General features: G+C 41.4%; 1 protein-coding gene and 2 pseudogenes across 1 annotated transcript; 2 read left to right on the top strand and 1 right to left on the bottom strand.

Moving 5' to 3' along the window:
- Positions 1 to 4,438: 4,438 nt before the first annotated feature.
- On the bottom strand, positions 4,439 to 5,044 carry LOC142440930 (high mobility group protein B3 pseudogene; annotated as a pseudogene).
- Positions 5,045 to 44,112: 39,068 nt separating this feature from the next.
- Positions 44,113 to 119,052, top strand: PJA2 (praja ring finger ubiquitin ligase 2). The gene is made up of 10 exons (XM_075541369.1): positions 44,113 to 44,263; positions 66,087 to 66,204; positions 67,173 to 67,373; positions 69,410 to 70,469; positions 79,602 to 79,787; positions 90,077 to 90,262; positions 96,010 to 96,121; positions 105,319 to 105,433; positions 105,819 to 105,940; positions 116,002 to 119,052. Exons 2-10 carry the CDS (start codon positions 66,174 to 66,176, stop codon positions 116,131 to 116,133), a joined length of 2,145 nt encoding a protein of 714 aa, XP_075397484.1. The 5' UTR covers positions 44,113 to 44,263; positions 66,087 to 66,173; the 3' UTR covers positions 116,134 to 119,052.
- Positions 119,053 to 135,644: 16,592 nt separating this feature from the next.
- LOC142440928 (leukocyte elastase inhibitor pseudogene) lies at positions 135,645 to 136,412 on the top strand (annotated as a pseudogene).
- Positions 136,413 to 144,179: the final 7,767 nt, after the last annotated feature.

Genomic DNA, 144,179 nt, shown 5'->3' with positions numbered 1-144,179 from the left:
AACTCTATATGATTTCCAAGATCACATATAACTCCAACACATTATCATTATTGGCCTGTGGCTAGTTGCCATTGAACTCAAGGTGACCCCAAGTATAATCAGAAGAAAATATTGCCTAGTCCTGTACCATCTCGCAATCACTGGAAATGCTCAAGTCTAATGTTGCAACCACTGTGTATTGCAAGGGATGGCCTTAGTGGTGCTCTCAGGTAACCATGTGCTAGTCAAGGTGGGTGGTTCAAACCTTGATTTGCTCTGTGGGAGAAAGGTGAAGCTATCTGCTACTATTAAAACCCTCAAAAACTTTACATAAGGTTGACATCAATTGGAATCAACTCAATGGCGATGAGTTTGGTTTGCGTTTTCCAATCTAGCATGCTCATCTTCCAGCACTATATTAGATAATATTGTTATTCCTTATTGTCTAATTTTGAGAAATAGGATTCCAGGCCTTTCTTTCTAGCTTGTCTTAATATGAAAGCTCTGCTGAAAGCTGTCCACCATGAGTGACTCTGCTGATATAGTTTTGAGCATCATAGCAACATGCCAGCCACCACAGTGTAACAGTGTAACACTGGCAATAGGTAGTGCTTTGTCACTGTAACTGACTAAACTGAAAATGGAATTGGCATCTCTCATTCTGTTTCAGTGACTTTTAAAATTTTTTAATCAGAGAGGAAAATCTTTACTGGTGCCAATAGAGGCCCAACAATGATTTTTGCTTTTTCATGCAAATGCAGAGAGATGTTATCTGCATAGTGGCTAATTTTGCTGCTCCACTGGACCAGAACAGACCCAATGAAGGATGGCTGAGTCTGCATGGGGCATTGTTGAGCATTCCAATGAGAGAAGATAAGGTCTCTATATCGAATAAAATGATGTTTGCATCTAAAATCTACTCTGCCTACTGAAAGACTATGTTTTTGAAAGGGGAAAATATTTCTTGTATAGCTTAAGAGTTATGAAGTAATTTAGGGGGTTCTGGCTAATAAATAAAAGCTGAGAACCAAGATGTCTTAGTTAATTAGTGTTGCCAAAGCAAAGAATACTACAAAGGAGCATTTTAAAGAACAGGAATTTATTGTGTCAGTCTTTATGACCAGGAGACCAAATCAGGGGAGAAACTTTGTTGCTCTCTTCAGAAGTTCCTTGGTATTCCTTAGCATCCTTTGGGGTTTCTTCATATTCCTTGGCATCTGTCTTCCCCCTGTGTAGGTCTCTGCTGCTATTCTGCCCTTTTTGTAAGACACTACTTAGACATGATTAGGGTTAGGGTTAGGATTCATTCTCTTCCAATGTGGTCTTATTAACATAACAAAAGATACCCCTAATCCCAAAGAGGATCTCACTGCCCCTACAGAGATCAAGACTTCTTCTTTTTTTTAAAACATTTTATTAGGGGTTCATACAACTCTTATCACAATCCATACATACCTCAATTGTGTAAAGCACATCTGTACATTCTTGGCCCTCATCATTTTCAAACCATTTGCTCTCCACTTAAGCCCTTGGCATCAGGTCCTCTCTTTTTCCTCTCCCTCCCCTCGCCCCACTCCCTCATGAGCCCTTGATAATTTATACATCATTATTTTGTCATATCTTGCCCTGTCCGATGTCTCCCTTCACCCCTTTACTATTATCCATCCCCCAGGGAGGAGGTCACTCATAGATCCTTGTAATCAGTTCCCTCTTTCCAAGTCCCTCTCCCTCTACCCTCCCAGTATCACCATTCACACCCCTGGTCCTGAAGGTTTCATCTTCCCTGGATTCCCTGTGCTTCCAGCTCCTATCTGCACCAGTGTATATCCTCTGCTCTATCCAGACTTGCAAGGTAGAATTCGGATCATGATAGTTGGGGGGGAGGAAGCATTTAGGAACTGGAGGAAAGCTGTATTCTTCATCGGTGCTACATCACACCCTAACTGACTCATCTCCTCCCCTGTCCCCTCTGCAAGGGGATCTCCAGTGGCCAAGAAATGGGCTTTGGGTCTCCACTCTGCACTTCCCCCTTCATTCACTCTGGTAAGATTTGTTTGTTCTGATGATGCCTTATACCTGACAAAGATCAAGACTTCTACTTATATTTTGGGGTCTACAAAATCCAATCCACAACGAAACAGTTCCAGATTCAGTTCAGGATTGAAATACATCCAAGTATCAACATGATGCTAAATACAAAATTTCATGGAAAATTTCCCTTATTTTTCAATTCCATTTTCCCATGGATTTTTTGAAGCCCCCTCATATATACTAAATGCATGATTTCCCAGGTATAACTGACCATGTCTTTCAGGTTACTAATGGAAACCAAAAGCAAATCCACTGTGGTCCAGGCAAATTCCACCTCGCAGCAATCTTATCGGACCAAGTAGAGCTGTACATCTTTGCAGAAGTAGATGACTGGATGTCTTTTCCCCATGGACTGGCCGATTGGTTTGAATCTCCAACTTCTGAGTTAACAGCTAAGTGCCATCAGGGATCCTGTTTTATTCATAGCTGACCATTTGTTTTGATACAGCATCAGTCCAAAATTGACCGCCATATCATTTTAAGCTGATGAGACCAATTTATATACATAAGAAATTACCTACAAAAAGGTTTAAATTAAAGCCTTGAATTTCATCTACGCAAAGATGATTTTAGTCATTTCTAATAAACACAAAGACAATGAAAAACACCCGCAATCCTCGGACTACTATTTTCATGTGTGCTCCTGTGTTCTTTTTATGTACAGATGTATGTTTAGCCTTACTTTTCATAAACCCGGATCACAGAGCACATAATGATTTTCCCCCTGCTCTTCTCACCAACACTACAGATTCAATATCTCTATGTATGCCTGAATTTCCTTCGTAAGCATCAGCATCACACTCCCACCGGGTGCCCCCCTCAAGTTCCTGTGGTATTTCCAAGAGCCCCGTGGACAGAATATTCAGCAATGCCCTTGCTCCTTCTTTGAGGGCTGGCCTATGAAAATTGCCTTGGAAGGTTTTATTCCATGCACCTTAAAACCTGATTTTTCCCCATCAGACTTCGTTTTCTTTCCCAAATTCAAACAACATTTAAAGGGAATACAATTTGATTCCTTCGGGGATGCCAACACTACTGTTTTGATGTTGTGTAAGTCAAAGAGTGAAGAATTCTTCAGGAATGATTTACAGAGGTAGAAACACTGCCTTCAGAAATGTATAGAACTAAATACAGATTGTGCCAAGAGAAAATAACTTTACATTTTGATCGTTTTATTTAATAATGTAGCTATGCTTCGTAGTAATACATTTTGACTTATCCAAATATGCAGCTATCTGGCTAATGGATTCCTCTTAGCATGGTGCTTTATAAGCCAGACTTTATTGGTTTGAATCCCAACTTCATCCTTAACTAGCAATTTGACTGGTGGTTTAAAAGACATTCCCAAATTCTTGGACCTTCTTCCCATTCAAAGGTGGGGTCTAATTCCCTTGCACTTGAATATTGGCTGGCCTTATTGACTCAATTCTAATGAGAATGTGGTGAAAGTGACTCCACATGGCTTCTAAGGCTAACTTATAGTAAGCTTCATAACCGAAGTAGGGACCTACTGCCTCTCTTGTCTCACATTCCTTATCTGAAGCCTGAGAGCAATAATATTACTGATTCTGTGATGATTCAGAGTGAGTGTATGTAAAAGCAGCCTTAGAGGAGGGAGATGTGAACACTGTGCAAGCATGGTCTACAGTTGCTATTATTAAGTTACTTTTCATTTTGTAGAAATATCTACCTATATAAGAGAGGCATTCCTAGGTAACTAGACTTTTGGAATCAACAATATGATTCTATAGAAATTAGAGTATTTTGAATTGGTGGATCAAAGTGTATGCACTCATTTATGAAAAGTTAACTGTTGAACTCAACTCTTATTTTATCGTGAGAAAACTTACTTAATCACAGAAAGATCTGGGTACCAGTGAGTCCTGGCTACATGGGTGGTCATGTATGTCATTTCTGACATATTTTTCTAACAAAAGAAAAAGAAACACTTGAGTTAACAAACAGTCTTTCAGACCTCCCCACCTCTTTTGCTCTGGGACTGTGGAGGTGGCGCTATATGTTAGTATGCGTAAAGTAGCTGTTCATAGGCCTGGGCACAGCTGGAGCTGAGAACAACGTGGAGCTTCAGGAGCCTGAGTGCATTAATCAAAATGTCTTCAGTTGCAATGACAGATAACTCAAACTGCTCTATGCAAGGAAAAAAGAACATTTATAGGTTTATTTAGCTCAGGCAAAGGTGGATCCTGGTACTAATCAAATCGCATTCTCTTTCTAACTCTTGATATGTCGGTCATACTTTCTTCTGTGCTAACTTCATTATAAAATAGACCATCTTTCTATGAGGGCCTATGAGATATCTAGATTTATGTCTATGAGGTTTTTTTTGTTTTTACAAAGAAACCGTTCTTTATTCATCCTCCTCCTCCTCCTCCTCGTCATCTTCCTCCTCCTCATCTTCTTCCTCTTCCTCTTCCACCTTTTCCCGGGTAACTTTGGCAGGACCTTTCGCACCATCACACTTGACCTGAGACTTATAGCCTGCAACATCCTTTTCATACTTCTCCTTCAGCTTTGCCGCCTTGTCGATGTCAGGCTGCTTCTCGCTGTCACTCAAGTTATTCCACATCTCACCCAGTTTTTTGGTCACGTCACCCATGGAGATGCCAGGGTTTGTAGATTTGATCTTGGGGCGGAATTGAGAACAGAAGAGGAAGAATCCTGACGGTGGTCGTTTGGGAGCGTTGGTGTCCTTCTTCTTCTTGCCGCCCTTAGCTGGCCCATAATCCTTCATTTCCTGATCATAGCGTACTTTGTCCGCCTTTGCCATCTCATCAAATTTGGATTTCTCCTTCCCAGACATGGTCTTCCACCGTTCAGAACACTTCTTGGAAAATTCGGCAAAATTGACAGGGACTTCCGGGTTTTTCTTGTTATGTTCCTCTCTGCACGTCTGCACAAAGAAGGCGTAAGCAGACATCCTGCCCTTTGGTTTCTTGGGGTCCCCTTTCGCCATCTTGTATTGTTCGGGCTCTGGGCAGCACCTATGAGTTTTATAATATTAAGCTTCAGAGCTCATAGCGTAATCACAGACTGACTACAAAGATTAAACATGAGAGAAGTCTATTAAAAGACTACTTTGTAGGCTACAGAATTGTTGGAAAAGTTATGGAACCCGACTTGTGAACAAGCTTCCAACTTGAATGTTGGAATAAACTATGCTACCAGTGAAGTTTACTCTGCCCCATGATGTGTCAGAGCACAGCTATGTTCTATAGGATTTTCACTGAGTATTTTTAATGAAGAAAACTCTATTTTCAAGCAAGATTACAACCACAAGTATGTGGGTTAAAATTCTATCATATAACTTCTGGTAAAGGAACACAATATAATTCATAGCAAGGTGTAAACTTGAAGAAGACAAAGGCCACGTAAGCACTGTAGGAGATCTTAGGAGAGAGGTGGGGAGCCTCATCCCATCTTTGTCTAGATATGGAGAGAGGAAAGAGAGAATTAATTCTGAGTCAAATTTCCTGTAAAAATTTTAGATCTTTTATTGAGTCAATTGAAAAAGTCATTCCTTTCGACCCAGGACTTCGTGAAGTAATATTTCAGGAGTGATAGGCATAAATTGAGCCAGCTGTCCTATCACCGACACCCAAATGGTGGTTTCTACTCCATCCCTGAGTCCTTTTCTGAGCCAGAAAATAGTCTGTGTTCAGAGAAAACAAGATGAAAGAATGCCTTCTTTTTCATAATCCTCCTAGCAGACAAGCTATATCACATAAGTAACAGTGTGTAGTTTTTAAAAAGAAAAAAAATTAAGTCTATTGACTAGGGGACCATTCATAAATTAAATTGACTTGGAAAATAGTCAAAATATATCACTATAAGTGATTTGTTTTGAACTTTGAGATTAGCAACTACCTCTTGTAGGAAATGATGTAAATAAGATTGCTTTAAAAAACTGAAACTGTAAAATGAACGCAATTACCAGCTCTTTAATGGGAAATTCTCCTGCAAGAGAGGCAAGTTTCTAGGCCTTCAGACCTATGATGTCAAGATAATATTTACATCCACCTGTTTAGGTAACCCTAGGAAAGGTAGATCATGAAGGGTAGTTGGGTCTATTTGTAACTGGAGAGTTATAGAAGATAATGTTGATGATATCCTCTAAACAGGTTCTTGACCCTTTGCAAAAGTATGTCCATGAAAATATGAACCATCGCGCTGATATTATCAAACATTTGATTCAGAATCCTTAACTAAGCAGAGCTAAAATATCATTCTTCCTATTGTTGTTAGCTATTGTCAAGTTGCAACCCTATGCACAATGGGCCAAAATGATAAAGGCCCTGCACCATTCCAATGCCCAGGTGTGGTTAGAATGTTGTGGGTTTTCATTGGCAGACTTCTGGAGGTAGATCACCGAGACTCTCTTCCACATATATCTGAGTTGGAGGCTCTGCTAAAGCATGTTCAGCAACATAACAGCTATCAACCCTCCTTGAGAGACAAGTTAGTGCATTGGACAGAAAATATTGTTAAACCAAATGAGAAGCCCTAGTTAATTAAGAATAGAACAATAAAGGCATGGCTGATTCCCCAAACTACAGGTCAGCGTCCATCACTGTATAGAAGGACCGTTTATCTGAAATCTTTTGTAGGTGAATATATTCTCAGGAACTGGTACAGAGATAAATAGGACCACACATGTCCCTTTAAGCAACATGATTTCCAGGATATCTTTTAATTATTAAAGAATGACAGATCGAGTGAGATGCTTAATAACAGATTTTTCCAACTGACTCACCAAATACCTGGCCAACTGAAGTTGGCAAGGATTATATTTTCCCTGGATCCACAATCAACACCATGGAAGCAGCCGTTAGGATTTTGGGCAGCGTGTTGCATTGGGCAAACATGCTACAAGAGCTCTTTAAAGCGTTAGAAAGCAAAGGTGTTGTTTTGAAGGTTAAGGTGCACCTGAACAACGTGATTGCATTTTCAATTTTCTTATATGCATGTGAATGCTAGACAGTGTATAAGGAAAATTAAAGAACGTATGCCTTTGAATTGTGGCATTGGAGAAAAATATAAATTGGACTGCCAGAAGAGCAAACCATCTTGTAAGAACTACAGCTAGAAGGCGTTTAAGAAGTGAGAACAGTGAGAATTTGTTTCATACGCATTTGGACTTGCATTAAGAAGGAATCAGTCCATCAAGGAGGACATTTTTCTCAGTAAAGTAGAGGGTTAGTGAAAAAGAGAGAGGTTCTCAACAAGATGGATGGACACAGTGGCTGCAACAATGGGTCCAAACACAGCAACAATTGTGAGGATGCAGGGCCGAGCATTGTTCCATTCAGTGTGAAGGGTCTCTATGAGTTTGAACAGATACAACTGGCACCTAACAACAACAGTGTCATGATGCTAACTCACATGAAAAGAGCTAATCTTTAGAGAAGACATAGGAAGCAGCGTCAACTACATAGCATAGATCCTGAGTCTGACCCACTATGTATGTCCTGTTACCGCCATTATAGGGGTCCACTACTCAGTTTTCAATCCCTCAGGCCCAGGAGAGAAATGAGCTCAATATATGGTCACAAATAGAGATTTTCTCAAGTGTGGGTTTTGCCACCACCGGGTAACAACTTAACGACTAATAATAGCTGAGTGTCAAACAGTTGGGACAGATGGTTTTGTGAAGAACTACAGGGCAGGGAGTGGGGTAGAAGAACATTTTTCAACAAAAGGGACTCTATCCACAAAGAAGAAAGATGTTCTGACAGGCAAAAGAAGAAATGTTATCTTATTTTGTAATTCTCTAAATAGGAATAATGAGCCTTGGTGACATAGTGGTTATGTGTTAGCCCTCACGGTCAGCAGTCTGGAAACACCCTTCACTTCACAGGAGACAGATGAGGCTTTCTACTCTCAAAGTCACAGCTGTGGAAATCCACAGGGGCAGTTGTACCCTGTCCTATATGGTCTCGATGACTCAGAATTGACTTGATGGCAGTGAGTTTTAAATATGAAAAGTTTTGAAAATGTTTCCATATGTGTAAGGACTTTTTAAGTTTTTATTTGTAATCATTTTATTGGAGGCTCTTACAGCTCTTATGACATTCCATGAATCAATTGTTTCAAGCATATTTGTACAGAACTACAGTCAGAATGCCCCAATATTTTCTAAACATTTACTTTCTATTTGAGTCTTAAGGACTATTTTATATCCTTTTTTGTGAACTGCCACTCCAGTTTTCTAAAAAAGTTCCCCCTTTCCTCTCTGTTTATTTTTTATAAACTTTATGTTGTAAATTAGTGTTAGATTTCCATCAAAATCAAGATGACAAAAGAGAGTTCCAATATACCGACCCCACACTCAGTTTCCTTTATAGTTGACATGTTACATTAGAATGGTGCCTTTGCTACAATTAGTGAATCAATATCAATGCATTATTAGCTAAAGTCTATGATATCTTCACGTTTCCTTAGTTTTACCTAATATTCGTGTTCTATTTTAAGATACTATCCAGGATATGACATTACATTTGGTCATCACGTATCTCCCTAGGCTCATTTAGGCTGTGGAGATTTCTCAGACTTTGTTTTTAAGACATTGACAATTCTGAAAAGCACCAAACAGATATTTTGTAGAATGTCACTCTATTAAATTTGATAATGTTTTTCTTATAATAAGACTGAGCTTATGGGTTTGGGGGAAGTAGATCATAGGAAACCAAACCAAACTCACGGGCTTCGAGTCAATTCTACCTCCTATTGACCCTATGGGACAGAGAAAGACTAACTCTTTTGAGTTTCAGAGATTTTAAATCTTTCATCTGCAAAGTGACTGGTGGGTTTGAACTGCTGACCTGGTGGTTAGCAGTTCAGTGTAGCCCACTGAGCCACTAGAGTTCAGACCATAGAGGTAAAGTGCAATTTTCAAAATATCATACCAAGTCTACGTAATGTTGACTATTGACATTGAACTTGGTCAGCTAGCTGAGATGTTTGCCAGGTTTCTCCACTGTAGAGTTACCCTTTCCTCTCTTTCCATACTGAACTCTTCGTAGGGAAGTTTCTATGCACAGCCTCCACTTAAATATGGAGAGTTATGCTCTCACTCTAGCATGTACATATGGGGGTGGGAATTCTGCTGACTATCTATTAATCACCTTTATTGCTTTAGCTAATAATTTATGCATGTCATTATGGACTCAGCTATTTGCTGCTTTGGATTGCAATCAAACTGTAATCTATTTTATCGCTCCTGTTGTTCAAGTTTCACCATTGGAATCGTTCAGTTGGCTCATTTGCTTTTCCACAGCTCTCCGCAGTGAGTGTCCACGTTTCTGTTATTGATATTTTATTGGTTTTAATGTCATATCCTACTAGCTACATTGTTTTACTGTTTGAGTTCATTTCTTCATTGATTCCTTAAAGCTTCCTACATAGCATCTACTCTGCAAATAGAGAAAAGTTTAATTATTTCACAAGCACTTTCCTGGATTATAAAATAACCGTTACAAATATAAAATAACTTAACTTATGCAAATTATAATTATTTTATGTTGCCTGATTTAAGAATTAAGGTCATAATGGACTCAAACTAGAAAGCAATAAAAGAAAAAGGATGGGGAAATATGAAAACACTTAAAACTGAGAAATTATCTTCAAAATAATACTACTTTTAACAAACAAAATATTTTCAAAGGAACAGTAAATTATTTTTAAAGAATAATTCTCAATGTGGAATAAGAAATATTAAAATAAGCTAAACTGAAAAAGCAATTTAGGACAATCCGTGGGAAGCAGGTAATGCAATGCTTAGAGGGACATTTATAATAATAGTATTTAATGTACTGTATTAGTAAACACTGCATTAACTGCTTATCATTTGAATTTCCTTTCATATTTTTATAAGGTAATTGTTTTATATTTGAAAAAAAATGGGTAGTGGGGGAACATGGCATTAATCCACCCAAGGGGAAGGTATTGTTTATATCTCCACAGGGAAAGAGGGACCAGACTTCAACCCAATACTCCAAGATGTGACTGCAACATCCTGGCATGAAACAGGGCCCAGTATAGTGGTCTGAGGGGCCGGACCCAATCCCAACTATGTGGACAGAGACACAACATCCCTCACTGACCCATAGCCCTACAGGGGAAAACACTGGAGACACAGTGTGACAATTGTGCCTGATCTGACCCCACCACACTGAGGCAAAACACTGAGGTCGTGCAACAGAACAGAAAGGGGAACAGAGCAATGAAGTCCCCAGGGCATACCAAAAATAGACTTTGGGGCCAGGGCATGACACCCATCAGACTCAACCAGAAAACATTCCTAAAGGGCAATAAACAGAACTTGAACTATTTACAGGCTTTGCTCTTTTTTGTCATTGGTTTGTTTTTGTTGTTATTATTTCATTTTCTTTTGTTGCTTTGTTTTCTCTGTCTTGTTTTTGTGCATATTATTATCTCTGCAAGTCTATCTAGATAAGATAGGCAAGATAAGCAATCTGGAGGAGAAAACAATGGGACTGACGGTTCCAGGGGGACATGGGATTGGGCAAGGTGGAGGAAAGGAAGTGGGTGTTAACAAACCCAGGGACAAGGGAACAACAAGTGATCCAAAATCAGTGGCAAGGAGGGTGTAAGCGGCCTGGTAGGGCTTGATCAAGGGCAATGCAACTGAGAGGAATTACTGAAACCCAAATGAAGGTTGAGCATGACAGTGGGACAAGAGGAAAGTCAAAGGAAATAGAGAAAAGAACTGGAAGGCCAAGGGCATTTATAGAGGTCTAAATACAGTAATGTACTCATGCAAATATATTTATATATGATGATGGTGAAATAGATCTATGTGCATATATTTATAGGTTTAGTATTAAAGTAGCAGATGGACATTTTGAGCCTCCACTCAAGTAATCCCTCAATCCAAGAATTTTATTCTATTAACCTGGCAATCCATGATGCTCACCTTCCTGATACAACCACTGAAGACAAAGCGGATACATAAGCAAATGTGGTGAAGAAAGCTGATGGTGCCTGGTTATCAAAAAATATAGCATCTGGGGTCTTAAAGGCTTGAACACAAATAAGCAGCTCTCTAGCTGAGAAGCAACAAAGCCCACATGGAAGAAGCACACCAGCCTGTGTGACCACGAGGTGTAGATGTGATCAGGGATCAGGCATCAAAGAACAAAATTCATATCATTGTGAATGAGGGGGAGTGCAGAGTGGATACCCAAAGCCTATCTGTAGGCAACTGGACATCCCCTTACAGAAGGGTCACGGGGAGGAGATGAGCCAGTCAGGGTGCAGGGTAGCAACGATGAAACATATAACTTTCCTCAAGTTTTTAATGCTCTCTCCCCCCACTATCATAATCCCAATTCTACCTTACAAATCTGGCTAGACCAGAGTATGTACACTGGTACATATAGGAAATGAAAACACAGGGAATCCCGGACAGATGATCCCTTCAGGACCAGTGGTCAGAGTGATGATACCGGGAGGGTGGAGGGAAAGTGAGGTAAAAAGGGGGAACTGATCACAAGGATATACATATAACCCCCTCCCTGGGGGACAGACAACAGAAAAGTGGGTGAAGGGAGACGTTGGACAGTGTAAGACATGACAAAATAATAATAATTTATAAATTATCAAGGGTTTGTGAGGGAGAGGGTGTGGGGAATAAGGGGGGAAAATGAGGAACTGATACCAAGGGCTCAAGAAGAAAGCAAATGTTTGAGACTGACAATGGCAACAAATGTACAAATGTACTTGACAGAATGTATGTATGTATGGATTGTGATAAGAGTTGTACAAGCCTTCAATAAAATTATTTTTTAATGGGGAGAGAAACACTATTTAGGAAAATATACCTTAGGGACTTTATATCTATTACTTTTGTTTTTTTCTTTAAAAGACCGAATCAAACACTGCAAAATTCATAATTTAGCAAAGGCGAGTGGCACGGTGAACATGTATTTTCATGACATATTTCTCTAGATATTTTTCAATGCTTAAAATATTGCACAATTTTAAAAACATAAAAAAATAAGACTCCATGGAATAAGTGGCCTCTGACATGAGCCTTGAAATATTGATAGACTTTGGGCATTCAGAGTTTGTGGCTTTGAAATTGTTACTTATTGCTGCCACAACAAATTATCACAAATTCTGTTTCTTGAAACTGCCCAGTTCTGGAGGTCAGAAGTTCAAAATGGGTTCTACTGTATTAAAATCAACTTGTCTTGCAGACTGTGTTCCTTTCTAGAGGGTCTAAAATAGAATTACTTTTCTTGCCTTTCCAGAATTCCAGATTGTAGAGCAGCAGTTCTCAACCTGGGGACTATGACCCCTTTGGTGATCAAACGACCCTTTCACAGGGGTCACCTGATTCATAACAGTAGCAAAATTACAGTGATGAAGAAGCTACTAAAATAATTTTATGGTTTGGGGGTCACCACAACATGAGGAACTGTATTAAAGGGTCATGGCATTAGGAGGGTTGAGAACCGCTGCTCTAGAGGATGCCAGTATGCCCTGGCTGGCAGGCATCTTTCATCTTCAAAGCCAGCAAGGACCCTTTGTGGTTTTCTCACCGCTAATCTGACACTTCTTATTTCACACGTTCCCATGTAAGAATGCTTGTGATTGCACTGGGCCCATCTGGATAATCCAGAACAATTTCTTTCCCAGTGAATTTACTTAATTTCCCATGTGAATTTACTTCCTCCTTCTCTTGCAACCTAATATAATATGTGTTCTGGGGATTAGGATTTGAATATCTTTTAATAGTCATTATTTTGCCTACCACGGTTTGGTCACTACGTTTTTTTACAAACAATAGAAACTGTCTCATTAGAGACATAAGCACATAAAACTGTATTAGAAGAATGTAGCTTTAGCTCATCAGAGTATAGTGAAGCTGAGCAACTTGGCGTTGGAAAGGACATGAAGCAGAGACGCCCTGCATGTCTAGAAAGTAAGAGCTAATGGCTGTTCTCTTTTAATGAGAACTACTATCTTTTGGGAAGAGGATCTGAATCCTTGTATGCACTTTTTGTAATTTTTAAATTGTAACTAAGGGGGAGGTTTACATTTCAGACCATCAACTTTGTATTCAACAGTCTAAAGTATTAATCAACAGACATCCCCCCCCCCGTAACACTCCCCACCCCTTTCCCCACTCTGATTGTTAACCCTTCACCTGATCCTAAATTTCTCTTCTCCCCCATGTGGACTACTATCGTTCGTTTCACTGATAACACTCGCCAATAGTCTAGAGCCCTGTTTACCTTCCTTCCCTTCCCCTTTTCCCTTGGAAAACTCCAAAATCTGTTTCCTTTGTTATGATAGTCTTTTTTTCTCTTATCACATTAATCTCATATTATTGGTATCCTTTTGTGATTAGCTAATTTCATTCAGCATATTTCCCAGGTCCATTCGTACTATGAGGTGCTGCATGTTTTCATCATTGCTTTTTAGTGATGCGGAGAATTCCCTTGTGTGTATGTGTCAAAGTTTCTCTATCCATTATTTTCTGATGGGAATTTAAAGTGTTTCCATCTTTATCTGGATGAATCAGCTCCAACCTTTTAAAAGTTCACTTTATTTTTATTTTTTGTAAAGATATGCAAAGCAAAGGATGTACCATTTCAGTGATTTCTACATGTACAATTCAGTGACATTGATTACATATGTAAAGATATGCACCCATTCTTCCTCTTCTTTGTCAAATCCTTCTACTACTCTTAGCATACACTTATTACCCCTATGCTTCTCATCTACTTTTTAGTTATTGCGGTCAATTTTATCCTACAGAAATAATTCATTAAATAGCACAGTGCTCCAGGGAGGAACACCAGACTATAAAAATAAACTAATGTTTGATTCAAATAAGATTTCAGGACATATTTTGGGTTTGAAGTTTAAGGACTAAATATTATCTCAAGGCAACAATTTAGGGGATTCACCCAACACCAATGGCTCTCTTGGCTTTGATTGCATTGAAAATAGCTCCAATCGCTTTTTAACCTTGTCCTGTTCAAGGTCAAATTCTAAGGAAAGATAAAACCTGACTAGCTTCATTCAAGTAATATACCTACTCTTTAGTCAGAAGATGATGAGCACTTTTATTTAGTGCCAACAAAACTGCATTCAAAAGACGACCTGGATATTATAGGGATGGTGGGGGAAGGGGACGTGGGGGTGGATAGTAATCATGTAAAACTATGAACAGAGGTTATTTTATGAGCCGGGGCAGTTTGCCTAATGTAAAATTCCTGGTCACAAGTGTTCTTCAAGAATCCTGAAAGCACTGTGAAACAACATAGGATAAAATGGGAAAGTAGGGTCTACAGTATAGAGCTGCCCTTGAATGCCCAGGTAAAATGCTTTACCCAATGTCCGAGGAAATGGGCAGATGGTTAACCTTTAGGATAGAGGGTTGAATGGTAGTTGAAGATGCTCAGGTTCATGGTGTTAGGAGAAACTGAGATAGGTTAGGTGCGAAAGTATATTTATACCACAAACAGCCACAAACAAATCGTATCCAGTGTTCTTCATTTTCTCTTTATTACCTTAGAAAATAGCAGTGCAATAAATTCAGTGTTGGACTGCCAGCTACACAGTTGGCAATTAAAACCAGCTCCTCCTGGGGAGAAAGACGAGGCTGTCTGCTCCCACAAAGATTCACTAAGAGTCAGAATCAACTCAATAGCAATAGGTTTGGCAACTGGTTGCCTTAAAAGGGGAGCTTTTAGTTCGTGACAGACTAGCTATCCTAGTAGTTAATGCTATCTTCAGATTTTGAAGAAGGAGCCAAGGTTCAAGACCTTGTGGCTACATATCTAACCCCGCCCCCATCCTGTTCTGGCCTCCCACCCACAGCGTGATGTCACATAGGCACTGCCACAGGAGCAGTTATAAACAAGATTTGCTTTCTCCGTTGTATGAGCTGCTGAGGAGTTGGTCCCTGACGCATGGCACTCCCACGTGTGACAGAGTAGAATTGTTTTGTAGAATTTTCTTGATTGTGAACTTTGTGGAATCGGATTTTCAGGCCTTTCTCTTCAGAGCTTCTGGGTAGATTCAAACCACTCATCTTCCAACTAGAAATCAATCATAAACCACTTGTACCACCCCGGCTCCTACAATCAGAATCGACACTTTTCTATCTCATTTTCCCCCTACTCAGTAGGCTTTTTTGGGTAACCATAGTTATTCAATGAAGGAGTTATACATCCAACCTGGCCACATACTCCACACACACACACACACACACGCACACGCACACACACGCACACACACACGCACACACACGCACACACACACGCACACACACACATGCGCACACACACGCACGCACTAATTGCTAGGGTTTATAAAATGAAATCACCAAAGTGAGTTATGTTAAGGTCAAAAATATTTGCAACTGATGTAAGTGACAAAGATAAAAAGAATTCCTGGTCAGAGCTATTCCTCAAGAATCCTGGAAGCAATATGAAACTCAAGCTGTGAGTCTAAAATGGAATGTAAAGTATTAACAAGTACTATCAATATACCATCATCGTTGCCTAGAAGTATTTTCCCCTAGCTTCTGAAATATCATCCATTTTTATCTGGATTATAACAGCTCCTCTTCTGTCTCCCTTGTTTTGCCGGCCAGTGGAACAGATGAGTCATTTCACCATCTGGGCTGGAGGAAAAGGAGATGTATGGCTGAATACGGCTGAATATTATCTGCACACTGATGGCTCTGCACTCCAACAGAGCTCTCTCTCGGTGTCCTCATCTACATCCACACTCTCTCCAAAACAAAAGGAGGGCTCGTCTTCAAAAATAATTTCTAGATGCTTATTGCTACATCTTAGTCAACTTTCTCAAACTTTGAGCAATAGGACTTCCAGGCAACACTGACTTTTAAAGGTTTAATAATGACTAGAAAGACTAGATTGATTTAGTAAAATCTTACGTATATTTATTTACACACATCAAAATATCAGAGAGGTGCCCTTCACAATTTTAAAAAATACCTCTACCAAGAAGCAAAGCTAATACTTGAGGAAGTAAATTCAGTCATTTCTTACAGGTAGAATTAGGTTTGCCATTAACTTTCTTCTTGTATTTTTTACTCAGAAAATATTGCACTTCATTAATTCATCATATATATGGGCATATGTTTATGTATATATGTACTCTGATAAACTCCAGATTCAGTGGTGAACAAAACAGACCCACATCTTGCCATTATAGAGTTTATAAAAAACTCACTGCCATTCAAGTTGATTCTGGCTCAGAGCAACCTACATAGGACCCAATAGAACTGCCCCTGTGGGTTTCCAAGACCATAACTTCATTGGAGTAGAAAGCAGCAGGTGGTATCAACTACCAACCTGTGGTTTAGCAGCCCAGCACTCACCACAGAATGTGTATACATTAATTATATGCTAAATGGAATTGAGTATTTAATCTATTTTAAAGACACTCAATATTTAAATAGAATGCTATTCTACATGTACCCTATATTTTTATTTCACTCATCTATAAACTCTATAATTTCTGAAGGAAAACACTAAACTGTAGTTTATAGACTAGTGGAATAAAACTATAGGTTATATATTAAATATTATTGTATTTAAAATATTAAGCATATTTTAAAAATCTATTTCTATTTAATTAATATGTACAGATATAAAGAATAGACTATATGTATAATATTATATTTAAAATATTTAATTTATTTAAATGTATCTATATTAAATCAAGTATTTAAAATAGGTTATCTTTAATATATAATGTTGTAATATAGATAATCAAATTTTGCTTGTCTAAGTTTAGATGACTTTCTTAGCCTCTCATTAAAAACTAATGGAAGCAATGTGGATTATATCTTTATATTGTACTATGTACATATATATTTACATTACATTTGAAATATTTTAAGTATGGAAAAAAGTTTCAGTGATTTGAAGAAACATGCCTACTAACACGCTGCTAGCTAAATATGACATCCTGAGTGACATTTACAAACAATGTTGAGGAAAGGTGTCAAAAGCTGTGCTGAGTCGATATAGGGTAGAACTGATGTGTCAGTGTAAGAAACTTATGTATTCATACAATTTGAGAATACTAGAGATGAAAGGAGTTTTTCAAGGTAAGATTGTCTGAATATTTCCCTTTGCAGAACATATTATAACCTTCAAGAAGTTTGATAAATTAGATCAGATTTAGTCAGTATTAATCAGTGATTGAATCAGGAGGATCCCATTCTTCCTCTAATATGATTCTGTGTGATATTGAACCCAAATATGTTTTAAGTTGGGGAATGCTCTTATCTTCATCGTTACCATTATCATAGGAGTTACTGATTGCCCACTGAGCTCTGATTACTGACTAAGGCACTAAATCATCTCATTATTCCACACAATAAGACAATGGTGCAGAGGCCACTGTGATCTTTATTATAGATGTAGAAAACGGTAGATAAGTTAACCAACTCTCGCACTGCCATGGAGACAAAGCTGACTCATGTTGACTTCCCTGTAAGTTTCTGAGAATGCAGCCATTTACAGGAGTAGAAAGACCAGTCTTTCTCCTGAGGAGCTGCTGGTGGTTTCAAACTGCAGATCGCAGCCCAAGAGTTAACCACTGCACCACCAGAGGGTGAACTAACTAGTAAGAAACAAAGCCAGAAATCAAACAGAGGCGGATTGGACTCCAGACAAAAATTTTAAATATTATGTTTTATTCAAAATAATTAGACATCTGATCTAGATTTTGAGTGGATGTTATAAGAATGGAGATTGCATCTCATATAAGAAGGGCATTTCTAGTATTTCACTTCTAACAATTCAAAGTTAGAATAAAACCTTATTTTCATCAGTTTCCTAAATACTGTACATATTTAAATGGATCTTGGGAAAGACTTCATTACTGAGTAAGAATTTAAACCAAATGATACCAACTCTTCCTTCTAACAAAATAATGTTTTTTTAAAGGTGTCTATGAAGCTATGAAGAAATACTGTCACTGTACCAAAACAAAAGAAAAATAACAACAGGTCAACATTCAATCATTTCAAAAAATATCATATGACTAAGAAGCAGTAATATTGAAGGAAGATGTATAAGCTACACTGAGTGCATTAGAAGAAACAGAGCCCAGGAATTAATGGAATACCAATTAAAATGTTTCAACAAGCTATGAAGCACCAGTAGCATATACTCACATATAGAAAGAAATTTGGAAGACAGCTACCTGACCAATTTACTGGAAGAGATACATATTTGTGCCCATTTGAAAGAAAAGTAATTCAATATAGGACAGAAATTATCTAGCAATATTTACATATCATATGAAAGTAAAATTTTGCTGAAGATAATTTAAATTTTTTGCAGTAGTATAGACAGGGAACTGTCAGAAATTCAAAATGGATTCAGAAGAAATATGCCATAAGAGATTCCATTGCTAACATCAGATGGATCTTGACTGAAATCAGAGAACAACAGAAAGATGTTTACTTGTGTTTTATTGACTGTGTAAACACATTCAACTGTGTGAATCATAACAAATTCCAGATAGCTTTGAGAATGGCAATTCCAGAACACTTCATGTAGGCTTATTTAGGATGTAATGGACAAAAATGCATCCATTAAAACCGAAGGGAATATTAACAAAAAAATAAACTGAGTCAATATTGATTCATAATGACTCAATAGGACAGGATAGAACTGCCCCTGTGCTTCCAAGAATGTAACTATTTGCAGAAATAGAAAACCCTGTCTTTCTCCTGAAGGAAACAATTTAAAATTAGGAAATGTGTGTCAGGTTTTTATTCATTCACCAAACATATTGAAATTGTATGTTGAGCAAATAATCTTAATAACTGGAGATAAAGAAGAACATGACGTCAGGATCAGAAGAAAGCTAATTACCAACCTGCAACATGCACACGACAGTATTGCTTGCTGAAAGCAAGGAGCACATGTGGATGGAGCACATGTGGATGGAGCACATGTGGATGGAGATTAACAACTAGAACTTCAACATTTAATATGGATTACACCTCAACATAATGGGGATAATATCCTCACCATTGGTTAGACAATATCACGATAAATGGAGAGAAAAATCAAGGTTTCAAAGATTTCATTTTGCCTGAATCCACATCAATGCTCATTAAAGCAAGAGAAAATATTCAAACGATGTATTTCCTTGGGCAAATCTGCTTCACAATATCTCTTTAAAGTGTAAAAGAGCAAGAATGTCATTTTGAAAACTAAGACGTTCATGACCCTAGCCATGGTATTTTTCAATTGCCTCACATGTATGTGAAAGCTGGCTAATGAATAAGGAAGACTTCAGAACAACTGATGCATTTGAATTATGATGCCGGTGAAGAATACCGAAAGTTTTGTGGACTGCCAGAAGGACAAACAAATCTGTCTTGAAAGAAGCACAGCCAAATTGTTCCTTAGAAGTGAGAATGATGAAGCATTGTCTCATATTCTTTTAACATGTTCTCAGAATCTCACAGTCCCTGAAAAGAGATCTCATGCTCTCATTAAAGGATAAAGTCAAATGCTTCCAGGAAGATGGCGAATGAGTAACACATACCAGAAGGACTCCGCAGAAATCAGCCCAGGAGAGTTACTTAGAGAGAAATTCAACACTGCTGGATCACAGGAGGAGTATCATAAAGATAAGTAGGCACCAATCCACAAGGTTTTGAGGGGCTGGGGACTTTTAGGGTACCACAGTGGAGGTCAGCTAGGACTTGACCTTAGCCCCGCCACTGTCTCGGCTGGAGTCGGGACCATTTGGAGACAGCACAGGGGCTTAATCTCAACATAGCCACAATTTGTCATCACCTCTGGGCAGGGACTAAACCCTTCCACCTCCACAGGCAGGGATTGGGGCTCAGCTACATTGTTACTTTTGTTTCCCTCTCTTCTCTCTATCACCCCCCACAGCCTCAGTGAGCTGCTCAGGGGATTTCTCTCAACACAGCCACAGCGTGCTGCCATGTAGGGGCAGGGACTAAACCCTTGTAGCTCTAAGGGCAGGGATATCCGGGCTCATTTACATTGTTTCTTTTGTTTCCCACTCTTCTCTCTATCCCCCCAGTCTCATAGGGCTTACTTTTTTCCCCCTCCTCTTTGTCTCTTTCCTATTCTCTCATACTCCACTGCCGACCTCCAGACCACTCCCCTTAGCTTGGGCATTGACACTTGCCCCACACCCAGTTAAGTGAGCTCCACCCTCTGCAGTTGCCCAAGGCTGGGTAAAGCCTGGCCGACCTCCACCAAGGGATACTCAGCCCAACTTCTTACTGGGGAATTCCTGCTTGCATGGCTAGGGGAACTCCTATTTATCCTCTGTTGTCCCACGTGACTGAGGGAACTTCCTCCCGCCCATCTTAGTGCATCACAAGGCCTAAGGCAGCTCAGCCAACATTTGTCAATGTTTCAAGCTGCTGCAGGAACCTCTGCCCAACCTCCGTGACAAAAAAGCAGGCAACCCACAAGCCTTCTGGGGCACTCCCTTAAGAGGGAAGCCACAGGAGCATAAAGTGATAGTTTAATTCCATAGTGAAATTAGCTGTAGGCAGTTCAAAGAAGCTTTCCTACAGTCTCCCAGAAAGAGCCAGTGCTCTTCAACTCCCTGGAAAATGGCACATGGCTTCCCTAAAACAACACAACACAAACAGCCAGCAGCCCCAATGACCTCAACGATAAAACAAAAGACAATGGCAGAAGATGTCCTGAACATAACGACATGCACACAAAAAAGCCAACATTGAGCTGCCACAGAAAGAAATTTAAAGAATGCTGCTTGGAGTCAAATAGGATATGAGGGAAACAATACAGAAAAAGTATGAAATGACAGAGGAGATAAAGTCCATACACCAAAGGGAAATACAGAGCTAGAAAGGAGATAGCAAAAGCCAGTAGTAGACACACAGACCTCGAGAATGGACTGGAGGAAACAGAGAACCACACCAGTGACTTGGAGGACAGCTAAGAAGACAGTAACAAACACAAACATAATAAGATTATCAGAGAAGCTAAAGAAAACCTAAGAGCTATGTCTGATGCTATGAAGCAGAACAACATTAGAATTATTGGATTACCGGAGAAAGACACAACAAAAAGTCATCTGCAACAATAGTAAGAGAATTCTTGGAGAAAAACTTCCCCATCCTAATGAAAGAAAACCAGGCAACCATTCAGGAAGCTGAAAGAACACCAGCTAGACTAAATCCCAAGAAGAAGTCACCAAGGCACATAATAGTTAAACTATCCAACTTTGAGGATAAGGAGAAAAATCATGAGAGCAACTAGGGTAAAACAAGCAACCACATATAAAGTTTCCCAAATAAGAATAAGTTCAGCTCTATCAGCAGAAACTATGAAGAAGAGGAGAGAGTAGAGTAACATATTCCAAAAATTGAAGGAAAACAATGCAAATCCAAGAATGCTCTACCCAGCACAAATTGAAATATCTAGGGATATACCTGACTAAAAGAATAAAAGATCTGTTTGAAGAAAATTACAGAACACTATTTCAAGAAACTAAGATTGACCTCAACAAATGGAAGAATATCCCATGCTCATGGGTTGGAAGACTCAATATAGTAAAGATGTCAGTTCTGCCTAAGGCACTATATAAGTTTAATGCAATCCTGATACAATTACCCTCATCTTTCTTCAAAGAAATGGAAAAACTACCAACTTCATATGGAGAGGGAAGAAGCCCAGAATTAGCAGAGAATTCCTCAAGAAGAAGGACACAGTGGGAGGGCTTGCCTTACCTGACTTTAGCACATACTATACAACCCCAGTTGTGAAAACCGCATGGTATTGGTACAATGACAGATGCTCAGACAATTGGAAAAGAACTGAAAACCCAGAAATAAAGTCATCAGCATACAGACAACTGATCTTTGATAAGGGCCCCAAAAATATCAAACGGAAACAGATGCCCTCTTTAACAAGTGGTGCTGGAAAAAAATGGATATCTACTTGCAGAAAAATGAAGCAAGACCCTTATCTCACTCCACGCGCAAGAATAAACTCAAGGTGGATCACAGACCTTGAAGTTCAGCCTCAAACTATTAGGGCCATCAATGAGGGAATTGGAACCAACTTGAGAACTTTGGCACAGGGAATACATAGGCTATCAGAAATAGGGAAGGACGCAAACACAGAAGAGGCACAAATTAACAAATTGGACTAACTGAAGATAAAACTCCTGTGTATCTCAAGAATCACCACGAGAATAGTAAGAGAGTCCATGGACTGGGAAAATATCCTTAGCAATGACACACCAGACAAAGGCCTTATTACTAAAATCTATAATACTCTGCCAGCTTCCAAAAAGAAATAAACTAATTGCCTACTGAGGAGGTGGGCAAAGGACCTTAACAGAAGTTTCACAGGGATAGAAATTTGAATGGTTAACAAACATATGAGAAAAGGTTGCCAATCTTTAGCCATAAGAAAAATGCACATTAAAACAACAATGAGGTACCACCTAAAACCCTCAAAGGTAGCCCAATTAAAAAAATCAGAAAGCAACAAATGTTGGAGGGACTGTGGGGAGACAGGCACTCTCATCCACTGCTGGTGGCCTTGTAAGTATGTACGACCACTATGGAAATCAATCTGGAGATATCTAAAGCAAATGCAAATCGAGTTACCATATGACCCAGCAATCCCCCTACTGGGCATATACCCAAAAGAGTCAAGAAACAAACCAAGGCCAGACATTTGTGCTCCAATTTTCATTGTGGCACAGTTCCCAATTGCAAGGAGTTGGAAACAACCCAAATTTCCATCAAGTGACAAGTGGATTAAAATCTGTGGTACATGCATACAATGAAGTACTACGCATCTCTAAAAAACAGTAATATACTTATGAAGCACATCGCTGCATGGGAAGGACTGGAGGAAATAATGCTTAGCGAAGTAAGCCAAGCACAAAAGGACAAATAGAACATGAGTCTGCTGTGGTAAGCTTAAAAAAATGCAAAAGGGACATAGGGAAAAAGCTATAGTATACAAACATTCCTGGGGTGAGGATCAGGTAGTATGGCAGGGAGCAGAACAAATCTAGGGATACATATGATAACCAACTAAAAAGGAGGTGGGGAAAGGAAAAATATAATAATAAAAAAGAAATGGGTAGCCGGGGCAGAGGACACTAACCCACCCAAAGGGCGGGGGTACTGTTTATATCTCCACAGGAAAGGAGGGATCAGACTTCAACCAAGATATGAATGCAACATGCCAGCATGGAGTAGGGAACCAGTGGAGAGGTCTGAGGGGACGGCCCCAATCCCAACAACATGGACACCTGCCTCTCCCCTCAGAAGAATTTATTTTCAGAGGATGACACTGAATCTGCAGCTCCAGGAGAGGGAAATGTCTAATCGGAGGACACAGGAGAAGATAAAGGGGGAAGAGGAGAAAGCAGAGCACATCCTGGCCCACCAGGTCTTGAGGATGATGTTCCCGCTCAGAGCAGTCAGTCCACAGAGAGGACCACACAGCTGGCCCCACTATGAGACACAACATCCCTCACTGACCCATAGCCCTACAGGGGACAACACTGGAGACACAGTGTGGTAATTACGCCAGATGAGATCCCACCACACCAAGGGAAAACACTAAGGGGGTGCAACAGAACAGCAAGGGAATAGAGCGGCGAGGTCCCTAGGGAATACCAAAGGCGGATTTGGGGGCCAGGGCTTGCTACCCCAATAGACTGGACTGGAAACACTCCTCAAGACCAACAAACAGTCTTTGAACTAACTACAAGCTTTTCTTTTTTGTTGTGTTTTGTTTTGGGGTTTTTTCTCTCATTGGTTTGTTGGGTTTTTGTTTGTTTGTTGTTGTTTTGTTTTATATTGTTGCTCAGTTTTACTGTCTTGTTTCTGCGCATGTTATTATCTCCACAAGTCTTTTCTAAAGAAGATAGCCTGGATGAACAATCTAGAGGAGAAAACAATGGAACCAACAGTTCCGGGGGAGACATGGGAGAGGGGGCGGTAGGGGGAAAGGTAGTTGTGTTAACAAATCCAGGGACAAGGGAAAAACAAGTGATCCAAATCGGTGGTGAGGAGGGTGTAGGAAGTCTGGTAGGAAGTGATCAAGGGTAATATAACCAAGAGGAATTACTGAAACCCAAATGAAGGCTGAGCATGATAGTGGGACAAAGTCAAAGGAAATAGAGGAAAGAGCTAGGAGGCAAAGGGCATTTATAGAGGTCAAAATAAAGGCATGTAAATATGCAAATATATTTTTATATGATGATGGGGAAATAGATCTATGTGCATATATTTATAGGTTTAGTATTAAGGTAACAGAGTGGGCCTCCACTCAAGTACTCCCTCAATGCAAGAATTCTTGGTTCTATTAAACTACCATTCTATGATGCTCACCTGCCCGATACAATCACTGAAGACAAAGCGGGTGAATAAGTAAATTTGGTGAAGAAAGTTGATGGTGCCCGGCTATCAATAGATATAGTGGGTCTTAAAGGATTGAAGGTAAGCAAGCGGCCATCTAGCTCAGAAGCAACAAAGTCCACATGGATGGAGCACACCAGCCTGCATGATCACCAGGTTCCAAAGGAATCCGTTATCAGGCATCAAAGAACAAAAAACAAATCATATTGTGTGCTCACCTCCCTGATACCATTGTTGAAGAGAAATCGGTGCATAAGCAAATGTAGTGAAGAAAGGTGATGCTGCCGGCTATCAAAAGATTTAGCATCTGGGGTCTTAAAGGCTTGAAATAAGCAAGCAGCCATCTAATTGTGAATGAGGGGGTAGTGCAGAGTGGAAACCCAAAGCCCATTTGTAGGCCACTGGACATCCCTACCAGAAGGGTCTCGGGGAGGAGACAAGCCAGTCAGGGTGTGATGTAGCAATGATGAAATATACAATTTTCCTCTAGTTCCTAAATGCTTCCTCACCCCTCTTCCACTATCATTATCTCAATTCTACCCTACAAATCTGGCTAGACCAGAGGATGTACACTGGTACAGATAGGAACTAGAAACACAGGGAGTCCAGGGAGGACAATCCCTTCAAGGCCAATGGTGTGAGTGGAGATACTCGGAGGATGAAGGGAAGGTGGGTTGGAAAGGGGGAACCAATTACAAGGATCTACACATAACCTGCTCCCTGGGTGATGGACAACAGAAAAGTGGGTGAAGGGAGATGTCAGACAGGGCAAGATATGGCAAACTAATAATTTATAAATTATCAAGGGTTCATGAGGGAGGGGGGAGGGGAGAGAGGGAGGAAAATGAGTAGCTGATGCCAGGGGCTTAGGTGGAGAGCAAATGTTTTGAGAATGAAGAGGGTAATGAATGTACAAATGTGCTCTACATAATTGATGTATGTATGGATTGTGATGAGTTGTATGAGCCCCTAGTAAAATGATTTTTAAAAAAGGATAAAGTCAGAAAAAGAGAAGAAGATAGTCAATGAGAGATTAACACAATTACTACAACAATAGGGTCAATCATAAGAACCATTGTGAGGATAGAATAGGACCACGCAGTGTTTCCTTCTGCTGTAGATAGGGTCCCTATGAGTCAGTATTGATTCAATGCTCCTAACCACAATGCCCGGCCTATGCTGTGCTCTGACACAATGTTATCAATTCCAGAATAGGATCTGATGTTAGTATCAAATCAGTTCTAAGAATTACATTAGGGTGACATGCAATTCCCTTACTTAAATCACAGGTCTGGTGGAATTGACAGGAAGTTTCCTCGGAGGTGTGAACTAGTTCTATATAAGTGGACAGTGTGGAAGAGCTTCGCCCATCCAACCCCAGCCCAGATCTGCATCTTTTTTCTGGCCAAAACTTTGCTAGGTTGCCTGCCAATCTTGGGAGCCATCATTGGCCTGCCAACCGACCTGCCAAGACTTTTGGACTCATTTTTTTTCCAGTCATGAATCTGACCTGCTAACCTTGGGGTCATCTGCCTCTCCAATCACCAGCCAGTGGTCTTCCTGCTGATCTTCATCAGTTCACTCAAAGCTACATGAGTTAAAAAAAAAAAAAAGGCCTCAGCTTAACAGCTGGAATTAGACTGGACATGGACTGAATTTGCCCACTTCTTCATTTGTTTGAGTCATTTTACTAATATATACATACATGTATACACACACGTGCATGTGTGCGCACATAAGCATCACTGGTTTTGCTTCTGCAGAGAACTTATCCTGAGACAATAATAATGCCTGAGGAAGCAAGAGTCCAGAAATCAAATGATGTGTTGCATTAAGAGAATTTTGCCTCAAAAGAGGCCTTTGATGTGATTTTGCTTTGTTTAAGTGGAGGTGTCCCCTTGAAGACATGTGCCTGACCCAAGCAAGGTATTTTGCATCGTCTTGTGCGCTCACAAAAGCTGAACCGTGAACAAGAAAGAGTCAAGGAGATGTGACTTTAACTATGGTGCTGGTGAAGACTATCAAATACAACACGGACTGCCAGAGGAGCTTAAAATCGATTGGAATAAGTACATCAGAATGGTACTTATTGAAGCGAGGATGTCAGGACCATGTCTCATGCAATTTGGACACATTTTCTGAAAAGACTGGTCCCTGGAGAAGGACAGCTCTTTTGGAAAGGTCAAGGATCTGGGAAACAGAGCCATCCTGTAAGAAGAAGGGCTGGCCGCAAACACAGCCATGGTTGTCAGGGTGGGCCAGGGTTTCTTTCTGTTTACGTCACTATGAGTTGGTAAAAGGCGACACTGAATGTTGGTTGACAATACAGAAAGGACTTCAAAAAGTTTGTGGAAGAATTGGATTTCAAAAAAAGGAATTTTTCCACAAAATTACGAAGCCCCCTTGTGTGTGCCCTGTCATAGACATTTGCCATTTCTTTTAACTGGTTCAAAGCCTTACTTTCTGAGAAACTTCCTACCAACTTATCTTAAGTGAAGGCCGAGTTTCCCATTATAATGGGAGAAAGTGGCCGGTAGTTACTTCCCTACAAAGAGCATGTCTTCAGGTCTGGCCATCAGATGCTCCCCTCCTGGCACTTTGACTCTGAAGCAAGGTCAGCAGGAATGTCTTGGCAGCAGCATGTGACTGTAAGTAGTACATTTACGAGTCGCACTCTCCTAGGGCGGTACAGGCTTGTGCCATTTAGTGCTTGGCTGGCTGACAGCAACCGTCCTCGCAGATCTTGTTTTTGCCATGTCTCAAGTAATGATTCTGTGTGGCCAATTTCACTTTGTTCCTCCTGGTTTTCCAACCTTACTTTTCCAGTCTTCTCTACTCTTCTGGAAGTGACTAAATATCTTTCCAGTACTTTCCTTTTCTTCTCTAATCAAGCAATTATAATCCCTGCCCTGATCATAAAGAAACACGTTATGTCTCACTTGATGAGACGGATTACAGGACTTCAAGTCCTCCCAAGATATTATCTTGGTAAATAGCCCAGGTTTCCAGCTACAAGTCCAGAAAGGCAACACCCTTAGGAGTCAGGAAGACACATAATAGTAAGGGTGAAAACTGAGATTTCCTACTCTCCCCACCAAAAACCATTGCAATTGAATTGATTCCAATTCACAGCACACTTACAGAACAGAGCAGAACTGCCCCCATAGGGTCCCCAGTCTGTAACTCTTCACAGACGCAGACTGAGCTATCTTTCTCCCACCAACTGGCTGATGGATTCAGACTGCTGCCAGGCAGCATATTGTGTCCTCTTACTCCTGCATCGACATGAAAATAACATTAAATAAAGTTATAAGTCCATCATAATGGGAGGGTATTGGCACAGGAGAGATAATAGGAGGATATCAGCATCTGAGTGATTTCAACACCTTTTTTAGAAAACAAGAATCAAATGGAAGAATATAACAGATGGCACTGGGCAGAGAGAACTAAACGTCACCGGTACTTGGAGGAAGTTATAACTTAGGTGAGCAACTAGAAGCTTAAATAACTGCAGCAGTACTAGGAGTTTTTAGTGCTGGGTGTTAGCATGACAAAAGATAGAAGAAAGAGAACTGAAAACAGCCTGATTGCTCGAACTGTAGCGGCCTGAGGTGCCCTGCCAAAATGGTTCCCTACTCAATTGACCCAGAAAACCCTACACAATCCTGCAAATCAAGAGGGTCAAATCTCCGGGTCCACTTCGAGAGCACCCAGGAAACTGCCAGGCCATCAAAGGCATGCACATATGGAAAGTTGCCAAATACTTGAAAGAGCAGTGTGTGCTTTGGACGTTACAATGGTGGCATTGGTGGGTGTGCCCAGGGCAAACAGTGGGGTTGGACCCAGGGTCAGTGGCCCAAAAAGAGTGCTGAATTTTTGCTCCACACGCTTAAACATGCAGAGTAATGCTGAACTTAAGGGTTCAGATGTGGATTCTCTGGTCATTGAGCAAATCCAGGTGAACAAAGCCCCCAAGATGAGCGGCCAGACTTACACAGCTCATGGTCAGAACAATCCACGCATTCGCTCCCCCACCACAATGAGATGATCATGACTGACAAGGAACACATTGTTCTCGAACCAAAAGAGGGGGTTGCATAAAAGAAAAAGATTTCCCAGAAGAAACTGAAGAAGAAAAAAAAATCATGGCTCGGAATTAATTAAGCTTAAAATATTAAAAGTTAATAATAATTAAAAAACAGACCGATAAATGAGGCTATAATAGAAATATATTAAGATGGATATAAAACTTTAATTTTCTCGATGTCAACATTTTAAAAAACAGGTACAATTAATTTTAATATACTTGATTTAACCTGCCATACCTAAAATATTAGTATTTCAATATGTGATCAATGTAAAATTGTTAATGAATTATTTTGTATTCTGTATTTGTAGCAAATCTTTAAACTCTCATGTGTCTTTTACATGTCCTTGCATTTTAATTGTACTGAATTGGCTACATTTGGCTTGTGGCTACTAGACTGGACAACATAGATCTCTCAGCCCCCAAATTAAAGAAACGGAAGGATATGGGAGCAAAAATGTTGGCCTTCTAATATTTATGGTTCTGCCAGCATAACAGCTAACAGCTCATAAAGTGAACTTGCCCCTCTTCAAGCCCCATCCATGTTCACAGAACTTCCAATGTACTTATTATTTTCTAATCAGAACACAAACCAAGGGTTATCTTGCACATAAAGAAAACTATTTCTAAGAAGGAGACATATTAGGATTCTAACAGTTTTGTAAATGGCTCTGAGAGAAATGAAAGGGAACTTTTGAAAAAAAAAAAGGAAACCTTATTAGAGTTCTTGAAGATGTTCAAGAAAATATCATATCTATAAGAAAGTATAGTATGAAAAGAAATTTTAGAAATTTAATACTAGTTGGCTGAAAAAAAATTTTCAATAGGAAAAAATAATGATAAATTTCAAACAGAACATATAAGAAGAATAGAGAAGAGTAGGTTAGAGAGAGAGAGAGAGAGAGAGAGAGAGAGAAATCAGAAGGTATATAGACAACAAAGAAAATAGAATGGAGGAAATTATCAATGTAGTAATAGAAGAAAAATAATTCCTGTTTCAGATGTTTACATTTATATACAGAAAGTATAGAAATGCCTAGCACATGACTCAAAGAAACTCACATTTGGAATGAATCCTTATAAAATTTTAGGACAAAAAGAAAGAAAATGCACAAAAAATTTCCAGAAAGAAAAAACATTAGGCCACCTACTGAATCATTTAGAATCAGTTACAGAGAATTTACTCTTGCAAGTTTAATCAGGGAAAAAAGCTATTTTATGTTATAAACTATCACTTTTTTTTGAAAGGATTGATTTAACTAGTGCTAATTTGAAATTCCAAGAACTTCTCTCCAAATCACATTGCAAACCTGAGTCAAAAGAAAGAACTTATGTGCTAACCATGAGCAGAGAAGGGACCGAGGCTGTTGCCATCTCAAGAAAGCCATCTTTGTCGTGTCAAGCAATTTAATTACATCATTCCTACCATGCAGAGCAACTGAGACAGTTATGGTTGATTGTGCCAACCTGGCAGATAAACACATGTGGGGTTAATTGAAGGGCAGAGGGATTAATGGCTCAGTGAGCCTTGCTTTTCTAGTTCTCAGGACTCTTGCTCTCTGTTGGTTGGACCAGGGTACAGCTGCCTTAGCCAGTTCCCCACTTCAGCTGGCAAGACATCCCTGAGGAGAAGCCACATGACTTGCCCTGATGCAGCCCTGGGTGCTGGTGCAGTGTGGAGACCCCTGCCAGCGCTGAGATGCTTACACTGCCACTGGATTCAAAGACTTTCTACCCACTAGACTGTGATTCTCCTGCATTCAGCATCATTGTGTGTGTGTGTGTGTGCGTGTGTGTGTTGTGAGTTTGAGGAGGACTTTGTAGATTGGTGTCAGACACAGGGCCTAAATCAGACTTGTAGGCTTGGACTGGACTGGGTTGGGATGCTTTTTGAATGTACACTTAACCTATATATATAAACTCTCTCTTATACATATATGGGTTTCTGTGGATTTGTTTCTCTAGTCTATCCAAACTAACACAGCAACAAAAGGGATGTCCCACCCCCTGGATTGCCGTAGATCACAAGACCAAACACTAGGACCTCTGCCACAGTTTCTAGAGATCATTTTACATCTTCCAACCTGAGTTTGCAGCATAAAGATCCTAAACAGAAGGGTAGCTTTGAATTATGTGTATGTAACATATAATTTCACCTTCAGACTTTCATATGGGTATATCTAATTGGCAAAGGAATTCACATTTAGAACCTAGCAGCAAGCAGATCTAAGAAGTCCCCTGATAGAAGGCTTGTTAGGAGGTTGTAATGAAGGCTGAAGAAACTAATCTATAGTATCTACTAAAGTACAGCCCACACTCTCTTTTTTACATACTTAAACTTTCCAAGAACAACAGCTACCATAAAACTGAGCTTGGTTTTTCAAAAAGAGAGAGCCAAAGTCTTATTATTACTCTATGTACCTCTCAACCCGACATTGATGTTCTGTAACATAGTATGTCTCAACCATAGCTTGTTTCAGAATCACCTGGAGACCTTAAGATTGCTGTACCCACACCAAATGTGTCTGATTCAGTCACTCAAGGCTGGAGCCTGACAATGCACTTTTGTAACAAGTTCTGAAGTGATACTGATGATGCTTGTTGAGGATATATACAAGTCTTTTAAAAAATTCCAGCTTCAGAAAGCAAAGATTATAGAATGATAATATATAACCTTCAAGGATATGTAGTTATCAATCATGTGCCTATACATTTAGCATTTATCTTCATACATATTCTTTTTTATTATTAAAATATCATTTTATTTGGGGGCTCTTACATGTCTTTTAACAATTCATACATCAATTGTATCAAGCATATTTGTACATATGTTGTCATCATTATTTTCTAAACATTTACTTTCTTTTTTTTTTAACATTTACTTTCTATTGAGGCCATAGTATCAGCTCCTTTTTCTCCCTCCTTCTCCCTTCCCCATTGTCGTGACCCCTTGATAAATTATTATTATTTTCATATCTTACACCTACCTCTGTCTCCCTTCCCCCATGGTTTCTGTTCTTCATTCCCCCCCCCCCCCCCCCGTCCCCGCAGGGGCAGGTTGTGTGTAGTTTATGTGTGGATCATTCCCATCGGTTCCCTCTTCCTCCCCTCCTCTCCCCACCTTCCCCCTACCCTCCTGGAATCACTACTCCCATTCCTATTCCTGAATTCCACGTGATCCCAGTCCTGTCTTTCACTGCAGGTTAGACAGGAGCATGTGCACAGGTACAGATAAGAGATAAGAGCTCATGACACGTGGAATCCAGGAAAAGGGTCAATATTTTGAAAACTACTGCTGCAAGCTATCAAGTAAATTAGGTCATAGAACATAGTTGGAAGGGTATCTATATCTTCTATTTTATATATATATATATATATATATATATATATATATATACCACTGCCTGTTTCTTGTTTCCTCTGACCTCAATCAGCACTCAGCTTTGAATAGACGAGTTAAAAATGGCAGCACCTCGGCCAGCATGTGTTCTTAAACTGCAGCATAAAGCTGTCCTCATCCCCCACCTTTCCCACCACTAGTTGAGCTTTATATCTTCAAGAGATACATTTATTGAGCTAAGCCGTGACCTTTTAGATTCTATCTTTGACGTTAATTAGTCTTGCTTCATTAATACAGCCTTTCTTATAACACGGTACTGAGAGACTGTGGCACTGGGCAGTCGAACATTGGACAATGAGATAATTGACACCCGGGCTTGGAAAATGGAGCTCTATGGTGTGTAGCATTGAATAGTTTGGTTACAAATGTCCTATCACTAATCATTTGGAAACAGAGCCTAGAACTGTAGGGGGAAATATTTTAAGATGGAATAATAAGGTGTGTATTATTGTTACTCTTTACCAAAATACAAGATGGAAGAGTGAACTCTTCTAAGAAAGAGTTGGTTTTCAGATAGAAACAAAACAAAAAATTCCATGTTTGGGGCTGCAACAATTTGAAAAGTCACATCTGTTATAACAGTTACGTTCAAACAATGGGATAAAGGAGAAAGATTTTGATCAGTAGAGTCCATTGAGGCCCTTTTGAAATGATTATTGAAGCCAGTTTAAGAGTATGATCGGATAAGCACAAGATGCCATTGCTGTTGTAGATATTGAGTTAGCTCCGATTGATAGCGCCCTCTGCGACAGGAGCACACACTGCCTGGTTCCGCACCAGCCGCACACGTGCCGCAGCCACAACCACTCCTTCCATTGAGAGGCTTCCTCTTTTTGCTTTCCATCCACTTTGCCAAACATAGTGTCCCTTTGCAGAGATTTGTCCCTCCTTGATAACGTGACCAAAGGACACGAGACAAAGTCTCACCATCCTCACTGCTCAGGAGGATTCTGCCTGTGAATTTCCTAAGGCAGGTTTATTTGTTCTTCTGGTTCTCCATGATATAGTCAACATTCCTTGCCAACACCACAATGCAAAGGCACCATTTCTTCGTCAGTCTTCCTTACACATAGAAAGAGAGAGTCGTGGATTTGAGGAAGTGAATAATTAAACCAGACTTGAGAATTAAGTTTGGGAAAGAACTATAAAGGTCTAAAAGTACTGCCTGTTCTTTTAGAAGAACATTAGAAGTTTATTAAGATTTCCAAATAATTATGTTGCTAAAGAAACATAGCCCTAGACTAAAAATGAAATTTGCTGTTCTAACTTTAAAATAATCCTCGGTGAGATTCCAGTTGTAATTAGTATTACTAACTTTTCTACTAAAAACAACTATAAGAATGAGAAAATGTATAATACAAATGTTTGAGGCATTAAAGATTTAGTGATGGAGAGCTGAGCTCCACGTTATCTTGAGTTTTCCTCTGAAAACATTTTCCAAAATGTTCTACCATGTTATAGAGCTCAGCAGAAAAAAAAAATCAATCATTGTAGAAGGAAGAAATAGATGCCATAGTACAAAGGTGCCAAAGTAAAAGAACCCATGGGGGAATTCCCCAAGGAGAGGAAACACAAAGAAGAAAACTCAGATTCTTTAAGTTTGCCTCACATCATCAGCTGACGCCCAAATGACATGTACAAGGGATGCGATAGTTAGGCTCTGGGTCAAATTACCTGGGCCAGGGCTCTCAGTGTCCCCATGACCTCCCTGTTGTAAGCCTCTAAAACGGGATACGATTAGGGTGGATTGCAGATCACAGCCCTTGGATATGTGGCCTGGTTCCTATATAAGTGGATAATGTGAGAAAGCTTGCTTGCTTTTGCTGAGTCTTGATCCTTCATTTGATATATTGACCTCTGGGGTCTTTGGACGCATGCCGTTTTGCTTATCAATCCTAAAACTCCTCAGCACTCTACCATCTGAGCAGCTGAATTTGAGTTTATTTTTCTCGGCAGCCACTAACTGGGCCTGTTGACCTTGGATTCATTGCCTCTGTGGTCACCAGCCAGTTATCTTCCTACCAGTCTTGGGTCTGTCAGTTCCCTGGAGCTAGGTGAGTCAAGAGAAACCTTCAGCCTAACATCTGAACTATGAATTTGGAACTTGCCTGAACTCGGACTTCCTCCTTCTGCAACTGCATGAGTCATTTCCTTGATAAATGCACCTCTTGGTCTTGCTTCCCTAGAGAACACAGCCTAAAACAAACAGCAAGATTCTAAGAAAACAGCAACTGACACTAAAAAGCTGAGCAGAAATTTTCGCAATCACATCACTTGAGGAGACAGATTACAGGACTTCAAGTCCTCCCAAGATATTATCTTGGTAAATAGCCCAGGTTTCCAGCTACAAGTCCAGAAAGGTAACACCTTTAGGAGTCAGGAAGACACATAATAGTAAGGGTGAAAACTGAGATCTCCCACTCCCCCCTCCCCCCCCCAAAAAACATTGCAATTGAATTGATTCCAATTCACTTCACACTTACAGAACAGAGTAGAACTACCCCATAGGGTCTCCAGTCTGTCACTCTTCGCAGACTTAGACTGACCTATCTTTCTCTCACCAAGTGGCTGATGGATTCAAACGGCTGGCCTTTGACCACTGCACCACCAGGAATGTGATTCTGTGGATCGCAATAGTCTGATCAGAACAGATAATAGGGATTGTGCAGGACCAGGCAGTATTTCATCCCATTTTTCATGGAATCTCATGAATTGGGCAACAAAAAATAGCTTAAAATCAACGCTTGACAGTTTTAAGGTTGGCTGCTCACCTTGGACAAAGATACACAATGTTTAATAACTATACCACTTACAAGATTGATCAATAAAAATTTCAGAAATTCTTTACACTCTTTACAATCTTCAAGATTTCTTTCATTTTATTGGCTAGTATTGATTTTAGATACTAAAATATGAAATACTTTATGAAATATAATGGATAGCTATAGGAACCATGTTGTGGAGAAAACATTTTGTGAGGCCCAAGAGGGAGGTAGTGTATGGAAAACTACTCTATGGAACATCTGCTAGAGTGGTCTTGATGGTCCAGTCCTGGAATAATGAAGTCACTTTTGTTCACCAAAGCCATAAAAGCCCTTGCCTCACATGGGGGGGGGGGGCACAGAGAAATGAATGGGTCCTGTCACCACCTCATCAGTAAGGCCCTGTGTGAGCCTGGGTTGACTAGAGAAACAAATCCAGCTGCCCTGACATATGTGTGAGAAAGAGCTTTCTATTAATAAGTAAATCTATATAAAGAAAGTACCCCAGCCCAGTCCAGCTCAAGCCCAATAATAGTCCATAAGTCCCTCTTCAGACTCATACAATCACATGCAGTGATGATGCACCATACAGGAATATTTCAGGCTGGTGATTGCAAAGTCATGTGGATCCAATATCGGGGAAAACATGGCAGGGCTCTGGCAGCTCAGGGTGTCCAGCACGGAGAAAAGTCAAGGCATGGGGAGAGGGGGAGGTTCCCTGAGCCCTCTTTATGAGAAGGCCCGGCCCACAAAGAGGCACCACAGGCTGTGACCTAATTCACAGCTTGGATAATGCCACCCCTACGCTTTTATATATCCTTAAGTTGACATAAAACTATGTAACTACCACAGCCCCTTAATAAACTCCTGCACTAGACGTGGGATTTGCAGCTCCATTCCTCAGTCTCACAGGCCACTCCATATCGGAAGCAAATGACATAGTGGTTATTCATTGGGCTGCTAGGTGCAAAGTCAGCTGTTCAAAACCACCAGCTACTCTGTGGGGAAAAAATGAGATTTTCTATTTCAATAAAGGGTTACAGTCTCAGAGACCCATGGACCAGTTGTACCCTGACCTATCGGGTCACTATGGGTTAGAATCAACTAGATGGCTCTGAGTTTGGTTTTGAGTTTGATTCTTGCTGAGACAATTGACAATCCCGCCGGGAGAAAGATGGCATGGACAACTGGAATGCAGCATCCACGGGGGAAATTCCAGGGTGACCGGCAACTTCTAGGTAGGGTCGTTTGGCACATTTGTCTAATGTGTGCTAACACATGAGTATAAGGACGAACCCCCATCCCCCCCCAACACCAACCAGCATGGAATAATTGTAGGAAAGCACACACCTTGGTCAGTGTGGGAAAGAACCTAGGAGAACATTCTTTTAGAATGAGTTTTTTTTTCTATTTTAGTTTATTGTTGTTAGTTTTTGGTATAGGAAGTCCAGGGTGGGTGAATCTATAGAGACAGTAACTACATGAATGATTTCTTAGGGGTGTGGCAGGGAAGGCTGAGTAGAAATGGGGAACTAATTATAACAAGGAGTAAAAGAAAGAAGAAAATATTCCAAAATTGATTGTGGTAAAATTGTACAATACTTCTTGATGTGATTGAACAACTGAATTGTATGATATGTGGATTATGGCCCAATAAAATGGTTTAAACTGTTTATTTTTAATTTCGTAGGAGAATGACAGTCTGGGATGGCTGCTGCTGTGTGCCGTTCAGCTGCTCACCAAGGCCCAATTAACCGCAAAGGGTGGGTGAGGATACTGCAAGAGTTGCAGCTGGAAAGGGACACTCAGCAGTCTGTGTAGCAATTGGTGACATCTTAAATAGTGTCCCCAGGGAGCAAAATGGTGGAAAGGAATGTACCAAAGGTAATGCTGATGAAAGGCTAGAGCAAATGTGTGTCATCATAATGGTTTTCGGAACCAGTAGAAAAAGAACAACCATTGAAAGACTCTGTGCTCAGAATAAGAATCCTGCCCCGCAGGTTCTACTGCCCCAGTGAGGAAGGCCCCTGCCTCCAGGTGGACGTGGCCAGCCCCTCTGGTCTACGTGTAGGAATCAGAACTCTGCAGAGAGAAAGCCTTACATAGGAGTCACAAGCCTTGGTGAGAAACAAACAGGCAAATGCTGGCTCTGACTGGTGCTGAAGCCACTTTAATTTTGAACACCCGAGTGGATTAACATCCTTCCTGCCATCACAATTGATGAGTATAGAAAAAAGTTTGTCCACATGTATCAGGCACACCTGACACTGAAAACTACGCCCCTAAGCCATATCAAGGTTTCATTTCCCCAATACTGGCATACATTCTAGGGATGGATGTCTTCACGAGGTTGGCTTTGATAGCCCTGTGGGAGAATTCTGCCTGTGGGTGCAGCTGGTAAAAGTAGTGCTGAGGGGTACCTTTCCCTACCACCCAAAGTGATAAACATCTCGCAGTGTAAATGACCAGGAGGACATAAGGAAATCAGCAAAACTATTTTAGAACTAAAATGTGTAGTCATCCTCTGGGAAATGCACGGTGCTTTTAATAGCCCGGTGTGCCCAATGATGAACCCAGATAGGTTCTGGCTGAGAGCATGAACTATGGGGCACTTAATAAGCCAATTCCCCTAGTAGACACCTGGGTACCTGGATGATATGTTCTATTGAATCCCTTGAGTCCCATCTGCCCAGGATCAGTTCACCTTCACTGGGAAGAGGAAGCTCCACGTGGCATTCTTGTTGCTGCCCCAATGATATCTGTACAACCATCTGCCATGAAATGTTTGCTGGTGAATTGACTCTATTTTTCTTTCTGTGATACTGTCTGTAGCGTGATGACATTACGTTAACTGATGAAGATGTTTCTCTACTACAGGTTTATCTAGACACATAATCACCTACCTACAGGGGAAAGTCATTAACTCCCCAAAGGCTGAGGGACTAGCAATGTCAGTAAAATCATAGCGGTTGTCTGGTCAGGTAAAAGCTGTGTGTTGCTGAAGTCACATTCTATAGGATGTAAGCTTACCTCAGCCTAAAGGATGCCCAAGAAAGAGCAGGCTTTCATGTGTCTTTTGGGATGTTAGAGGGAATTTACACCCCATTGTGGTGATTACTTAATTTCATGTCAAGTTGGGGATATACGAAAGTGTAGGGGTGGTATCCAACCTGTCAATCAGGTCGCAGTCTGTTAGTGCTTCCTCATGGGCGTGGCCTTCTCATAAGGAGTGTCCTGAGAACCTCCTCCCTCTCTGGCTTCACCTTCCTGCTGGCTGACCCTGATTGCTGTCCTGGCTTCCATGTGTCAAGAGCTCTTAATCTGTACCAGTGTACATGCTCTGGTCTGGCTGAATTTGTAAGGTAGAACTGGGGTCATGATAGTTGGGGGAGAGGAAAGATTAAAGAACTAGAGGAACGTTTTGTTGGTGCTATACTGCACCCTGGCTAGCTCGTTCCTTCCATTGTGACCCTTTTGTGAGGGATGTCCAATTGTCTACAGATGGCCTTCGGGTCTCCCCCTCATTCACATCAATATGATTATTTGTTTTGGGCCTTCTTATGTCTGATACCTGATCCTATCGACACCTCATGATCACACAGGCTGGTGTGCTTTTTCCATGTGGGCTTTGTTGTTTCCCAGCTAGATGGGCCCTTGTTTATCTTTTGGTTTTCTTTATGTTGGGTTGTAATCCCTATTGAAGGCTGCAATCCTTGAGCCTCATTAGCAAGTGCAAGTCCTCCTCACTTTCAGCATGCAAAGTTGTGTCATCTGTATATTGCAGGTTATTAATAAGCCATCACCCAATCCTGACGTCACATTCCGCTTCATATAATTGAGCTTCTCTGATTATTTGTTCAGCATACAGATTGAGTAGGTATGGTGAGAGGATACAACCCTGACACACGCCTTTATTTTAAAATGGGGTATATCCTCTTGTTCCCTTGTTCCATTTGCACAGCTGCCTCTGGGTCCATTTATAAGGTCAAATGAACACAGTGCAGTGTTCTGGGTTTTGCATTCCTTTCAAGGCTACCCATAATTTGTTCTGATCACATAGTTGAATGCCTTTGCATAGCCAACAAAACCCAAGAAAACATATTTCTGGTGGTTTCTGGTTTCAGCAAGATCCATCTGACATCAGTAATGATATCCCTTGTCCCCTGTGTTCTTTTGAATCTAGTCTGAACCTCTGGCAGGTCCCTGTCAATGTACCACTACAACCTTTGTTGGATGATCTTCAGCAAAAGTTTACTTCCTTGTGCTATTAATGACATTGTTCTATAATTTGAGCATTCTGTGGTGTCACCTTTCTTTAGAATGGTGTCTTCCAGGCAGTTGGCCAGGTAGCTGGCTTTCTACATTTCTCAGCAAAGCTGAATGCGTGCTTCCAGGGCTTCATCGGCTTGTTGAGACCTTTCAATTGGTATTCCATCAATTCCTGGACACTTATTTTTGTCTAATACCTTCAATGTACCTTGGACTTCCACCTTCAGTACTTTTCTGGCATATATCAAAACAGGAACTTGGTTTCTAACCCCTCAAGCACTCTCACTGGGCAAGTGGGGAAGGTGGTATGGAAATTCTGACAGCCACTCAAGCCAGGAAATGTGCTGTCGTAAAAACTGAAGTTTGTACAGAGAGAAGACTACCACTAGAACCTTATCAATCTATTGGACCTCATGAAGAACCAGATGGAGATGCTGGAGACTCATGATGCTTGGCCTGCTGTGCCTTTCTGATTTCTCTATTCCCCTTCTAGCTGGCCAGGGTTGGTTTTTCCTGGGTCTTAGTCTTTAGTTGGGTATAGGGTTGTTTTCCTGTGTGATTGTCTACTACTGCAGCGGTCTGTGCCACCCACCCCAGGAATGATGCCTATCTCTACCATGATCATTAGAGTTACAATGCCACCCCTTGGCATCGTTAGGGAACTTTCAGAAGAAAGGGTGGTGCTAGATTGTTAGACTGGTGTCCAGTAATAGACAGGAGGGGAGGGAACAAAAGCTTTGTGAAGTGCAATATGCTATCTTCCTGCTAACTTAAATTCTGTTTGCTAAACCACTCTTTTGTAACACTTGTTCACGCAGCTTTGGAGGTCCAGAGTCCTGTGTGGAGTCACCTTTGTTCACCAAAGTCCCTGCCTCCCCCTGGGAAGCATGAAGACACCAACTAGTCCTGTCTCTGCCAGGGACCTGTTTCATCATCAGCAAGCCTGACCAAATGCCTTTTACTGAAATCCTGATCTGTCTGCTTCATGATCGGATCTTGTCTTCAAACTCATGGCTCTTTAATCCAACACAGAACGATGCTGCTCCCTCACCTGCTCCCATATTAGAGACAATGTATAGAGTTGAGACACATGTATCACAGATGATAATGTTCAGGTCCTTGAATGTGAGCCTTGTATATAGCCTACTGTGTTGACTCTATGTTAATAATAAATTAGCTCATTATACTACTGAGATTTGTGAGTTTTACTTATTACAGTGGAGTCCATGGGTAGTACCAATAGTGAACGTGCTATTGACTGGTTGGAGGTTCGGGTTCACCTGCAGCCACGTTGGAAGCAGCCTTAATGAGCGACTCCTGCACAGTTCTAATCAGACACAGAGGGCCGTCACCATGCAAGGGGGATGACAGCAACCGATCACTGGGCTTTTGTTTTCAGCAGTGAAGTGGCCACAGTTACAAAGACAACCTCTTGCTATGGTACACCTCACTTAAATGCTACAGCACGCATATTGATTTTTTATCTCTTTTTTGGTAGATCTGTTTATTTTTTAAACCTTCTCTTACTTTAAAAATCTTCTGCTATGGATTGAACTGCCTTCCTCAAATGGAATGTTGGAGCCCTAACCCCTGTACCTGTGATTATGATATTGTTTGGGGAAAACGTGTGGGAGTTATATAATTGTCCATTTGAGAGGATTATGAGTGAAGGGGTGGAGTCTAGTCTCTCAATAGGATCATAGCCAATGAGGCTTCTGTGTGGTCATGGCCTTCTCCTGAGAATTCTGGGAAATCTGGTACTTCCTCCTTGGAGGTGGGAGACTCTCTGCTCACACCCTAGGAGACAGAGCAGCTGACAAGACACACCGACCCACCCTGATGCAGAGACCCCTGCCAGCGCTGAGATGTTTCCAATGACGCTGGATCCAAAGACTTTCTACCCACTGGCCTGTGATCTTCTACACTTGGCATCATTGCATATGTTTAGTGAGTCTGAAGAGGACTTTATAGATTGGCAACAGACATATGGGCTAGTATCAGACTTATGGACTTGGACTGGACTGGGTTGGGATGCTTTCTCAATGTTCAATTGCTGTTGTATATAAATCTCTTTCTTATACACATATATGTGTTCATGGATTTGTTTCTCTAGTCTACCCAGACCGACACAACATGTTATCAGTTAAGTTATACTCTCAATCTCTTCGGAGTGGTGTCTTATAAAGGGGGAGAACAAACACAGAATATCACACACAGAGAGGAGATAGCAGGCAGAGATCAGTCTACAAGGAATGCCAAGAAATACCTAGGGCTATCAGAAACTGAAAGAGACAGAATCATTTCCTCCTACTCGAAGAGTAGGAACCTGGCCATGACCATGGCCTGACTTTGAGCTAGCTTCTAGAAAGAAGTTTCAGTGTTTTGTCACTTGACTACTCACTAAAAGGTCAGCAGTTTGAATGCACCATCCACTGTCCAGGAGAAAGAGGTGACAGTTTGTATCCTAGAAGAGTACAGCCTTGGAAGCCCATGGGGCAGTTCTCCTCTGCCCCATTGGGCCACCATGAGTTGGCATCAATGGCTAGAGGTAAGCATACTCTGGGTTTGGTTTACATGCATTGGGTTGTTTGCAAAAACACTCATAAGTACTCACTATTGCTTTCCCCACACTTAAAGAGAAACCGAGGCTAGAGAAGTAAGTATAATCATCAGAGGCACATAGTTTACATGCAGGAAGTGCTATAAGAATACAATCCGCTTGACCCTAGAGAGCACTTTCCAGTAGAGTTCCCTAAAAGTAACAAGTCACAATTGATGCCTCCAATGACTTTATTTGGGTCACACAAACAAATTTATAAACAATGACTCACATCGTGAGAAAGTGGTTCCTGTTTTGGCTCTAATTTTCTACCCTTTTGATTACATCATGAAGAAAACGTCAGGTACTTGTACTTCCCTGCTTCTGAGAATGGCAAACTGACCAATCCCTGAGTTAGAGTCCTCTGCACCTTATTTGCATGCTCCAACCCAGTCGTTTGGTGGGAAATACAAAGATAATGGATGGAAGTACCTTGCAAATAAACTTCACTTCACTGCCTCTTCCTTTTAACAAAGAGAGCTTCTAGAACCTTAATAGGTAATTGGTTTCAGCTAGAATTTTAAAACATTGTTTGTTTACTTTTCTTGCAGTTGCTTTCAACTTGGGAGAGTGATGGTAGCTTTCTATTTACTATTTACCATGTTTTTATAAAACCACCCTCTTAAAAATGTCAGAAAATCTGTTTATTTAAAGAATCATACTCCTTGCAGGTACTGTACACAGATAAACCACGGAAACTTGAAATTTGTTTGGGAAACTCTGCACCGACTGGTTGTTGTTATTAACTACTTCTACTGAATCATGACGACCTCCGTGTGCAGAGTAGAAAACTTCAGAGGACTTTCAATGTTGTGCCTTTGGAAAGCAGATTGTCAGTCCGGTCTTGGAGTTGTCTCTCAGTGGGTTTGAATGGTTACTCTTTTGGGAATGGTTAACCATTTGTACCAAGTTACTTGGTTCAAGTAGGAGTGCCAACAAGTTCTCCAAAAACTCAAATTAACTGCCATTGAGTAGATTGTGACCTGTTTGGACCGAGTGGAACTGTGCTTGTGGGTTCCTGAAAGGGTTCATCTTTACAGGAATGGAAAGTGTTCTACTGTAACAATTCTACTGTAGCAGCCGGTGATTCCCAACCTGCTACCTTGAGGAGCAGCACATACCCACAGGGTTCCTTCCATCAGGTAGTGTATCCAATTTTAGCAACATCCGAAACATTCTAACAAATTAGAAAATTGTTAGTAATGTCCAAGTTCTCTTTCAAAGAGGGAGGAAAGCAAGCCCAGAATTTCTAGAACAGCACATGCCAGGGCAGAGAGAGACAAGTTCATTGGAAACTGGGTCCTGTGCTAAGTACAGTCCTTACCCACGGTAGTGGGCTGGGAATTTGATTCTGTTTTACAATGTGTCTAGCAAATCCTCCGAATCTAGGTTTTATATATAAAATTTGGATAGTTTGTTTCCATCAATAGAAAAGAAAGAAAGAAAGAAGACTAGTCTCGGTTCCTTGGCAGAAGATTTTGCAGTTGCCAGGGGACAGTACAAGACGTGGTGTTCTTAATTCATAGGGGAGGGAATAATCCTGGGCATCAGGCATTGCGGGAGGGGAGGCTGGGACACAGATGGGAGCAGGGAGGAACTGTAATCAGAGAAGCAGGCATATCCAGGATCAAAAAGAGCATGTGCAGAACGAAAAACCAAGTTGACATCACTGACATAATTGGCGAAACTGTTACCAGGGGTTAAATTAAGCGAGGTGCCCAGGAACTACAGCTGTTAAGATTTATTTTGGTTGCATGTGATGGGAATTGTTATTTCGCAGCCTGACAGCCTTAAGATGCAACCTGGGAAGCTCTGGTCGACTCTTGGCAATCCAAAGGGTAGGCCTCCTGGTTCTATCCCTATCCCAGTATAACCAGCAAAGGGGTCAGCGGGGCAAGGGGCGTTGCTTCGGTGGGTGGGAAGACGGCACTGCGCTCTTCTCCCAAACATATCTAAACAGCAACCGAGTGAACTTGCACCATGCCAGGAGACCATCACTTGGTTAGATCAAGTGTAACGCTTCCCTTTTGGTTACTGCTGTTGTAATTTCCGACAAGCCTAGGGACGCCAGTCCTGCCTTGTCCCTGAGACCCCGCCCCTGACCCCAGCCGAGCCACAAAAGGCAGGGCTGGTCCAGCCGGGCCGGCGCCCCGCCCCCGCCCCAAACGTCGCAGCGCTGCAGGGAAAGGAGGCGGTCCCGCACGGGGGCGGAGTCGGCTTCGTTTTTCCGCTCTCCGCCCAGCCGGTGACGTCCAACTGAAGCGGATCGGGGCCCCGGGCGTCGAGACAGCCCCTTGTTTTTTTCCCCTTTATGCCACGTCCCAACCATTGACGTGAGCCCACTCTTCAGGTTCTGATTGGATGGTTAGATTCCTCTGCAAAAGTCCTTCTAACGGATTGGTCGGAGCTGGGGTGAGGGCGGAGCCTCCTCCCTCTCGGCCTTCACATCTGCCGCGGCGCAAGGGGCGGGACGCGCCGCCGCCACCCCTGCTTCCGCCGCCGCCGCTGCGGCCGCCAGCCCCTGCGCGTTCCGCGGGGGAGGAGTCGGAGGCGGAGAAGAAGGCGGTGGTGGCGGGTGGAGGATCGAGCGCTGTTCTCGCTCCGGAGCTCCGCACATTCGGTGAGGGGATTTTTTTTCAACTGTCCTCTGGTGATGTTGGGAGTGCGGGGGGTCGGGGCAAGGAAAGTGCTCCCCCGGCGCCTCGATTTGTTGCGTTCGCCCCTCTTGGAAGCAGCGCGGCCTGCCCCGGGGCCGCCGCGCCGGCCATGGTGGGTGGGGTTGCTGGCTGCGAGAGGCCTTGGCCGCCTCTTGGGCCTGGCCCAGCACGGACCTGGGGCCCAGCTTGTGTCCGGGGCCGCTGCCCGGAGGATGACATCGGTCGGTGTCGAGGGGCTCCGCCACCTGCCTCTTCCTGCTGCCTGCTCTGCTGTCCTTGGTTCTTGGGCCAAGGACCCCCGCACCGCAACCTCTCTTCCCACACGTACCCCGGATCGTGACCGTGCCCCCCACTAACACCCGCAGCCGCCTCCCCTGCCCACCTCCTGCCATCCCGCATAGCGCTCCTCGGTCTTACGCCACAGGCCTGCAGCCCCCTCCCCCGAAAAACCGTCCGCGATCCTGGTCGCCCTGGTGGGTGCATGGCCATGTCCCCAGGCTGTCAGCGGCTCTCAGGCCCGGAGATGCCCCGCACCGACCACAGCCCTGCTCTGCTCCCCGTGCGAGCACCATTCCAGCAGGGCTTCTCCCCGGGAGAGATGTCAGGGCTGGCGTCTGCACCTTCACAGTTGGCCTCCCTGAGCTTACTGTGTGATCATCATTTTGCGCACACTCAAAATGGTGAGTTTAAAGCCGCTCAGACCAAGTTGAAGGAGAAGGGGAGGAAGAATGATCTATTTGAAGACTTGCCCCAGGCATTTAAAAACAAAATAAAAACTCATACATCTGGATCGACACTCCTTTAAGTCTGTTCTGTGAAGTTGACCCTTTTTTTTAAGGTTTCATATTATTTCCATTATTTTTATCATAAACTATTGGTCAGTTATAGTTCTTTAAAATGGCACTCACCTTGGCTGAAGACTTACCTACCATTTGAAGAATATGCAAATACACCGGAAGATAACGGAAATAAACGATTAAACAATTTTTGCCGTTCTGAAATCATGTAATTTTTATATGAATACATTTAATGTTTTTACTCAATTACAGGCATGCAAGCTTGCTGTAAAATCCAAACGATATTTTGAAACAAACTGTTACATAAAATGTGACAAACTTTCTTCACTCCTCCGTCTCACTCTAGTGTGTAGCGTTAACAATTCAGTGTGATCTTTAAAAATGCTTTTACAAAACTTAGGGTGGGGAGTTCATACCAAACACATAGAAGGATCACGTGCTTTTTCACTTAAATTACCTATCGTGAACGTCTTTCCTCGTTATATAGAGGCCCAACTGTTTTAAAGGCCAAGGAGTCTTTCATTAACTTAACCATCCCTTTCCGATAAACCAGAACCCAGACTCTTTGCCATGGAAATCAATTCCAACTCATAGTGACCACCATAGATCATTTAAATTAATTGCAGCTATTTTTGCTGTCAATGAAGCTTTCTATATTAACTTTTTAATCTAATGATTAGTTTTTAACCACAAACTTTAAAAATCACACTTAGAATCTAAATAGTATTGAAGAATGTACGGTAAAAAGTACAAGTCCCCCATTAGTCTTACTTTAATCTCAACTATTAACCATCAGTAAACTTTCTCTGGGTTGTTATTTCTACACTATTGCATCCTAGAAATGGAATTTCAAGGACATATTTTAAAAATTGAGAACATTTTTCCCTACTTAATATCTTTTTATCTTCACCAGTAATCATAGCAGTTTATTTCTAGTTCTTCCTAGAGATCAATTTTAGATGCAACTTGTAAAATGAAAAAATCCTTAAGTGAATTTGAATGGTGGTGTCTTGAAATTTCTGATTGGTTTGGAAGTAACTTAACCTTATTGGTTTGAAAAGTGGTATATCTGTTTTAGTTAGATCTTTATGTTCCTAGAGAAAGTTTTATACTAGTTTTTTTCTTTCCCTTCTCATATATAATATGCCTTTTATTAGTATTCCTAGCTATTTAATGATTTGATTCCTGGTAGATGGAGAGACTTCAGTAACATGTTCTCCATGTTTTCCTCTGATTGTAGCTTTTTGATTTTCTGTATTTATCATGCTTTTATTTAATTGGGTTGATCAACTCACCGACATCAAGTCACTTCCAACTCTTAGTTGACCCTATAGGACAGTGTAGGGACCCCCTTGGGGGTTCTGAGACCACAGCTTTACTGGAATAGGAAACTTCATCTTTCTCCTGAGGAGCTGCTGGTAGTTTTGAACTTCAAACCTTTCGGTTAACAGCCCAATGTGTAACCCACTACGCTTGTCTATAAAGATCATCTATTTTGTGATTTCCTTTTCAGCTTTTATAAATATTTTTCTCATTGATTTGGCTATTTATACATCCTGTGTATAAATGCATAATAGCAATACTACTAGAAATTTGTCATATTTTGAACTTTCAGGAGAGTTTCTGATGTTTTAGTATACTTTATGTTTATGGAAACTATGAAAAATAGCTAATATTTAGTTAATATGGTACACTTTTTTTGGCTTTACCAGAAGATCGATATTTTTCATATCTGTGTGTTGACCTTTTAAAAACCATAAATATGGGTTGACTTTTATTAGGTGTTTTCAGAGATCTTTCTAGATAGATATAAATAGGTGTCATTAGTATTCCTTAGTTCATACTTTCCTAAACCACCTTTTAAAAATAATCAACTTTACTGAGGATAATTAACATGTAACATATAATGCACTGTTTATTGGGTTTTGCCTATTGTGTGAGCATGTAACTAGTATACTGAAATCAAGAGTAAAATATTTTCATCATCACAGTCAAGTTACAGGTTTCCATCATCCTCAAGTTCCCCTTCTGCCCCTTTTCAGTCAATTTGCTTTCACTCTCAGCCCCAGGAATCACCGCCCCCCATACACACACTGTCAATTAGTTTAATTTATTAGAGAATTTTATATAAATTAAATTATCTAATATGAATTTTTTGCATCTGGCTTTTACGCTAAGAATGATATTTTTGGTATCAACTATATATTTGTTACATTTAACTACTGGACCAGGGTACTAACTTACCATAAATTGCTTAGACCGTTTCACCTGTATATGGACATGTGGATTCCAGTTTGAAGCTGTTGTTAATAAAGCTATTACCATTTATTTATGATTATTGTGAGGATATTAATGAATTTCTTGGGCAAATACCTAGAAATAGAACTGTTGATTGGTATCATAGGCGCACGCATACCTTTGTGAGTTTTCCAAAGTGGCTGTGCCATTTTCATTATGCACTAACAACGTGCAACAGTGTCAGTTTGCTTTGTATCCTCATCAACACTTGATATTGTGTAACTTTATATTTTTACGCTTCTTATAGCTAAGTAGTGGTATAACACTGACATTTTAGTTACCATTTTCTGGATGATTAAAGGTGTTCAATATCTGCCCATGTGCTTATGTGTTATTTGTTTATCATCGTTTGTGAAGTGTCCAAATCTCTGCCTTTATTTTTTAAGTCATATTTTCTGTTTCATACTGTTATACAATTGTATAATTTAATATAATTTTACAATATACAATTATACAGTTGTAAAATGTATTGACATATTCTTTGTGTAGGATGTTTGTTAAATGCACACACATGCACAAAAACTTGCCTTCTCATTTTCTTAACTTTGTTAAAGAGAAGGAATTTTAAGTTTTGATCAATTGCAATAATAATGTGCTTTTGTGTTCTATCTAAGAGCTCTTTGTCCCAAGAAACATGTGAATTTCCGCTATTTCCTCGTAGGAATTTTAGAGATTTGGTTCTGATGTCAGGGTGTGACACTCATTTTGAGTTAACTTCTGTGTGATACATGTAAAGCGTGTACATGTGAAGAGGGTGGTACACGACCCCATTTATTTTTTAATGGAAAATTAGCTTTTATAGGACCATTTATTGGGAATACTTTCCTCTCCCCATTAAATTTACGTTGTACAAGTTCAGTTGAAGATAGTTGTTAGTCTGTTTCTTGTTTTACATTGTACATGTTCAGTTGAAGATAGTTGTGAGTATGTTTCTTGAATTTGAAGGTTGTTTGAAAAGTTCTCAACATTATCAGTCCTAGCATTTACATTTCCATCTCTTGAAGTTTTTCATCTGTTTATCCAAGTTTTACATCTTTTCTTCTATAGCCTTTATCTGTAATCAATTTCTTCTCTGATAGTTTCAGTATCCGATGCTGTTGAGGCTTTGTCTCTTGTCAGGTTTTGTCGCCCCTTCTCTTTATTGTCCTAAGGTTTTTAATTGAGTTGTAGGCATTATTGTATATGGATTAGGGCTGTGGTAAATCATGTTTATACCTGCATGAAAATGTGCCTCTTTTCTGCCGGATTTTCAATGCAGCAGGTTCTGATTTCAGCCAATCGGCAGTGTGGCTTTTTAAAGTGTGTTGTGAGCGTTACCATTAGAGCACGCAAACAGCCAGAGAACCAAACCCACTGCCACGAATTGAATCCGATTCATAGTGCCCCCAGATGACAGCAGAGCTGCCCCCTCGAGGTTCCTGAGAGTGTAGAACATGTCCCAATGGTAGACAGCCTGTTTCTGATGTTGGCTTCAGGTTCCTCTAACATTACCTTGTACTTAGTTTCATGGCGGTTAGCCCCTCAGAAGGCATCTTTCTCTGTGTACCTGTATCGTGAGGAGAAAGTCTCCACACCTATGCTAGCATGTTCTGTGGTAGATTCTTATTGCCCCCCCCCCCCCCGTAGCAGGTTTTGTGCCGGCAAGATGTTCCTCCATTGCTCTTAGTGGCAGAACCTCTAAGGGTATTGGAAGAGCATAGGCCAGGACCACAACCTATTTGACCCTCCAGTGGTACAGGCATTTTTCTTTTTGTCTTTCATTTTTTATATCCATCCTTTAGCCACACAGGACAGTGTGTGCTGGGTTTTGTGCATTGAGGTTTTCTTTTGTAGGGAAGTAGTGTTTAGGTACTTGTATAGGGAAGTTGGGTTAGGTAAGGCTTAATCTCATTGATGGTCACTTCCTCCAGACATATACCAATGAGGGACATTCTAATTGGTTTCCCAGCCTATCTCCAATATTTGTTTTAGAGAACCTTAGAAGTGTCTATTAGAAGTTACTTACTGTTATCCCAATCCACACTTGGTCTTGAGCAATTTAAAAATACAATTTAGCTCATTTTTATTCCATGTGTGGTATCCCATATTTTTAACTCCTCCCCTGCTGTCTTGTGAGTCATGTTCATGTCCTTCTCTACCTGAAAGGACCTGTCTTTTCTTCAAGTGTAGCCTGTTTACCCCGCTAACCTTAGAAATGTGATGGTTTCCAGAAGAGTCCTGACTGTCATGTAGCTGGCATTTTCTTGTTAGACTGAGAATGATAGTCCAGCTTTCTACATGCTACATAGAAGTTGAACTCTTACAGTGGTTTACTTCTAAGAGTACTTTTTAAATGATTGTGTTAAATAGAACTTTGGCTGTTTTCTATCTTTATTCCCAAGAAGTCCTAGTGATACCATGGTTACAAAATCCTTGGGTGCTAGCCTACTAGCAGCTTTAGGAGAGAAAGATGTGGACAGTCTGATCTGTAAAGATTTACCGTCTCGGAAACGAGGGCAGGATGCTCTGTCCATAGGCACACTATGAGTCATAATTAATCACAATAGTGTGCTTAGGTTTTCTTTATCTGTATCTATTTTTGCCCACCTATTTGTCTCTTTTGATCAGTCTGTCTTCAGCTTTATATTTTCTCTAGCTACTATAAAGGTCTTCTGTTTGACCTTGGTATTCTGCCATTTTCACCACAACACGCCAGTGGGAATCTTATTTTTACTTGTCCTGTTTGAAATATATGCATATATTTCTTGCATGACCCATTTTTGGCCATTGCATTTTAAACTATTGAAATTAATCTCATCACCTCCTTTATTCTCTTTTTTATTTCTTAGAATGTTAGTTGGAAATATGCTCTACTTTCTCATTTTATCCTCCGTATCTTGTAACTACTTTTTCATATTTTGTTTTTCTGTCTTATATCCTGGATTAAAACAATAGCCACTATTGTGCTAATAATACCTTTCCAGCTGTGTCTAATGTACTCTTTTACTCATCTGTTGAATTTTAATATTAATGACACATTGCATGCATAGATGTTTTATTTGGTCTTTCAGATCTGCTTGGTCATTTTTAATTCTCTTTGTTAGTCATACTATCAGTTTGTTTAATCTTAACATGATAAAGGAAAATTCTCATCTGATAGTAATAGTACATGAAGTCTTTGTAGGCATTTCCTTTTGCTTCTTGTTTTGCTAACTATTGCCAACTTTATTCCTTATGTATTTTGTTACTTAATTGTGTGCTCTTGGTTTTTAAATTTTTATGTATGGGAATTCTGAAAGTATGAGTTACAACAATGAGTAATTAGTTTTGCTTCTGTCAGAGACTGACAAACACTATGCCCTGAGAATAAGCAATATCCTCAGCTTGTGGTTTGGGGTCTTGTGCAGAGAGTAAGGGTTCAGCCAAAAATATGGATAGAGTTTGTGCATATTACTACATCCTCTCCCTCATCCATCCGTACCTCCAACCTAGAACTAAGTCTTTTTTATTAATAGTTAAAATTGGAAGGATTCAGTAGACCAGCTTGTCGTCATATTGTTGGAAATAGAAATTGAGAAGTTAAATATTTCTAGTATCTTGTCCTGTGTGTATATTCCTAATTTCTTAATATTTACCTCAGTTATTAGAAAGCATTTATCTCCGTTATTAGGAAATGACAGTATGTTTTAGTTCATGCTCAGTTTTCATTGTGCCTTTTATTTTAGTGTAATTATTCATTGGATCTCCTTCTATGCTTAAAAATGCCTCATTCAAAAGTATCTTACTCTAGGGAACCTAGTTTTAACTGACCCATGATCCTATCAACATCTAACCTGTAGCCAACCTATAGTGACTCTAGGACAGAGTAGAAATTTCTCATAGGGTTTCTAAGGTAGTAAATCTTTATTGAAGCAGACTGCCACATCTTTTTCCTGTAGAGGATTAGTGGGTTCAAACTGCTAACCTTTTAGTTAGCACTTAAGTTTTCAACAAGTGTGCCATCAGAGCTGTCAGTGATGCAAAAAGGATATTAAAAAATGAAGGGGGGGCGATTATAAACAAAATTTAAGGATGTAAAAGAAAATTTGGAAAACCAAAAAAATTGGAAGAACTAAAAACCACTAATGAACTACAGATTGAAATACCACTTTTAACACTTGGAGTTACTTTCTTTATTGAAATGAACATATATAAATATAAGTTATAGTTATGTAATCTAATAAAATGATCGCATATTGAATACAGTATAAATATCAACCACATCAAGACATAGAGCATTACCACACACCCTATTTCTTTTTTTTAACATTTTATTAGGGGCTCATACAACTCTTATCACAATCCATACATATACATACATCAATTGTATAAAGCACATCTGTACATTCTTTGCCCTAATCATTTTCAAAGCATTTGCTCTCCACTTAAGCCCTTTGCATCAAGTCCTCTTTTGCTCCCCTTGTTGCTCTGTTGCACGCCCTTAGTGTTTCGCCCTGACACACACCCTTTTTCTTCCTTTGAATGTTATTTCCTTTCTAAAGGCAGTTATTCTTTTTGATAGGATTATAATAGATTAGTTTTGTTTAAATTTATAAAAATTAAACATACAGCTTGAACTTTTTTCTTTTTTGTATTTTCACTTCATACATTAGTGAGATTCATTTATAGTGTGTGTTAATAAAAGTTTGTTTTGTTGCGGTGTAGTATACTATCTATAAATGTTCCTTATTCACCCATTGTACAGGTAGGTGCTTCACATTCAGATTGTTCCTTAAATGTTCTGTGTCTTGTGTATCACCCCAACACATGCCAATACATATAAAAGTATTGGCTGTAGGAAGCAGTCATGATAATGGTGAGTACAATGAATTAAAAAGCTATTTATACTGTACATAAAAAGTTGTCGTTTACAAATATACAGGAATAGTTCTGTCTTGTCCTATGTCCTATATGCTGAGTTGGAAATAATCCATAGCAGTGCGGTTGAGGCGTTTGGTTTTATGAAGTGAACAATATGAAAAACAGCAGGGGAATAAATGGAGTCCATTCTTAAAAGATTCTTGCATTGCTGTTAGGTGCCATCAAGTAGGCTGACTCATAGCGACCTCATCTACAACAGAGTGAAATCATTCCATTTCTTTGTTGTCTCTCTGCCCGGCATGATGGCTGTCCTTCACCTGGGCTGGCGTCTCCTGACAAAATGTTCAAAGTACATGAAGTGAAGTCTTGCTGTCTTTGTGTCTAGTAGAATGCTGGTTGTATGTCTTCTAAGAGAAAGATGTTCATTCTGTCAGCAATCCATAGTTCTTTCAGGATCCTTTGACATCACTGTAATTCATATTTGTCAATTCGTCTTCCTTATTCAGTGTCCAGCTTTCACATGTGTATGAGGCAATAGAAAATACTATGGCTTGGGTCAGGCGTATCTTGGTCCTCAAAGTAATATTCTTGCTTTTGAACACTTTAAACTGGTCTTGTACAACAGATTAGCCAATGTAGTGCATCCTCTGATTCTTGACCGCTGCTTCCATGAGCATTGATTATGGATCCAAGCAAGATGAAATCCTTGACAACTTCCATCTTTGCTCCATTTACCAGGATGGTACTTACTGGTCCGGTTGTAAAGATCTTGGTGTACAATCTATTGAGTTGTAATCTGAACTGAAGGCTGCAAATTTTTAAAAAATCATTTTATTGGGGGCTCGTACAATTCTTATCAGAATCCCTACATACATCCATTGTGTCAAGCACATATGTACATTTGTTGCCATCATCATTCTCAAAACATTTGCCTTCTATTTGAGCCCTTAATATCGGCTCCTCATTTTCCCTCCTCCCTCCCCGCTCCCCTCTCCCTCATGAACCCTTCATAATTCATAAATTATTATTACTTTGTCATATGTTACACTGTCTGATGTCTCCCCCACCCTCTTCTCTGCTGCCCATCCCCTAGGGATGAGGCTATATGTAGATTCTTGTAATCAGTTGCCTTTCTACCCCACATTCCCTCCACCCTCCAGGCATCACCACTCTCACCACTGGTCCTGAAGGGGTCATCTGTCCTGGATTCCTTGTGTTTCCAGTTCCTAGTGTACATCCTCTGGTCTAGTCAGAGTTGTAAGGTAGAATTGGGATAATGATAGTGGTGGGGTGGAAGCATTTAAGAACTGGAGCAAAATTATGTTTCATTGTTGCTACCCTGAACCCTGACTGGCTCATCTCCTCCCCATAACCCTTCAGTAAGGGGGTGTCCAGTTGCTTACTGATGGGCTTTGAGTCTACTCTGCACTCATCCACATTTGCAATGATATGATTTCTTGCTCTTTGATGCTTGATACCTGATCCCTTTGACAGCTCATGGTCACACAGGCTGGTGTGCTTCTTCCCTGTGGGCTTCGTTGCTTTTGAGCTAGATGGCCACTTGTTTATCTTCAAGCCTTTAAGACCCCAGATGCTTTATCTTTTGATAGCCGGGCACCATCAGGCTACAATTCTTGATCTGCACCAGCAAGTGCTTCAAGTCTTTCTCATGTTTACCAAGCAGGGTTGTTTCATCTGCATATTCATCTACATATTGTAGGTTGTTAATAAACCTTCCTGCTCTCATTCATTGTTAAGATAATAGTAATAGAACTAATTTTAGATGGAAAGTAGGAGCAATGATCACACCTTCAGAAAAGGTCACACTGAAGTGGATTTGCCCTAGCATATTTATTCCCGACTGGCACAGGATTAGAGTAATTCACCTGCCAGAAGAAAACACTCTAAAGAAATAAAAGTATCAATAACCTATAAGAAATAGTATTCAACAAATAAGGATACATTTTGTAGTCTTTGGGGAGCCAGTAGGACAGAGGAGAACTTTACAAAGGAGTCCTGAAGCCCTGCTCCTGCAGTGCCAACCCACCAGTCACTCCAATGGAGAAAGATGAGGTTTTCTGCTCTCCTAGTAACGATTTAAAGCAGTTCTTTTCTGCCCTACAGGGTCAGTACGAGTCAGAATTTACTTGATGCTAGTAGTTCATTGTTACTTCCTTCCATGACCAGACAGCATCATCTTTCTGCTGTGAAAGAATGGCACTAAAATGAAAATCAAAAAAGCTAATCAAGAAAAATGATGAGAAAAGTGAAAATAATAGTTGATAAACTTAAGCTCAACTCTGATAATTTAAATAAATGTAGATTGCTTAAGCACTTTAAGGAAAAGATAAAGATTGTGGGGCTTTTTAAATGAGTAAGATCCATTTTAAGTGTTTAAGAAAAACAATTTTAATGCAAAGACACAGATGAGTTGAAAATAAGGAATAAAATTTGTGGGAACACAGACCAAAAGAAAGCGTGTGTGTGTGTGTTTTCAGTATTTATGTTTGGTGGTTAAAATTTAGATTTTTAAAGACTAATTTTCTGAGAGATGGTCCATTCCAAATTAGCATTTATAAACAAATGCATGTTATAGCCACAGGTATGCTACTACCAGCAAAAAGGAATAGCCTGCTTACTTGAAGATGAATGGCAGAACTATTTTTAAATCATGTTTTCTTGTTTTTAATTCATCCTGTGACTGGGGAATTTTGTGATTTCTAAATAGGAGGTCAGTTTGCAGGTCCTGCCATTCTATTTCACATCTTAAACTCTTGTAACCTTTTAGATTCCATAATTAAACCCCACTTCATTTCCTAAAGAAATGACTTTTCACTTCCACTGCCATTCATCATTCTGAATGTTTGTCATTCTTTCAAAAATAAGTTATCATGTTTACTGAATTAGTAATAAGCACATTTTGTGATTTCTGTCATCAAATGAAATTTACTGGCATCTGGTTGATTTCCACTCATAACAACCCTTTGCAGGGTTTCTGAGACTTTAAATCTTTTGTGGGAACAGAGAGCCCCACTTTCTCCAATGGAGTTGCAGGTAGATTTGAACTGTCAACCTTTCGGGTAGCAGTCCAATGCTTACCCAACAGTTTTACCAAGATTCTGTATTTTGGTACGTAGAACATTGAGTTTTCCTTTTTATTTTTTCTATTGAAACTTATGCTTTCTTTTCCTGACTAATCTCTGCTTCTGCTTTTTCTGAGCTGATTTCAACCTTGTATCTCAAAGAGGGCGAGGAGCTCAAAGACCATCTTTTTTATGCTAGATTGAGTGGGGTCTTCCTAACTAGGAGATAAATTGACAGGTCTTCATTTTATTTTCTAATTGGTTGATATTTTATTCTTTTATCTCAATTTGCCTTTGATTCCCTCTTAGTATCTCTCACCTTACCAAATTACACTTCATGTAAAGTATAGAAAATCTTTATTGGTCTAAAGGAGGGGGCCTCACACTGTTTAAACAAGGGCCAGTTCACTCTCCCTCAGGCCCGTTGGAGGGCCGGACTATAGTTTTAAAAAAACTATGAACAAATCCCTATGCACACTACACATATCTTATTTTGAAGTAAAAAAACAAATGGGGCAAAAATATCCAGTGGGCTGGATAAATGTCTCCGGCGGGCCGCATGTGACCCGCGGGCCGTAGTTTGAGGACGCCTGGATGTGTTAGATACAAACTTTTTCAGTTCCTTCCTCTCATATTTTTATCTCTCTCTTGTTTCCATATGATTTTTGTTTTTGTTGTTAAATAGTTTGTAACAGTTTTAAATAGTATAAAACTTAGGAACATTTAATGAAACTGGCTTTATCATAGCAAATTCCCAATACAGTATAGGATTTTTTTGATGGTTAAAGATCCATTTCTGATTACATACAGTTTATATCAGGGTTTTGCCTTTTCATATAATTTTTCGTATATACTGACATTTTAAGTTTTATTCCGCTTCACTATATGTATCCCAAAAAAGGAAGGCGCTAGAGAAGAGTAATATTTAGGCATGCTTCACCTCCTTTCAGATGACCTCCATATGTTGCTATGGAAACAAACCCAGTCCTTTCAGAAGTGGTAAGAGTTTTATTTCTTTAACTGTTCTTTTTCTTGTGTAGCTTTCTGAGGCTTGTGAGTCTAGTAGTTGATAGTGGATTATTTGCTTTGTTGCAATTCACTTTAGATTTATATGCTACTGCTATTTATATTGATATATAAAATTATCATCTCAGTTCTTAGTGTAGACCTACAGGTTAGAAAACAAGATTACTATTTTACAATCTCGTTTATATATAATCAATCAAATGTGCTTGTTGTGGGTAATGAATGTAGAGGTAGATTTTTAAAATTATACAAGTGTGAGAAATGATTTAAGTACATGCTTAGATACTTTATTACTCTTTTTAAGTATTTTACCTTAGCAACTGAAAATAGATGAGAGAATGTTAGTAAGCTAAACTAAACTGTAGTTGGTTCTAACGAGCATTGAACAGCTTTCTAGTAGCATTGCCATGATTTATCATGAGCTAGCCTTTTCTTGGTCAAAAAGTTGTTTCTGATGGTGTAGCTTACAGGATTGATAATACAGAACCCTAGTGGTGCTATGGGTTGGACCTTGGGCTGCTACTGCAAGGTTGCTGTTCCTGTGTACCCAGCTGCAGCTTCAGAACAAGATGAAGCCATGTGCTCCCGTGAAGATGTAAGGTCTTCGAAAGTGTTTCTAGGGTTGCCATGGGGTGGAGCCAACTTGATGACAGGGAGATTTTGTAATAGGTGAAAAATTTTTTAAGTTTTGTGCTTATGAAATAACTAAAAGGAAATGCAAGCTAGAGTATCAATAGGCTAGATAAGTTATTTTAAAATAATTGAAGAAAAAAATTTAGGGGAGTTTGGAGGCCTATAAATCTTTACTAAGCCTCTGAAAATATAAAATCAGTATTCCAATGAGCTTGGAAGGTACGTCATGGCTTTCCCCTTCAAATCTATTAATTGAATTATACTTTTCCTGATTTAAAATTTTTATGTAGAAAAGACATTTCAAAAGTACGTTATTTCTGATTTTCAGCACATGGACCAAAAGGCAGTCAAAGGATGGATCAAAAGATTATCAATTGAAAGTCTTACTCTGTAAGCTCAACTGTTTTCTCTCGCCCTGTGTATAAAATAGCATTTGACTCAGTTATAATCAAATTTAAAAGGTAGACATTTTGATCCAGCCAGTATTATTGTGATGAGTATATACTGGTGATAAGCAGACAGGAGGTACTGACTAATAATTCTGACATTGCCAACAAGCAAAAAGTCAGTGTAATGAGTTTCCATACTGCCAACCTACTGTGTAACTTGCCATGTTAGAAATAAGTTGTTATCATTGAATTGGTTCTGGCTTATAGTGACTTGTGTGCAACAGAAGGGGACACTGCCTGGTCCTGCACCATGGTCACAGGCATTTTCTATGAGCCCATTATTGCAGCTACTGTGTCACTCCATCTGGTCAAGAAAATAATGAGATCCATTCAAAGGGGGAAGTAAAATGTAATTTGGGGCAACATTATTAGAAAATCTTTGATCTGTAGCAGGTAGAAATATAAGAAAATTTGATATCTAAGTACATGTAAATTATTTTCTATGTTACCCATTTCAGTGTATTAAATTACCTCAAAGCTTAGTGGTTTGGTGTGTGTGTGTGTGTATATATATATATATATATATATATAATTTCAGTTTCTGTGCATCAGGAATTCAGGGGTAGCAGGCTGAGTGGTTTTGACTAGGGTCTTACATAGATTGCAATCAAGATTGCAGCTAATTGGGGTTTGATAGGCCATGGCTCCACTATCTAGAGGATGCATTTTCGTGGCTGCTGCCAGAAGGCTTGGTTTGTTGTGGCAGGAGGCTACAATTTCTCACCACTGGTTCTTTCCATGGAACTGCATTGAGTGATCTCATCCTATGGGAATTCGTTTCTCAGAGAGCGAGCGAGCGAGCGAGAGAGAGAGAGAGAGAGAGAGAGAGAGAGAGAGAGAACAAGGAAGAAGCCACAATACCTTTTGGGTCCTAACCTTGTACGCCACACCCCATCTCTTCTATCCTGTTCTCTTCATTAGAAGGGCGTCACTAAGCACAGTTCACATTGAACGGGAGAGCATTTTGGCTTCATAGCAAAGACTTTGTGGGCATATTTTAAAACATTCAAGTAGAAATAGGTTGATGGAAAACAAACCAACAGTATACAACCAGACAACAAAACAACAAAAACAAACCACTGACAAAGAACAAAACAAAACACTTCACAAAAGAAAAGCTTGTAGTTCGTTCAAGGATTGTTTGCTGGCCCTTAGAAGCGTGTTGTCTGGTTGTATGCTGTTGCTTTGTTTTCCTCTGTCTTGTTTTTGTGCATGTTAGTGTCTCCACAGGTCTGTCTGAATAGGACAGGCTGGATGAACTATCTGGAGGAAAAACAATGAGACCGACAGTTCGGGGGAGACTTGGGGTGGGGGAGGGGGAGGGGGTAAGGAAGTGGTGTTAACAAACACAGGGACAAGGGAACAACATGGGACCCAAAATGGTAGTGAGGGGGGAGTGGCAGGCCTGGTGGGGAATGATCAAGGGTAAGGTTGTGTAGAGAAGAGGTATAGCTGTAGCCCAGGTAGGGATGGAGCATGTAGTGGGGCAGGAGGAAAGTCAAGGGGATGGAGGAAGGAGCTGGGAGTCAAGGGGCATTTATGGAGGTCTAGACAAAGACATGTACATGCAAACATATATATGAGGATGGGGAAATAGATCTAAGTGTCTACATTTATAGGTTTAGTATTAAGGTGGCGGAAGGACCTTGGGCCTCTACTCAAGCACTCCCTCAATGCATGAATACTTTCTTTTATTAAATTTGCACTCTATGATGCTCACTCACTCAACACAACTGCTGAAGGCAAAGCGGGTGAACAAGTAAATGTGGTGAAGAAAGCTGATGGTGCCCGGCTATCAAAAGAGAGAGTGACTGGGGTCTTAAAGGCTTGAAGATAAACAAGCGGCCATCTAGCTCAGAAGTAATAAAGCCCACATGAAAGAAGCACACCAGCCGGTGTGATCACGAGGTGCCAAAGGGACCAGGTATAAGGCATCATGCAAAAAAAAAATATGTGTGTGTATATATGTATATGTGTGTGTGTGTGTGTGTGTGTGTGTGTGTGTATATATATATATATATACCATAGTGAATGAAGGGGGAAGTGCAGAGTGGAGACCCGAGGCCCAAGTATCGACCACTGGAGATCCCCTCACAGAGGAGTTTAGGAGAGGAGACGGGTCAGTCAGGATGCGATGTAGTACCGACGAAGAACACAGCTTTCCCCCAGATCCTGGATGCTTCCTCCCCACAACTACCATGATCCGAATTCTACCTTGCAGGGCTGGATAGGGCAGAGATTGTACACTGGTGCATATGGGAGCTGGAGGCACAGGGAATCCAGGGTGGATGATACCTTCAGGACCAGGGGTGTGAGGGGCGAGGCTGGGAGAGTGGTGGGTGAGTGGGTTGGAAAGGGGGAACTGATTACAAGGATTCACATGTGACCTCCTCCCTGGGAGATGGACGGCAGAGAAGGGGGAGAAGGGAGACTCCGGATAGGGCAAGATATGACAAAATAACAATCTGTGGATTATCAAGGGCTCATGAGGGAGGGGGGAGCGGGGAGGGAGGGGGGAAAAGAGGGCCTGATGCAGAGGGCTTAAGTGGAGAGCAAATGCTTTGAGAGTGATTAGGGCAAAGAATGTACGGATGTGCTTTATACAATTTATGTATGTATATGTGTGGATTGAGATAAGAGTTGTATGAACCCCTAATAAAATGTAAAAAAAGAAATAGGTTGATAATACTGAATTGGAGAAGCCACAATGTAAAACTCACAAATGTTAGGAAAGTATCGGACAAGCTCCATGACTAGCTGGTGACGCAGTGGGCTGAAGTGAGAGCGTACTGAAGGCAGCTCAGTGCAGGAAAGGAAGTGCCGGCCTCAGTGTCTTGTATTTAATCACATGTACCAGTGCCTATGCTGCTTACACGTTCACTGTCATCTCAGGTTTTCTTAATTATTTTAGCTGCAGTTGGCTTTCATTTGTTGAGTTGTGTGCTGTTACATGCTTCATCTCACTTAACTCTTTGAATTAGATCTTTATTCTCATTTTACAAGACATGATTAATACAAAGTGCAGTTAAGTGGTACCTAAGTGTCAGCATTGGAGTTTGAATTCAGGTACCCTGTATGAGTGGTTCTGGGGTTTTTTGTTTTAGTTTTGCATACTGCACAACCCCTTCTACATGCTATTTTTGTAAGTGTGGTATACTAGTTTTGCATGTTGCCAACTTAAATTCTATTGTTGGTTTTTGTTTTGTTTTCCCTGTCTAGTAGGTTTGCTGTTAAGTCTTTTCTCTTGGTGCCTAGTGATGTGGAGGTCTGGTTCCCAGCGGTTGATTCTCACCAGCCTACCTACTTACCCTGAGTTCCTAAAGCATCTCTTTTCCTAGCAGGATTCATGGATTCCTTCCTTGTTCTGTAAAGTGCTTTTCCCAATACAGGGAGTACTTTCCCCCCTCAGAGATCGCCGGTGTCAGGGTTTGAGGCCCCAGCCTTGGAGGTGCATGAGTCTGTCCAACCTGAAGAGACCACTCAGGTGGAGGAGGCCAACATGCTGCTACTGCATCTATTCTCCCCCATGGCTCAGCTAGCATTTGCGCTGTGTGAGCCTCCCACCTGAGTGGGTGTCAGAAGATGAATATAAGAGCAGGAGGGCCAGAGCGGAGGGGTTGAGCATCCTCTGCTTGGACCGAATGTGTTCGACTGGCCACCCAGGGGCCCCACAGAGCTGGGACAATGCATGCCCCTGACTGCAACATCCTGCTGTGTGATTTCACATGGGGCTCCCCCTGTGGGAGCTGAGCTTGTGTGGGCAGCGGTCCCCACCCACTGGTGGGGCTGCTGGAGCTCTCTGCCTAGCCTTCTGTCCATTTCTGCCACAAGGAACCCGGATTGCAACTGCCTACAAGCAACAACATTGCCGTCAGGCCTGCCTACAAACTGCCCCAGACAAACTCGCCAGTTACATTTGATCTATTTTCTGATTGCTCAAGTCTGCTGAACTCGATCTATGACTTCTTGACATGGCTGATACCTTTCTTATACAAATATCATCAAAAAGAGCGTTTTCAGGCTATTCCGTGAGGGTGAAAGGTCACACATCCACAGTATATATACATGGACACATTATGCCAGAAATTTGTCACATAATTTTGTCATTTCCGCCTGTTATATGAGTGCTTGTTGTTTAAGTGGGTGTGCTCTTTGTGGAAAACATATCTCTAAATGGTATATCCCACACTTTTCTGATCATTATATTGCCATATTTTCATCAGCGTAAGCAGAACATAATTTTCATTCATTCACTAACCACTTTAATACACATTGTATTAGGTAACATACTAGATATAATATGTTCAAATAAAAATAACACAAGACCTCAATTCCCAGCATACTGTGGGGTGTCTCTGTGACCTGGGAAGGCTGTCTGTTGTCTAAAGAGCTGCTGCCATAATGAGCCAGTGCAAGTGAGCAAGCAATGACGTCTGTGTTAACAATTGGCAGATCTAGACTTACTAATTTCCTGATTCACTCTTTTAATTCTTAGACAGCAACACATCAATAAAATCATTTTGTGCATTATAATAACTAATTAAAAGCGTATGAAATGAATAATTCTTACAAGTAGAGAGGAGCCATATCTTATTTATTAGGTGAGTATTATAAGGAGCAAGAGAACTAATTTAGTAAAAAAAATGTCACTTTACAGAAAATGAGTTTAAAACTGGACTATTTTCAGTTTCCTTTAGAAACAAATTTGGAAATGGTGAATTAATCATTTTTATCTTGTGCACAATTCTGGTCTATATTCGCTGTTATTTATCACTGTGTTCTTTCTTGTTCTCCTTTTTCTTTAATAATTAAGTAAAAATGAAATAGTAGTGTATGTTGTAGGAATTGTCAAAAATAGAAAGATGAAAAACCTCACTGCCTTCTAGCTGATGCTGGCTCACAGTGACCTTGCAGGGCAGGGTAGAAACGCCCCTGTGAGCTTCCAAAACTGGAACTCTTTACAGGATTAGAATCCCACCCCCCACTCCACCCCCTTTCTCGAAGAGCTGGTGGGTTTGAACTGCTGGTCTTGTAGTTAGCAACTCAGTCCATAACCACTGCACCACCAGGCTTCCTACTGTTGTTAGTTGCTGTCAAGTTGAATCTGACTCTTTGCAAGTCTGTGAGCGAGCAACCAAAAACAAAGCAAAAAAAACAAAACCCCCAATTTACTGCCTTCAAGTTGATGCTGACTCAATGACCCTATAGGATGGTAGTACTGCCCCTATGGGTTCCCAAGACTGTAATTTTATGGAAGTACAAAGCCTGATCTTTTCCCCACAGAGTAGCTGGTAATTTCAAACTGCTGACCTTTTGATTAGCAGCCTACCACAGGACCACTATGCCACAACAGAGTGAAACGTTGCCTAGTCTTACCCCACTTCCACAGTTGTTGGTATGTTTCAGCCCAAGGTTGCAGCGACTGCCAATCCATTTGTATGAGGGCCTCCCTCATTTGCTGCCCTTCCACTTTACCAAGCATGATGTCCTTTTCCAGAGACTAATCCCTCCTGATACCATGTTGAAAGTACTTGAGACAGAGTCTCACCACCCTCACTTCTAAGTCTGGCTGTACTTCTCCCAACATAAATGCAAGTTCCTACTTCTGGCAGTCAATAGTATGTACACTAAACTTGGCCACACCATAAGTCAAAGGCATTCATTTTTTAGTCTACTTTAATTCATTGTCCAATTCTCACATGCTTATGAAGCAATTGAAAATCACCGGATCAGGCATATTTTAGTCCTTGGGGGTAAATTCTTGCTTTTTTAGCAAAGAGATCTTTTACAACAGTTTTGCTGAGTGTAAATACATTGCTTAATTTTTTCACTGCTGCTTACATGTTGATGCTCATGGACTCAAGGAAGGTGAAATCCCCTCTCTATCATGCTTGGTTGCAATCCATATTAAAGGTATAGTCTGTGACCTTCATCAATAAGTGCTTCAAGTCTTCATCACTTTCTGCAGGTCAAGTATCATTTGAATATCATGACAAGTTATTGATGGGCCTTCCTCCACTCTTGATGCTGCATTCTTTTTGTAGTCTAGCTTCTTGGATGATTTGCTCAGCATACAGGTTGAATAAGTATAGCGAAAAGATACAGCCCCGACACACACCTTTCCTGATTAGTCAAGATCCATGTAGTCAAATGTCTTTGAGTCATCAAGGATCATCTGACATCAGAAATGTCATTCTCCCCTTTTTTCCATGTCCTCTTCTTGAATTCTAGCAGTTTCCTGTCGATGTATTGCTGTAACTTTTTAAATCATCTTCAACAAAATTTTACTTGCATGTGGTACTGATGATACTGTAGTATCATAGACATATTAATATAACCAACTCCAGAAGAAATATAACTAGCATTTAAAGAAAGATTAAACTACATTTTACGCATAAGAATGGAAACACGGCTCAAAATAGTAAAAGTAGCCGAGAATGAGAAAGTACTGCATATTAGAAATATTACAAAGTGCCTCTGTCAAGTTGCTGAGTGCCCTCCATGTTACTAAAGTCCCGTAGTTACTTAATATGTTCTCAGAGGACTTTACATGTAGTAACATTTGACACAGTGGATTAATTGCTCTGTACAGAACACTTTCTTCACGTAGAGTCCATGCTTTGTATTTCCCCCCTCTCACTGGGCTAACTCTGTTGGTTTTAGCACTGCTTCCCTTCTCCTTAGCCTTTGAATGTCGAGTTGCGTCAGAATGCCATCTTTAAACTTCTCCCCTTTTCAGTGTATATCAGTCCATGCCATTTTGAATATCATCTATACACTGATAGCTTCCAAGTTTTTGCTATCATCTCAAGAGTTTTCCAGTTAATTCCAGATTCATATTTAACATTTTCTCTTCAATGCCAAATAGACAATTCAAACTTAACACATCTAAAACAGATCTCAAGAATTTCTCTCCAAACCTGATTCTAGTTCTTCCCATTCTTCACTTCTCTCTGCTGCTGCTTTCTTTTGGCTGCCAATGCTAACTCTACTTTCCCACTTGCTTATGCTGTAAAATTTGGACAGATGACAATGTATTTAAACATAAGCCTGCATAAACAAGTATGCCATATAGATTGACTAACAAACATGTTGTCTCTAGAGGCTCCTGGGAAACAATGTGTCTTTCTTAAAGCAGTCGTTGCTCCATGGTGGGACAGTGGTTCGGTACTCAGCCACTCACTGAAAGGTGGATCCCACCAGGTACTCCTAGGGAGAGAGATGCAGCTCCATAAAGATTTGTGACCTTGGAAATTTATGGGGTAGTTTTATGTTCCAGAATTGCTGTGACTTGGAATCCACGTGACAGCAGTGGGTTTGGGCTTGGAATAGTTCAGCTGTCATCAATTAGGTGTTTATGGATACTTTATATGACACAGCTCCCTCAAGTTACAAGAACAGACTGGATCGAGTGATCTGTGGTCAAAGCACAACATACACAGTTAATATCATTTGCCACAGTATCATCTTCTAATAAATTTGAGTTAGTGATAAACAGTTATCAATAGAAAAGTACCTGCAGTTCCCAAATTAAGAGCATCTATCTGATTTGTCCTTTAACATCACATGAACTTGCCTTTGCGTTGAATCCATTCAATCAATCCCTAAAAGCAAACCAAACCTACTGGTTTTGAGTCAAACTTTCATAGTCAACATCATTTGTCACATGTGCTACTTTTAATCATTGAAGTGTTTGAGGCATTTCTTGAACTAAAGTAAGGCTAAAGAAGAACCATGCACCTGTTTTAACTTATCTGCAAGTAGCCTTAAAAGGCACATGCAGCAAAAGATCTTGTTCATAACCCAGAGACTGCCTTTATATTAAAACACAAAACAAAAAAAAACCCCACCATCAACAAGAAAAATAACAAACTGCACTCACTGCTGTACACTCGATTCTGACCATAGCCTATACAAGGTGTCTGGGTCTATAAACCTTTATGAAAGCAGATAACCTCGTCTTTCACTCCTGTAACTGCTGGGGTTTTGAAGTACTGACCTTGTTTTTAGCAATCCATGTGTACCCTAGAGCACCACCAGCCCTATAGAAAAGCTTATCAAATTTTCAACAACATAGGTTTCAAATTCTTAAAAAATAAATGGATTAATTTCAAAATAGAAGATCATTTTGTATTTTTACATGGAAAATTATTTTTTCTGATATAGAATAGATTAAATTATCTGAATGGCTCCTTGACTGTATAAATATATCATTATTTGTACACATTGATTGTGATGAGCTATTACACATTTTTAAAATGAAGTTGGCTTTTTAGGGTTAGCTTCTATTTGTAACGATGCCTGGGCCAAAAGAGCTCTAATATGCCATGGACAAAGCAAACAGTCTGGCGGACGCCCAGTCTGCTTAGGTACTCCAGTCTGCATTTCTCCCAGTGCATATATCAATAAGTTATCAACAGCCTTACGGATTAGTGTATATATTTATGTCGAGGTTCTGTAAATCTGTATTCCAAATGGTCATTTTTTACAGTGTATTTTGAGTGTTCAGACTTGACTTGTCAATGAGATTGGATTTTCCTAAGCTGGGATAGGGCTAGCAAGTAATTTGTACTAGGTAGAGCTTGCAGTGGTATCTGTTTTGTCATTTCTGTTTTGTGCTTTTACTTTTAACATTTTGCCTAATTAATTGTTCCTTTGTAGACACCTTCTGCTTCCGATCCATTGTGTGAGTAAAAACGAAGGTACAGCCATCATTCCACTGGAGTGGGCACACAAAAACTGCCATTGATGTCACTGTACACTGACAAAGAGCCAGCAGGTAAAGGATGTGTTATTGTCAAGTCCTCTGATGAAGAATTTTTATTTTTTCTCCCACTACCTTGAGTACCATACCCGACTTGTAACCAGTTTTGATTTATGTAGTGAAAGTCATAAAGCTTGATTTCTACTTCTTGATTTGAAATAAATATAAATAAAAGTTCTAATATTTTCTGTGCGCATCCCCTGCATTTTCCACTTTGGAGATTATTGCTTAGGAAGAAGCGCTAGAGCATTTGTGAGTTCTAGAGTCATGTTACTGGACTAGTTATTTAAACCCTTAATTTTAACCTTACTTTTTAAAATCTTTAAAATAGGATACATTAGCTATCATGTGGAATCACTGAACGGATAGTCTAACACTTGATGTTGAACATATAGACATGCTTGCTTTTCCTTTTTATTTAGAAACTATCGTTTATTTCTTATTCTAATGCAGCAAAGCAAAGCATATCCAGTTCCATATATTAACTATATCATATGCTATGTCAAAAATATTTTGTTTCGTTCCTGCATAGAATAAGCGAGGATTTGAAGAGCTGATGAAAACATGTCTTTATTGTTTAATTTTATTTCTATGAATTTTTAAAAGCCCCCTGTATACCATGTCTAATTGCATAAACAGACCTTATAATATACATATTATATTATATACCATAAATATAAACTCTTACCTTAAAAAATACAACCTTAAAGAGATATATTCCATGTTGATAATATATAACTCTCGTTACATAGTATTTCAGGTGTACTTTTCAAGTATGTAAATAAGAATAATGTTTTACAACTTAAAATATTATTTTGACATTCAGCAGCAGATGATTTGGTAAGTAATCACATGTATTGAAGCAATTGTTTTTCCTATTGGTTATCAGAATTAGGTTATTTCTTTTTTTTAAATTAGGGGTTCATACAACTCTTAGGGTTATTTCTATACCTCATTTATTTTTAATTAAAATTTTTTTTCAGCAATGGATCAAGAATCCAACAAGGCTGCCTGGCCCAAACCAGCAGGAGGGTACCAGACAATTACAGGCCGGAGATATGGAAGAAGGCATGCGTATGTCAGTTTTAAACCATGTATGACCAGGCATGAAAGAAGTTTAGGCCGGGCTGGTGATGACTATGAAGTGTTGGAGCTAGATGATGTTCCAAAGGAAAATTCCTCAGGTATGTAACATGTAATGATTTATGAGCTGTTTGTAGGTTATTAATAACAGCACAGAGTGTAATCATATAAGGATTCCTGTTGTAATGTTTGATTTTATGAGTAGGTTTTGTGTGTGTATAAGTGTAAAGCATGATCTTTCATATCACATTTAAGAAAAAAATTTAAGTATATTATTATGCATTTATATATAGAAGAAATTAAAAATGGCCAGTCATTAAAATATAACTATACTGTCATGCAGTGATTATATTATCATATCCTTCAACAAGAATAAATCTTTATTATTCAACCAAAAGTTTTTTATGGGAACTAAATATTTTCTATGCTTATTATATTTAAATAGCTTTTGTTTTGTTTTAATTTTACCTCTAAATAATCTAGTTTGACTAGTTTGGTGTATTGTTTCTTATTTTGTAACAATAAACATGAAGTACAGCTTATTCCATTAAAATATATTTGTTATTTAGTGGTTTGAAAAGTATTTTTCAGATACAATTGTCTATTTTGGGACTGGTATGCCTTTTTTTTCCTCCTGAGAAAACTTAGTATTTGTTATTTTTACTGCCATTTATGTACAGGAATCTGAATACACTTGTCCTTTTGGGGATTCGTTCCAAGGTCTCCCTTGAATGCAAAATGCTTCACAGGCTTTGTAAACGACGTGGTATTTGCCTGTAGCTTAGGCATATCTTCCCTGGTTTGTTAGGTGCCATTGAGCAAGTTCTGACTCATAGCAAACCCTGTGTACAACATAACAAAACCCTGCTTGGTCGCCCACTGTCCACACAATCATTCTTGTGTTTGAACACACTGAATCATCTATCTCATGAAGAACTTCCTCACTTTTTGTTGACCTTCTACCAAATAGGATATCCTTTTCCGTGGATGGATCTTCCTGAACTTCTTCCAAGATAGGTTTTAAGTTCTTCTGGCAATCTGTGGTATATTCAATAGTCCTTGCCACAGTGTCATTCAAAGGTATCAATTCTTCTGTCTTCCTTATTCACTTTCCAGATTACTTCTATTTAATACAGCTACTTGGCTTTGAGGGATGCTTTCACCAGTGAATTGCTGCCCCCCGTCCCAGCATTTCTCATCTGCTGTTGGTTGAATCTGCAAATGTACAATCTGTACATGTGGATAGGAAGGCTGACTGTACTAGCTTAGGCCATTTGTTAAAGAAAAAGCCTTTTGACAATAGGATGTAAACTTTGGAACTAACGTAAGCACGGTAGTGTCCTATTTCTCTTAGCTGTTTAACCTATTTGAGATAGTTTATTGAGAAGCCTGTCTAACACATTATTGTTTTTATTTCTGTCAGGAGTACTTGAAGTTGAGTTTGAAGATCACTGATAGGGCAAACTGGTTGCCCCATGACTCTACTCAATGCCCCTCATTGGACAGCTTTTCAGGGTCATCTGCCTTCCTCGTCTTTTGCAGATAGTTTTAGGTATTAGGATTTAAGTGGAAAACCTTTTGCAAAAGAAATGTGAAGGAGAGGATATTGAGAGGCTATATATATATAAATGGCATATGAAGTCATAGAAGGACCGATCTGCTCTCCCAGTTGAGGAGCATATATATCCGTGTCAGAGAAATTTATTTATATTTTCAACAACAGGCATATCTCTGAGCAGGGTTGCAGAACACAGCTGTAATGCAAATGAAGCGAGTCATAGGAATTCTTTGGTTTCCAATTGCATATCAAAGTTATGTTTATACTGTGTTGTAATCTCTTCGGTGTGCAGTGGCATTATGAAAAGTTTTGAAATATTGTGAGAGTTGCAGAATGTGACACAGAGACATCAAGTGAGCACCTGGTGCTGGACAAATAGCACAGACAGAATTACTCAAAGCAGGGTGCCGCAGCCTTCAGCTGGTAAACCACAACCTCTGCAAAACACAGTAAAGCGCAGTAAAATGAGTGATGCCTGTAGGTCATGACAGTTCTACATTTCTGTTAAATGGTTGTTAGGAAATACAATTTTTACTAACCTAAGCCCTTCAAATGTGTTTTATTTTGTTCTCTGTGAAGGTTCCAGTCCGTTGGATCAAGTTCATTCTTCTTTATCCAATGAACCTTTATGCAAAAACAGTGACACAGAAATCCCCGCTCGCGGTACAACATTGAATCAAAGCGTTCAGAGCAGGCCTTCCTTTGCTGCAGCACGACGTAGTGAGGAAGATGGGGGAGCCGTAGGAAGCAGTATAGATCTTCATAATCACTTTGAGGGGGAATATGTTACAGGAGCTTACAATGCTTCAGGTGTCCAAAATGGAAATGCAGTGGTTCATACGGACTCCGATGATCCAAATGCCAAACTTGGAGAAGATAATGACCGTCTTCAGCTTTCTACAGAAGATGTGGAAGGTGGTGGATATCAGGAAGCTCTGGGTGATACAGTGTTCGAATTGGAAAATGGGAGAGTGGAGGCATACACAGGTATTTCACCACCAGTTACCTCTCTCAACTGCGAAATCAAAAAAGTGTTTGAAGAGTTAGATTCAGCCCCTGTCGTGGAAAATTCTGCTGGTGATGCTGAGTTTCTCCATCAAAGTGACCAGGAATTACAGAGCTCTTCTTCTGATAAAGTTGTTAGAAAGAAGCCACAAAATAATGCTAGCCAGGAGAGGCAGAGAGCAAATACAGCTGAAGATTCTGCCTGGGTTTCAGGGCACATTTGTAGTGAACAAATCACTAGTGGAAGGGAAAACAACCAGGAAAGATCCCCTGAGCAGGTAGTGAGACCCAAAGTTAGAAAACTGGTAAGTTCCAGCCAGGTGGACAAAGAAGCCAGTGTTAGTAGGCATGAGGCTAAACAAAGAAGTGCTCAGAAGTGGAAGGAGGCTTTGGAAGTTGTGGAAGTTGGGGAGAATGGCTCCGAGGACCTGTTAATCAAATGTGAAGAGTATGACGGAGAACATGACTGTATGTTCTTGGATCCGCCTTTCGGCGGAATGATACAAATAGAACCAGAACCTGATGAGTTGTTACCAATAAACGGAGCCACGGCGGGAAGGCAAGAAGCTGTGGATAACACCTTTTGGAATGGCTGTGGAAATTATTACCAACTGTACGACAAAGATGAAGAGAGGTAAGTTCTCAGCTATCACTTTGTCTAATTGTCCAGAGCAGTGGCGCTCAGCCTTCCTAAGGCCGCCACCCTTTCATGCAGTTCCTCATGGTGTGGTGATCCCCAGCCATAACATTATTTTCATCACTACTTCTTAACTGTAATTTTGCTGCAGTTATAAATTGGGCGACCCCTGTGAAAGGGTAGTTCGACCCCAAAGGGGTCGCGACCCACTGGTTGAGAACTGCTGTCTAGAGAATAATGTGTGATCTATCAGGTTCCACAGTATTTGGTAGGTGTTCTATCTGGTGTGGTCAGGGAATTAGATATTTTCACTTAACCAATATCGACCATCTAATAACAGCAACTATCCATGCACACTGCTGGTTAGAATTGTTCATAAGTTTTTTTTTCCTTTGGAGTTACTAGAGATTACATACTCAAATCATTTTTATTATAATAAGAGAGATGATCATTATTTCCATTTATGGCATGGCAATTAATAAAATGCAATTTTTATTGCACTTTAAAATTTTATTGGAAGAAAATCCTAAACTAAGAACATAGAAAATTTTTATTGGTAATGGTTTATTAACTTTGCCCATAATAATATCATCCGTTCCTCAATATACTTATTCTTTCTGTTGCTCTTTTCTTTCACTGTTTTTTTTCTGCTTTAACTTCTCAGTTTCCATTACCCACATTTTCCAAAGTCCCAACTTTTCACATATCCTTTACAATTAGTTTTTCTGATTGTGCTGTTGGTGAAGGTTTACCGATCCTATGGTTGTTCCTTGCATGGTCCGTGCGCACTTTGTTTTGTGAGGTTGGCGGTCTTTTCAGTGTAACTGCACTCCTCCATTTCCTCTGCCTTCCAGATTTTATCCCCTGTGCTTTCCTGCAAAATCTTTGGTTAGGGTTGAGAACTTTTCATTACTTTGCCCCCTCCAGGCTCCACAAATACAGATATAGAAATATCTTGTCAAACCTTTATATATATGTGTGTGTGTGTGTGAGTGTAGTCTAATTTGGCTTCCTGCCCCTGTCCAGCTTGTGTGTTTACATGTATGTAGTCATAGATCAGTATTGTTACTGTGACTGCAGTGTTGTGTGTTGTTGTAGCACCTGCCTTTCTTGCTCCTCGCAGTGGTTTCCTTTGTCCTGATTGTTTTGCGCTGTCTTCTCCCTTATTGTATAAGGCCTTTCCCTTGACTCAATGCACTATGTCCCTGCATTCCAATGAGTGGTTTCACCTTTTTTCCCCTGCCTCTGGCAACCATGAAAGAATGTTGCTTTTAGTGTGTAAACTTTTGATTTTTTTTATGATGGCAGCCTCATACAATATTTTCCCTTTATGGTTTACTAATTTCACTTTGCATGTCCTTAGGTTCATCTGTGTTTGTGAGGCTCCTGATTTTTTTTTTGTGAACATTGTGTGGGATTCCATTTGTTTCTCCAATTACTTATTGGTGGGCACTTGTTGTTTCCCTGCTTTTGCTAATGTGAATAATACTGTAGTGAACATATGTGGGCATATATTTGTTTTTGCTATTTCTCATATTTCTGTAGTGGGGTTGCTCGATCATGCAACATTTCATATTTTTTAAGTACGTACCATACTGTTTCCACACCAGTTGCATCATTTTGCAGTCGTACCAGCAGTGTATGACGGTTTCTAGTCTGTCCACACCCTGGGCTGTTTGTGGTGGGTTAGGTGCTACTTCATTTTTGCTTTGGTTTGCATCTCTAAAGGCTAATGAGATGGAATGGTAGAGTGGCTGCAACAATGGGCTCAAACATAACAGTCCTTGTGAGGATGGCACAGGACTGGGCAATGCTTTGTTCTGTTGTACAGAGCACTGCTTTCAGGTGGAAGCAGGACCTCACAGCAATAATGGTTAATGGGAGCCTGGTGGTTTAGTGAGCTTTCCGAATCACAAGATCAACGGTTGAATCCACCAGCTAGTGTTTCAAGTCCTGTTCTCTTTCAGCAAGCAAAGTGGTGTCATCTGCGTAGAGAAGATTGTTAGTAAGACTTCCTCCCCTCCTGATGTGACATTCTTCTTCATATAAGCCAGCTGATTATTTGCTCAGCATACACATTGGATCAGTGCAGTGAGAGAATACAACCTTGTTGCACACCTTTCCTGTTTGTAAACCATGCAGTATTTCCTTGTTCTGTTTGCACATCCGACTCGTGACCCATGTGTAAGTTCCTTATGAGCATGAGGAAGTGTTCTGGAATTCCCGTTCTTCTCAAGGTTATCCATAATTTCGACCCATGCAACTGAATGCTTTGATATAGTCAATAAAGCACAAGTAAACCTCTTTCTGATATTCTCTGCTTTCATTCAAGATCGATCTGATATCCACAGTGATATCCCTTGTTCCATATACTCTTCTGAAACTCTGGAAGTTCCTTGCCAATGTGCTACCGCAGCTGTTATTGAATGTTCTTCAGCAAAAGTTGACTTCTATGTGATATCAAAGACATTGTTTTCTAATTTGAGCATTTTGTTGGGTCACCTTTCTTTGTAGTGGGTCAAATAAGGATCTTTAACAGTCCGTTGGCCAAGTAGCTGCCTTCCAAATGTCTTGGCCTTTGCTGAGTAAGGGCTTCCAGTGCTTCATCAACTTTTCAAAACATTTCAATTGATGTCTCATCAAGTCCTTGGACCTTTCAGGTCCGGTTGAATTTCTTCCTTCAGCACCATCGGTTCTTACTCATATGCCATTTCCTGAAATGATTGAATGTTGACTAATTCTTTTTGATACAGTGACTCTGTGTTCTTTCCATTGTCTTTTGATGTTGCCTGATTCATTCAATATTTTGTTCATAGAATCTTTCAATAATGCAATTCAAGGAATAATGCAACTCAAGACTTGAATTTTTTGAATTGTTCATTGGCTTATTTTTAAAAATCATTTTATTAGGAGCTCTCACAGAAATTATAACAATCCATAATTCAGTTAGATCAAGCATCATTATTACAATTGTTGCCACCATCATTTTCAAAACATTTTCTTTTTGACTCTTTGATATCAGCTCCGCTCGATCCCCTGCTCCCCACTCTACCACCCCCATGAGCCCTTAATATATATTATTATTGTTTTTTGCTATAGGTTTGAATTTTTATTGAGTTCTTTCAATTTAAGATATGCTGAATGTGTTCTTACTGTTTGGTTTTCTAATTCTAGGTCTTTGCACATTTTATTATTATATTTGGCATCTTCTCAAAAGCCGGAAATTTTCTATTCAGCTCTTTGACATCATCAATTCTTCAGTTTGCTTTAGCTACTCTATAATTAAGATTTTGATTTTTTTTCCTGTCTTTTTAATGTCCTTTGCTTTCTTCATGAACTATGTTCTTGATATCCCATAGCTCATCAGGTCTTCTGTTAGTAGTGCCAAACGTGTCAAATATGTTCTCGAGGTGTTCTTTAAATTCAAGTGGGATAGACCCAAAGTTGTACTCCAGTTTCTGCAAATGGATATCCAGTTTTACAAGCATCATTTGTTAAAGAGTCTCTCTTGACCCCTGTAAATAGACTTTGGTCCTTTGTCAATGATCAACTTCCATAGATGAAATTATTGCTGGGTTCTCAATTCTGTTCCATTGGTTTATGTACCTGGACCAATACCAGGCAACTTTGAGTACTTGATTACACAGTGGATCAGGGAGTGTGAGTGAGGTTTCTTACCTATTCCTTTTCTTCGGGAATGCTTCCCACATCTGGAGCCTCTTTTCATATTACAGTTGATGATTCGTTTTCCCATTTCATTAGAGAGTGTTGAAACTTGGGTTGGAAATGTTTTATACGTGTAGATCACTTTGAGTGAGATTGACATAATATATATGTCTCTTACTGTCTTTTTCAACTTTCAGGGTAAAGTTCGCTGAGAAATATTACCTGACTTATTTCTCGGTTTTTGTTTTTCTGGTTCAGACCACAGTCTTCTTATCCCAGATACGCATTGTTCAAAAAGTAGAAACTTTGAGAAACAAAGCCGGAACTGATGTTACTTAATGACAAACTGAACTATAAGGAAGTTACTATTTCAACCATGCATAAGTTTTGCACGATATAGGAATGTATTTGTTAACTGGGTGCTGGCCTAGAACCCATTGGAAGTTTTTCAGTAATATTTTTAATCTAGCAGGGGAAATCTAAATTTTAAAAACACATCTGCCCTAAAGCTTCTTGATTGTATTATGAACTCTGTACTCTATCTGTTAAAAAACAAAACAGAACACCACCAAAAAATCTGTAAGAACTCTGGGTTTTATATAACTCTTCTTTTTGATTTATATGTTTTTTTACCTAGCTCCCACAAAATACAGATTATTTCTTTTTTTTTTAATTATTTACTTTGTGGACACCTTTTCCATTGTGGGCACACTAATAAAGCCTCTTTCTTTTGACCTTTTTACAGTCACTTCTAATGTCATGTAATGAAGTCAATGGGTTCCCCAAGAGGAAGGTTCTTAGCTTAGAGCTTTTTAAACTGCTATTTTTCCATTAGCACAAGTGTTTTCTGTATCTTAAAATGACTCTGTACTTAGATTGGCAATATTATATATGTAGATTTGTAATTTTTAAAAAGTGATGTCAGTGATAGATTTTTTTTTCAGAAAAAGACATATATATTGATAAATAGCTTATAGTTAATAGAAATTTTTTACTTTTCAGCTTGTCAGTTAATATGCTGATTTACAGAGCCTTGTAATTGGGTAGACTAGATGATGGAACCTAATTTTGAAGCTTTTTGTTAAGACAGACACATTACATTGTTGGAAAAACTTATGATCTTTAAAATTTTATTACTGAATAAGTTCTGAAGACCAACAGTTCCACCTAGGATTTATTAATTACTTGCATGTGTAACTTTAAGATATATTTTAGAACAGCGGTTCGCAATCTGTGGGTCGCGACCCCTTTGGGGGTCAAGCAACTTTCACAGGGGTCGCCTGATTCAGAGCAGTAGCAAAATTACAGTTATGAAGTAGCAACGAAAATAATTTTATTGTTGGGGGGGGGGGGGATCACCACAACATGAGGAACTGTATGAAAGGGTTGCGACATGAGGAAGGTTGAGAACCACTGCTTTAGAACCTTGTTACAATAATCTGTCAATTTTTAGGTGTAAATGTGTTTTGTGCTTGTGTTTCTAGATGTACTTTCTTCCAGAGTGTCTTTGAGTATAGTGCCAGCTGAAGGTTGAAATTTAATAATTGCACACTCTTATTAAGTTTCATTTTGCCATTTGTTCATCTACTTAATGTTTCTCTGAAGCCCTGCTCTATTTTGATGTTGGCAGATTGGAGCAATGGTGAAGACAGTGACTGCCATTAAGTATCTTGAGAAGGCAATTATAAATAGTTTCTGCCCAATTTGCATCTGTGAGAACTTCTAAAGCTTTTTCTCTGCTTTATAAAATTTAATGGTAATATACTTGAAAAGTGTTCTTGCCATGTTTGTATTGTATTAACTACAAATAGAATTTAGAAAGAACATACCTAAAAATCCCTGTAACATTTTAAATACAGGCCTTGTGATCAGTTTTTTGAACAGTGGTTTTATGTTTTTTGTAAGAAGGAGAGTATTTTCTTAAATGCATGACCCCCTTCTTATTTGACAAGTTCTTCAGTGATGACTTGATCCCGTTGGAAACGTTACACTCTATGGAATCAGCAGTGCAGCTGGTGCGTTGCTCTACGCGGTGTGACAGGAACTGAACACCGCCTCATTAAATTAGAACTGCGAGGGGAATTTTAATAGGCAGCATATAATTATCAGACTTGGAATTAGACCAGAGAGCTAAGGTTCACACCCTGCTCTTTTGAAATATACCCTGAGAACTTTAATAACTGTTCGAGGACAAGCTATGAGTCTGGAAAGACCTTACAGCAGAGCCTGCACATTTTCACTTTGGCCTCACTGTTCTAAAGAGAGGCATGCCACCTTCTGACTGGTTCTTTAAGAGTTGCTCTGTCCTTCAAACTTGACTTTGCTTTCAAAAGATTAAAAACAAAATTTGTTTAAGAGTAACTTTAAAAAAAATCATTTTATTAGGGGGCTCATACAGCTCTTATATCAATCCATACAAATATCCATTGTGTCAAGCACATTTGTGCATTTGTTGCCATCATTTTCAAAACAGTTTCTTTCTACTTGAGCTCATGGTATCAGCTCCTCATTATTTTCCTCCCTTCCCCACCCTCCCTCACTCATGAACCCTTGATAATTTATAAATTATTATTTTGTTCATGTCTTACACCAACCGCTGTCTCCCTTCACCCACTTTTCTGTTGTCCCTCCCCCTGGGGGAGGGGGATTATATGTGGATCCTTGTGATTTGTTCCCCCTCTCTCCCCTACCTTTCCCTTCCCCTCCTGGTATCACTACTTGCATTGTTCTTCCTGAGGGTGTATCTGTCCTGGATTCCCTGTGTTGTGAGCTCTTAAATCTGTACCAGTGTACGTGCTCTGGTCCAGCTGGGTTTGTGAGGTAGAATTGGGATCGTGATAGTGGGGTAGGAGTGGGGGGAAGCATTAAAGACCTAGAGAAAGTTGTGTGTTTCATTGGTGCTACACTGCACCCTGACTGACTTGTCTCTTCCTTGTGACCCTTCTGTAAGGGGATGTCCAATTGTCTACAGATGGGCTTTGGGTCTCCACTCCGCCCTCCCCCTCATTCACATCAGTAGGATTTTTGTTTTGGGTCTTTGATGCCTGTTACCTGGTCCCATCGGCACCTCATGATCATAAAGTACCTTATTACTGATATTCTTGGGTGAGTAAAAAGAATGAAAGAATGTTAGTCATTAAGTTGATTTCAATTTGAAGTGTTCACAAAAGATTTCTTGAAATCCTCCTAAGATGTTCTGGAAATACAAATAAATAATAATGGTCCACGTTCCATAGTGCACCAGCCTGGCTGGGAAGACCAACTGCATAGATCATTGGCATGGTGTTCGTTTCCTCTTCTGTATAACTTGGCTGAAAGCTGTTATGAACAAGCTCCTCGGACCTCCTATCACTAGCAAACATCTCTGCACAGCCAACGATCTTTAAAAACATGCTCTAATATTTTAACAAACCCTTTTTGTGTTGTATCTATGTTCATATAGATGTTTAAAAGGATAAATGAATTTGTTCCTGAAGAATGCTAAGAAGTTGACGTGATCATAATGTCTTGATATTAAGGGGAAAGACCAGAAAGTTTTAAAAGGCAGCACAATTCACAAAACATTCATTGCGTTAGCAGACTTAAAAGTCTGAACAACCTCCATTAAAAATATTTTAACTATTGATTAGACATTCTTTTTTACACTGATATTTGGAGGTACTCAATTATATTTTTTTCATGATTTCAGAAAAGTATATATTTGGTTTGTTAATCTTTTGGGATATGATCATATTCTGAGATATTCTTTGTAGTAGGTATATTAAAATTAGCACAAATTAATAGGTATCTGGAATGTTAAAGACTTATCAAACTTAGTAATTAGCATGAAGGACTCTGAATGGCACAGACTTTTAAGCACTCAACTACTACTAAGATTGGCAGTTTGAAACTACTCAAAAGTGCCTCAGAAGTAAGGCCTGGCAATCTGCTTCCAAAGGTTGTACCCTTGCTAGTCCTGTGGAGCAGTTTTACTCTATACACATGGAGTTGCCACAAGTTGGAATCAGGTTGACAGCAATTAACAGAAGCAACAGCAAATTAGCCTTAATAAGTAACTTCTTCTATAATCAATATTTAACTAATCTTAGATTTATTCTCCGTGTTAGATTTAGACACTGATGGATGTCTAGAAATAATGTACTTGATGTTGGTTTATTCTTTGGGTCACAAAATCTTGGACAATATAATCAACATTACCTTATACCCTCGTCCCTCTGATTCCTTAACCCTAGGCAATTGTGAAGATGACACGGGACTGTGCAGTGTTTCATTCTGCTTGTAGGCTCACTATGGGTTGGAGTTGACTCAGTGGCACTTAGCAGCAACAACTGGGTAACACAGTTTGTGCTTTAGTAGCCTAGAGGTTGGTGGTTTGAACCCACCCACCAGTACCATGGAAGAAAATCCTGGTTCTTTGTTTCTGTGCAGATCACAGCCCAGAAAACACAGTCAAACACTTCTGCTCAGTAACCCTGGTCATCAGGAGTTAGAATCCGTTTGACCGCTGTGCATGGGTTTGGTTTTTCTAAAAAGTGTACTGAATGTAGTTTCCTGCCAGTTATCATATCCTTTTATAAAAGTAAGCTAAAATATTATTTTTGATTTTAAAGTAAGAGTGGTGCACAAAAGAGAAACCTGTAAGGAGATTCTTGATCAGTATTATAAATTTGGGACAGGCATTTAAGGTGTACTTTTAGTGACATGTAAATAATACTTCAGCTTTTGATTATATGACTACTTCTTTAAATAGGAAACTGAATACTTATGAGTCTTTATTCACTTTTATCATACGTGTTGATTTGCTAACTAAATGTTCTATTGCATTGTGTTGTGTTCATGGTACTACTAAGGGCTTCCATAAGGATGTGCCAGTGCTGATTTCCATGAATTTGCATCTCCCTCCCTTTTTAACAGGAATCAAAAGCTTTTGTGACAAAAAAAATTAAACAAAAGCGTAAAACTTTTTAAAGTATAACATCTATGAAAATGTATTTGTAGGGACTATGTCATTAGTTAATACATAATTAGAAAGTGGTATGTATAGTTAGGTCAAGTGGGTCATCTATTTCCAGTTAATAGGTAATTTATGATTATCAGATTGCATTCGAAATTTTATTCAAAAATATGTAAAACACACTCAACAAATAAATAAAGATATATAAAACATGAGGAGCTTATATCCAGGCACCATGTGTTACATAAGTCAGTAAAAAGTCAGTTACATAAGTCAGATAAATAGAAATGTCCTTACTTTCTTAATTTAGCATATGCCATATTCATTGGGAAAAGTTAAATTCTGCTGAATCGGTTTTTTTCTGTGTTTTAAAAATAAAATTGACCTCTCCTGAAGGATGTCTGGCATTGGCAGTCTACTGACGGCCATGAGGCCTGTTCACTGTTCTAGTGATGAAATCAACTGCACCTGTAATGATGGCTGCTTTTATTCCTGTTGTTACCCTGCAGTTCAGAATGCAGTGATGGGGAATGGTCTGCTTCTTTGCCTCATCGATTTTCTGGCCCGGAAAAAGATCAGTCCTCAAGTGATGAAAGTTGGGAGACTCTGCCAGGAAAAGATGAGAATGAACCTGAACTGCACAGTGACAGCAGTGGCCCTGAAGAAGAAAACCAAGAACTGTCTCTTCAGGAAGGGTATGTTTAATGAACTTTATTGTTTTTTTTGTCTGTTGTCAAGAATGGTATCTTTATATATGATATTTAAGTATTATGTATGCCATTCATTTGATTTTCAAGCTCTACATAGTAGATCCATTGCCATTAAGTCAGTTCCAACTTACAGTGACACTGCAGAACTGCCTCCGTGCAGCGTCCAAGGCGCTCAGTGTTTCCAGAAGCACGCTGCCGCATTTTTCTCCCACGGAGTGGCTGCTTTGTTCAGGCCACGGATACAAAGTAACTTGGGATGAGTTAGGTGTATAAGAAACTATAGCTGACATTGCCGTTCACGGCAGGGAGAAGGAACTTTCTCAAAAGGGAAATAAATGATTATTTTACAGAACTGGAAGCAGTTACAAGAATTGAAATGTTAATATTCTTATCTAATTGCTCTGAACGATCGTTCCAGAACCATGATAAATATCAGTGATTGATGGTAGACATCACTGTGTTTTTTCAACATCCATGGGAATGTCCCAGTTAGGAGGGGTCAGTCTTTGGTATTACCAATTCAAGTCTACTGCTAATAACTAAAAGCAGCCACGAAAATGTGTAAGGGAATGAGTGTGTCTGTATTCAGCAAAATGTTGTTTTAAAAAACATGCCTCACCTACCTGTCTCCACCACCTTTGTCCGCTGTTGGAAAAATCTGGATTTCGGGTCTTTAAAAGTATTGAGATGAAATAAGACTCTACAGAATAGGTTTCATCTTAGAAAAAAATATCCTATGGTCATACCAATACATGTGTGGTTAGACTTTGTCTAAACTAACATTAAACAAGGCATACTTGTATATTGCCTAGGAAAGCTTGAAGTATTGCTTAACTTTGACACAGTTAAATTTATATGGCAAAATTTATGTCTGAGAAGGATACAAAGTATTAGAAACCTGAAGAGTGAGAAAAGGAATTAGGAAACTAAAGCAAAAGAACCCTTAAAGTTGATCCCCAATAAAGAGAAGAATACAGGAAACAAATATGTTAAAATGATTTTAAAAGTAAGATATAGAGTGAGTTAAATATAAATGGACTAATCTCTGGAAAAGACAAAGTTTATCAGTTGGATTAATAAAAATAGTTAAATGCTATTTACAAAATTCATAATTAGAGTAATAAGTATACCAAAAGATTCAAAGGATAAAAAATGACATTTCAGGCAAATATTGACTGAAAGAAACTGAAACTATTACATTAATACTAGCAAAGTAGGCATAATAGACAAAGTTCATGATTAGGAGGAAAAGGGGATAGAATTCACCAGTAAGTTGTCAAGTGCCGTTGAGTCAGTCCTGACACATGATACTCCTGTCTATGGCAGAACTAAGCACTGGCAGGTGCAGGCCGATAATCATGGACAGGTTTGAGCCCCTATGGCAGTCGCTGTGTTCATCCATCTCTTAAAGGTGCCCCACTTTTCACTGACCCTGCACTTTACCAAGCGTGATGCTGTCCTCCTCATTCTCTTCCCAGCGCCAGAATCCAAATGCATCAGTTCCTCAGTCTTCCTTGTCCATCGTCCACCTTGCACATTTGTATGAGGCAATTGAAAATATAGCGGCTTGGGTCAAGGGCACCTTCGTCCTCAAAGTAATACTTTAAAGAAGTCTTTTGCAAGCAGAATTGCCCCGGTACACCACGGCTGATTTCTTGAATGCTACTTCCACGGGTCTTGATTGTGGATCCAAGGAAAAATGAAATCCTTGACAGCTTCAGGCTTTGCTCTGCTGAGTGTTACGATGCTTATTAGTCTAGTTGTGAGAACTTTTTCTTACGGTGAGATACGTTTTACTGAAGGCTGTAGGCAGTGATCTTTATCACTAAGTCCTTTAGGTCCACTTCGTTTTCAGGAAGCAAGGTTGTGTTTTCTGTGTATTGCAAATTGTTAATGAGTCCACCTCTCTTCCTGATGTCACCTTTCCCTTAATATAAATCCAATTTCCCGATTATTTGCTTAGCATACAGATTGAAGTATGATCAAAGGTTGTAACCCTGACACACACCTTTCCTGATTTTAAGCCATCCAGTATTCCCTGGTTATTTTTGGCCTATGGTACATGCTCCTTATGAGCACCATTAAGTGTCTGGAATTCCCATTCTTTTTGGTATTGTTCATCATTTGTTATGGTCCACACAGTTGAATGCCTTTGCATAGTTGATGAAACACATATCAATGTCTGTCTGGTATTTTCTGCTTTCAACTAAAATTCACCTGGTGTCAGCATGATAATATGCATTTCATGTCAACTTCTGAATCTAGCTTGAATTTCTTTTTTTTTATTTTATTATTTTTTTTGGTTGTTGTTGGGTGCCTCGCGCCCCCCCACCTCCCACCCCTCCCTCCCTGCGTCTCCTCCACCCCCCCAGCTTGAATTTCTGACAGTTCACTGTGTACTAGTGCAATTGTTTTTTAATTATCTTCACCAAAATTTTTACATGTGTGTTATATTAATGATATTGTTTGATAATTTTTGCATTCGACTACTCTACCTTTCTTTGGCCTGGGCACAGACAAGGATCTCTTTCAGTTGGCTGGTCCAGTAGCTATTCTCCAAATATCCTGGCATAGATGAGTGGCTACTTACAGCATTGTATTGGTTTGTTCAAAGCTATCTATTGCTATTCTATCGATTCCTGAAGCCTTGTTTTTCACCAATGTCATATGTACAGCATGGACAGCTTCCTTCAAAAACATGGGTTTTGATCATGTGCTACTCCCTGAAATGATTCCAAGTAGCTTTATTCTTTTGGTACAATGACTGTATATTGCCTCTATCTTTTGATGTGTCCTTTATCATTCATTTTCTTGCCCATACAATCCTTCAGTAAGGTAGCTGGACATCTGAATTTTTTTCCTCCATTTATTTCAGCTTGAGAAATGCTAATTTTCCCCTAATTCTAAGTCTATACATTTTATTTTAATACCTTATCTTATCAAGCCACCCTTTGACTTTTTCTCTTTGCCTCCTCATTTGTTTAATTTGATTTAGCTGCTCTAATTCAAGAGCTCATTTCAGAGTCTCTTCTGATATCCAGACATCTATTTTAGTATTAAAATTTTTTTTTTCATGTATTAATGTCATCCCACAACCCTTCTAGTCTTTGGTCAATAATGCTCAATGCATCAAATCAGTTCTGAGATGTTTGTTTGTTTTTTTATTTTAACAATTTATTGGGGCTCATACAATTCTTTTCACAGTTCATACATATACATACATCAATTGTATAAAGCACATCTGTACAGTCTTTGCCCTAATCATTTTTTTCTCTTTTCTTCTTTTACATTTTATTAGGGACTCATACAATTCTTACCACAATCCATACATATACATACATCAATTGTATAAAGCACATCCACACATTCCCCGCCCCAATCATTCTCAAGGCATTTGCTCTCCACTCAAGCCCCTTGCATCAGGTCCTCCTTTTTTTCCCCCCCTCCCTCCCCACTCCCCCCCCCCATATGCCCTTGGTAATTTATACATCGTTATTTTGTCATATCTTGCCCCATCCGGAGTCTCCCTTCCCCCCCTCTCTGCCGTCCCTCTCCCAGGGAAGAGGTCCCATGCGGATCCCTGCAATCAGTTCCCCCTTTCCAACCCACTCACCCTACACCCCCCCAGCATCGTCCCTCACACCCCTGGTCCCGAAGGTATCATCCACCCTGGACTCCCTGTACCTCCAACCCTCATATGCACCAGTGTACAGCCTCTGTCCCACCCAGCCCCGCAAGGCAGAATTCGGATCATGGTAGTTGGGGGGAGGAAGTATCCAGGACCCGGGGGAAAGCTGCGCTCTTCATCGATACCACCTCACACCCTAATTAACCCATCTCCTCTCCTAAACCCCTCTATGAGGGGATCTCCATTGGTCGACACTTGGGCCTTGGGTCTCCACTCTGCACTTCCCCCTTCATTTAATATGATATATATATACATATATACACATATATATATACATATACACATACATACACACACATATCTTTTTTTTTTTTGCATGATGCCTTATACCTGGTCCCTTGGGCACCTCGTGATCGCACTGGCCGGTGTGCTTCTTCCATGTGGGCTTATTTGCTTCTGAGCTAGATGGCCGCTTGTTCACCTTCAAGCCTTTAAGACCCCAGACACTATCTCTTTTGATAGCCGGGCACCATCAGCTTTCTTCACCACATTTGCTTATGCACCCATTTGTCTTCAGCGATCCTATCATGGAGGTGTGCAGTCAATGATATGATTTTTTGTTCTTTGATGCCTGGTAACTGATCCCTTTGGGACCACTCGATCACACAGGCTGGTGTGTTCTTCCATGTGGACTTTGTTGCTTCTGAGCTAGATGGCCGCTTGTTTATCTTCAAGCCTTTAAGACCCCAGTCACTATCTCTTTTGATAGCCGGGCACCATCAGCTTTCTTCACCACATTTACTTGTTCACCCACTTTGGCTCCAGCCGTTGTGTCGGGAGAGTGAGCATCATAGAGTTCCAATTTAATAAAAGAAGGTATTCATGCATTGAGGGAGTGTTTGAGTAGAGGCCCAATGTCCTTCCGCCACCTTAATACTTGACCTATAAATATAGGCACATAGATCTATTTCCCCATCCTCCTATATATATTTGCATGTACATGTCTTTGTCTAGACCTCCATGAATGCCCTTTGACTCCTAGCTCTTTCCTCCATCTCCCTTGACTTTCCTCCTGCCCTACTACCATGCTTCATCGCCACCTGGGCTAGAGTATACCTCTTCTCTAAGCAACCTTACCCTTGATCATTTCCCCCCAGGCCTGCCACTCCCCCTTCTCTACCATTTGGGGTCCCATGTTTTTCCCTTGTCCCTGGGTTTGTTAACACCACTTCCTTACCCCCCCTACCCCCCCACCCCAAGTCCCCCCAGAACTGTCGGTCCCGTTGTTTTTCCTCCAGATAGTTCATCCAGCCTGTCCTATTCAGACAGACCTGTGGAGTCACTAACATGCACGAAAACTAGACAGAGGAAAACAAAGCAACAGTATACAATCAGACAACAAAACAACAAAAACAAACCATTGACAAAGAACAGAACAAAACAGTTCACAAGAGAAAAGCTTGTAGTTAGTTCAGGGATCGTTTGCTGGCCCTTAGGAGCGTTTTCCAGTCCATTCTGTTGGGGCACCATGCCCTGGCCCCAAAGTCCACTTTCAGCATTCCCTGGGGACCTTGCCACTCCATTCCCTTGCTGTTCCGCTGCACTCCCCCAGTGATTTGCCTCGGTGTGGTGGGATCAAGTCAGGTGCAATTCCCACACTGTGTCTCCAAGATGTTTTTTTAAAGTCAGATGAAATATGCTCAAAGCCATGCTTAAATGGACTTGGTTTAATATTCTTCAGTTTCAACTTGAACCTCATTTCTGTTCCACAGTTGGCCCTTAGCTTTGTTCTATCTGATGACATTGAGCTTTTGCATTGTCTCTTTCCACAGATGTGGTCAGTTTAATTCCTGTGTATGCTATCCAGTGAGGCCACATGGAAAGTCAGCATTTATATTGTTGAAAGTAGATATTTTCAATGAACAAGTCACTGGTCACCCAGAATTCTTTCTTGCTTTCTGTTGTCTCTTTTATCACCATGGCTATATTTCCCAGCTACTAATCCTCCCTCTGTTTCCAATGCTTACATTTTAGTCACTACTAATATCACTTCATCTTGATTACATGTCTGATCAATTTCAGACTGCAGGAGTTGGTAAAATTTGAATTTCTTTATCTTTGGTTAGTACATAAATTTGAATAATTTTAATAACTGTTCTTCCTTGTAGGCATAGGGTATTACCTGCTAGTTTGGTGTACTGCAGGATGCATCCTGAAAGGTTCAGTTTGGTGATGAATGTGATGTTGTCCCTGTTCAGTTTGTTGTTCCTGGTCGAGTAAAGCATATGCAATACCCAACTCACAGACTGACAAAGAGATTCTTTTATAAGTGTGCGGAAGACAACTGATGGTGCCCGGCTATCGAGAGAGATAGCGTCTGGGGTCTTGAAGGCTTGAAGGTAAACAAGCGGCCATCTAACCGAGAAGCAGCAAAGTCCACATGGAAGAAGCACACGTGCCTGTGTGATCACAAGGTAAAGAAGGGATCAGGTATCAAGCACCAAAGAACAAAAAAAATCATACCATCTTGAATGAGGGGGAGTGCAGGGTGGAGATCCAAAGCCCATCTGTAGGCAACTGGGCATACCCTTACAGAAGGGTCGCAGGGAGGAGATGAGCCGGTCGGGGTGCAGTGTAGCATCGATGAAACACACAACTTTCCTCTAGTTCTTAAATGCTTTATCCCTCTCTCCCCCATCATGATCCCAATTCTACCTTACATACCTGGCTAGACCAGAGCATGTACACTGGTGCACATAGGAACTGGAAACACAGGGAATCCGGGACAGATGAACCCCTTAGGATTCAGTGGTGAGAGTGGCAATACTGAGTGGGTGGAAGGAAGGTGGGGTAGGAAGGGGGAACCAATTACAAGGATCTACATATAACCCTCCTCCCTGGGGGATGGACAACAGTAAAGTGGGTGAAGGGAAACATTGGGCAGTGTAAGATATGATAAAATAATAATTTATAAATTATGAAAGGTTCATGAGGGAGGGGGGATTAGGGAGGGAGGGGAAAAATTGATTTCTAGGGCTCAAGTGGAAGGCAAATGTTTTGAGAATGATGATGTGCTTGGCACAATGGATGTATATATGGAATGCGATAAGAGTTGTGTGAGCCCCCAATAAAATGATTTTAAAAAAAGAAATTCCTTTACACTGTAGAAGTTCTATAAATGTGAATATATCTAATATAGATTGAAATATATAGCGTTTTGACCCAACTATATGAATAGTATTGACAAATTTACTCAAACCAGTAAAGTTGTACGTCTGAATTATTGAAAAATTATGGATGTAAAAATATTCATCCATTTTTACAAAATTTTAGTAACCTGGCTTATCTCCATCCTGTGGATGGTTTAATTTCACCCTGTGGAATATACAACGCACAAGAAACAGTTAAAAAAACTGAACATGTGCTTCGCTATAAAGTAGAAAGTACCAAATTTCAAACAATCATGTCCCACAGCCCCCATTTTCTGACCCACAGTGCAGTTACCTGAAGACAGTAATCAATTTTAAAAAGTATTCATGTATTTTAACTAATAGGACCAAAATAAGTCTCAATATAAATTTAAGCTATTTGCAACTCAACAATGCTACAAATACCACCAGTCAATGTGCGGGTGCAGTGAGACTGGAGGGAAATCCTTGGGTCATAAATGCTCATGTTAGGAAAGTGGAAAAGCTGAAAATGAATAAGGTGTGCATTTAATTTTAAATAGAAAAGAAGAATCCTCAAATAAGCAAAGAGAAGGAGAGATAAAAATTAAATTTAGAAAGCATAAGAGAAAAAAATTAAAAGAATGAATTAGAGTTGTAGATACAGAGCTTGGATAAATAGATAAAATTACAAACACAAATATGAATATATATACATTAATATTGTTATTTAAATAAAATGAAGAGATCGAAGTCATTGTACACAGTTTTGTGTGTGAGGATATTCTGTGCATAGAAAAATGTGCGTACACATTCCTTTTCACATTTTTTAAAAAAATGGTAGCATTTTAGGTGCGCTGTGGTGATCTGTCAATACTGGCTGCTCACGGAAAGCTTGATGCTCTGTGGTTCAAACCCACCCGCTGCTCTATGAAAGACATGACCTTGTTCTCTGTCCTGCTGGTGCCTGTGAGTGGGGACTGATGCATCAGGCAGTAGGGTTGTGGTAGGAGGTTGTATGTACGTAGTTTTTGTTACATTATGGAGGTACTTTTAGATCCATTTTATGCATGTACCCCACTACCATGAAGTTGACGTTTACTCATAGTAACCCCACAGGACAGAGTAGAGCTGCTCTGTGAGGTTCGTGAGGCTGAAATCTTTAGAGAAGCAGAAAGAGCCTCATCCTGCTCCTGGGTGTGGTTAGTGCACTTAACTGCTGGCTTTTTGGCAGCTCAGTGAGGAACCAAATATACTGCTGCTTCTACTTCCTTACTTTTCTTTTAGGTGCTGTGTTTTATTACATTGGTATACCACAGTTTATTTAAGTAATTTCCTTTGATGGAAATTGTTTCAGTTTTTGTTACTATAAATAATGCTTCAAAGAAAACTTTGTACATTCATTTTTTAGGAGAAACATCTCCTAAAAAGGCAGAACTACTCAGTCAATGAGTATGCACACAGTTAATTTTAAAAGCAGTTCGTGCCATTTATTTGAATCTGAATATCAAGAAGAGAGTCGCAGTGCAAAAATGTGGTGAAAAAATAGTCCAGGTGGAGGAAAGGGCCCCAAGGGTAGAAATGACATGTTTCAGGAGTAAAGAGAATCACAGTCACTCATCTGCCGTCGTAGATTTCAACTCAGAGACCCTATGGGACTAGGTAGAACTGCCCTTTCAGTTTCTGAGATTTTAAATCCTTATGAGAGTTTACAACCTTATATTTCTCCTACCGAGCAACCCTTAGGTTAGAACCATTGACCTTGTGGTTTAGCAGTTCGATGCCACCAGGGCTCAGGGACAAGTCTTGATTAGATGAAGTTGGAGAAGTGAAAAAAGGAGAAGACATGAATTATGAAGGGATCTTTAGGCTAGGTTGAAGAATTGGGGTTTTATTTTAATTGTGAAGGAAAATTACTCAAGAACAGTGCTTGAAAATTCAAGTTGTCAGGAACAAATTTTCTCATTTTTCTTCTGGAAAAATAAGAGATAGAAAATGATAGCTAGTTCTTTAAAAGATTCCTGTGTAATTAGAAACTCTTTCTATGCACATATAACTCTTTTATCATTTAACTCTTTCTCTGCACATATAACTCTTTTATCATTTTCACCATGCAACTCTCATCACAATCCATACATAATCCATTGTGTCAAGCACATTTGTGCATTTGTTGCCATCGTCATTCTCAAAACTTTTGCTTTCTACTTGAGCCCTTGGTATCAGCTCCTCACTTTTCCCGTCCCTCTCTGCCCCCTCCTCACAAACCCTTGATAATTTATAAATTATTATTTTTTCATGTCTTACACTGTCTGGCACCTCCCTTCGCCCACTTTACTGTTGTCCATCATTCAGGGAGAAGAGTTATATGTAGATCCTTGTAATTGGTTACCCCTTTCTACCCCACATTCCCCTTCCCCTCCTAGTATTGCTACTCACATTATTGGTCCTGAGGGGTTTAACTGTCCTAGATTCCCTGTGTTTCCAGTTTTTATCTGTACTAGTAGTGTACATCCTCTGGTCCAGCCCAATTTGTAAGGTAGAATTGGGATCATGATCGTGGGAGAGAGGAAGCATTAAAAGAACTAGAGGAAAGTTGTATGTGTTTTATCGTTGCTCCCCTGCACCCAGACTGGCTCGTCTCCTCCCCTTGACCCTTCTGTAAGGGGATGTCCAGTTGCCTACAGATGGGCTTTGGGTCCCCACTCTGCACTCCCCCTCATTCACAATGATATGATTTTTTTGTTCTTTGATGTCTCATAACTTGATCCCATTGACACCTCATGATCAGACAGGCTGGTGTGCTTCCATGTGGGCTTTGTTACTTCTGAGCTAGATGGCCGTTTGTTTATCTTCAAGCCTTTAAGACCCCAGATGTTCTATCTTTTGATGGTTGGGCACCATCAGCTTTCTGCCATACATTTGCATGTACACCCACTTTGTCTTTAGTTATCGTGTCGGGAAGGTGAGCATCATGGAATTCTAGTTCAATAGAAGAAAGTATTCTTGCAATGAGGGGCAGTACTTGAGTAGAGGCCCAATGTCCATAGGCTACCTTAATACTAAACATATAAATATATGCACATAAATTTATTTTCCCATTGTCATACATAAATATATTTACATATGTACATGCCTATATTTAGACCTCTATAAATGTCCTTTACCTCATAGTTCTTTCCTGTATTTCCTTTGACTTTCCTCTTGTCCCACTATCATGCTCAGCCTTCATTTGGGTTTCAGTAATTCCTCTCAGTTACATTGCTCTTGATCAAGCCCTGCCAGGCCTCCTACACCCTCTTATCACAGATTTGCTTCTCTTTTAAATAGTCTTGCAGTTAAAAGAAAGTCTTTAAATCATAGAAGCACTGAAAACATAGAGCTTAGCTAACAGAGCTCACTTTCACACTAAATAAAATTCTTTAAAGAACAGTTTTATGATGCATTTTTAAAGTGCTGTTTCTTTAACTTTTCTTAATTAGGGAACAGACATCCTTAGAAGAGGGAGAAATCCCTTGGTTACAGTACAATGAAGTAAACGAAAGCAGCAGTGATGAAGGAAATGAACCTGCCAATGAATTTGCCCAACCAGAAGCTTTCATGTTGGATGGGAACAATAACCTCGAGGATGACTCCAGTGTGAGTGAAGACTTGGATGTGGACTGGAGGTATGTAATACCACCTCGCCGTCATGCTCCACTGTCTGTTGAATAGAATTTGTTGATTATCCCAAGTTAAGAAAATTTGCCCTAATAGCTAAGGAGTATTCTGATTTCCCCGTCCGTTAGAGCCGTCATGTCCTTCAAATCTCATTTCACAAGCCACTTCTTAATTGGACCTGTCCCTACTTTTCTTAGACACTAGCTTCTCCCTACTTGACCTTTAAGCTTTGTGCAAACAAGAAACCGTGTTGCCCTGGAGACCCCAGGTATTACTGCTCCAAGGGCTTCTTTGGCTGAGGCTCAATGTAAACAGATTGCCAGACTCTTCTTGAATGTGCCGTTGGGTGGGCCCAACCACCAAAGTCTAGATGAGTAGTGGAACATGAATGGTTTGTGCCGCTCAGGACCCTTAGCGCTCTGGAAATTCATCTTCTGTACTACTTAATTTTACACTCAGGAGATCTGTGTTTCTAACTTACAGATTTAGCTTTGTGTACATTATTGCACTAAGCATAGCATTGACAGAGCTTCTTAGTGAATGCTCCTGAAGAAGTTCAGAATGGGTGATTGAGTCAGAGGACTCATGAGACTATTTTTCCTTTTTTGCCCTTCCTTTTCCTTCTCTGTTAGTAAACTATGGAAAACATAATTGCATATTCTCAAAGATGATCAAAGTCTTACATTTATTTTATGCTGACAGAAAAACACAAGAGCTCATTGTCCTCCAGGTGGTTTTTCCTAGCGACCCTCCAGGACAGAGTAGTTTTACATAGAGCTGCCAAGACTGCCATCTTCACCGAAGGTTTTCTGTGGCGCAGCTGGTAGGTCTGACACGGTGACATTTCAACTAGCTGCAGGTGCCTGTAACCACGATGCCACCGCATCTCCTGACAATAGTGAGCTGTATGTGATAAATACAGTGGGTTTGGGTTTTAGAATGGTTACTTATGATGGTATAATGCTCACCATTTAACTGTCTGGTTTTAAATTGGGTTTATTCTTCAAAGGCGCAACAGACATTGGAAATGGCTAACTCTTGAGGTAGAGGAAGGATATTTGTTTCTTGTTCTCTTTTTGTTACTTTTGATAGAGAAAAAGGGGGGGAAAGTTGTTACAAATTTTGCTTTATTTTATTTTCAGTTATAAAAGGCTATACAATTCCATTACAGAAAACATAGAAAAATAGCGATGGGAAAAATTTACTTGTATCTCATGATAAATCTCGGCTTCCATGTCCTAGGATTTCGGTTTCTGTGTGTCTTCTCTTTCTGGCTGTATTAGTGGGAAGTTCGTTTTGGTGCTTCTCCGGCTGTTCTGCACACTAGCATCAGCATATCTTTGCGTACGTTCAGTCCCTTTCTCCTTGGGGAAAGACAGAATTATGTGTGTAGAACAGACTTCAGTCAACCATTTTGCGGCTGTGAAAGTGAGATAATTCCACCCTGACCTTTCCTGTTCTCCAGAAGCCATATTCTGTTTTCCTAAGCAGTACAGAGTTACCCGAGCCTTGGCTACACTCATCCTAATGCTTCCTTCTCTTCTTGCCTCTCTCCCCTTTACCCTCTCACTGCCCTCCTGGTTAATTTTGAAGTCGGTTTTCCTCCATTGTGCAAATTAATTCATTAAAGTGAAGGAGGCATCTCTTTAGTCATATCAGCCCTATATATTAAGAGGCAGTTATGGTTTCATATGAGGCTGGTTCTTCTGTTGCATGTTTACAAAAGTCTATAAAAATGATTTTTATAGCTCTTATGTAGATTTCCCATTCCATAATGCATTTAAATTTAGTGATCATTTCCCAATTATAACAGTGCAATGAATTATACCCTTTCCCCCAAAGCTTGTTCTGTACTTTGGGGTTTTTATTTTTGGTAAAATGACTGAGTTATGTGGTATTTTTATAGATCTTTTGATAACTTTTGAAAAAAGTTCTGCATAAAAAATTTGAAGGAGTAATTGTGTGAAGTATAATTTTAACTTAAAGTTTTAAACTCTAGCATTAGATTTTAATTCATCCTTGCTCTTTCTGGATATGCCTGTTATATTAAGGTTTTAGAAACATTGCTAATTTTACCCAAATTTTGGGAAGCTCCACAAGTAGATTTTTTAATAATGGACAGCATTTAAGCTTTGATTTGAAGCCAAAATATTTAAAGGTTGCTATTTTGAATATCTAGATTATGGCAGCACCTCTTTATTTGCTATGTACTCTGTCACTTTGGGTGGCAGTAGCTAAATGTTGATAAGGTGAAAAATATGGTTTGATATTAAAAATAACTTGGCATTTTGAAAGCTAAAAGGAAAAAAACGTGACAAGTAGCAATTCAAGTCTTAAAGGCCAAATTTGGCGTGCGTGTGTGTGTGTGTACTTGCAGTTTCATCATTACTTAGACAGAAATTACAGCTCTTGTGTCCTTGTTTTACTTTTAAAGGAGAATGGAGGAAACTCCATATAAAAAGTGTCTTTGCTTGTTTGGCCCAAGTCTCAGAGGAGTAAGAAAATACCGAGCGAATTATCCCATAACTTGGTGTGGTAGGGGATGCGGTGAAGGAAGCGGGCTTTGGAGCTAGACAGCAGATGTGGTTCAAATCCTTCTCAGCCTACCATAGTGTTACCTACCCGCCCTTTCTAAGAAGGAATAAGAAATTGGGGTTGGAATTATTAACCTAATAAGGTTGTAAAAAATTATTGCTATGTGGCTGTAACGCTATAGTTTAATAATAGAATTTTTTAATAATTTATTTTTAAATAACTTTAGATTTATAATAAAATTACAAAATTAATGAAATAATTCATATCTATCCTTTACTAGGAATTCATAAATACTATTAATTTAAAATGCCTGCATTATCATTCTCTCATTTCTTTCACTAATGTGCTTTGTTTTTTCCCCAAAACCATTAATTAGGTGGTAGATACGGTGTTTCTTTGCTCACAAATGCTCTGGAGTGAATTTGCGGGAAATCAGGACATTCGAATACAATACCTTATTCATGTGTCGTCAGTTATCTATCCCACTAATGCCTTTAGGACAGAATGAGCTGGTGGGGGTTGTTTTTAACTTTGGTCCAAGTCAGGGACACTTGTTACATTTAGTTAACGTGTGTGTGAACTCTTGTAATCTGGAACATTTGTCAGCCGTTCATGACCCTGGCATTTTTTTAAAGTGCAGGCCATTTATTTTATAGAATGTGCATGAGGTTGTGCTGGTCTGAGGTCTTGATTAGATTCGAGGTTTGGATTTTTGGCAGGAACGCAATAGGAATGACGTTTTGTCCTTGTTGGAATGTCAGGACCTTGATGTCAGTTTTCCCCATGGTCAGAGCTGCTTCAGGCGGCCTTCCTTCAACACGTTTATAGAAAGCTTCATTCTCTTCATCCTGTTTTTCCATGAACTGTTTTAACCCCATCTTACATCTGCTCACTCGCTTACTGTAGCATCTTCCAGATGTCTTCACTGTACATTCAGTTGCCATTTTCTCTTTTGTAATCATTAGGCATCTTGTGGAAGTATAGTTTGAGTCTATAAACTATCAGTTTAAACTGTCATACTCTACACATTGGTGTTATTACCCATGCATGATTATGCTCTGAAGTGATTAATACCATGGTGGTTACTAAATGAATAATACTAGAATTGTTACCATGAACGGACTATTCTGCACTTAGCAGTCTATAACCAGATGCTCGGGCTGTGCTTGCTTATGGTTGTTTAGTCTGGAGAAGATGATCATTGGGAGATGAAGGATGTCAGCCACTGGAAGGGCTAAAGTACAAAGAGAAGGCGGGTGTAGTTTGTGCCCAGACGGCCAAACAAGAGCAGCAGGGTAAATGTTGTTAGCGAGAACCTGCCGGCACATAGTTTCCTGGTGGGGCTCTGCCTCTCCGGAAAGCAGTCCTTCTCCCACTGGCCTGACTGGTGGAGTTCTTGAATACCTGATCCAAACCAGGTGCCTGTGTGCGGCTGCTCATTTCACTTCATTTGTAGATGAAAAATCTGAATTAACAGGTACGTAAACCTTTCCAGTTGTTGGACTATGATTCAGTTAAAATGGGAAGTGAATGCTGGCTTGCTGGCTGGCTCCGGGCTCCTCTTTGCACTGCATCGCCCTGTTCACGAAGGAGTCCAGTGTTGCAAGGGTGGTTGGATCCAGCAACCGTGGTAGTAATCCCACCTTTAAAAGATGCAGTACTTGAAAGGATGCCCATTCTTTTTGACCGTTTCTTGTGATGCTTGCTAGTTTCCAGCTACTATCTATAATATGAGGAGGTTTCAAAAAGATCGTGGGGAAATTCGAGTATCTTTGTATTCCATTTCCCATGGACTTTGGAAGCCCTCTGATGGGTTATTAGAGTCACTTTACATGCGCGTGCACACACACACACACACAGAGTTGTATTGGGACTTAATCAAAGTATCCTACAACTCAGTCACTTGTTCTTATCAAGAAGAGATATATGTTCATCACCACAGTCAATTTTAGAACCTTTTCTTCTTTCTTGTACCCCTTGTTATTACTCCCCATTCCCCCCAAGTCCCCTGCTATACTCCCAATGAACCATTGATCCACTTACTTCTGTATAGATTTACCCAGCCTGGAATTCATATACCAAAGGCATACAGAAACAAAAAATAGTCAAAAGAGCTAACAATAATAAAAAATCAGGAAAATCTCAGTTGAAAAGAGAACAGAAAATAATAAAAACTAGAACAACTTTAAAATGTGTCAAAGGGGAACTTAAATGATAAAGTCTTAAGATTTTAACCAAACAGCTGTCATAATCCACTTTCCAATGTACTTTATATGATATATGACTATTCATACCCCTGATCTGTGTTCATACGGGATTTGTCTGAAGGAGTCACTTTTAAGTATCTTGGCAATCGGTTTGTAATTTTGTTAATGGCGGTAACTATTTTTTGGGTGTAACTGTGAATGTTTCTATGATAATCAAATTCCGAGAGCAATAAGGAAGTCAGAAGGTGTTTATCTTTAGATAGAGCAGTAACCTCCGCTTTTGAGATTGTGAATTTGAGGTCCAGCCACCAATTTAAGATAAGTTGCTTCCACTCAATTAGAAATACAAGGCAAAAGTTCAAAAGGAATTTAGAATCAAGTTGCTATCTGGAATTATCTGTGGAGAGAATAATTAAAGAAATAAAGGTTTAATGTCATTTCCAAGAGGATAAGATTAGGGAGAAGAGAATTAAGAACTTAATGTTTCCAAATTTTGAAGTCTTAGTACTGTGATTTCTGAAAAGGAGGAATTTACATGTAGGTTAGGAAAAGGAGATTGGTACTATCTTCAGGCATTGGGAAAATAAATTATTTTAAAGCCCAAATAATTAAGAAGCACAAGGCGAGAGAAGACAAGTCGTTAACTAATGATGTAATTAAAGTAAGTGTAAGAACTATCATAAGATCCTGAATTCTGATTAGAAACTCTACAGAAGTAGAAATATGTCAGAAATAATTAAAAAGGAGAAAGTACTTACTATCTCTGTTTCAGTCTTAAGCAACTAGGAGCTGGTATAAGAAACACAAAAAGCGCATTTTCCAATAAACTTTTGCACTCCGGTGGAAGAGGTCATACAAAGCACTTAAACATTATTTTCCTCCCCTTCACCCTCCACAAGATTTATGTAAAATAAGAGTTTCTGTTCAAAATGTGTTTATTGGCTTATCAGTCTATGATAATTATATCTTGACCATAAAAATACCCCGAATCATGATGCTACTGTTTTTTCCAGCCTATTTGATGGATTTGCAGATGGACTAGGAGTCGCTGAAGCTATTTCTTATGTGGATCCTCAGTTCCTCACCTACATGGCGCTAGAAGAACGCTTAGCCCAGGCTATGGAGGTATGGTAGTATTTCTGGTTCCCGTGTATACAGGAGCCATGGGCCACCATGCTCCTCTGCCAGAGAAAGACGCCGCAGTCTGCGGTGGCAAAGCCTTACAGCCCTGGGGACCCGTGCTACCCCACAGAGCTGCTGTGGGTTGGAAGCAGCACCATGGTAGGGGGCTTGGCTCTTTGGTTGGTGCTTATATATGCATATGCGTATGTCAATAGGATGCAAAGTGATTTTTTAAGTAAATGTTAATAGGGTTTCAAACTACTTTTAAATAAAAGGTAATCATTATCTGATCAATTTAATAATAACCACTGAATAATGATTACAACCAGTCAGTGTAAGTTATTCTTGAGTCCTATCGGTGTGTCTAAAACGGCAGGGTCTGCTCGTGTTTACTGTCGGATGGAAGATACCTTGCTTACGTTTAGAAAATACAATTGTTCTCTATCAGATTATATCGGTATGTGAGGGGAACAATACATAACACACGTGCACATAGGTGTGTTATGAACTGAAATTGGAGACCTCTGGGAGAAAGATGCTTCAGAACCCTAAGAAGCTCTACTCTGTTCTAGAAGCTGGCTAAGATTCACAATCAACTTAAATTGCAGTGGTTTTGATTTTTGAAAGCATATTTTACAAATCTCTTCCCTCTTTTTTCCCCCTAACATAGAGTTTTCTATGAAATTTTTTGTAAGTTAAAGTGGCATAAAGCAAAGAAGAAATATTGCCATTAATTTATATGAGAAAGATTTTTGAGTGTTTCTCCAGACTCCCCAAAATATTGTACCAACCCGTATTGAATGACATGTAAATCCCGAAATAGCAGTAAGCTACAGTGCTCACAGACACAGTTCAGAGGATAGCGGCTGATGCTGAAATGCTGAGTGAATTCTGGGAAAAGGAGCCTGGAAACTGTTCGCGCTGCTTGAGGTGTGCACCTTCCCTTGAAATGAACACTGAACACTGGGTTTGTTTGCAGGTTTTAATAGAGGTGGACACCTTTGGATTTCTTTCTGTTAGTGAAAACACGTGTCTCAAAACAACCTTACTAGAAATATTGTCTATTAGAAAAGTCAGGGAGAAAAAAATCAGAAAGAACATTATGAGACAATGTAATTTTAGGACTTTTGCCAGATTATTTAACCTGCCTTGCCAGATCCTGACACAGAAAATATTGGTATAGCAAGATAGCTTGCTTAAGGAATTTTACATGTAACAAGAGTGATCTTCCTTGAGCCAAATAAATTTTGCGCAACCTCAATGGACTCCGTCTTTTCTAAGGCCTCATTTTGCAATCTTTGAACAGTTTTGATTTATTGTTTTGTTTTTTTCTATTATGCTAGTGGTTTGTGTGTTTTGACAATATGGAAACGTTTCTTGTTTTATAGTTTTGAGAATTAAAAGTTTTATTGTGTTCCTAACAGATAAGTATGACATTTGGTTGACATCTTGAAAGAAGAGCCAGAGAGATGAGGCATGCTAGACAAAGGCACTGGCCCAGAGCACTGAGTTTGGAGACAAGGACAGGCTTAGTGTGTTCAGGGAAGGTACAGCCCCACACACTGTTGGTTTCTGTCGCGAGGGAACCCAGCAGCACTGTTTCCTTCAGCTGCTCTTACCTATACCCCTGTTGCTAAAGCCGTAAGCCTTTCCTTTCCCCGCAGCTTGGCCACTTTCTGAAATGAGTGCTATTTTATTTTACTTGAATTGAGTTATTGTGTGTTTATGTGTGTAAGAGAGAGAGAAACCAATACATTCCACCTTCCTATTCTCAGAAATCTTAGTGTTTTATGTATGGTCTGTACACTTTTTAAGCATTTAAAAAATTAAGCAATCCATAAATTATTATTTTTCCCTTTAGATTTAACTCAAAACTTCCTGCTATCAAGTCAGTTCTGACTCATAGTGACCCTGTAGGACAAGGTAGCCCTGCCCCTTTTGGATTTCAGAGCTTATAAGTCTTTATGGGAGTGGGGGGAGCTTTCTCGTTCTCTCAAGGAGCAGCTGGTGGGTTCAGACCGCAGGCTTTGTGGTTGGCAGCCCATTATATACCCACCACACCACTCTTTTAGATCTAACTAGCATTATTTAAATGAAACAACAACAAATAATGAGACATACCATCTTTGTTTGTTTCCAGGTTTGCTTATGTATTTACCAAACAATCCAGGCCTGTTTTGAGATGTTTCATGTTACTACATAATCCTTATTTTTGTTTTTATAGTAGTCTGCTCTTTTCAGATAAAGACTATCATTGACTATAATTGATATTGGTACATTTGTGCCATATCTGTGTTTCAAATTTGAGTGAAAACAGGATAAAATACTTAAGTTCTTTAGATATTCTTGACAATAGCTTTTTACTCAAACAAATTTTGGAAAGAAAATGTGTTCCACACATAATTTAATGCTGACATCCAAATATTTTTTTGTATCAGTCTACGGAGTATTATCCATTACATCATACTTGTGTTAGTCTGGGTAGACGAGAGAAACAAATTCATAGACACTCATATGTATATGAGAAAGAACTTTATATAAAGAGTACATTAAGAAAATATCCCAACCCAGTGCAGATCAAGTCCATAAGTCTGAAATTCGCCCATATGTCCGATACCAATCTATAGTCTTCAGACTCATGAAACACATGCAATGCCGCTGAATGCAGGAAGATCACAGGCCAGTAGGTGAGAAGTCTTGTGGATCCAATGGCAGTGGAAACAACTCAGCACTGGCAGGAGTCTCCATATTGCTCCTTCAGCTCCAGGGCTCTAGTAGCTAGCTCCATGTGCCTTCTCAACAAAAATGTCTTGTAGGGAGTGAACCTTGTCAGTAGAGAACCTCCTAGGGAGTGAGCATGTGTCCTGCCTCCAGTGAGCAATTTATCTTCTTAGGGCCTCCAAATGAGGTCATCAAGCTGCGATCTGATTGACAGGCTAAACTCCACCCTGTCACTCAGTAAGTCTCAAATTAACAACAAACTGTGTATCATATTTGTTTATGATAAAGTTATGGCTAACAATTTAAATGTGTTTTACATTAGTTTTAATGGCTACAACAGTGGGCTTAAACACAGGAACAATGGTGAAGATAGCAAAGATCCAGATAGTGTTTCTTTCTGTTGTATATCGGCTCTATGCATTTGTATCGACTTGGCAGCACCTAACAATAACAACAACAGCAATTAGTTGAAATTAAGTTATTATAATTATCAGTAATATCTAGTCTATGAAGATAAATTATAGATTTTGATAAATATCTCATAGAACATAAGTCAAATTTTATTGGAAATATACTACTTAATGAGATGGATATCCCCCTCCCCCAATTAGTTTGAGAGTAAATTTTATTTATTCCTAGGAGAATGAATCACTGTTTGGCATAAATTTTCTGTATTTCATTATTACAGATGTAAACTTGAGAAACCATATTTCATAAATAAATTGATGGACATGGCATAATATTGTCATTCAGTTCTTCTGAGTTATTTGCCAAAAGTCACATCAATTTGATTACAAGTCCTCTTCCAATTCTTTGGAAAACAGAAAATTGACATCCACATAAAATGATTGTGTGTTTATTCACATCTGTTCCATCTGACCTCAGTATTTCAGATGCCTTTTGACATGAATAAAGACGTATACTTGTTTTATAGAATGGCAGCAGGCGAGTACGAAGGAAATGGTGGGGACAGAGAGCCAGACACTTTGTATGTACATTTGAGGCAGAGCCGTGGAGGAAAGAGAATAAGGAATGTGATTCTCCTAAGTCTGTCATGGTCGCTAAGTCTGTCATGGTCACTAAGACTGTTGTGGTCATTGTTCCCCTTGTAAAGCATCATGCGCTCAAAACACCCCATGTACACTGATGTGCAGACACTCCAATGGTAGTAAGTACACAGAAGTTCAGGACATAGACATTTAAATTTTTCATTTGTTATTATTTTTAATCATTTTATTGGAGCTCGTACAGGTATCATAATATTCCATAGTTCAATCACATCAAGAAGTATTCTACCATTTGCTACCACAATTAGTTTTGAAATATTTTCTTTCTTCTTGAACTCCTTGATACCAGTGACCCTATATCCCTACCCTATCCCCCAGGAGTCCTTCCCCCACCCCATAATACTTTGTTTGGGGTTTTTTGCCAAATTGTATCCAGTATATCCATTCACATACAATTCTGTGGATCCCATTGAGTGGGGTTACACAGTCACCGATGCCATATCAGCTCCCTATTCCGTCCCTCCCTGTCCTCCCATGCCCTCAGGGAACCATTGCTCCTGGCTTCCAAGGTGTCTCTGGGTGGGTTTCAAAGTCTAATCTTTTGGGTAATGGTCGATGATTTCATCATTTGCCACTCAGAGACCTGTGTGCTATTTTGTTACTAGGTGCCTGATACATAGCAACATTTTGTACAAACAGAATATCCTGTGCCATCATCCATCACAGCCATTACTGTATTTGAACCCATCGTTGTCACCAAGGGTCTCCCTCTTTTTAGCTGACCCTCTACTTCCCCAATCATGATGTCGTTCTCTAAGGACTGGTCCTTCCGGAGAATACATCCAACAGAAGCGAGACAGAGTCTCGCCACTTTGACTATGAAGGAGCATTCTGGCTGTACTTCCCCGACAGGTTTGTTGTTGTTGTTGTTATTCTAGTAATCTTTACATACTGTAAGTCAAACGTATTCACATGTTGATTTTCCCTTACTCACTGACCAGCTTTTGCCAGTGTATATTGACGCTCTTGTCAACTTCTAGGCTTGGTTATGGTTAGGCGAACCCTCGTTCTCAATGGGGCATCCTTGCTTTTCAACACTTTAAAGAGTGCTTTTGCAGCAGATTTCCTCAGTGCAATATGTAAATGTTAAATCTGTGTGTATTATAGGTTGGGGTAGTTAGTCCATTTGATTTGGATTAGATTTTGTAAATGTATTGTAGTGCCTAAAGATACAGTTAGTGAAATGATCTCTTTGTTTATGTGGCTAATAGATGAGCCTAGATCACCTTAATTGTGTGTCAGTCCCAACACAACAAATTATTTTTATATAGCTAAAGTTGGAAGCATTTATTACCACTGTAACTGTGAAGATAAGCATCAGAAAGGAATCACGCCGAACCCCTTGAGATAAATATGCATTGAAGTATAGTTACTCTGAAATAACCTACCAAAATTACTCACAGCAGTTCTCAACCTGTGGGTGGTGACCCCTTTGGGGGTCGAACAACCCTTTCACAGGGGTCACCCGATTCCTAACAGTAGTAAAATTAAGTTATGAAGTAGCAACAAAAATCATTATATGGTTGGGGTCACCACAGCATGAGGAACTGTATGAAAGGGTCGCAGCATTAAGAAGGTTGAGAACCACTGTAGTAGCTCTTTGGTTTCAGGGAGCCCTGGTGGCACCCTGTGCAAGCATTCAGGTGCTAACTCAAAGATTGGTGGTTTGAATCCACTAGTCTCTTAGTGTGAGAAAGATGTAGCAGCCTGCTTCCATAGAAGTTTCAACCTTGAGAATCCTATGGGGAATTTCTCCCTGATCCTGATGGGCATTCTGAGTAAAAATCAACTTGATGTCAAGTTTTCTTTCTGTTTAGCAGTAGCACTAAGTTCTTAATAAACCAAGTATCTTGAGAAGTAGTCAGAGAGCTAGAGAAGACTTATGACTATAGTTAAAGCGAGAATGGGCAAATAACCTTCCATTTCTCATCTCTTGGTTGAGAAGTCTGTGAAATTATTAACTAAATAGGAGTGGAATAGCAAATGATTGATACCTTAGTTGGTTGGAATTCCTTCTCTTTTTAAAAATCATTTTATTGAGGGCTCGTACAACTCTTTATCACAACCCATATATACTTCCATTGTGCTTTGTGTCAAGCACATTTGTACAAGTGTTACCCTCATCATTCTCAAAACATTTGCTTTCTACTTGGTATCTGCTCCTTATTTTTTCCCCTCCCTCCCCACTCTCCCTTTCCTCACGAACCCTTGATAATTTATAAATTATTATTATTTCGTCATATCTTACACTGTCCGACGTCTCCCTTCTTTACTTGGAATGACAAAACTTTCATTCCTGAATGATCTGTGGTCTCGATCACACTAACCTTTATTTGACTGCTGTAGTTTTCCGTGAACCTTTGTTATTGGGCAGGGGGGTCCTAGGAGGTGTGTTCTCTAGGTGTGCTTATCACAGGAGTTTAAGCAGAGAAGGATGAACGTGTGAAGCGGAGGCTACTTCCACTGCTAAAAGAAGGTCTTGGGGATGTAAGATTGTCACTTTCATCTGCGTCCAATCCAGTTTTCAGAAGGCTAATTTTTTACTCATCAATGCTGTAAATTTTGAGACGCTTTTCGTGATGGAAAATTCAGACCTCATTTTAATTAAGCAATTCATATAATTTAGTTTTTAAAAAACTTTTTTAGAAATGAATTATTTTAGGGCTTCCATGGAAGCCTCTGATTTTCATACTCTGTTTTTAATGATATTTAATAGCCCTAAGTTGGGCGTTTTATCTTTGTAAACATATAAGGGCACTCAGAGAATCTATTTCACCTCATAATTTTCTAGTCATCATCACTGAAAGAGCTAGCTAGACACCCAAGACACGCTTCCGTTGTCCCTTCGCTACAGTCGACCACAGGCTTGGTTCAGCGTGACACCACTGCATGCCACGGGCTACCTACTAGTGTACTGTTTTGTCTTGGCAAAGATCACACCACTGTACTTAAGCCCAGGGACCCAACCCAACCCATCTCCAAATCTCATGCTTATTAGTCTGTGGCCTGCACCTATTCCTCATACCAGTTCTTTATCAGCCTGGGCTCAATTAAGAGAAAAATCATAAATTAATACAAACAAGAAAGTTTAAATAATTGCTAGCTATTATAAGAGATTTGCATTGCAAACCAGACATTGACTCAAACCAAAACCAAAAGCTCACTGCCAACGAGTCAGTGTTTGACTTGTGGGCTTCCAAGACTAGCTGTTTAGGGAAGTAGAAAGCTTCGTCTTCCTCCTGTAGAGCCCACTGGTAGTTTTAAACCGCAGACCCTGTGGATCGCAGTCCAACAGGCAACCACTTGCCCTCAGTTAATAGATCTCAGATGGAGTACTTGAGGGAGCACTGCGATCCGCCTTCTGGGATGTACTGAAAGTCAATCATCTTTGAGGCCCCGAAGAACTATTGGCAGCAAGGTAACTCACTCCCCACAATCTGACTTAGGGGGATGCTAGGCGAAGCTGCAAGCCACCTGCATTGCAGGAGCCAGGTGCTGGGGAACCGGAATAAACGCGATCCAAATCCCGAAGAACTACCCACTCTGCAGAAAGAAGACTAGGAGGATGCCCAACAAGCCCATGGGAACCAGGAAGGAAAGGCCTTTCCACCTTCGGTGTCTCTCCAATACCTTCTATTGTTGATACAGGAAAAATATTTAAAAGGCGCAGATCTATTTTCACAGAGCCTATTTGAAGGGTACTTTGTAACTGAGAAGCAGTGAGTCAGTTGGTGGCACATTGTTTTTCCTTTTGCAGTCTCTCAGCAAATCCAGCACCAAATTTGAAGTACAGTATTAGCTATTAATTCTTTCCATTTTAGGGGGGTTTAGTAAGCGACTGAAAAAGGATTTGTTGTGTGAATTAACACAGTAGATGTTTGGAGATGAGAGATGTCTTTAGCCGGGATAAATTTGAATAGAAAAAAATGAACCCAGTTGCCATCGAGTTCCTTCTGACGCTGGCATGTGTGTCGGGGTAGAACTGTGCTGCACGGCACTTTCAGGGACCGGTTAGTGCGAGCCAGGTTGCCAGGCCTTTATTCCCAGGAACTCTATGTGGGTGCCAACCCGCACCCACCCCAACCTTTCGGTTATCAGCTGAGCAAGCACATAAATTACACCGCTCAGAGACTACAGATTTAGAAAAGATAACTTTGTGCTGGGGTCTTTCGTTGAATTTTGAAGATAAAGACTAACCTTATTTATTATTGTTAGGTGCCATCAGGACAGCTCTGAATCATAGCAACCTTACATGTAACAGAACAAACAAAGCATTGCCCAGGCGTACTCCATCCTCATAAAGTGATAAGACTTTGCGTTCTCATGTTTCAGTCCTGACTTGATTTTGCCTTAGCCTTATTCTGTTTTGTAAATCATCCCATGTCCCTTTTGGCAGAAAGCCATGGTACATCGCTATAATATCTATGGTAGAGACTGTCAAATATAAAGATTGTTACCCGAGACTTGCACAACATTCGACAAGGGTAACTGTCAGGCAGGCGTGTATGTGGGAGGCTCCATTTTGGAGGTTTTCAAGGGTCTTTTTGGACTAGATTAATGCTGAGGTCTCATAGGTCGGTGGTTTCATGATGTCATTAGGATATAACATTAACTATTTTCTCTTTGCGTATGGGAGCAGTTCTGAAGAAAAATAGGAACATGATCAGGGAGCGCTGATACAGTTTTCATGGATGAGATTGGACTAACCCAGGCCTGAGGAATTGATAAGACATGGATAGACAGCCAGGACCAGTCACAGGAACCAACATGAGCACTAAGAGCATGTAATTGTACAAGTGGCAGACAAAAATATCTAAGCTGCCTGAATCTTAATCTCATTAGAGCAGGCAAACTAATTAATCCAGAAAGGATGAGTGTAACTCATATGATCTGATGTTCTTTCTATCCTTGTGAGAACAGTAACTTTAGTACAAACATTTAAACTTCTCAGTCAGGTTCACAGTCCACGTAACTGAGTAGTATTTGTGAGCTGACACTGGGCACGCTGACCCTCTGCCAGCAATAAGCACAGCCATTCACAATGTCTCATTTGCTTCCTTACCTTAAACATCCAGTGACCTCAGCCACATTTTCTGTTCTCGTGTACAGTCTCCCCTCTCATATTGTCGACCCCACACCAGAAAGGCGCGTGGATAAAGAAAGCTGCTGGGCAAGGAGGTTATTGCTGAGCCACACTAGATTGTTGTTGCCCTTGTGAAGAGTAGGATTTGTGGGGGATGTTTTGGATGATGTGGCTGGACAGAAAGACAGTGCTTGGGTTCTTTTGGAAGGAAACAAGCTGGGAGAGAATAATGCTGGGGGTACTTTAAAAACATTAATTTCCTATTACCATTTTAAATGCTTTCTATAAGCAATATACTTTTTCTTTCCCCTCTTCCCCCCCCCCCCCAGACTGCCCTGGCACATTTAGAGTCTCTTGCAGTGGATGTTGAGGTGGCCAACCCCCCAGCAAGTAAGGAGAGCATCGATGGTCTTCCAGAGACCCTTGTTCTTGAAGATCACACTGGTAAGAGCACCGAGCGCCCTTGCATGTTTCAATATGATGCTGTATATGATCGATGTGCCAAGGAGATCTAGTACTGTGGATTGGAAACTCGCATTCCGTTTTCTTTAGCCACCAAATCCTGACCCACTTTTACCAAGTAGAGTAATATTTTTCACTTATCAACTTATATCTGGGACAAATGTTATCTACTCAGAAGCAATGCTTTATCAGATTCCAAAGAGTGGTATTTTAATCAGAAGTAAACTTACCCATTAACTTATCCAAGTCTGGTTGTCTCGTATGACCTGTATTAAGGGGTATTATCTGTGCGCTAGCATACTGGTTTTTAATTTTATTAAAGTTGAACTTAGTGTGATTGGTAGCACCAATTCTGTGTCCTTCCCAGCGATTGGCCAGGAGCAGTGCTGCCCCATCTGTTGCAGTGAGTACATTAAGGACGACATAGCAACAGAGTTGCCCTGCCACCATTTCTTCCACAAGCCTTGTGTATCAATTTGGCTACAGAAGGTAAGTCTTATGAATGTTTGCTAATTGATAATTCAATAGAATCTCTGAAGACTTTAGGTGGGCTGTGTTGGACTTTTAGAATGAGAGTTACTTGAGCAGAAAATGGTACCCAGAAGTAAAGAATGACCTATGCTTCTTCCTTCTTGCTCATCAGAAGCCCCACAGAGTGTTGGTAGTATGTGAGTGCATCTAGAAGTCAAAATGAAAACAAATGAGTTGCAAGAAAAAGTTAGTGTTTTTACTAGTTTGCTGCCTTTTAATGATTATATGGAACTAATGATAAAATGGAACTAAATTCTCTAAAGAGCAGTTTAGACAATAATGATAATTGTAACCCTGAGCTTTGGTGTTTCACAGAGTTTCTAAAGCAAAGAAACAGTGTACTATTCACATCATTTGAGAGCGCATTCATCTAGTTATTTAATAACTCACCAAGCAGCTCCTACTACATTTATTGCTTATCCTTAAATATTTGCACAAAAATTTTAAAGATATTTGAATTTCTTTTAAAAAGTAAGTTTTATTTAAATCTTCTCTCTGAGTGTTTTATGTGAACATAGGATATGTATTTTGTGTGCAAAATACTTACTTTATATTCAGCAGGAAGCACTAAGCCACTTTCCCAGCCTATTTACTTGGGTATATAGCTCTCTTTCCCCCATAATCCCTCCCTTTCTTCCTCTCATTCCTACATGCTCCTCTTTCTTCATTTTCCTTTCTTTGCCTTTATCCTCATTTGCTATTTTACCCTACTCAAAACTCTTCTCTAAAGCAAACTCAGTGTAGAAATGCTCACCATTGCGTCATCCAGCCTAAGGTCTCGGTTCTGAGGCTGAAGGCAGCTTTCTCACCCCGTGGGATGTTGGCTTGGTATTACTGTTTCCTCCCCTCCTTTTTCAAAGCTTGACATGCAGCATGTTTTTGTTGGTTACAGTCTTTTGCCTCCTCAATTCTCTGCCTTTTTCTATCACTAATCTTCTCCCTTTCCCATTAACAATGTCTATAGCCAAGAGTGTTTACAAACACAGTTTTTGAAACTTGACTAAACCATATACTAATATTTATATAATTTGGATTTTACATTTATTATTAATAGAATTACATTTCGTATAACTTTTGTATCTATACTTGTGTTTTTTCCTGTTTGAACAGTAAAATTATCTGTTTGTGTCTCTTCCAAAAAATCATCCTTTGGGGAGCATGTAATAGTAATTACTGTAAATGTATACATTAGTTTTTAGAAGATTTCTCTGGAATACATTTAGAGTTAAATTGGTAAAGCATATAAAAGTATTTATGATATAGTATGTTGTTTTGCGTGAAAGTCATGGCGAACCCAATTATTTTTTGTATTTTTTTAAATTGTTTTATTAGGGGCTCATACAACTCTTATCACAATCCATACATACATCAATTGTGTAAAGCTCATTTGTACATTCGTTGCCCTCATCATTCTCAAAACATTTGCTGTCCACTTAAGCCCCAGGCATCAGCTCCTCATTTTTCCCCTCCCTCCCCGCTTTCCCCTCCCTTATGAACCCTTGATAACTTATAAATTATTATGTTGTTATATCTTTCCCTGACCGACATCTCCCTTCGCCCACTTTTCTGTTGTCTGTCCCCCAGGGAGGAGGTCACAGGTAGATCCTTGTAATCGGGTCCCCCTTCCAACCCACCCTCCCTCTACATTCCCAGTATCATCACTCACACCACTGGTCCTGAAGGGATCATCTTCCCTGGATTCCCTGTGTTTCTGGTTCCTATCTGTACCAGTATCCATCCTCTTGTCTAGCCAGACTTGCAAGGTGGAATTGGGATCATAATAGGGGAATTGGGGGGGGGGGGTTGGGGATGGAGGCAGCATTTAGGAACTAGAGGAAAGTTGCATTTCTTCATCGTTGCTACATCGCACCCTGACTGGCTCGTCTCCTCCCCGCAAGGGCATGTCCAGTGGCCTACAAATGGGCTTTGGGTCTCCACTCCGCACTCCCCACCTCATTCACTATAGTAAGATTTTTTGTTCTGAAGATGCCTGATAACTGATCCCTTCAACACCTCGTGATCACACAGGCTGATGTGCTTCTTCCATGTGGGTTTTGTTGCTTCTGAGCTAGATGGCTGCTTGTTTACCTTCAAGCCTTTAAGACCCCAGACGCTATATCTTTTGATAGCCGGGCAACCATTAGCTTTCTTCACCACATTTGCTTTTGCACCCTTTTGTCTTCAGTGATCATATCGTGGAGGTGAGCACACAATGATATGATTTTTTGTTTTTGATGCCTGATAACTGATCCCTTGGGCACCTTGTGATCACACAGGCTGGTGTGCTTCTTCCATGTGGGCTTTGTTGTTTCTGAGCTAAATAGCCGCTTGTTTACCTTCAAGCCTTTTTGAGACCCCAGACACTTTATCTTTTAATAGCCGTGCACCATCAGCTTTCTTCACCACATTTGATTATGCACCCGCTTTGTCTTCAGCGGTTGTGTCAGGAAGGTGAGCTAATTTAATAGAATGCTAATTTAATAGAACAGAGTGTTCTTGCATTGAGGGAGTACTTGAGTGGAGGCCCAATGTCTTTCTGCTACCTTAATACTAAACATTTAAATATATGCACATAGATCTATTTCCCCATCCTCATATATAAATATATTTGCATATATACATGTCTTTATCTAGACCGTTATAAATGCCCTTTGCTTCCCAGCTCTTTCCTCTATTTCCCTTCACTTTCCTCTTGTCCCACTATCATGCCCAGTCCCCACCAGGGTTTCAGCAATTCCTCTTTGTTACATTACCAGGCCTCCCACACCCTCCTCACCACCAATATGGATACCTTGTTGTTCCCTTTTCCCTGGGTTTGTTAACACCACTTCCTTCCCCCCCCCCCCCCACCCCATGTCCCGGCAGAACTGTCAGTCCCATTGTTTTCTCCTCCAGATTGTTCATACAGCCTATATTATTTAGACAGGCCTGCGGAGATAATAACATACATAAAAACAAGACAGAGCAAAACCAAACAACAATATGCAACAAAACAACAGCAAACCAGTGACCAAAACACACACACAACAAGAGAGAAAAGCTTGTAGTTAGTTCAAGGATTGTTTGTTGGCCTTTAGGAGTGTTTTCCAGTCCAGTCTGTTGGGGCACCACGCCCTGGCCCCAGAGTCTACCTTCAGCATTCCTTGGGGACCTCACCGCTCCATTCCCTTGCTATTCTATTGTGCCCACTTAATGTTTTGCCTTGTTGTGCCCACTTAATGTTTTGCCTTGGTGTGGCGGGATCAGATCGGGTGTAATTCCCACACTGTCTCGCCAGTGTTTTCCTTTGTAGAACTACAGGTCAGTCAGGGGCGTCATGTTTCAAAGTGGGACTGGCCATGTGGTCCTCTCTGTGGACTGGCTGCTTTAATTGGGTCATCGTCCTCAAGGCCTTGTGGGCCAGGATGTGCTCCACTCTCTCCTCCTCCCCCTTCATAAGCACCCATGTGCTCTGATCAGATATGTCCCTCTCCTGGAGCTGCAGATTCAGTGCCGTCTTTTGAAATAAATTCTGGGGGGAGGGACAGCTGTCCACTTAGTAGTAGGGATTGGGGCCAACCCCCCAGACCTCTCCACTGGTTCCCTACTCCATGCCGGCATGTTGTATTCACATCTTGGAGCACTGGGTTGAAGTCTGGTCCCTCTTTCTTACCCTGTGGAGATATAAACAATACCCTCCCCTTGGGTGGGTGAGTTCCCTGTGCCCCCACTACCCATTTCTTTTTTATTATTTTTTTCCTAATGCTCATATTATTTTATTTCATCTTTGAAATTTTTAATTCTTCATCATTTGTAAAGTGGTATTTTATTATCTACAATACCATAATATTGTGATAACTAAATGAGATAACCTGGCAACTGGTGAGCACTCGGCGAATATTAAAAATTCTATCAGATCAACACTTTTATTCAAAATCAGAGTTGTTTGTTTTTTCACCTTTACAAAAGCAAAATCTCAAGCGCATGCTTATAACACATGTTACAAAGACCAGCCACAGTGTTCCCTGTACGGACGTGATTACTATTTCATTAATGTTGCCTGTGTGAAAATCACATATGTGTCAAATCTGCTATGGCTTCTGGACATTGTGGATCGACGTCTAATCTGGATTCGGAATTGTTTTTTATCAGTACTTCTTTCTTTTTTTTTTTAATTTTAACAATTTATTAGGGGCTCATACAATTCTTATCACAGTTCATACATATACATACATCAATTGTATAAAGCACATCTGTACAGTCTTTGCCCTAATCATTTTTTTCTCCTCTTTTCTTTTTTTACATTTTATTAGGGACCCATACAACTCTTATCACCATCCATACATATACATACATCAATTGTATAAAGCACATCCATGCATTCCCTGCCCCAATCATTCTCAAGGAATTTGCTCTCCACTTAAGCCCCTTGCATCAGGTCCTCTTTTTTTTTTCCCCTCCCTCCCCTTTCCCCCCTCCCTCATGTGCCCTTGGTAATTTATACCTCGTTATTTTGTCATATCTTGCCCTATCCGGAGTCTCCCTTCCCCCCTTCTCTGCTGTCCCTCTCCCAGGGAAGAGGTCACATGTGGATCCTTGTAATCAGTTCCCCATTTCCAACCCACTCACCCTCCACTCTCCCAGCATCGTCCCTCACACCCTTGGTCCTGAAGGTATCATCCACCCTGGATTCCCTGTACCTCCAGCCCTCATATGTACCAGTGTACAGCCTCTGTCCTATCCAGGCCTGCAAGGTAGAATTCGGATCATGGTAGTTGGGGGGAGGAAGCATCCAGGATCTGGGGGAAAGCTGTGTTCTTCATTGGTACTACCTCGCACCCTAATTAACCCATCTCCTCTCCTAAACGCCTCTATGAGGGGATCTCCATTGGCCGACACTTGGGCCTTGGGTCTCCACTCTGCACTTCCCCCTTCATTTAATATGGTATATAAATACATATACATATACACATATATACACACACTTATATTGTTGTTGTTTTTTTTGCATGATGCCTTATACCTGGTCCCTTGGCACCTCGTGATCGCACTGGCCAGTGTGCTTCTTCCATGTGGGCTTTTTTGCTTCTGAGCTAGATGGCCGCTTGTTCACCTTCAAGCCTTTAAGACCCCAGACACTATCTCTTTTGATAGCCGGGCACCATCAGCTTTCTTCACCACATTTGCTTATGCACCCATTTGTCTTCAGCGATCCTATCATGGAGGTGTGCAGTCAATGATATGATTTTTTGTTCTTTGATGCCTGGTAACTGATCCCTTTGGGACCACTCGATCACACAGGCTGGTGTGTTCTTCCATGTGGACTTTGTTGCTTCTGAGCTAGATGGCCGCTTGTTTATCTTCAAGCCTTTAAGACCCCAGTCACTATCTCTTTTGATAGCCGGGCACCATCAGCTTTCTTCACCACATTTACTTGTTCACCCACTTTGGCTCCAGCCGTTGTATCGGGAGAGTGAGCATCATAGAGTTCCAATTTAATAAAAGAAGGTATTCATGCATTGAGGGAGTGTTTGAGTAGAGGCCCAATGTCCTTCCGCCACCTTAATACTTGACCTATAAATATAGACACATAGATCTATTTCCCCATCCTCCTATATATATTTGCATGTACATGTCTTTGTCTAGACCTCCATGAATGCCCTTTGACTCCTAGCTCTTTCCTCCATCTCCCTTGACTTTCCTCCTGCCCTACTACCATGCTTCATCGCCACCTGGGCTAGAGTATACCTCTTCTCTAAGCAACCTTACCCTTGATCATTTCCCCCCAGGCCTGTCACTCCCCCTTCTCTACCATTTGGGGTCCCATGTTTTTCCCTTGTCCCTGGGTTTGTTAACACCACTTCCTTACCCCCCCTACCCCCCCACCCCAAGTCCCCCCAGAACTGTCGGTCCCGTTGTTTTTCCTCCAGATAGTTCATCCAGCCTGTCCTATTCAGACAGACCTGTGGAGTCACTAACATGCACAAAAACAAGACAGAGGAAAACAAAGCAACAGTATACAACCAGACAACAAAACAACAAAAGCAATCCACTGACAAAGAACAGAACAAAACAGTTCACAAGAGAAAAGCTTGTTGTTAGTTCAGGGATCGTTTGCTGGCCCTTAGGAGCGTTTTCCAGTCCAGTCTGTTGGGGCACCACGCCCTGGCCCCAAAGTCCACTTTCAGCATTCCCTGGGGACCTTGCCACTCCATTCCCTTGCTGTTCCGTTGCACTCCCCCAGTGATTTGCCTCGGTGTGGTGGGATCAGGTCAGGTGCAATTCCCACACTGTGTCTCCGGTGCTGTCCCCTGTATCGCCCTTAGTCACTGAGGGGCATCATGTCTCATAGTTGGGCCAGCCATGTTGTTCTCTCTGTGGACTGGCTGCTCTACTCAGGAACATCAACCTCACGGCCTGGTGGGCCTGGCTGTGTTCCACTCTCTCCTCCTGCCCCTTCATCTGCTCCCGTGTGCTCTGATCAGATATGTCCATCTCCCGGAGCTGCAGAGTCAATGTCGTCCTTTGGAACAAATGCTTTTTGGGGAAGGGCAGGAATCCACTTAATTTATGGTGCTGGGGCCAGCCTCCCAGACCTCTCCACTGGTTCCTTCCTCCACGCCGGGATATTGCATTCACACCTTGCGACACTGGGTTGAAGTCTGGTCCCACTTTCCCTGTGGAGATATAAACAATACCCTCCCATTGGGTGGATTAATGCCCCCTGACCCCACTACCCTTTTCTTCCTTGTATTCATCCTTTTGTTTTCCTTTCCCCACCTCCTCCACCATTGTCTACCATGTACATCCCTGGTCTTGGTCTGGTCCCTTCCATACTACACAGTCTTCACCCCTAAAATGTTTGTATACAGTAGCTTTTTCCCCTATGCCCCTTTTGCTTTTTAAAAAAATTTTTAGTTCTTACCTCAGCAGGCTCATGTTTATCAGTACTTCTTTCCAAGATCTTCCCCTCCCCTAGAATATAACTGGGGGGAAAATAGTAGTACTCTAAGTAATTCTTAATTTACATGTTTATTTGACACTGTATCACCAGTGTGCCCTATCTCTAGAGCTTTGGTTGAAACAGATAATCTATAATGAATTTGCAAATACCAAACAGAGTATCAGAGAGTAGCAGTAAATTAGTAGTAATTCAAATTAGAATTCAGTGAGAAAGAACTTGCAGTGCCCTACATGGGAGTGGTAGAACAGAGCTGGGGGCAGTAGCAGCAGTAAAGGTGGGGGTGAGGGTCATTGCCATCGAATCAGTTCTGACAGATAGGGACCCTGTGCACAACAGAAGGAAACACTGCCCAATCGTCTGCCAGCCTCAATCCTTCCTATGCCGGAGCCATGTGGCAGCCACTGTGTTAGTCTATCCGTTGAGGGCAGCAGTCAGTAAATTGGGTGAAGACAGAAACGCGAAGCCACCCAAGCTGGCCAACATTGTGTATGCTTGAAGCCACTAGGGCCGTTCCTTCTGTTCCCATCCCGCCCTGTGCGGCAGACTTTACCTCTTTGGGCCTTAGCTACTATTTGTTGTTGTGAAGTACAATTGAGGCAGTTCCAACTCAGAGCAACCCTGTGCACAACAGGATGAAACACTGCCCCGTCCTGTGCCATCCTCACACTTGTTCTTAGGTTTGAGCCCACTGTTGTAGCTGCTGTGTCCGCCCAGCTTGTTGAAGGCCTTTAAGCACGTGTGATGTCCTTCTCCAGGGACTGGTCTCTCCTGACGCCCGAAGCCCATGAAGCCAGGTCTTGCCACCCTTGCTTCTAAGGCACAGTCTCGACATACTTCTTCCAAAATGCATGTGTTTTTTCCTTTGGCAGTCCAGGAACTTTCCACATTCTCCGCCAGCGCCATCATTTAAATGCATCAATTCTTTACTTCGTGTCCAACTTTCCCATGCATATGAGGCGATGGAGAATACCGTGGCTGGGGCAGGCACACCTTAGTCCTTAAACTGACATACTTGCTTTTCAAAAATTTAAAGCGATCTTATGCTGTACATTTATGCAATGCAACCATCTTTTGATCTCCTGACTGTACATTCATGCGCATTGATGATGGATCCGGGCACAATGTGATCTTGACAACTTCACCTTCCTCTCCTTTATCATGATGTTACCTTGGTCCAGTTGAGAGGTTTTTCATTTTCTTTACATTGAGTTATAATCCGTATTGCAGGCTACAGTCCTTTAGCTTCATCAGCATGTGTTTTAATTCCACTTCAAAGTGGTGCAATCTGCATATCAAGGTTGTTAGTAAGCCTTCCTCCAATTATAATGCTGTGTTCTTCTATTGCTCCAGCGTCTTTGATCACATGCTCTTCAGACAGATTGACCCAGGGTGAAGTGAGGGTGTGGTGCGTGCTGTTCTTGGTTTTAAGCTGTGCGGTCGTCTTTGGTTTCCTTCCTAAAAGCTGACTTACAGGTGGTTGCTAACTACTAGAGTTAAATTAATTTTCTCAACCTCCTGCACAGATTATTTTCCTGAAATGTGAAACAGACAGACTGACTTCCGTTGACAAATAAAATAGTCTACCGTTTCTCTCTTGGCTCTCACAAGACCAGTTGTGATCTAGCCCCCAGAGTTGCTCTTGTGTCCATTTGTAAATGTTTGTTCAGTGTGGCACGAACTTGCCCCTGTTCCGTACCCCATACTGCTCATACGATTCCGTCACCTGCCTAAATTCCACCTTCGAAAGCCCCTAATGTCCTCTTTCTTTAAATATCCATGGCAGCATTAAGGACTTAAGGCGGTGGTTTTCTGTGCCCCTGCTCATGTGTGTCGTGTACACGTTTTCATGTAAGCCTCACGGTAGCTCGCGGACGTGTGTCCATTGGGGCCGGTCATCTGAGGTCACACAGGGAACGCCATTTGGGTTGAGATCATACTCATTTCTCTGATTCTGAAAATCTTGTTAGAGCTCAGGCTGCATGATAAATGATAGCAAATGTCTGCTGAATTAAATTTTCGGATAGTAGTTTATTTAGTAAGCCCTGAATTATAGTGAACTCAGCCATAACCCAGGGCAAATTCACGTTTCTCTCTTGTCAGGAAACAACTTACTATAAAGCCTTTCCCATTTCTCCTGGAAATATTGTTCCCAAAATACAACTCTGTCGCTATCATAATCTCTTACCCTCCTTTTTTATCATGAAGATCTCCGGGGCAAAGACCAGATTTTCAGCGACATCGTCAGATTACATATCTCTAGAATCCTCCATTGGCCCTAGAAAGTTATCCTCTCAGTACTGCTTCCCTCCCAGGTCTCTGGTCAGTTTGTTTCCTTATTGAGACTTTCTACTCCTGCAAAGAGTTCCAGTCCCACAAACCCACAGGGACAGTTCTACCCCGTCCTATAGGATTGACATCAGTCGGCATCACCTTGATGGCAGTGAGTTTGGTTTGGGTTTAACTTGATTTGAAAAGTTAGACGGCTTATAAGGAAGGCATGCGGTTCACCTGCTCTGACATGTCCGTGCTGTACTGACGTGCAAGAAGCCTTCAGTTTCTCTGAGGAAGGTCCTGGGTGACGGATTAGTACATGAATTCGTTCAGATTTGATTTTTGTTGTCTATGTATTATAAGGTGCCTGGGTGGTACAAACAGTTTGTAATCCACCCTTAACCTGAAGGTTGGCAGTTCAAGTTCACCCAGCAACTTCAGTTCCAGTAATTGTTGAGCTACACTGAGCCCCAAAGATGCATAGCATATGTGCGCACCACCTCGACCACAGCGCCAGTGCAGAGCATGCAGCAGAGGCGGCTCCTCCGACACCCACTCACTGGAAGACAAATGGCCGAAAAGGCAAGCCTATAATGGAGACACTGTTTACCCTCAAGGAACTGGGAGTCAGAGAGGGTGACAGGGCACTAGCATAGTCTTTTGTCTTTCTGTATCATCAGAATTTAAATTTTATTTGGCTTTTATTCTTAAATGAATTGATTTGTTTCAGGATAAAGCGATATTTTTTCTTTATTGAGAGTCTAGTTTGTGTTGCCTGCTAACCTACTGGGTCTGTCTCCCTCAGTCGGGGACATGTCCTGTGTGTCGTCGTCATTTCCCACCTGCCGTGATCGAAGCCTCAGCAGCTGCTTCCTCCGAACCCGGTCACGGTTCCCCGCCTTCAAATGAAAGTGCTGCAGAAGCCTCCTCAACCTGAACAGCTGCAAGAGACCAACAATTCTATCAAAGTAGATCTGCAGATTCCTTCTAAATCTGATGTGCAAATCATTATATATAAATATATTTAAAATGCTATATATAGTATATGCCATAGTTTAGAAAGAGACTACTAACCTTTCTAAACTAAATTTAAGTTTGTGGAAAATACTAAGCATTTTCAAGCTGAATGTGGAACAGTGCATTTTCTTTAGTTGAATCTGTTGATATTAACTGTAAAGTCAGGTTTATCAGTTAGCTCTCTCTTGAAGAAATAATCATCTATGTGGCACATATTACTGGTTTTGTCTAAAGTCCTGCCGCTAAGTGATTATGAATAAGCTCTCCTATTTCATCCAATGACCTTGTGATCACAACAGTAGTAGAATTTGCTTTCTTTGGAATAAAAAGAATTCTAAAGCATGCTTTTTCATTGGTCCCTTTGCTTTTGACATCAAACCGCTTGGTTCACATCACTGAGGAGGGGTTTAGAAAGACATCCCCTCTGGCATCTTTGGTGAAAATGGAGACTGGCCGGAGCATCTCGACAATTTTAAATTTTAGATGCAGTCCCTGCGAAATGGTTAGGTAATAAAACACATTGTCTAATAAAATGATGGATGTGTCTTAACGACTAGTCCTGAGGAAAGAGTTAGTAGAGCCGATGAAAAACCTCATCTGTCCAGTGCGTGAGTCAGGTGGCTGCTCAGATCTTTCCCACGCGTGTACTCCACCCGCTTCTACGTGGCTGAAATGGTCGCTGAGGCTCAGAACACTCACAGCAAATCTGTGTGACAAAGATCAAATAGAGGCCATTTAAGGAAGCTTTCATGCAGATATTTTGGAAAGTGATAAACTAGCATAAAGTCTTCAAAAGGGAGTTCAGAATTCTACAAAACCAAATGGTTAATTGTACAGGTTTCTTTAAGGTAAAAGACATATTTGGCCACTCTTTTTAAAAATAGCATAACTAAGCCTTGCTGTGCTGTACTGTATACCTTTAAAGTATTCACAAATAAGGATTATTCATGTTATTAGAAATGTTTTTACATTAATTTATTTGGGTAAATATTCACATGGAGCTGAACTGCGTAGTTTGAAATTATGCTACAGGTGGACAGGGCATCGGTAACAAGATGACTGCACAGTGGCTAGGGGACCAGAACTGCGCATGAACCCAGCTCCTTGCTAATATTTCTAAAAGAGAAAAGATGGGTCAGTACTCAGATTTGTCCTGTAAGCAAGCGTTCTGTCCACAGACTTGTGCAAAGGTGAGGAAATCCATTTTCCTTGGGTTTTCAGTGGGATCCATCTTCGTAATTATGTGCACGGCACGGCTTTTTCTTCAGGTGAGCGCCAACAGCAGGGCGGTGCGCACAGAGTGGCATAATGCTCACCTCCCCCGAGGGTAAGGCACCGCAGTAGGGTAACGGAGGGTGTTGCAAACATCACATCTTCCCAATAAACCTGGTGCCGAGTGAGTGCACAGCCATCTAAATGTTACAGCGATGGTCTAATTTGGACACACAAATATTTCTACCGTCTCTCCAATTGCAGAGTAGTTGCGTTTTCTTTGCGTATTTTCCCAGATTGTTTGTAGTCTGACCCTTTTCTCCATCTTTATAAGTGATTTTTCACTGTTGGCATATTTGAGGCCTACATCAAAGGAGCATAACCCTTGCATTCTAATTTGTGCATATCTTGTAAATGTGTCTGGTACTTACAACAAAATACTGTGTACCCTTTTCTGGGGAAAGCGAACCTGAACCGTGCATGTGTGTGATGTGGTGACTTAGTGACGTAGGGCTTCCTTGGGGCATCTGTGACCGTGGGGCTGCTTACATGCAGGCCTTCCTGTTGCATTAGCTAGCATGTCTCCCTCCTGATGTACATAGCCGCTGTTGCATAAGCCCAACTTTGCTTGTTTTCTCCTCAGTGATCGTCCCATACCATACTTCTTTACGGACCAGTTAGTGGCAAGGGGTCAAATCAGATTAAAATGACTTCCCATATGTATATTGTGGAAATTCGTGGCGAATGTAATTTTTCTTTGTGGCTTTTTTTTCCCCCGCCAAGTAATATCGATCATTTGTGACACTTACTGGCTATACTGACATTGCTACTGATTTCTGTTTGTAATAAGCCACACATTATATTTAGACAGTATTAAGGGACTTTGGTTTTCTTCTAGTAGCAGCTGTCCCAAAGAAAATATTTCTTCTTTACCCATTAAGATGTAGCTATTGTCTGCTTGTTGTGAAAAGGTCTTGGTTCTCAACCCAACCAGGAGTGTTGTACTTTTTGCTTTCCATATGTTACTGTCCTGCCTTCCTAGATCCCTACTATCTGTAAACAGCTGCTACGAAGGAGAAAAGTTGAAGAAGAGTTGGCTTATTTTATTACATTTTTTAAAGGAAAGAAAATTGAGGTTTTAGGATTGTCATGGTAACAAGTTTTGATATAAGCTGAAGCTGATGAGTTTAGACACCAAAATGTAATTGAATTATATCTTGGATCTTTTTTAAAAATTACAATGATATGAAGGTAAATTAGAAAGTATGAATATTAATTAAAATATAGTTTCTCTTATTTCTTTGTTATATGTTAAGTGACAGCCTGATTAATTTTATTCTTTTTAAACACTTGCTTATTGTAATAAGAGTGCTGATATTTAAAACTAGATATATGTGGACTTTTTTTGGGTATTTCCTAATTGTTTAACTTTTCAAGATTATTTGTGATCTGGATTTATATATAAGTTGTTAAATATATATGAACTGTTAAAATGGGTGGAATGCAAGTTTTTCAAAAGCCCAGGTCTAAATGTAATGATTGGTTTCTTGTTCTACAATTCAAACCCATCGATTTCCGTGTAAGTCATAAACAATAAACAGAATATACTCAGTTGTCATTTCTAATATTTAATTGTCCAGTCATATCACTTTTACAATATAACTCATAGAGAAGCTAGAGTAAGCTCCCAGGGCACACGGTGTTGTCGTCGAGCTGTGACCCCAGGAGCCCCAACTGAGAGCCCAGCAGTGGTTGGGGGGCTGCATCTTTTTGGAAAGGTCTGGGGGGACTTGCCCGCCTTCTCCAGCCTCAGTGGTTGTTAGCAATCCTGTAGCTTCAGCAGAGCCTGCTGTCCACACTGGTTCACACGTTCACTTTTCCAGGGGGAGGGGGCTGCCTGTCTGTCCTCTGGTTCCTTTCAAATTATGCGTGTGAATGTTGCGAAATCCACGTTTAGAAAGATTATGCTTGGTGTTTGATGTGTTCAAAGACCTCATTCATAGGAATTGATTGGCTATTGATAGGTTATGCCAAGACTAAATTAGAAAGCTCATGATTCCATCTAGAACCTTCAAAAAGTTTAGAATCCTGTTTCTCCCTTAATAGAACAAACGGGTGTTAGAAAAATGCAGTCTTGGCCCTCAGTGGTACACCTCCCTTTGTCGTGCCAGCATGTTTTCTTTCTTGTAACAATTTTCACCTAGGCAGCGCTTCCAGAGTTGGAGGGCTTGGCGTCCCTACAAGGAAACGATTTCATGTTCGAAAAGTGCTGCCCAAACTTGTCTATAAATAGCACATGTATGAAACTAGACAAAAGGGGTCTTGTCTCTGTGGTCACTTCCCCATGTTTCCCTGAAACTCCGTATGTTCCTAAAATCTTGTGTCTATTCCAGACCATACCGGGGGTTGACTTGCTTTTCGGTGCGTCTTAAATTATGTTGCTGAGACCCATTGCTCGTGAGTCCTTCTTCATGCACAGCAGCCCCGTAGGACCAGGCAGAACTGGCCGTCCCTTTCCAAGGCTGTGGTCTGTGTGGAAGCCGACAGCCACGCCTTTCTCCTGAGAAGCAACTGGCGAGTTCATGCAACCGGCGCCTTGGGGAGCAGCCAAGCATTTAAGTCACTAAGCCACCAGGGCAAGGTCCGGAGGAAGCATTACTGCCAGCTTCGTGATATGACTGGCATGACTGATTAGGCAGGCATATCACAGTTGCCACAGGCTTTTCCATGATCAATAATCAGGCCCACTCCTCATCTTACACTAGCTCTTCTTAACCTAATTGGAAGGCCAAATGCATCCTTACTAAAATGAACTTGGGAAGATCTTGTAGGTGCAAATTCTTCCTCTTCACTGTATGTCAGTTCCAGTTTTGATAGAGCATGCCTTTAGATGTTAGTGGCCTTGATCACGCGCTGATGACAGCGTGCCACCATAGACTGCAGTCTAGATGATGGAGGTGGTTTAAGCCACAACCAGCGCTGCCTCACACCCATCCTTCGGCCTCCCTCCAGTGATACCATCAGAACCCTTGTGTCGTGTTTTGCAAGTAATCACTTGCATTGCCCATGGAAGTAGCCTAACATACTAGTATATTAAAATTTTTTAAATAAATGATTCGCTCTTAGGGTATACTACCTCTTTTAACCACTCATTTGCCCTCTGTTTCATGAGCTCCGTTTGAGTTTGATCAGTGCTGTTTTGAACTTTCGGAAGCTCCCTCTCCCCTCTGAGAGGGGGATGTTGGCAGGAGCATGACATTGGCAAATCAGCCGATCCGTTTCTCTTTTGCTGCTATGAGCCTGTCCTGAGTTCAGTAGTACTCTGTGTGCATGGATGTCAGTTGAAAAACAAAAAACTCTTGTTGCTGTGTGGAGTCTTGGAGAAATGTTATGCTTGATTTCCAGCGTCACTTATTTATAGTTGGTAGCTTTTATCTTTCAAGGATTCAATATTTGAGCTTAAAATCCTCATCATCTCCGGGCAACGAGAGAGAGAACCTGGCATGGGAACTTTATTTAAATCAGAATAAGTTTTCATTTTCATAATTTTATTAAAAGTCTACAGGTCTGGCAAACAAGAAAAAAAAACAAAAAATGGATATGAAAGAATGTGCCGCTGGGCTGCCAACAGCAAGGTCAGCGGTTTGAAACCACCAGCTTGCCCGCACGGCTGCCCAGAAATAACAGTTTCCGAAACCCACAGGGCAGTTCTAGGGGAGCTGCAATTACATTTTAGTCATTCACTCAGCAAAACGTTCTGCTAGCCCTGTAGTTTCTGTTCATTAGAACACATTTTAAGATTCATAAAAATAAAGTACTTTTACATGATAAAAATCTATTTGCTCTTTACCAAATGGTTCCCACGCAGGGAGTATGCAGTGAACCAGATTCCAACTCAAGGCTACCCAGGTGTGTCAGTAGAATTGTGCTCCCGAAGGGTTTTCAGTGACTGGAGTATTGGAAGTAGATCACCACACCTTTGTTTCCTGGTGCTTCTCAGTGGACTCGAACCAACAACCCTTCTGTTAGCAGCTGAGCACTGACACGGCGCATCACCCAGGGATGGAGGTGCAGTGTATTAGGTACTCTTAGCTCATCTCACTAATACATCTTTGGAGTAGGTTGAATTTAAATTTTTTTTAAAAACTGCCATCAAGTTGACTCCAATTTGCAACATTTATTTTAAAAGCAAGTAAAAAGCTGGAGAGCTGGCGATGGTTAAAGAGCCCTGGGTAAGCAAGAGCCCAAAGAGTCTCTCTTTCATGCTGCCTTCTTGTACAGGAACAGAAAATTATGTGAAAGCAGTAGGGTTTTGTTTTATTTTTAATGTAAAAGAAGAGTGGATGTATTCAGAAAGCTGAAGACTATTACTAAAGGCAAAATAAAAATGTTGTGGAAGATCATCCAACAACAGTTGCTGCGGTACATGGCCAGCGGTTCAGGCTGGATTCGAAGAGGACATGGAACAAGGGGCTATCACTGCTGATGTCAGAAAGCGGAGACACCTGAAAGAGGTTTGCTTGTGCTTCATTCTCTATGCAAAGGCAAGCAACTATGAAGATTGTAGCAAAGTACAGGTGCTCTTGGAAAGAATGGGAGTTTCTGAGTACTTCACTGCGTTTTTGGGAACCTGTACAGGGTCCACGAGGCAGTCGTTTGAACAGAACAAGGGAAGACTGCATGGTTTAAAATCAGGACAGGTGGGTCAGTGGTGTAGCCTCTCACCATACTTACTCAACCTATATGCTGAGCACATATAACCCGAGAAACTGGATTACATCAAGGGGAACGTGGTGTCAGGATTGGAGGAAGGTTTATTAACAATTTGGCACTTATTGATGAAGATCGAGGATTGCAGCCTTCAGTATAGATTATGCCAAAACAAAACCAAAAAAACTGCCATTGAGTCAATGCAACTCATAGCGACCCTGTAGGACAGGATAGAACTGCCTCTGAGTTTGCCCCCATTAGTCTCCCGTGGAGTTGCTGGATGTATTACAACTCAATGTGAAAAATGAAAATCTAAACTTACTGTCATCGAGTCGATGCCGACCAAGAGTGGCTCCATAGGACAGAGTAGAAATGTCCCTGTGGGTTCCTGAGACTGCAACGCTTTACTGGAGGAGAAAACCTCATCTTTCTCCTGAGCAGTGCCTGGTGGTTTCAAACTTCGGACCTTGTGGTTACCAGCCTCACATGTAAGCAATATGCCACCAGAGCTGCAACTCAAGGTAAAGAAAGCCCAAATCCTCACAACTGGTCCAATAGGTACCATCATGAAAAATGGAGAAATGATTAAAGTTATCAAGGATTTCATCCTGCTCGAATCCACAATTAATGCTCAGGGAAGCTGTAGTAGAGAGCAAATAATGCATTGCGTTAGTTAAATCTGATGCACGCAACCTCTTTAGATTACTGAAAAGCAAGGATGCTACTTTGAGGACTAAGGTGCACCTGCCCCGAGCCGCAGTATTTTCAGTTGCCTCCTGTGCGTGTGAAAGTTGGACAGTGCATAAGGAAGATCACAGGAAAATTGATGCATGTGGACTATGGAGTTGGTGAAGAATATTGAAAGTCACATGGACTACCAAGAGAGAACAAACCAGACTGATGGGAAGTACAGCCAGAACGCTGTCCAGAGGCAAGGCAAGGCTGACAAGACTAATCCCTGGAGAAAGGTCATCCTGTTTTGTCAAGTGGAGGAGCAGCAAAAAAGAGAGGGGTTGACACAGTGGCTGCCTCGACAGGGCTCAAACAAGAACAATTTGTGAGGACGGCACAGGACCAGGCCGTGTTTCGTTCCGGTGTACACAGGTCACTCTGAGTTGGAACCGACTGGATGACCCCTAACAACAACAGTGTATCACTGACCAAAGCCCCAGAGCCATCCTGGTTAGTGACATTTCTTGGTTACCGTTATGATCTAACAAGTGTTTCCTGCCTTTGCCTGGTACTCTGGACGGCCTGGTCATTTTGCAGAGACTGTTTCTGTAAAATGGAAAGTATGCAGACTCCCGTCGTACCTGTTCAGTGAGTCCTAGCTAATGCAGACACGTGGCTACCACCCAACCTTCTCTACTTTCTGATTTCCTCCTCACGAAGCCACAGGCATGGGCCCTCCACGTGTGTCCAGCTCCACACGCTCCAAAAATGAAAAATGCGTCCTCAACTTGTTCGATCGGTGGGACAGGCACTTGATAGAGGGTCCCATTAGTTCCCATGCTAAGTGCCATCTTAGCTTTTCTCAGGCTGTGAATCGTGTCCCAATTCTAGCTGCTCGTTTCACTATTGTTTTCTTTTTAAAGGCCAACCCACATAATAACAATAATAACATAATAATAACATAATAACAATAATTAAAGGAACTGCACCACATACCATCCTACTGACCAGCCCTTGACCTCAGCAAATAATTCCCCCTCTTGACCTAGACCGAGGCTCCCCAACCCCGGGATTGCAGTATCCTGAGTTTGAGTAGAAACAGAAAGTCCTGAGCTTTTATTTTCATCTACATTCTAATTTCAGACAGACAAGAATAGGAATTGGGGAGCTTACAAAATCCACCTTCTCTGGGAAGGATAAATGATGATGGGGAGCCTGTTCCCCAATGAAAGCCTTAGTTACCACCCACATCCAGATGAATCAATAGCACCTGGGAGGAAGTGGTTTTTTTAATGTTAATATATGCATATTGCTTAATTGAAGATATATATATTCTTTAAAAATAAAGCACTAGGGTCAGGCATCATCTGCTGAAAAGTAACCCCTTCCCCAAGTCCAACAAATCCGCAGCCGTCCTGAGGTGAGGTCCGTCAAACAAAGGCTTGCCAAAGCGTCCTTCGTCACACGGGTGTCAGCAAGTCAGACAGAAATCCCTGTCAGAAACAGGCTCTGGTACACATTTCCTCCCAAAGCATCTGCATCACTGTACGACATGGGTGCGAGGGCTTTGTCCTGGCCTGGGACCCCTGGGCTGAGCCCAGCCAGAAATAGCACAGCAGGAGAACGTGCTAAGCCCCCCAAGGGGGCTTCGGATGGAAGCAAACTACCGTAGCCCAAAGGGTCTCCACCTTCTTGATGCCGTGACCCTTTCAAACAGCTCCTCATGTGCTGGTGACCCCCCAGCCACAAAACTATTTTCGTTGCTACTTCATAAATGTCATTTTGCTACTGTTTTGAATCGGGGACCCTGTGAACGGTTGAGAACCGCTGATCTATAGGTTTATCCATCAAAAATCTCGCTGGAGGTTCTATACTATGGTTCCCATGATGTCTCGCAACGAGGGGAGTCTGGAGAATATGTTCTAGAGCGGGAGCTAAGTGGACCGGAAAGCAGTAAGATGTAAGGCGTGCTCACCTGCCTGCCCTCTGGGCTTCCCCTCCGCCTCCACGTTTCCGGTCTGTCTCAATGCGGGAAGTGGAACATGGAGAGACAGTTCTACACCATTGTCTTCCGGTTGGTCCATGGCCTCTGGTATGGCATCCGGAGCCTGGCTGATGAAGCAGGGTGAAAAAAAAAATTTTTAACCCTCACTGACATCATGCCAATGCTGACTCATAAGTGTATATGGGAGTAGAAAGCCCAGTCTTTCTCTCTCTGAACTGCTGGTGGTTTTGAACTGCTGACCATGGAAATCACAGCCCAACGTTGAACCACTCCGCCACCAGGGCTAATCTAAGAAGCCCACAAACTGTCTTACTTTGGATTTAAAGAGCAGTAGGCCGTGCTGTCAGACTGGCTATATGAGGACTCTCAGAGCAGCTGACTGAGTCAAGGCACCAAGCACACAGTCAACTAGGAACTAAGTGCCGGGCACAGACCCAGCCGCACTGGCAGAGACCCAGCCGCACTGGCAGAGACCCCGGCTCGCCTGAGTAAGCCCTGCTCACTCCCGGAGGGGAGAAGGGTTCCACCACCTTTGGGCTCTTCATTCACCCCAACCACTGTCTAATCCATTTCCCAACAACAATATCAGGCCCCAGCTAGCCCTTCAAAGCTTACTGAATCCCTCGGACAGGTGGAACATTCTAGCAAGAGAACTTCGAGTCGAAGGCTGCCTTCCATAGGTTCATTATAGGCGCTTCTCTGACCATCTTCCCAAAGCATCCCTTCTCGTCAAAACCTGCAAGGGCTGAGTTTGCATGCTGCTTGCAAGCTCACAAGGTTCTGGCAGGATGGACGAGGCAAAGGGCTTGGCTTCCTGTGGCCCAACAGGCAGCACGAGCTTCCCCTGGCCCCTTGACGGTGCTACCTAGGTTGGCCCAGGAGGATGCTGCACAAACTGGGTTTGTGCCACAGCTGGGGAATCTTGAGCTCAGGAAGCCCCCACTCATTTGCAGGGGCCACTGGCAAACCTGCCCTACTCTTGCCTCACGGAGGAGCAGTGTCTTATCACAGTCAGGACACAAAGCTGGATGACCACGAAATACCTTTGAAGATTATGAGCTATATGCACATCGTAGAAAAGATAGTTCAGAAAAGCAAGCTGTCAACACCTTTTTGCTCAGAGAGTGTGGTAAGCACAGCTCCTGCCCATCCTTCTGAGACATCTTAAGTTTTGCACTCCCATTGGCCACCTCCTCCAATGGACATCCTTATAAATAGTGCATCTGTAAGACACTAACCAGTTACTGTTGAGCCCATGGGGAGTCATGGCAACCTCAAGTATGTAGGCTTTTTCCATAGCTGATATTTCAGAAATTGGTCACCAGACCTTTCTTTCCAGGTGCTTGTGTGTGCATTTGAACTTCTAACCTTCCCATTCATCATGATAAACAGAAACGATTGAAGTTGTCATGGGTTTCATCTTGCTTGGATCCACAGTCAATGCTCATGGAAGCAGCAGTCAAGCGATCAAAGGACGCCGCTGCATTGGGTAAATCTTAATGTGTTGAAACACAGAGGTCTAAGTTGCAGCCTGACTCAAGCCGTGGTGTTTTCAATTGCCTTGTATGCATGTGGAAGTTGGACAGTGGTTAAGGAAGGCTGAAGAAAGTCAATGCTTTTGAGCTGTGGTGTTTGTGAAGAATAGGGAACGTCCCATGCACGGCCCAAAGAGCAAACAAATTCGTCTCGGAAGAGGTACAGCCCGAATGCGCCTTAGAGGCAGGGCTAGTGAAACTTCCTCTCATATACTTTGAACATGTCCTCAAGAGAGACCAGTCCCTGGAGACGGGCATCATGCCGGATCAAGAGGAGGGCAGCTAAACAGAGGAAGACTCTGGACAGAAGAACAGCTGGAAGAACAGCGCAGGAGCAGCCAGGCAGTACTTCATTCTGTTGTACGTAGGCTCCCGAGGAGCTGGCACCTAATGACGTCAACAACCTTCCGATTAGCAGCCCAAGGGGTTAACTGCATCAGCCAGAGACTCCATGCAAGTGAATCCTGGGGAGAATGTGAAGGAGCCTGTGTGTTTGTTAAGTCAGCTCTTTGATTGTAAAGAGAGCTACAGCAAGACGGTGGGGGGCAATGACAGTAGTTAGCTAACATGCCAGGAACTTTTATAGGCAGTTTTACATACACTAAGTCAATCTTAGCAGAAGATATCATAATAATGCCTATTTTACAGGTGAAGAAACAGGCATCAAAGATTAAGTAGCTGCCATAGGTCACACAGCTAGCAAGTAAACAAGTCACGATTCGGATGCAGTGATCTTGACCTCTTCATTATATTAGCCACACATCAGGGAGATGGGTTCAAAAAGCAAGAAGGAAAACTCGCTGCCATTGAGCCCTTGCGACTCAGGGTGGCCCTGTAGGACGGAGTAGAACGGCTCCTGGGGGTTTCCGAGACTCTCACTTTTTTTTTTTTTTTGAGACTGTTACTCTGTAATGAGAGTCAAAAGCCTCTTCTTTCTCCCAAGTAAGTAATGGGGCTTCAAAACCAATATGTGAAAATTCCACTGTCATTTAATTCCACTTCTTCATTAATTTTTTGAAGCCCTCGCACATAAGTAAATGTCAACTACATTACTGGTAGTTCTCGGTGACTAGTTTTCACGCCCAAGAATCGCTTTTAACTGCTTTCTGTGGAGACAACAGCTCATTTGGGTTCAAGCCACTCAAATGGTTGCTAGTGATCTATGTTAGTGATCATGGAGTGTCTCGGCTGCTCATCAAAAGATTGGAGGTTCAAGTTCACTTGGCTGCCCTTTGCAAGAAAAGCCTGGGAGGATCTGCTTCCCAGAAATATGCTTCCCAGAAACCACTGCGGACCAGGTTCCCTGACACACCCAGGGTTACCATGAGTCACCGTCACCACACCAGAAACTGGCTGTTATAAAATATCCCTAGCATAGGCCCAAAGGGGCCACAGAAAGGAGACGATGCATATGGAATTATCCCACCTGAAAAACAAACAAACAAAAACCAGTGCTCTTGCCTGTTGCGGAAGTCTGTGTGGCTTTCAAATCCACCACAGACAGAAGCCAGCACCCATCATTTTTCTCCTGTCAACCCCTGGGCTGCTGGCAGTGCCAGGGGCCACATGTGCAAGGAAACAGGATCAGAGATGTCAGCAGAGGCCTCCTATTTCCACCAACTTGTGCAGCCTGAGTAGAAAGCCAGTTAATACTGACTGACGAGGGGTGAGTGCCCAATCTCTGCTGCGTCTTGCACTAAATCCGCTCACATGGTTTTGGTCTGTCCTAATTGGCCTCTGTCTCAGACAGCAAGTCCTTTTGGTTAAGGTGTACCCATGACCTTGTCATCTCCAGGAACAGATGCCACGGGAGACCGAGAGCATTGCCAGAGCAGCTTGGCAGCGAGACTTGTCTATTCAGAGACGCCTTTGTGCTTGGCATGTTAATCAATGAGAAAACCAATGGTGTCAATCACCCACGCCTGACTCACTGAAGGAGGAGGCAGGGCTGATCCTGGATCACACAGCCAGCGAAGGTTGGAGCAGGGACCCGAATTCAGGTCATGTGAGTACAAACAAAAGGCCCTGGTGGAAAATGGTTGGAACGCTTACATACTTTCTGTGTCACTTGAAATCCCTTGAAATGACAGGCAGAGATGGTCCTTTCAGGACTACATCCACAGGGAGCTCTGCGAGAAGAAAGCACCATCATGGGAAATGAGGAATTGTGAGGAACCCATGAAAGAGCAGGTACTGTGGGGCTGGAACAGTGACGCCTGTGTGGACCACTGGGAGACTGGAAGTGACCCTGCCACACTCAGCGTGCCTGGACGGAAGGTCGGGATGCCCTCTGGCCCCCCTCGGGTGACTGGGGAACTGCCGCTGCCCTCCAGGTGGCGCTCCGCTTGTTCGAAGCAGCTGGCAGCAGTGGGATTTATCCTGGATGAGGGGAATGCACAGCCCTGTGGGGTAAGTGCTGGGCTGCTCACCACAAGGTGGGGGGGGGGGGGTTCAAACTCAGCTGGTTAGTGGGAGGAGAGGGTCTGCAAACCTTTATGGGAGCAGAGCTTCCTCTTTCTGCAGTAAAGGCTTAGAGCCCCAGTCAGAATAGGCGCCACCGCAATGGAGGCCATGAGAAGTAGCAGAGTGCAGCGGGGCTGGGGGTGCAGGGCAGGCGCCACATGGAATCCCCACCTCGGAAGGCAAGGTCTTACCAAGAAGAGCTAGAGGGTGCCCAGCCACCACTGCTGACCATTCGGATCAAGGCCACAATACGTAGACCTGGATAGAATGGGAGAGAGGCATGCCCAGGACAGAAATCCTTTAAAAGCCCCTGCTACCTGGACCAGTTGAAAGTAGCAGACTCCCTGAGTCTATCACCCAGAACTTCTCTCTAAACCTTGAAACCGAACTATCTATCCCCCTTGAGGTTGCCTTTTAACGAAATAATGGGCTGGCTTACAAAATCAAGGATCCTACCCTTGAGTGTGATGTGCCATTACAAACCATCATAGAAGGTGTGCAGCGGGGATATTGGAGGGGGGTGAGGGTAGGGGTGGGGGAGGGACAGAAATGGAACAGCCAAAGGGCAGTTAAAGAACACTGACCCCCTGTGGCAACTGTACCTAATGTCACACAGCCATTTGTACAGAAATGGTCAACTGAGCATCCAAACTGATGTATACACTACCACTGAAGACACAGTAACATACTTGAAGAGCAGAGGCAAGGTCCTGCCAAGCCCCACCTTACAGCAAAGCCGGCCCTCCTCATTCTCTGGGGAAGGGAGGTCTTGGAGAGGCAATTCCATTCCCTTTAGGAGACACCAACACTGTCTCCTTTCCCAGAGCCCATTGCTTTTCCTCAAGAAACGGGCAGTATCGCTCAGGAGAGTCTGCGGAGGAGCCAACTGCAGCTTCTGTGAAAATTGAGGCAGAGAGATTACTGAAGGCACCACACCGCAGCACTTCGAGAGGACTCGCCCAAGTACTGCCGCTAAAGGGATTTTTCACAGCGCTTCGGCTGCAGAAGATCCAAGCACTTAGCTGGGGGGAGGAGATCTTGATCTATGCTTTCGCAGACAAAAGAAAATGGTGAGATTTCTAAAATATTCTTATGCTAACCACACACTTGGAGCGATTTAACTGCTTCAGCTGAGTGTTTTGAGGGCCAGTCTGGGTGTCCCTCCGGGCCGCTGCCCTCAGAGGAGAAGGAGGGCAGTGCTGGTTGGCTTTGTGAGGTCCGCTGGCTAGCTGACTTGGAGGTCAGCTCAGAATAAGCGGTCAGCACAACATGAAGAGAAGAGAGAAAGGGCGGTGTGTGTGTGTGTGTGTGTGTGTGTGTGTGTGTGTGTGTGTGTGTGAAAGAGGTGTGTGTGTGTGTCTGTGTGTGTGAAAGAGGTGTGTGTGTGTGTGAAAGAGGTGTGTGTGTGTGTGAAAGAGGTGTGTGTGTGTGTGTGTGAAAGAGGTGTGTGTGTGTGTGTGAAAGAGGTGTGTGTGTGTGTGTGAAAGAGGTGTGTGTGTGTGAAAGAGGTGTGTGTGTGTGTGTCTGTGTGTGTGTGAAAGAGGTGTGTGTGTGTCTCTGTGTGTGTGTCTGTGTGTGTGTGTGTGAAAGAGGTGTGTGTGTGTGTGTGTGTGTCTGTGTGTGTGTGTGAAAGAGGTGTGTGTGTGTGTGTGTGTCTGTGTGTGTCTCTGTGTGTGTGTGAAAGAGGTGTGTGTGTGTGTGTGAGTGTGTGTGTGTGTGTGTGAAAGAGGTGTGTGTGTGTGTGTCTGTGTGTGTGTGTGTCTCTGTGTGTGTGTGTGTGTGTCTGTGTGTGTCTCTGTGTGTGTGTGTGTGTGTGTAAAGAGAGAGGTGGGAGGGGTCAGTGTGTGTGTGTGTGTAAAGAGAGAGGTGGGAGGGGCAGTGTGTGTCTGTGTGTCTGTGTGTGTCTCTGTGTGTGTGTGAAAGAGGTGTGTGTGTGTGTGTGTGAGTGTGTGTGTGTGTGTCTGTGTGTGTGTGTGTCTGTGTGTGTCTCTGTGTGTGTGTGTGTGTAAAGAGAGAGGTGGGAGGGGTTAGTGTGTGTGTGTGTGTGTGTGTAAAGAGAGAGGTGGGAGGGGTTAGTGTGTGTGTGTGTGTGTGTGTGTGTAAAGAGAGAGGTGGGAGGGGCAGTGTGTGTGTGTGTCTCTGTGTGTGTGTGTGTGTGTGAAAGAGGTGTGTGTGTGTGTGTGTGTGTGAAAGAGGTGTGTGTGTGTGTGTGTGTGTGTGTGTGTGTGCGTGCACGCGCGCCCTGGTCTTCAGAGGGCTTCTCTTTATCCTGAGCTCATTATTTTGTGCTCTTTCACATTTTTATGTCAACTTCCTCTCCCCAGCTCATTCTCAGAGCGTCTCATCAAAACCTTGTAGATCTTCCACCGTCAAAGATGATAAGCAGGATTTGTTCGGTAGCTGGCTTAGGACAGGGGGTGGTCCCTCTCAGGTTGGAAAGAAAATATAAGATCTCTCTGGGAATAGAGTTACACCTCGGACCTTGGCTCCACATGAGAAAGAATTCACGCCAAAGCCTGGCTCCTGATCCAAGTGCATTTTTTTCTTATTTTTTTAACTTTTTTTTTTTCCAAGTGAATTTAATGAGAGTTAGAAGAAGCTTCTGGTTTTACACGGCACCCATAGGATTCCTCCCGACCATGCAGCCTGGCAGAGACTGCTTGGCGTCACGCAAAGATCTCTTTCCCAAGTTCCTTCCAAAGTTTTCCCTCTCCCTCTGGGCGCCTGCCTTTTCAAGGATTCCAGGGGGAGGCGTGGTGGACGACCCCATTGGCTGGATTGAATTCACCTGGCCCGGTGGGCTGATCCAGGTTTAATGCGCACCCATGCCCACCGTGGGAACACCTAGGCCTCTGAGCATGTGCAGTGTACCGCCCTTTGTTCTGGTGCTTGGCTCTCTTGGGCATGCGCCAATGGACGTCCCATCCCTGCCTGTCTGCCTAACAGAAAACAGGCAACCGTTTGACACCTATGAAGACCCCAAACTGAGCATGCTCACACTCAAGCCCCCAGCCAGGTGGGAGGTACACCTGGGCACCCAAGCTAGGCCCAGGCTCATGACGTCACCCAGGTGGGCTTACCTCAGCCACTGGGGTCAACCAATACCATCAACCATACCTCCCCAGCCCGAGGCTTGAAATATCCTGGCTGTGGGAAGGCCGCTCTCTCAGGGGGAGGGGGAGGGAGAGGGGGAGGTCGAGGTCTCCCTCCTCCATGGGGGCGCACATGGCTCCGTCCTGGCCTACTCGGGGCCACAGCCTCTTGGCCCACATGCTCTCAGCCTCTAGGGTTCTTGGACTTCTGGCCTCCCAGCATCCCACCCCGCTGCCCACCCCCTCCCCCGTGCTTGCTAGTGCCCCGTTGTGAACCCCTTTGCGACTGTAAAACCGGAACCGTGTCCTGTCCTTTAAAACCCACTAGATTCCAAGACAGGCTTTGCCATGTGTGAAGCAAAGAAGACAGGTACTTCCCACTCCAGAAACCTAGCGTTTCACCTGTGTTGCCACCTCTGAGCAGTACTTAGAGCCTGGTGGCCTACTGGTTACGAAGTGGGCTGCCAACTGCAAGATCCGCAGTCGGAACCGCCTTACAGAGAGCGGCTGTCCTCTCCCACAGTCTCAGGAGCTCACAGGGGCAGTTCCACCCTGTCCTACTGGGTCACCATCCATAGCAGTAGGGGGATGGTGTTTGTGTTTGCGTGAGTGTCACTTGTGACTGGCGGGGAGTAGACTACATACAGATTCCAAGAGAGATGGTGGTGCTAGGTTTCTGAAACGGTTTGCTTCGGTTCTTGTTTCTCAACAGAGAAGTCACGCAGCAGAAGCACTATGTAAGCCCAAGGAACTTGTCTGAGGGTAAGGGAAATTTCGGGCAGGACAGTCTGGGGGGAGGGGAGGAACGGGGAACAGTTTGCAACTAAGAAGGCCGCTTTGGAGAAGCACAAACCACCTGGGAAATGACCAGAACATGGCGTCCACCAGACCAGAAGAGGAGCCGGGACCCAAAAAGTGAAGTGAGAGGGCGCACCCCATGCACATGGGAGATCCCGCCCTGGACCTGCAAGAGAGGGGGGCCTGTCCTCAGTCTGCTCTTCATCCCCTCCCACCTCCCGTGGGGCCAGGCCTGGTGGGGCATATTGGCCCATTTACTGGCTGAGTTCAGGTGCATGTAATGTTGCTCGTGCCTAGGGTGTGTGCCCAGGTTGACCTTCACCTGTGTCTCAGTGTCCTTGCCCAGCTTTGGATTGATCCCACAGGTGTCTAATGGGTGCTCGATTTCTTTTAAACCCCTTTATTGTGGCTTGGTCATCTGATTGTTGTTTAGCTTGGGCATTTGGTGGAGACAACCCCTTTATCCCTAGTCTTCCTACCTTTCAGTTGCATGTCCTCCTTCAGGTGGATTGGAGTAGATAAGGACGGACCTGTGTGTTTGTTCTCTCTACTCGGAGCTCTGTTCCCTACCTCACACCATCGCTTCTCGTCCACTGCGGGATGTACCACAGCTGTCCCACTATAAAACTTAATATTCTCCCCAACACTCTTTAAAAGATGTCTGAATATGCTTTACTCCTACATCACTATTTCAAAAGTAACTACAAGAGGGCTTTCAAAAATCTGTGGGGAAAAAATCCATTGTTTTTTGTTTTTTTTTCTGTTTAACTTCTTATTGTGAATTAGTTGGCAAGTATAGAGATACCTTAAATTTTACATCGAGCAGTTCATGCACCTTTGTTTTATCTCATTCATTACCATCCCCATAGGCTTGTCACTTATCACACTTCCTGTGTTTTTATATTGATTCTTCTTTCCTCGTTCTTAATTTTGTCTTTGGGTAAATGCTGACCCTTTGGTCTCAAGTGGTTGGTTTTTCTAAGATGTGAATACCTTACTAGTTTTATTATTCCACATATAGATCTGTCTGCTGTTTGGCCCCTGGGGGTGAGTTCATTTTCAGACTTAAAGAGTTATAAAATCCAGAGTCTTAGGGCCCCCACCAGTCACTAGCTGACCAGTAAGCCAGGTCTCTCTCTCTCTTTTTTTTTTTTAATAATTTTGAGTTTTGTTCCACCTTTTTCTCCCACTCTCTGCTGGACCATCTAATGTGCAGGCCCATCTAATGTGATCCCTTTCCTAGATTATAGTAGATTATAGTAGAGTCTTATTTAGGCCTACTATAGTAGATTATAGTAGAGTCTTATTTAGGCCTACTATAGTAGATTATAGTAGAGTCTTATTTAGGCCTACTATAGTAGATTATAGTAGAGTCTTATTTAGGCCTACTATAGTAGATTATAGTAGAGTCTTATTTAGGCCTACTATAGTAGATTATAGTAGAGTCTTATTTAGGCCTACTATAGTAGATTATAGTAGAGTCTTATTTAGTTCTTCTGGTCTCAGGACCATGGAGACTGGTGTTCATGTGTCCATTCCACCAATTGTCTCCACGTGTTTCCCATTTGCACCACTCCTCTTTCTCCACACAGGGAGAAACCAATAGTTGAAATGTAGATGATTGTTCACTCAAAAGCTTTTAAGACCCCGGTGTCTTTGTGCACTAGGGGAGGGAGAGTGGAAATGTAGACGCTGTCTTAATTTCATCTCCCACAAACTTTTTGAAGCCACCTCATAGAACTAGTGGCCATGCATTGTTCTCTGTTCACTTGGAACAACAAAGCAGGAGGAAGAAATAGGCGGAGAATGTAGACTATGTGGCTAACTGCTCCCATGAACTACCGCCTTTGCCCAGCTCCCATTCCTGAACACTTGGAGCAAAGATTCCCGACTCAAAAGGGAGACAGGCAGAACAGAATTTCAAACTCTCAACTAACTCATCCTAATTGGAAGCATAAAGGTTAGATGAACCTCTGAAACTATTGCCCTGAGATAATCTTATAACTTTAAACCAAAATATCTCTGGAGACCAACTTAAAATCAAACAATAGTTGAGCTTATGTGAGAGGAAAATGTCTACCTTGAGCATTATGCTCTTTTCTGTCTGTCTTTTTGTAAAATCATTTTATTAGGGGCTTGTACAACTCTTATTACAATGCATACATACATACATTGTGTCAAGCTCATTTGTACTTTTGTTGCTGAGATAGTTAAGGTTTATTGTGTCAACCTGGCCAATAAACACATGTGGGATTAATTGAAGGGCAGAGAAAGAAATGGCTCGGTGAGCCTCACCTTTTGAGTTCTCAGGTCTCTTGCTTTGTGTTGGTCGGACCAGGGTAAAGCTGCCTTAGCCAGTTTCCTGCTTTAGCATGGACCTGGGTGCATGCAGCCCTGGGTGCTGCCCTGGTGCTGCAGCCCTGGGTGCTGCAGCAGCCATATGGAGACCCCTGCCAGCACTGAGATGCTTACATACTCACTGATTCAGCTTTCCTTCTGCAGTCAGCATCATTGCGTGTGTTTTGTGAGATGGAGGAGGACTTTGTAGATTGGTGTTCATGCCCCTGGGAGGTGGTTATAGGTAGATCATTGTGATTGGTTCCTTCTTACTCCCCCCAGCTTCCCCTTCCACCCCTGGTAGAGCTATTCTGAATATTGATCCTGAGGGGTTATCTGTCCTGGGTTCCCTGTGTTTCCAGCTCTTGTCTGTACCCGTGTACATCCTCTGCTCTAGCCAGATTTGTAAGGTAGAATTGGGTTCATCCTAGTGGTGGGGTTGAGGGGAGGAAACATTAAAGAACTAGAGGAAAGTTGTATGTTTCATCGTTGCTTTATTGTACCCTGACTGGCTCGTCTCCTCCCCGTGACCCTTCTGTGAGTGGATGTCCAATAGCCTATAGATGGGCTTTGGGTCTCCACTCTACATTCCACCTCATTGTGGAAGAAGCCACAATGGATGCCAAATTCAGAATAAACAAGAAAGACACCAAAAAAGTGAAAATGATGCATCAGAAGAACAAATACCCATTTGGCTACATCCAGGAACTAAAGTGTCGTGTGTTAGAATTGCCCTACGAAGGTAACGACCTCAGCATGGTCATCCTGCTGCCGGATGACATTGAGGATGACTCCACAGGCCTGAGGAAGATTGAGGAACAATTGACTTTGGAAAAACTGAATGAATGGACCAGTCCTGAGAATCTGAGTCTTATTGAAGTCAATGTCAGCTTGCCCAAGTTCAAGTTAGAAGAGAACTACAACCTCAACTCCTACCTAGCCCAGCTGGGTTTGCAGGATCTCTTTAGCAGTAGTAAGGCTGATCTGTCTGGCATGGCAGGAGCCAGAGATCTTTATATATCCAAAATTATCCATAAGTCCTTCGTGGAAATAAATGAGGAGGGCACCGAGGCAGCGGCCGCCACGGCAGGCATTGCCACTTTCTGCATGTTGTTGCCAGAGGAAACTTTCGAGGCCGACCACCCATTCCTTATCCGACACAATGCCTCAAAGAGCATGCTGTTTCTCGGCCATTTTTCTTCTCCGTAGAGACCGTGGAGAAACGGGGTCAGGCATGGAGTTTTCTTGTCTTTCTTCTTGGAAACCCAATGCACTCTCCACTGCGCGACACAGCCCTTGTCTATGTTTTCAATGGTAACGGTTCACTCTTCAGAAATAAATCTTGAATTTCCTTTCTACGCTTAACCCTTTCACTGAACATTGGTATCTATTTGCCTCTCTTATGTGACAAAACTCTAGTGACTGATTTTATATGAAAATACAATGAATTCAAATAAATCAATAAAAAGGAAAAAAAACAATCCATACTTCAATTGTACCAAGCATATTTGTAATATGTTGCCATCATATATTGCCATTATTATTTTCTAAACATTTACTTTCTATTTGAGCCCTTGGTATCAGTTCCTCTTTTTTCTTCCCTCTCTCCCTCCCTCCCTTCCACCCTCATGACCCCTTGATAAATTATAAATTATTACTGTTTTCATATATTACACTGACCACTGTCTCCCTTCCCCCCATTGTTTCTGTTGTTTCTCCTCCTAGGGGTAGGAGTGGTTATGTGTTGATCACTGTGATTGGTTCCCCACCCTCCCCTCTTCCCCCTACCTTCCTGGTATCACTACTTCCATTTCTGTTCCTATGGGGTTTATCTGACCTGGATTCCATGTGTCATGAGCTCTTATCTGTACCAGCGTACATGCTCTGGTCTAGCCAGAACTGAAAGGGAAGACTGGGGTCAAGATGGTGGGGGGAGAGGAAGCCTCAAGGAACCAGAGGAATATTGTCTGTTTCATCAGAACTATACTGCGCCCTGGTTGACTCATCCCTTCCTTGTGACCCTGCTGTGAGGGGATGTCTACAGATTGGTTCTTGGGTCTCTGTTCCAGCCCCCTTCATTCTCAGTAATATTGTTTTATTTGTTTGTTTGGAGTCTTCTGGTGTCTGTTACCTGATCCTGTTGACACCTCATGATCTAGCAGGCAGATGTGCTCCTTCCATGTGGGCTTGCTGCTTCTCTGCTAGATGGCCTCAAGTCTTTAAGACACCAGACACTATATCTTTCGATAGCTGGGCACCATCAGCTTTCTTCACCACATTTGCTTATGCACCCATTTTGTTTTCAGTGATCTTTCCAGGTAGGTGAGCTTTACAGGATGCCAAGTTGTTAGAACAAAGTATTCTTGCATTGAGGCAGAGCTTGACCAGAGGCCCAAAGTCCGTCCACTAACTCAATGTAATACCATATGTGATAGGTAGGTTTATTGACATTTTCATTCATTTGGGAAGTTAAGGGACATCCAGAATGAGGTTTGTCATAAAACAATATTTCACTTTTTTGGAAATGAGAAAACCACTTTTACACTTGAGTTTTTCCCATAGTGCTGCCCTTGTACGCTGTGTTCAAATCACAACAATTTCTGCAGAATTTTTTTCCAAGCAGGAAACAAAATTTTACAGCTGAACACTATTCTCTTAAATTGGTCATCACAAAAATGAGGGCCAAGCAAAACTGCTTTTACGAAAAAATTCACTGTGACCAGAGAGAAGCTTCCCAGGTGATGCCACTGGGTGCACTAACTTAGAGTGAGTTGTTTGATGCTTACCTAGTGGAAAAAATTCATACTACTAAAGTTCCACCCAGCAGAGCCTTTTTCTGATTTTGTGTGTGCGGGGAGAAGGGGAGTCCCTCATATATCTCAAGGCACACTGCCTAAGGACATGATTATCTACATCTTGGTTAATGATCAGAAAGAATTCAGACTCAAAACTGAACTCTTTGCCATCGAGTCAATTCCACATTTCCAAGACTATAACTCTTTAGCAGAGGTTTAATCTGTGTAGAGACTCTGAAAATGGGTTTTGGATATCACTGTCATCATATCCTTTTGTAAAGAGGAGTGGTAGGATTGAAAGCTCTAATACACACTCTCTCATGTAAAAGAATGAGTCTGTTATCTCTGGTAGCCTTGATCTGCAGCAAAATGTACCATCTAAACTCTGACTTATTTGTCATTATAGCTTATTCCTTGATGAAAACAAAAGTACAAGATGAAATTTGAACTTTTTAAAGGATGACAACACTGATTAATAATCCCTAGGAGCCAGTGATTGCTTGATGGTCTTGAAATAAGAAACCTGCTGGGGGGAAATCACAATGAAGGGAACACTTTGTCTTGTAAATTGAGTAGCAGCATTCTCTGTGACCTGGTAATGTCAGAGATGACCTCTAGAGCTGTGAAGATAAGCTTTGCTGCATCCACGGAGAATGTTTTAATGCCCTTTTGAACAGAAATGCATATTTAAGACTCTTCTGCACAGACTTCCTTGAGCCTGGAAAGAAAGGCGCTGAGGAAATGAGTCTTCCAATTAATGGCATCCACAAGTCAATTCCAGCTACTAGTGACCCTATATAGACTATAAATCCCCGCTCCACCCTCACCCCACCCCCACACACTCCCACAGAGCGGTTGGTGGCTTTGAACTACAGACTTTGCAGTCATCAGCCCAACTTTATCCCATCGAACCTCCAGGGCTCTATGGAGTTGTGACCCCAGGTGTCCTATAATTTTTTTAGGGAAGCAGAAAACCGGATCTTTCTCCCCAGGGCAAGTGGTGGGTTCAAACTAATGGCCTTCTAGTTACCTGGGTTCCTGCAGTATTTACTTATACACTCCAAATTATAAGGAAATAAATTTAGCTCAATCCAGCCAATAACTCCTAAGTGACTGAAACTAACCAGCCTTTGTTTATCTCCTTTCCCTCCCTCCCTTATTTCCTCTGCCCCCAACCCCTTTCATGTGCCAGATTGCCGGAGTGTCAATCCCACGCCTACCAGGTACTAACTGTGAAATCGTGGTCAGTTCATTGAACCTCCATGTGCCTATTGCCACGTCTATGAAACAGGGACAGATGGTCTCTACCTTAGAGGTTACGATGAGGATTGTGAGACTTAATACATTTAAATTGCTTAGAATATGCCGGGCACTTAGGTTTAGGGTAGGCACACTTCCCCACACTCCCATCTCTACACCCCTCACCTCTGGGTGGCGAGTATCCACTGCTGAGACACTCTGGCCTCTCTCCAACCCTAACTTGCTCAGTGGCTAATCTCACAGTAAATTTGCACGGAGAGCAAACCGGAATCCCAGCTCCTTGCAGTTGCCTCACTCTTCAAGGGCAGCTCTCATGTGAGACCAGCTGACTCTGGTCAGTGCTGGCAGTCATGGGGCTATGGGGTAATAACATCATCTGGTGTCAACTTGAGACTTCAGAGTGAAGAGGTGGAGTTTCGACTGTCAATCAGGTTGCAGGCTTGATGACCTCATTTGGAGGCACTAAGGAGATAAACGGCTTGCTGGACGCGGGACACACACTCCCTGACGATGAGCCTGATGGAACTACACTGAAGCAGCCAGAGCCCCGGGAGCTGGAGGAGCCATGTGGGGTGGGTCCTGCCATTCAGGTGGAAGGTCCTCCAGGGTACCATGTCCATCTCATTGGAAGAGATCACAGCTCCATCACACCAGCAGGCCCTTTCCAGTTAAGTCCTTCCTTACTACCCTCAGGGGCAATGGGGGACTTGAAGGCTGGTCATAAACTATGCAGAGTGAGAGACCGCTGGGGTGTTTCGTGTGCAAAAGGAGCCGCTCTTGTTTGGAAGGCAGGAATGTGCCTACCTTGTTCTCTGTAGTCACTGATGGGACAATAAACCAATATGTCAGTTACTCATTCCTTGCTTTAAATCTTTACTGATATGGTTGAGATTCATAATATGCCACATGGATTGCACTTGAGTCTTTTAAATCTAATTGTTTTATACACAAAGAAGCCCTACAAAGACTCTCATTACCTTGTGCATCCACGGGGTGGCCTTGAAATAAGAAATCTGGCCATATAAATAAGACATTTTCTCCACCTCAGTCTTTATCAGTGACGAGGTGGTATTTGGGCCACCATGTGAACTTCTTTGTCATGTTCTTCAGTTTGTTTAGAATTTGATCAGAAAAGAAGTGTGCTGTTGATTCAGATAAAATCTCTAATACATGACTCAATAAATATTAACTATTAGCATTTCCCAGGCTGACGGGTTGCATCTTATTGCCTCAGTTTCCCCTCTTTCCTTCCATTATCTTTCTTTAGCTTCACAAGCTCAGACATGAGAAATTCTTGTTCTTGTTTGTTTTGTTTCAACAATCCTCCAGGAGACCAGGACAGTCCCCAGTGAAGAGAAAACCCTTTCCTTAACATCTTGCAGTAGTTTGGATTGAATGAAAATCTCACTGCTTCCCCCTTTCACAGCTTCATTCATGCAGTCAAAACACTGCTCCTAGACCTTGACTTTGAGAGGAAAATTGTAAGAGGATCAGTCATGGGTTAAAAATGGAGACAACCCTAAACTGTGAAGAAACCATAATTAAGGATATAATCCAGACATCAGAAGTTTATAGAAAAAAAGGTATCCGTTAGCAAAAGTTGTAAGCAGGTTAAGTGTCCAACAATACAAACATTTTAAAAGGTGCGAAACACCTGTTGCTGTCAACTGTGATTCATGCAATAATAGGAAAATGTTTGAAGCAAGTGCTTTGAAATCAATATACAGCTCTGTATAGTTATGTTTAGGAAGACCATGTATAAGGCATATGTTAATAAAATATGGAGAGGAGGAGATACAATTATATTATATATATATCCTGAGATTAGAATTTAGAATTTAAATTGTGCACCTGAAATTAAAAGGAATTAATTAACAATAAAAGGAAGCTATGCTAGAGAAGTGCCTGGGGGGCATGAACAGTTAAGTGTTTGACTATTAGCTGAAATATTGATGATTCAAACACATTCCGAAGCACCTTGGAAGGCAGGCCTGGCCATCTGCTTCTGACCCACCCCAGAAGTTCTTCTCTGCATGTGTGGAGTTGCTGAGTTGGCACCAACTCAGGGGCAACTAACAACATCACAGTGGATTTTGATTTTCCTTATGTTTATATTTCAAGCTGAATGGAATTAGCTCTATTTCTTTCATAATTTAAAAATGATCTATTTCCAAAGGAGACCTGACCTCTCAGCACATGGCAGCCCCCAGGCCAGGGTCTAGGACTCCTTGTCCCTTATAATAGTTATGCTTTGTGCCGGGTGGCTGGGCCGGGATGCTCAGTAATGAGGTAGTAAGGTCTTCCCCCATAAGGGCCAGGTCACAGCCTAATGACATCTCCTTAGGGGTGTGGTTTATTTCATATCTATAAGTAGACTGGCATTCTCTCTTCTTCCTGCTGGCCTGGATCCTGCACCTGGGACTTGGGCCATTAGGCCACCCCATGGCTACTGATCCTGTGAATTGTTGGGAGCCTACCATGTACCCTGCTCACCTAGGATTCACTTGACTCAGCCTCCACCAGCCTGTCTCCTGATTCTTTCATGGACAGGTCTCAGTCACTCTGCAGCTGGTTGGGCCACTTCCAATATACATTTCTTTCTTGATATAAATACCTTTCTTAGACATATATGAGTCTCTGGGAATGGTGCTGATGAATCCTCATTGTAGACAAGTTTTCTTATGCAATCTAACATTTGGATGACAGTTGCTTATTTTTTAATCAAAGTTTTCAAAAAGATCACACAGTGATTTCTAAAATCTATTTTGCTTCTTGAAGCAAAATTAACCCACTGCAATTAAGTTGTTTGTTTGTATGTGTGTGTGTGTTGGCTTTAAAACAAGATGGTTATTATCTCCTATTGTAAGTGACAGGAACAGAAATGTAGGGCAGGGTTGTAGGCCAAGTAAGAGCAAGGCAGTCAAGGCTTTGCAGGTCCCAGCAACCATGCAGTTCCACCTGGAACAGAGTCCAGCTGCACCCCATTCAGGATCTCCTCAATAATGGTTTCATTGTGGTGACCTAGAAATTCCAGTTCCTACAGCATGGGGGTGGCAGGTCCTTTCCCAGCTTGATCCTTTCAATGAGGAAGGTGAGCAATTCATGTGGGATGGCTTTCGGAAAGCATAGGTCTGTGAGCGCCTTTATGGGGCACAGGACTGAGGCTCCTCCCTTGCTCTGGATCCCTTCCCTTTTTGAGTCTTCGTCCCAGGCTGGGTGGCCACCGGATTGTTGATGAGGTGACAGAGGCAATAGACAGTTTCAGACCACACACTCCAGAAGCTGGTGTCTGTGTTCAGCCATACACCCAGCACTTTCAGTTTGCATCTCCTTGGTGGAAGCTCCCCGCAAGTAGGCTATCAACCCCCTCAAGTGACGCCTTTAAGACGTCCTGGTGAGAATGCCAAGACATCAAAAAGCACTCAGGGGGAGCTGGATGTAGGGCCAGGGCCCCACCATGGCTTTCCCTGTCTCTCTGTGTCTCCCGACAGCAGGGAAGAGATCTGGGGGCAGCTACTTCAGAGCAGCCATGGCTGAGGCCTCATTCTGCAACAAACGCTTGATGGCAAGGTCCTGGATCCTGCTGCTTGTGCCCATCAATCTGCTCTGCAAGGCATCCTGATGGTTGGAGAGGGAGGCAAGGCTCAGATTTCAGTCTGGACTGTTCTCCTGGATGAAGTCGGTCCAGTGGTTGGCGAACCGAAGATGTGCTCGGTCCGATGGCAGGCTGCTGCTTCACGGGCTGCACAGACTCACGAATCCAAGCGAAATAGGAAATAAGGCAGCTTCCTTTTTCCAGTCCTAAGAATGACAGGTCAGATGAAGGACCCAGGTCTAGCAAAAAAAGTGTGTGTGTGTGTGTGTGTGTGTGTGTGTGTGTGTGTGTGTGTGTGTGTGTGTGAGATCAAGGACAAAGTGAACAGTTTCGTTTAGCCTCAAACAATTTTGCTTCAAAACTTTTCCCCCAAAGGATCTCACGAGTCAGCTCTCTACTCATAAGCGTCCTCGTTTCTATCCCTCCTTCTAAGGACCGCCGTAACGAGGAGGGACTGACCTCTGGGGACAGGAGCCCTGAGGAGGCAGTGCGGGGGGTGGGGGGGGGAGGGGGGAGGGCGGCCTCTTTTGGCCAAGGGTCATTTGGATATTTATTATTTATAGCACCAGTTGTGGGTCACAGACAACGATCAACTTAACAATTAGCTGTTACAGTTGGTCAAACACTTCACGTGACAGCTGGACCGCCTTCCCTTCGGACAGTAGGCGGTATTAGCCGGATTGCTGATTTCAGACCCCTGGAGCAGGGGGCTGCGAGTTGCCTGTTCACTGCAGGCCAGCAGTTGGAGCACACAAACTGATCCGTGGGAGAAAGAGGAGGTTCTTAACTCCTGTAAAGACTTACAGTGTTAGAAAATCACAGGGGCAAGTCTCCTCCGTCCTATAGGGTCACTGTAAGTCAGGATCAACTTGGTAACAAGGGTTTTTGGTTTGTTTTTTATTTTGATCTTCAGAACAGGTTTTATTTTGGGTCTTTGATCACACTGTAGAACTCGGGAGCTTCCTAAGGCTAGCTGAAGAGGTCTCCCCAAAAATCCCAGTTATGACCTCAATGCTTCCAACCCTCAGACTGGAGATGGAATCCCCAGCTGTCCAAATACCCCTGGCCTCATCGGCAGAGAGCGAGCTAGAGTGAGCGGCAGAGAGGGCCTGTCTGCAGTCACAGCACAGCCGGCGGTCCTCTAGGGGGAGGAAAACTCTTCCGAGGTGGACCATGTTCTGTCCCTCTTAGCATTTCACCCAGGACAGAGGTTTTGAGGCTGGGTTTCGTCCTGTCACTCAAGAACTGTGCAGTGTTATTAGATACTGTTGAATTGGTTCCAACTCATAGGAACCAAATGGTGCCAGACCCTGTGTCATCCTTACAATCATGTTCATGTTTGAGCCTGTTCTTGCAGCTTCTGTGTGAATCCATCTCATTGAGGCGCATCCTCATTTGCATGGACCCTCTACTATACCAAGCACATGTCCTTCACTGAGGACCTGTCTGAAGTACATGAGATGAAGTTTCGCCATGCTTGCTTCATCGGAGC

Source organism: Tenrec ecaudatus, chromosome 2 (assembly GCF_050624435.1).
Source record: "Tenrec ecaudatus isolate mTenEca1 chromosome 2, mTenEca1.hap1, whole genome shotgun sequence".
In the NCBI taxonomy this organism is placed as follows: domain Eukaryota; kingdom Metazoa; phylum Chordata; class Mammalia; order Afrosoricida; family Tenrecidae; genus Tenrec; species Tenrec ecaudatus.
The sequence above is the reverse complement of the archived record's forward strand: the minus strand, read 5'-3'. Positions and strand labels throughout refer to the sequence as shown.

What these genes read in the sequence shown, in the direction of transcription:
- PJA2 (XM_075541369.1), top strand. Translation starts at nt 66,174, where the DNA reads ATGTCACTGTACACTGACAAAGAGCCAGCAG. An exon ending in GAACTGTCTCTTCAGGAAGG is followed by an intron (nt 79,788 to 90,076) that starts GTATGTTTAATG and finishes TTTCTTAATTAG; the next exon opens with GGAACAGACATCCTTAGAAG. An exon ending in GACTTGGATGTGGACTGGAG is followed by an intron (nt 90,263 to 96,009) that starts GTATGTAATACC and finishes TGTTTTTTCCAG; the next exon opens with CCTATTTGATGGATTTGCAG.